Source organism: Ciconia boyciana, chromosome 1 (genome assembly GCF_034638445.1).
Source record: "Ciconia boyciana chromosome 1, ASM3463844v1, whole genome shotgun sequence".
NCBI classification, from domain to species: Eukaryota; Metazoa; Chordata; class Aves; order Ciconiiformes; family Ciconiidae; genus Ciconia; species Ciconia boyciana.
The window spans coordinates 173,070,867-173,200,072 of NC_132934.1; the positions used below are offsets into that span (position 1 = coordinate 173,070,867).

The 129,206-nt window shown below is 37.3% G+C and overlaps 1 protein-coding gene across 8 annotated transcripts; it reads right to left on the minus strand.

Annotated features, from left to right (window-relative positions):
• Positions 1-2,296: 2,296 nt before the first annotated feature.
• SCEL (sciellin) lies at positions 2,297-76,174 on the minus strand. 8 transcript variants are annotated; one of them, XR_012040401.1, is made up of 19 exons: positions 47,020-47,304; positions 46,846-46,919; positions 42,452-42,569; positions 41,735-41,797; positions 41,349-41,420; positions 35,865-35,933; positions 33,976-34,041; positions 32,690-32,755; positions 30,568-30,600; positions 29,197-29,268; positions 17,688-17,747; positions 15,986-16,042; positions 14,576-14,635; positions 13,022-13,111; positions 9,478-9,552; positions 8,057-8,165; positions 5,048-5,150; positions 3,315-4,017; positions 2,297-2,657 (listed from the first exon to the last, which is right to left on the minus strand). XR_012040401.1 is itself a non-coding variant. In XM_072850007.1 (19 exons), the coding sequence occupies exons 3-19, from the start codon at positions 46,886-46,888 to the stop codon at positions 2,602-2,604; spliced, it is 1,212 nt and encodes a 403-aa protein (XP_072706108.1). In that variant the 5' UTR covers positions 46,889-46,919; positions 53,607-53,921; positions 75,993-76,174; the 3' UTR covers positions 2,297-2,601. The 8 variants fall into 8 exon arrangements, 7 of the variants coding, with proteins under 7 accessions (XP_072706108.1, XP_072706110.1, XP_072706111.1 ...); XM_072850007.1 differs by lacking the exons at positions 3,315-4,017; positions 47,020-47,304 and adding exons at positions 53,607-53,921; positions 75,993-76,174; XM_072850009.1 differs by lacking the exons at positions 3,315-4,017; positions 47,020-47,304 and adding an exon at positions 48,253-48,311.
• Between the last annotated feature and the right edge of the window lie 53,032 nt (positions 76,175-129,206).

The window sequence follows — 129,206 nt, forward strand, 5'->3', positions numbered from 1 at the left end:
CTCGGATGAGATGGAGAAATTCCAGGATCTGGTCTTTGTTCCCAGGACTGTCTCTAGATTTTCTATTCAGCAGTCATTCCTGAGGGGTCAGTAGGCACTGACAGTGAATGTGCAGGCAGTGCCGCTATCCTGCACATGGGCCATAAGGATCCACCCTGCACGGGTCAGGGAACATGGCAAAAACATTAATGGGAACATCTAGTTTATTCCACACATCAGCCTGTTCCACTGTGTTACACAACTTGGTTAAAACATGGGTATGTTGGGAGAGAAATTGAACTTGGCCCTCCCACTTTCTGGGCCAGTGATCTGTTCAAAGAGGAGAACACCATCTGCATGATTTTAAGAGGTGGCAGTTATCAGGAGATTTTTGAGGAGGTCTGATCTTAGCAGTGTGTGCCAAACATGTTTTGAGAATATCTGCAGATTCTTCTCCTGGAAATGCAAGGAATGCTTCTGAGTCCCAGTTTTACTGATGCAGGAGATTAGAGCTGAGTTGCTCAGACCAGGCAAAGCACAAAACAGGACAGTAGGCCTTTGAAGTCAAAGAAGGAAATATCTCATGAGTTTAAGACTTCAGTGATTCTGTGTCCATTAAGCAGCTAAACAGAGCTATTTTGGTCAACAATTTCAGACTTTGGCACATCAAACCTACCTAAGTATTAAGTGTCTTTATCCTTTGTCTTTATGCAATGAAGGATGTCTCTGCTGTTATGCTGCTGTGAAGAAAAACGAGGTGTTTTGGTGCAGCAGAAGGGAGAAAAGGAGGCTACATTTCTGTGTCGTAGTCTGATACCAACTTGGCTGGAAGCTAAAACCACCTCCTGGTGTAACAGAGTAGCTACAGTGAGCAACATGCAAGTATGATCAGAAAGCAAAACCAGCTAGGAAAGTGGATGCTTTTCATTCTGAACAACAGGATTATGTTAAAACATCAAGGAAGGCAAGTGGAGTAGCAGAGTTCTGACCTATATATATTCTGAGTAAATAAACTGAACACATGAAACTATCCCAACATGACATGCATCTCCATACCAAGGAGCAAGGAATAGAGGTGACCTACTTGGTCACCGTATTATAACAAAAAGCAAGGCCCCTTTGATGTTGACCAGTTCTTTACAAGCCTAGCTAAGGAGGCTCTGCAAAGTAATAGAGAGCATGTCTTGTCAAGCTCACAGAGATGTTTGTTTCAAGAGGAAGAGGATGAGAGGACAATGTTACAGATGTTTATCACCTTGCTTCAAGCACTGCTAGGGAAGGGTTGCTCAGGCTGAGCGTTTTGTAAGAACCTGCACAGGATACAACAGAATGTATTAATACAGCAAAGCTGTGCTTGTGACATTCCTTGTTCTTGTAAATATCAGTAGCTTTGAAGCCATCTACATATTTAACTGCATCAATATGTATTATATGCATTATTTCACTCCTTTCCTCTTATTGCTTCATTCTCCCCCCTGTAGAGCTATGCCCCAGCTTTGTAAAATAAAGTATCCATTACACACTGAAAAAATGGGCCTGATGAATCACAAAACCCCACATAATTTAGTACATCATCTCTCAATACATCTTTTCAGTCTAATTTAATGTATTATTGAAGATAACGCGTTCATTAAAACAGCTGCCAGCAAACTGTTCATTTGGATTGTTTCATGGAAGCACTAGTCAAAGAGAAATAAAACACCACATGCTAATGATATGCAAAAAGGACAAAAAACAATTAAGTTTTGATACATTGGTATTGAGATGTTAATATGATTTTTTTTAATGAGTACTGCCATACCGGCTTTTATATGGTAAATATCAAGCACCACAAAACCGGTGTTTCTTTTCAGCAAACTTACAACATATAATAAAAAATAACAAAAAAACACATGGCAAAATTACTAGGGCTGTTCAGCAAGGATGAATTAATGAGCACAGAATTATTATTTATTGTTTCTTATTGCTACTTCTCTATCAGTGAGCATTTAAGTAGCAGATATTTGGATCCAGAGTTTGCTCCTGGTCTCTAGTGGAGTAAACTAAAATCTCTCATCCCCTCAAACACTAGGAATTCCTGGATTCTAATATGCTGGCTCAAATGAACATCTAACATCTTCCATTGTAACTGAGCCTTCGCAATAACTGTTGGCCTCTGAACAGGACCAAATTTGTGGCCTCAACATTAAAATTTTGCCACTACTTTCCTCCACCTGTTGTGCAAGTCTCATTGTTTCCTGGTGAAGCACAGGGTAATAACAAGTGTAGTTTAACTACAATATGTCATCAGCAAGAGACATACACCAGAAAAAATATCTGTAATAACAGGTTTATTAAAGCTACTGCCATTAATTCATAAGACATTTTCATAAAATTAACAAAACAAACTATCTACTGTTTCATGGCTCCTTTGTATACAGTCTGAACATCCTTTAAGCCAAGCAAGACAGATTACATCATTATTCAGCTGCAGGCCCAATGGTTTAAATTACACAGACATCCATACCTCCTGTCTCCGCTACTGAATGTGCAGACGAGGAGAGAAAGTTTGGCTGGGACAGCCATTGAACACTCTAATATTAATCTATGGCTTTGGCACTTTTCACCCTTCTAAGCTCTTGCTCAGGTCCAGCAGCCTCCAAGCACTCTAACTCTGTCATGGTCATATCCAAGAAGTCCTTTTAAGTGGAGACATAAGGGAGAAAAATCAATTCTGAATAACCGTGATCTAAAACATCTCATGGCAGAGACTAGCAGTCAACATCTTTGTTTGTCCAGTAAACTACTGAACTATTTATTATTTTAGGCAAATAAGGCAGGTAACTATTGAGTGTTGCGGAAACGTATTATAACAAAGCATGAACTCTTCTTTTAGTTCCTATACTTTCATACACATACACTGTCCAAAAGGAAAAAAAAATGCTTTCATTGTAGTCTCAAAGGAAAGAGTTTATCTGGCCTAATGTAGATGTCTAGAAATCTGAACTATTCACCCCAGGTTCCTTTGAAAACCATGGAAAGTAAGACGTACATTCAGAGCATGGTTAACATCACGGTAAAATAGGTGTTTGCAATCTGACCAATTGAATCACTTCCTAAAAATGTCTACCTCTCTATATGACTATAAAGACAGAATAGATCAAGTAACTTAGAAGTAGATGTCTACACTGTAGATGTTTAAATTTAGGCAAGATGAATCCATTCAAGGTGTTTAGATAGCTTAATAAAGTAGGAAAGATAAATACAACAACATAACATCATGCAAAGTATGTATTTCATTATTTCATGGCAACTATTAAGTGTGCACTTAAAAAAAAAGGCAATACAATAATTACCAGAATTACAAACATGGAGTGGGATACTGCTAATTAAAACCCTCTAGCAATTTTTGTCTAGAATCCCTCTGCAGTAATAGAGATGCATTTTCCAAAGATGACTTGTTCCATCTTAAAGTTGTCATTTAAGTTATTTGGGGAGAATCTTCCTCTGGAGATTGATGTCTCTCCTCAAAGGTGCAGAGTGAACCCATCTTACTTTGTATGAAAACAGTAGTTTAAACTGAATAGCTGACTTTTAAATGACTAATCTTTGATGAGATTAATCCCATTCATGCTGTATAAAGATAACAGATCTTTATATCTGAGGAGATGTGTTTTCAGTAAAGAGAATACAGCCCCTTCAAAACATATGTGTAGGTATGTCCTGCCAAAAGTGTAGGTATGTCCTGCTGTTCAGAAAATCTCAACAAATTAGTGTTAGTTTTAAATACAGTTTAGCAGTTTCACAGATCTGGAGAATATACTGAACAATATCTTGTTTTGCTTCCTGGAATGTGTGTATGAAAAGGCATCTATATTCTCATTAAATTAATTCCTTAGGGAACCATGCAGTAGGACTTCATTTAGAGTATTTGTTCCTAGCAATAAAAATTAATCATTTTCCATAGTGGTTTGAATTAACAGGCCAATACACGTAACTAAACACTCGTGGAACTTCTTTATCATGCTTTCTGTATGTCAAATCAGTAGACCCATTTTTCTGCAAGAGAGAAAAGATTGATCAGAAATGCCAAGCAAATCAGTATTCTCTAAATGTCACACAAGGAAACTTTAGATCAATTTATTTTTTTAGAAAATCTACTGAAGTCTGACTGTCCCATCTTGTCATTTGCTGAAATAGGATATGTCAATTTATAATGCTTAATATACAGACCCTTGGTATGTCTTTCTACAGTTTTATAACTGTCACAATGCCTTATTAATTTTATAATCTGATTAATTGTAAAATTCACTCTTCCAATCAAATTTTGCAATGGCATAATAACAAAGTATTTTAACAAATTGATTAATATAATTTTAGTTAACATGATCTTATCTCAGATGTACATAGGTGAACACCAGCTTATCAGAACATTTCATCTACGTTTCCATTTGTCTTTGTTTAGTACAGAGGTACTGATTTATAGTATTATGAATTAATAACTGCCATGGACAGAGAAGACTTAAAATCTAGCAACTTCTAGAAAAATTAATAAAACAAAAGCTTCATTCTTCGTTGCCTTGCACATTTGTTTACTCACTATGCTCCTCACAAAGGTAAGAATGGTACTCACAATATAATTTTTTCATTACGATTTAATAGATTTTGTATCTTCTCTTTATTGGTCACAATGACTACATTAGGTGAAAATACCTCTGAACCCTGGCTTATTCATTTCAGTAGAACAGCCTTATTCTCAGATGGCCTTGCAATTTATTCTTGTCACTGTCAGGGCAAGATGCCGTTGCCTCACTGTGGACGTCTCCATTGACTGCACAGGTAGGACTCTACAGATTACAATGAGACCTTAAGAGATCTCCCTCGCAGGTACAGAATAATTATTATGTCTAGAACCTGGGGTTGGATATCATCCTAAGCAACCCAGTCTTACTGAATGAAATACTTTGAAAAGCTTAAGTACACGGAAATGAGCAAAAGCAATAGCTGTGTTGTAATATATTAAAGTTACTTGAATGAAGTTCTCTACACTGTTTTTCTTACATTCAGTATAATACATCTTGCATCTTACCTTTAATTTTGGAATAGCAAGGTTCACAATGCACAGTTTGTCTGTAAATCCAAATGCTGTCTCCTGCTTTCAGATCTTCCAGTGGTCTTTTACATACTTCACACTTCAACACACAAGTAAAAGTAACAAGATAAATTAAAATGAAACCCTTCTCTAATATTCATTCCCAGCATGCTGTCTTTTAGGAAGTAAGCAACCGCAGACCAGAATAGGGGTTGTGAGTACTGCATCAAATCTGAACTCTGAAAGTGTAGTTTTAAAGAACAGTAAATTAGACATCTGAATATCTCACCTTTAGACATCTGAAAATCAGATACCTAAGTCTCAACTGGTTCCCTAGATTCTCGTTGTACTCACCAACCCCTTCCTTCCCCCAGACATTTCCAAGGGTACTTTCTCTGTCTTAGCTGAGAAATTTATTCCAAAATAAGATGAATCACCCTTTTGAGATCCTTTTGTTTCTTAATTGAGTAAAGGAAGCATGATCAGACTTAATAGTCCAACTCAGAGTAGATCTTAAAGAATCTAAACCTGCTTATTTCAAAGTATTTTATGATACTTTATCTTAACCATTAACTATGTCTCCCATTATTGCAGAATCTGGACACTGCTGTCACAAATGTCTCAAAGAGCTAATTTTTCAGATAGAGGAGCATTGCTTATGTTTCACATGTGAAAATACACAGATACACACAGAGGTAGACTTCCCAAGGTCACAAGGAAAACCTACAGTGGATCAAAGAGCAAAGTAATACGGTCTATAAACCAGAATCTTGACGCCCAGATAATGCTTTTTTTTGCAATCTAATAAAAGAATAGCAAATTCTGGTTTCTTTGGATATTTTATCATCCAATAAGTGAAAATCAGCATTACTTTTCCAGTGCAATTCAGTAACGGAATTGCCAGCCATCCCAGAAAGGCTATAAGCCTCTCCATAATTTTCACGATGGCTGTCTATTCAGATAAATTTGGACTGAAAATCTTTATTAAAATTAAAAATTAACAGTCTTACCCAAAAATCCCTTTGCAGCTAAATGAATAAAGAAATTGTGTGATGTCAACACCATGGACGTAAAGGCAGTATGAATTATTAGATCCAGGATCCAGACAATATGCAATTGCTTGATGTTATACGTGCTCATTAGGGGTAGTATGAAATTGCAACTGAGCATTCAATATTGATTAGTATAACATGTTAGAGTACTAGATAACTTTTTTTTTTCCAGTTTTACAGAACTATGTTTTTTCCATATCTTTTCTACAGAAGCTGTTAGTATTAAGGTACTATTAAAACAGCCTGCTCTCTTCACTCATTTTATGTTTCCTTGTATAAATCAGCAAAAAGATGGACAGGTTTTCAAAGCTTCGATCACCAAGATTAGCTAGCATTTTTATACAGAGAAAAAACCCTACAATTTGGATTACTTACTCACTGAACTTTTGATATATACCTTTACAAGGAAACAAAGACCTTGTACTGCTGTCAGCTGCAGACCTGTACTGCTGTCAGCAAATCTCTGATGGATACAGCGTATTTGTAAGGAGCTAAATGAATATTAATGATGAGAAATTGCACTACTTAGCTAAATACATAGCTACAAGCATGAACCACAGACCTACATTAGTTGTTTAATTTTTTGCCAATGCTTTCATATGTGTAGTTACACAAAACTTAAGCTGAATTTTGCTGGCCAGAAAGGTCGCCGCTTGGGAATAGGTAGCAAAAAGAATATAATTTAAGAAATAAGCTTAAAAATTTAACAGATAATTCAGCCAATAGCAACATGTTAACACTCCTAACTGCATCAAAAGCCCATTCGTCTTTATGTGGGTTGATCTATCTAAAAAGAATGGAAGCAAACCAGAGCTGGTATTTACTTGCAATAATAGTGTTGAGGAAGTATTACAAAGTGATTTCCATGGAAGAAATTGCACTTCTAGTGCTCACAGAGCTCAGAAAGTCCATATGAGACAAAAAGCATATGTAACTTCATACATGTTAAGTACAACCTTACTGCTGTATTCTGCTTTGGGTTACTTTTCATGCAATAATTAGGTAAAAGAACTGCTGTCAGAAACAGAAGTAAAAGCTATGCAAGACTGGGCAGAAAAATGAGCTATGCTAATGCGCTAATTTTGCCAAGTATTCTTTGTTAGAACAACAAACTCTGTGTGGAGAGGCAAGCAAAATTAAGACAAATGAAGCAGAAAGAAAACAGACTAGAGGGCTGAGCACTGGCAGGCGTACCCTGAGAAAAATTTAAAAATGAATTTTAGGCTGAAGCTTAGGCTTTGGAATGACAAGCAAAAAAAATTTCTTCTGTGCTTTCATTCTTGTTGGAAACAGGAAAAAAAATGTACATAATTTTTAATAAATAAGACTGAGGCAAAGACATATCCAATTTCGACACTATTTTATCCTACAGCAGAAACTATCCATAAGACCCAAATTTTAACCAAATCTTTGACACCAGTGGGTAAAATGATTTCATGTCTATGGCTTAAATACCTCTTACTAATGCCTTTGAGTGTGGCTTCTGCACAAGCCATGGTTTTAATTGTCGCTTAATCAAGAACATCTACAAAACTTCATAAAAAAAGAAATAGAATAAAATTTTACAATATGAAGGAAGTGTAAGTAGGATATAATTCACTGTATCAGACTGGAAGCATGTATAACTAGAGGCTTATAAATGTGTAGGACATTCAGGATGTGTTCCACTGCATCCTTTATCCTCCTTGTGGTTGCAAGAGAGAAGGAGAGGCAGGGAGAGGGAGAGTAGAGGAAGAGGGAGAGAGAGAGATGGAAAGAAAGAGGAAGGGATTGTGTAGGGGCAAGAGAGAGAGAATAGTGTTTTCTATATTAATCTTCTCCTCCAGTGGGCAAGCTTTCCTCTTCTCCCAGGTGGAGAAGGCCTAAGGCCTAAATATTCTCTTATTATATATGTAATATAATGCAGGTATTACATTCAAATTACATTTCTTAGTAGCAGGTGAAATCTTCTTACCTTGAAGCAAGTCGAATGACAGCAAATTTGTAAGGCATCTAAGATCATTTTGGCATCTATGCCCAAGGGCTTCCTGCAGTATGTACATATATCTTTTCCAATTATACTCCTGTGTATATAATATAACATCAGCTGTCAGAAAAAGAGCTACCATTGAAATCTCAAGGAGAAAATTGATAAGCTTACTGCACTACGTGGGAAAGACATTTGTATACTGTACAATGGCCATAAATGGAAAAATGTCATGTGTATATTCCCTCCATTCGAGTTGACAGGTGTAATATACATGCTCCTGTGATAGGCAAATTGCTGAGCATAATTGTCAAGTATCAAAAATACCTTAATAGAAAGAATGGTCTTCTTTGGTGAGCGGAATGATTTCAAACAGTAATGAGACTGTATTAAGCTGCTGAGTATCTGGGAGCATGTATACTAAGTGGGGATGAAGTAGAGGGTAATGATTTTAATGTTTTAATCACAAAAGTAAATTGATAGTTGAAATTAAACTGCCATCACTTGATTGGTCTGATATAGAATTCCCCTTTATGTTGTGGAAGTGCCTGAAAACATTTTTAATTTTCTGTGCTGCAGACAGAAATCCTACCTTCATGGCAGTTATAGTGAACACATGTATAGAGCAGCCTACCTGGTATTCATAACAATAATATTTAAAAAATTTTTCTCAGCTCTTTTTGCATTCTTATGTGACATCAATCTGTACTTTCTCTAGATACAACTGTTGGTGTTGTTGTTGCACTACAAAATCAACTGGTCTTGCTCCTTTCCACTCAATGATAAACCATTGTACTAATTTGTAATCATTGCCAGAGTTCCTTATACTTACGTTGGAAAGGATACAAGTTTTTCTGATTAAGAAAATCCCAAGTAATGGGAATGTCCAAATTTTCTGAACTGAAAACAGTGGGCACATTTATTTTTTTTTCCCCCATGAGATAAGATATTACTGATTGAGCAAATATCCTTCTTATATTTGGAAATAACTGGTGTGAAAACATACAGTTTTTAACAGCGTTGTCATGTGAACCTATTCCTCCACATCTGTACATAAAGTTGGTTATTACAGACACCATTCTCACAAAGGAAGGAAATTTTGCAGAGTAAGCAGCTGCCCAAGGTAGAAACCTACAGAATCACAAAGCCAACTCTATTACTTAAGGCCTTGGCTATTGTTTCTATAGAAATTTTAAAATGTCAGCTGTGACAAGCCTAACATAATATTAGGCTGCTGAACTGTGGTAATGATTTGATGGCAAGATCCCACTGAAAGGCAGCTCTGTATGACAAGCTGTCTGACGAGCCTAACGGTGACTTCCACTGCTCTCTTTTGTCTGAACACTTGAATGCTTATGCAAAATGTCTGTGTCCTTTGGTGCTCTACAATGTTATTAATGTGTACTTACCGATCAGAAGTAGAGTAAACAGTTTTGATAGTATTTCCAGTTATATTTTCTTCATAGGCACCATATGATGATTTGCTGTGAAGCAGTGAGTGCATAGCAATAACTAAACAGTACTTTTTATTTTTAAAGGTTTCACTACACTGATAAGAATATGCAAATTAAACTAATGTAACATGCTTGTAAAAAAAAATCATCATACTTAGTGATGAGTTATTTTTCTGTATTTTCACAACCATCAAGAAAAATATATCAAATAAAAAAGCATAAATTAGAAATATAGTGTCCTTAGACTGTGTTCTGTTGTTGAATGATTCTTCAACATTTCAAAATTAAATCCACAAGCCCATTGAGCAAAATCTGCATGATGGTATTGGGTTTACCTATGGTGACACACTGGTGTCACACACAATGGTGACACACTGCATTTTTTCCTTTTTTCCCCCTTCTTTCTTTAGTCCTCAAAGAGCTGTCAAACAGCCAAACAAAATTACAACATGTCCCTGGAAGTAGAGTGAGGGTCTTTATAATACAGGCTGTTCAATATGTGATTTGTGTTCACTACAGTACCTGGATTGTTGCTTGTATCAGAGTAGGAAGGAATATGCTGAATTTAACTATCAGGGAAGTTAAATCTTCCTTTTTTAACAGTCCTAGTTCTGGTTGCTTAACTGTCAGTTTTGTTTGCATAGAAGGGATGAGCATGTATGTGACAGCTGAAGAAGTCATCTTGCCATACATGTTTTTAACGTTTCTGAACTGATTTAATTATCCTATTCCTTCAGAAATTCATAAGGTATATGGTAATTATTACATGTTTCATATCACTCTTGAATAATGTTTAACAATGTTAGGAACAATTTTTTATAATTGTGTATTTGCAGAACATGTCTTTTTTTCAAGGAAAGTATAACAGACGGATAACATGATTGTGTAAGGTGTTACACAGGCCAGCTACACTTTTCTACATACCTGACTTTTATAATGTGTCTATGTCTTATTTGATTTCTATGCAACACCAGAAATGTATTAAAATTGCACAGTTACTGAGAAGCTTAAATGATAAATGTTTTATTTATGTTTCACAGTATATAACAATATGCTTGTTATTTAATACTAATGTAGCAAACCTGGGTTTGCTCACCACAGAGAAAGTACCTCCTCAAATGAACACCCAATGCTCCATTTACATTTCAGCCAAGATGAAAGTAAGCTTACTAAGTAGGAAAGCAGACTGAAGCTAAGTGATCTCCTTTTGAGGTTTTTCTGGCTATTTTTGCCCTGACCAAGCTAGACACGTGCACAACACATGTCACAGGGTGGAATATATTGATGGTGCAAGTGCCTAAAGTTTCTTGCTATAGTGAAAAGTGGCATAGGAATTTTACCTCTCTATTCCTATAAAGTATGGGCCTGTCCGTGCTTGTTTTTGTTGTTAAGTTTATTTTTCCCAAACCTTCTATTTAACTCATTGCATTTAGCTGCAGAATCTAGTGCTGAGTTAGGTTGCCATTTCAAATCATTTAGTTAAATCAGGGTTGAGATCAGGGCAAAGTGAGTACTGTGCATTGCACAGTCAACATAATACCAGTATTTAGATGCAGCATGCCTGAAAATAACAGTTTATCTTATAGAAAGTTGTACAGAGAAAAATACTTTCCTCAGGTGTCCTAGTGTGGAGAACAGTGCCCCTTGGATTTTAATAACTGGCCAGAGTATTATGGTTGAAATACACACAAATATGTATAACCACATCTTAAAAAAAATAATTGTACTGTATAGAACAAAAAACTATGAAGCTACAGCAAAAATATTTCCTAAGCATCAGTTTCTAGACTTGCCAACTGAAAGTGTGAGGAAACTCAGAACCTTTTCAAATAAATGCATAGGCTGACAGCTTGACAAGACACTAAGTTAAAACTGAGCCACAACGCAGCCTGAGAACTGCCTATCTGATCAAGTCCCTTCTTTCAGTTCATATCACTCACTCCTTTACTTGCTATGGTGTGACTTGTTTATACAGCAAACTACTCAACAATAAATACTCTGTAGAACCTATTGCATAAAACCTGAAAGAATAATCTGCAAAGACCATTCATTTAGTAAGCTTTCATGAATTAAACCAGGATTACATCTTCAAGTAAGGGCTTTACATTTTGTCAAGTGTAATGTAACACTGCATATTGAAGCACATTCTTTGCCTTGCCATTCTTGTGTTACTGTTCTCTATTTTAATTTTCAAAGATAATCAGAATATTACACCTCAGAAGCTTCATGTCTGCAAAATGCTGCAAAATGTTGATTATTTTTTGTGTTGAATATTCATTTTGAGTCTTAAAAATGTATGCTGTTTAGCTTTTCTTTTATTCTCAGCCAATTTATGGGCTTGGCCTTCAAGGCCATGCAGAAGTTTCAGAACATACAGATCTCAACCACACTCCAACCTCCTACAACAAACGTTAGAAAATGAGAGATCAAAGACCTTGTGCCCAGTCACACCCACACCAAGGCTCACGTGTGCATAAACTTAAGGGTTAGGACATTGGCCATAGTTCCCATAAAGTACCAGACTGTGACTGTTATTTTCCCTATTAGTAAGGCTCAATAGAATATTCCTCCTTTCCCTTCCAAGTCATCAGCCTTGACTCTGGCAATTCACGACCACTATACAGCAATACCACACCTTACATATAGGACTGTCTTTAAACAGTCCTGTCTACATTAATACTTAAATCCACATAGATGGGTGGGTTGGTACTGAAGAGACATTTTCTTAATCCAAAAAGGTCCTTCATTCAAGAATTATATATTATGGTTTTTGTGGTCATATTTCTTGAAAATACATTTTGACTGTGAAGAAAAATATATTGTTTCCTTTATTTCAATGATTTCCTGTTACCAACAGACCTGGTGTTTAGTTAGTTCTATTAAATATCCCTATATTTTCACTCAGATTTGCAATATGTGTGCTTGTAGAGACAGAATCCAGCTAGAGCAAGAGTATTGCAAGAGAAATGGTTTTAAAAATAGTTTGTACCTGATCAAAAAGTCAGAAACCCATGTTACAGTTTCAGTGATTGGGATAAGAGATGATACATGGATTCAGATTCATCCCATATAGTTTTAGGAACAACTTAACAACGCACTTGAGTGAAGAGCGTAAGGTTTTCCTTATAGCCTCAGAAAGAAATAATCTCCCTGAGAGCATGGTGCATCTAACATATAGGAAATGCCTTTCCTCTATTGATTATATAAGAATTTTGGCTTAACTGCTCTCCTAAATTTCATGCCTCAGCTACATCTCTAGAGCTACGCAGGGTATCTCTTGTGCTCCCCACCCTGTGCACTAGAGCTATGCTTTGTGGGCTTCTGTTCATGGGATCATGGAAGCAGAGTTTGGAAGGGGGCTGGCATGATTCCAGAGACCAGTGTGAGGTTTCTAAACATCCCTGAAATCTCTTGCATAAAGATGGTTTATCTTCCCCCCCCCCCCCCCCAAGAAATGGCACTTTAGGCATTATGGTTCTCAATTAATTGTCCACACTACCTGGTCTTTCTTTCACTGTCACCAGAGTATTTTGTTTCTGCGAGATTATTTGGAGCCCTTGGAGGATTTTCATATGCTTGCTCAGTTATCCTAAAAAAAAAATACAATGAGAAGACAAGAACCTTTTAGAAATCATTTTCAGCTACACAGCTTTCAGTTACACTTACAGCCATAAATGTAGATGCTTAAGCTAGGAACAGTAGGTAAAAGAAATTTATCTTTTTCTTACTGTTGTTAAGTTGTTGCTTGTGAAAAGTAATGGAATCACTGACCTCTGGTTTATGCTGGTAAATATATTAATGTCAGAAACCTCATCTAATTTTAATTGAACTCTAGTTTCCTCAAAGTGCCCCCTGAGGTTTTCAACAGTGCAGAAATGTCTCAGTGGTTGATAGCATTCTGCATTTCCTTGGCAGTATTCTATAAAGTTTTATTCTTGGCTTTACTATATTTTAGTTCAAATTTTCTTTTTTTGGATATACTACAGTGATATTTTTATTAGAAATGACCAGCTAAACAGATACATAGACTCTTATTTCAAAAAGCAGGATTACAATTCAAGCAAAAGAAACCTTGTCTCCTGCAGTTTTCCCTGCTGCAAACATGACATGCAACCAAACATAAAAATAAACCTTGTCAGACAAATTATAGTATTTAAGGAATAAGTGCTAATAATGTTTTTGATGATTTTACAAAAAAGCTCAGACAAAGGCTGCTCTTGTTTCATTCTGCCAAAGGTTGTATTCTGAAACAACTTGATGATTATAAGCCTTAACTCTGAATGTTTGGGGTGCAGCTTGATTTATTTGAGTGAGCTTGCCAAGGTCTGAAGCTTTGCTAAACGAACCTTGCTCAGTGCTGGTCACTGTTTTATATGCATAGCATGCTGCATGAAGCAGCACCCTCTATTGTGCTTGACTCCTAATCTAGCAGGCCCCCTTTCAGAACTAAAAGAGAAACTCATTCACCGTAGATATTCAGTATATGCTTCTCTGGTCAGACTGTCAAGTGGGACTGCTAGGATAAAAATATTTTATATTAAAAAATAGCAAAAGTACTTATGTATACAGTTAGCTAAGTTCTTCCTCTTCATTTAGATATACAACTAAATGGAAGACTCAAAAAGATACCTTCAGAATGGTACCTGAAAACATAATACTAACTTCACTTTAATTGACCAAAATGGATCTTAGTTTTTCCAGATAATGAAACCTAGTAGCAGTGAATTTTTTCAATTATGAGATGCTAATGGCTCAGTTCACAGAACACCTAGATAAGCACAAAAATAGCTAAGTGGATTTCACCAGGCATTTTTGTTCACTACAAAAGATTATAGGTTTGAGTCATTACTTTGCATTATCAAAATACATGCAGCTATATTGTTATATTTGGTTAATCAGGCACATTTTATAAATAATACAGATATCTTACTCAAGTTATGCAAATTCTGCTTGCTTGTATTAGGTATTTACATTTTCTGTTACCACACTAAACAACTACAACTCTTGATATTGGCTCTTTAAATTTTAGAGAGAATTATGAGTTGAGTCTCACCGCTTTTTACTTTGGTCATCAGCAGACTTTACTTCAGTGTCATCACTAAGTTCCTCATCTCTGTGAAAGTGAGAAAGACCTTAGAATTAATCAAATCATTTGATTCAACCTAAACATATTAAATGGGTTGAATTGTTTATGTTAAGAAGAAAAAAAAAATACATGCATTTCACAAGGAAGATTTCTGACCACACTGATTATGTATCATCAGAATTGTTTCATATCATAAGTGTTTAGTTAGTTAGGAAGTACGAGTTATCAGTTCAAACCTCAATATTTTTCAGTTTCTCTCCAGTGTGACACTACTTGGACTCGATGATCTTAAAGGTCTTTTCCAACCTAAAGGATTCTGTGATTCTAATGATTCTACAAAAGAATGACAAACTGCTCAAAAATGCTAAGTTCATTATGGGACTGTAGGATAATTCAAGTTGGAAGGGACCTTGGGAGGTCTGTAGTCCAACCTCCTGCTGAAAGCAGGGGCAGCTCTGAGGTCAGACCAGGTTGCTCAGGACTTTTTCTAGTTGGGTCTTGAAAACCTCTAAGGACAGAAATGGCACAACCTCTATGGGCAACCTGTTCCACTGCTGGACTATTCTCCTTATATCCAGTCTGAATCTCTCTTATTTCAATTTATGACCCACTGTGTCTCATTGTGTTGCCACGCTACAGGTGAAGGGTCTGCCTACATCTTCTGAACCAATTATGGCTCTTATCATTTTAATTTGATAACATCATTTCATTCAATGCAGGCACCAATACCATGAGCAATGGCTGCCAAAGTCTGTTATTTGCTTTGTTGGTATATCCAGCCCAGATTCCTCTTACAACTGCTGTTATCTAGGGCTGTATATGATCTCTAGGACCATATGATCACATCTATACTAGTAGCTAGTAACTCTCTGGCTGTGAAAAAGATGATTTTGTATTAATATTTTATATTAAATGGCCTGTAATTAAAAATAATAATAATGTTACCCATTGAAGAATTGTTTAAGATTAAAAAAAGGCCACAGTGGTTCTTATTTGAAAATGGAGAATGATACTAAGAAAAAAGAGGATTTTTTTTTAATTATTTATGACACTCCTCTTTTGTATTTAAAGGACAATTTTTAGTTTGGTGGAGCACTTCACATTAATTTAAAGAACTTTGATGGTCATGCACTATTTAGAGTTCCAATAGATGAAGTCAAGTACTACCTGCGTTTCTTCCACACTGAATTATTTATATTTACAAGCCTGTATTTAATGAGGAATTTTTAAAAGTTTAATTTCTATGGTTTAAATCAAATAAAAATATTAATTTTGACTCCTCTAATGATCTTTACAGAACAGAACTTATTAATACTAATATATAACCAACCACAAACATTTTATAAGTACATAAGGGAAAGATTATGACAGCCTTGCCTCTTATTTTTCTGACCAGCAGTATTTATTTCAGTAAAATCCTCAAGGTCTTTTCCCCTGAAACAACAAACAAGTACAACCATTAAAATATTCTCCCTATCTGGGAAGAGTTAAAGTGTACTAAAAGAAAGAAATACATTTATGCACACATTTAAAGGAGAAAAGTAAATTGTTGGTTAAGTTTATGTTCAGAATTTGCAAACACTTATGTTATTGACCATAATAAGAAAATATGTTTACAATTTTCCACTAGCAAGGTAAAGTTCTCTACAATTAAATAAAAAATATTATCTAGTACAGCCAAGAAAATAAAAAGGCTTTGTTTAATCATATCAATACCATAGTTTAAGATTCTTCTTTGCCAGTGAAGATAGCAAAGGAGAAACATGAACTTTTCAAAGTACTTAGTATTAATTTACAGGCTTCAAGCAGCTTAATCCTTGTTTGCATCATTAATTTGCAAAAAAAAAAAAAAAGTTTTTATTTAAACTAAGAAACTTCTACTTCTTAAGACAACACCTAAAAATATGTCCAAATGATCACATATTTTTGCTTCTGGAACAACAAGAAATTACCTCCGTGTGTCATCATAGTTAACAATTAAAGCATTGATTATGTCTGTACTTATACTGAAAATGTAAGCATCCAAAGACTCATAAAGTTTACATATAAGGAAAAATTTTTTTAAAATGTCATTAATACAATTAAACTAGTGGCTAGTTTTTCCTCTGCATTTTTTTTTAATTACTTTAAAATGGTTCAGTGAATTGGAGAATGGAATGACCTATGAAAAGCACTCTTAACTAATATAAAAAACGCTGATTCTCTTTAGGTAGAAGTAGGGAGCAAAAGCAAAAGGCTGTTAGCTCTGTGAAACTGATAACTTGGTCACTTCAATCTATAATAGGCTTATTAATCTTAAAAGTCTGGATGCTTCCTAAAATTCAGTAGTGTCTCAAAGTCTTGGAGTCTATCCTTATAAATTCTTTGTGAATTAAAATTTGCAAAAAAATCATACTCAACTTACAGTTTAGTGCTAAGCGTACATATAAATGTATGTATGTATGCATATATGCGAGATCATCTCCTGTAAAACAGATGATCACATTTGGGCAAAATTTATGTGCTGCTACTGTTTAGAACATCATTCTTGAAGTTATCTGTAGAATTTCAGTGTTAGGTGTGACAAATATTACATAGCTCTTACTAGCACAGTACCCTGGCAGTTCCTCCCTTTCCATATGCTGAAGGGCTGCTTACAGACCACAACGAACTTGGCCTGAAACATGCTGAACTGATGTGCTGTTCAAAAATGTAAGTTCAAGCTGTTCTTTATGGATCACTGCCCTTGCTGACTGAAATGCTTTGTTCCGCCCTGTTGGGGAAACACTTATAATCCATGACTTCTACAATATTTTGTTTAATGCCCCTTCTCTAACTATATTAAAATATTTATTTGTTTTATTGAGGAAGCATATAAGGCATGTATGGAAGCTTGCCATAGATATTACGTGTTCAGCTGATAGTACACATGCCAGTTAATTAATCTGTATTTTTATATTCATCATTCTGTGTAAGGAATACTACTTATTAATCTATAAACATTTTACAGGTTTGCAACATCACCTTTCCTGACGTTCTCATAGTTACAAGCTACTCACTGCCTTCGAAAAGCAGGGCTTGAGAAGCTTTGAAAACTTACTCCTTGTCACTTGTGAAAGAACTTGGATTCACTTTGATGGGCTTATTGAGATCTTGGTTCCTTTAGAGACAGAACAAAAACCAGATCAAATCACAATTAGTACAGCCAGCTGTCAATTAGCCAAATTAAATACTCACTTAAAAAGACATTATAATTGACACATTCTTTATGAAAGACAAAATTAAACTGATGGAAAATTCAAAGTATACGTCATTTTAGTAATTCAAAGATATTCATAGACACAGCCATATGCCCCCTATATGCACATAAGCACACACTCTTCCTGGAATAAGAGGACCAAATTATGTTTTGGAAACAACAAGTTATACCTAATACTTATGACAAAAAGGGTAATTCCCACTGAACATGTGTCATGGACAACTTCAAAGAGTGCCTGACCTCTAACATGCGATGATATAACAAGAAACTTTACCAGATAATACAATCAGCCAAGTATTCCTGAACAATTTCTTACCTAAAAAGTAATTATGGACTGTCTTTCTGCTAAATCAGTCAAAAAGTCCATTAGTCTATTGGTGGGCTATCTGGACCAGCTCCTTCCCAGTTAAACTCCCCTTCTCACAAGAAATTTCATGTTTAAACTGAGGGACACTGAGAACTAGTTACATCCACTGATTCTTGAACTTCCATAAAAGAGATAGGATGTGATTTACTATTATTATCTGATGTGAGGGAAAAAAAATCTTCCTTGAGTTAGATCTTGTTGGTTAATTTTTTTTTTTCAATATAATAACATTAAACATATAATATATATTAATGTAACATAACTATTAAAAATAGAAATTTAAATCAATGTCTTTTATACTCTTTGAATGGAACATTTAGTAGTATCAAGTCAAAATATGGAGTGTTGCTTTGACTGCCTTTATTTCCCTTCAAAGGATTGCACTAGTGTTAACGTTTCTATAAAACACTTAATTTCTGTGAAAATGCATTTTTGAACTGCAAACTCCTCTACTGAAAAACTTTCAGCAACTTTACCTAAAAAGTTACCATCTAGTAACTTTAACTCACTACAAAAAATTGAAAAATTGACTCCTAAAAAGAAAGCAATGGGAAAAGAGTGATGCCCATGATGATGTGACAGTGCCCCCGCTGTAGGACCTGTTCTATAACCTGGTGGTCAAACATGTTCTATATGTCTCATTACTGACATTTCATTCTGAATAGTTCTGTCATGAAACAACATCTCAGTGAAAGATAAAGACAGCCTCTTCAGATTTATTCTTGGTCATGTTTGTCAGCTTTGGGGCTCCCTTTGATGAGATTATCAAGATCTCCGTTTGTTTAGGAATGAAGCAAAACCACTTCAATGCAAGGAGAGTCTGCTGCCATTTAGCTAGAATTCCGTACCAGTCATTAATAAATGAGTAATCTACATATTACATATTTTTGCAAGTTCTCTTTATATTGTTACAGTTTTCATGCTTTTCAGAGTTTTCCTCCAGAAGCTGGAGTCTTGTGGTTATCCAAAAATATCCTTTCCTTTATGAACTGGATGGCAAATGGCTTCCTCAGTACTTGGAGGTAGCAACACTAAAATGGCAATAAAGCTAATAAGACCTCAGGTAGTTACTTTGTTAACTTATATTTTTGCAATTTTTATTAAGAAAAAACCCTCCATCTCTCCATGTGTCTGGCCTGAGTAAAATATACATTATTATTCTTGTCTCCTGCATCCTCCATTCCTTTAATTTCTTACAGGTATTTAAAATATGCATCTCAAGCCTTCTATAAAGCCTACTGAAGCTCTGCAATTGCAGCTACCTCAATTACTATCTTTATGTGTTATGCAGCCCTCACATTTATCAACCTCTGTGTTGCAGATTCACCCAAAACATGGAAAGCAGGAGATTTGGGACTCCTGTTCATTCTGGCTGCAATCATGGGATTATATGCAGTTTACTCAGCAGCATTATCAGTAGTCTTTCTGCGTACTCCTGCTGACTTTCACAGCGTGGATCAACAGAAAGGCTGTGACAGTAGCAAAACCTGTGACCTGCAGGCCAGTACACTCCTATGTATGATTTTCAAAGGAATATAAGCATTTGGAGAACCAAATTCCAATATGCTTTTTATGAGACTTAGCTCAGTAAAACAGATACATTTGAAATTTTTACTCACGGTATAGATATAAAATGTTGTATTCACTTTTTTACAATTTTCAATTTCATATTTTTTAATAATTCCTGGAGGTTCTTCTTTTAGAATCAGATAAATTAATTGAAGACATCTTCCTATAAAAATAATCAAATACTATGCAGATAAAATATGCTACCACCACAAGGCCCAAATACTAGAACTTTTTGTGTTAATCTTTGTAAGAAATGTTAAAATATCTTAGTGTTTTTGTATCAAATGCTACATAATTGAATTAATAATGCTACAGAAATTGATTGTAGAATACTGGGAAGTTATATCACTTATATACTTGTTCTTGTTGTAGGTAACATTTTTCTGTCAACAGGGAAGGAAGAAACTCCCTCAAGATCAGCAGGAAAGATTCTGGCTTTAAAACATGATCTTTTTAAGTTTTCACATGTATTTTAACACTCTTCCTAGGTAACTTCAGATTTGCTTTACTTTAAATTGCTCCGTTCACTTCGCACAGAGTTTCTAGGTAACTTCAGATTTGCTTTACCTTAAATTGCTCCGTTCACTTCGCACAGAGTTTTCAAACAAAAAAAGAGGAGTTATCTAAAATAGTTCAACCTTGACCTACTGCCTATTTAGAAATAATGGAAAAAAAAAGAATAGATTTACAAAATTCCAAAAATTTAAGAATCATTCCTTCAGAAATGTGGTTACTGGCCCATATTAATCCTTGGTGCAACTCGAGGGATAGATGAGTCAGTACCCTTCTGTAGACTTTAAATCATCATGACTTTGCAGCCAAAAGCATTTTTTTACTTCCTCATACATTATTTTCAGTGCTTTGAGTATCACAATGCACTGACTGACTCGCAAGGAAGATTTTACTTGCTGTCCAAAGGGAGAGTAACAAAAGTAATAAAAGTCTAGGCTGCATGTGCACACCTTGTCAACTAGCAGCCTGATTTATAGAACGCTAATGCTGAAGAGTCCTAATAAGTGAACAGAAACAGTTGCAGCTGCAGATTACAGCACAAAAATACATGCTGACTGACCTGTTCAGCTATGTTTTATGGTTCCTATGGAACAAAACTGCTGTAAAACATAACCTTAGAAGATATGATTTTATTGCACTGGTAAAGCTTCTCAAACTTTCACCCTCATGAAACATCTGCTTGGCGTGACTGCAGCAAGTAATAAGGGCTGATGTCTTGCAAGTTCTTTGCTTTGAGGTGGCTGGCTAGTGCAAAGGAGAGGTCATAGGATATGCAACTTCAAGCATAGTTCAGGTTATTAGCAACTAAAGTTAAATTTGAGAGCTGTCATTTAAAAGGATAAAATGTGAAGTAGGGCAAGCTGCAGGACATAGTGGGTAAGTCAGAATTTATCTGGTTAGGTTCAAGGCATACTTTTGTTGACTTTTTTAGTCTCTCTTGTTAGCAAAGCTGCATTTACTTTAGCAATAGCACACACTGGGCACCAGTGCTGATATCACCACATACCCCAGTCTCACATTTAAAATTAGAGTGGATATGCAACACAGAGTCTAAAAAGAATTTCAGTTTAGTTTTCATTTGAGAGTTGTTAGCATGCTAAAAATCAGTAATACAATTCATACCTTTTCTAATGATTCTAAAAGAGATGTCAAGTATTAAAGTGGGGAAGAGACTAACCTATATGCTCGTACATTAAAGAAGCTCCTTTAATATTAGAATATCACATGCAGTGAAAGGCCGCTGTGGAGAAGTCTTTCCAGTTGCAGGTATAACTGTCATTTGAAAAAATAAACTATTTCAGTGTTCAAGGCTGGCTGAACTGAATTCATACTGCTTAAATTTGTCAACAATTTTTTAAAATATAGATTATGATGGAAAACAGCAGCATAAAACTTCTAGGATGACACAAAGCTGTTTAGACAAACTTGGGGAAATATCTTTCAAATATGGTAGGTGGCTTGTAATGGATGCTGACATTTTTCATAGGTCATTCCAAAGGATGCTGCCTCCAAGCATAGTATTTTCAGAGACAGCCATTACATCACTGTGAACATTCTGCCTAGGGTGAGTATTTTTCGAAATGGATGAGAATGAGGTAGGTCAGACAGCCTGCCAGGAGGAGAATATATTGTTTGCTCGTAAATTCAAGAAGATGAAATATTTTAGTACAGCCTCAGGACATGACGGGAATTTTTTAGGAGCACCTAACTCAGGATAACAAATACACATTTTTGTATTCTGTATAAAAATATTTGGAACAGCAGTACAGAAGATTTTGTATCACATTTTGTACAAAAGGATCAAATATTGAAGAAATTAATGAATTTATTATAAAATAAAAACATTAAGACTTAGATTAAGACCTAGGCGTGCTTGTTATCATCACTGAAGTATGGAAGACAATTCTATTGGTTCATTTACTTTTCCCTTTGTAAGTGACCACCTCCAGAAAAAAGTCTATTCTGCCTTTAACATCTCCTTGCAGAAAAATGCTTAAAATAGCACTATGAATCTACAAGAAAGCCCCACTCTGAAGGCCAGAAAAACCTATGTGCAAGTGGGCCACTATGGGCCTCATGCTATAAACTTGTTAACCATGAATATTGCTGCTGCTGTCTGCTATTTTGCCTCTAGCTGCTTGTGTAAAATAGGATTAGAAATCTGACAACTAATGAAGAGGTTCCAGCAGAATAAAAGGCTAGCAAAGAAGATAAGTAAAATAGGTTTAAAAAAAGCTGTCAAGGCAGGCTGCGTGCAAAATTTGTTAACCAGACACTCCTGTTCTGCCATATCTTGGACCTCTATGCCTCTCAGACACAAATGAAAAGGGAAATTATTTAGGGCTTGTGTGACAAGCTCTCCAGAAATTAGCTAAATTTCAAAAGCTTAATATCTCTGACCCTGAATCAATATCAGCAAATGTTCCTTCATTTACAGAAACATTCTCTTTTGGGTTATCTATTTTATTAATGTTAGGTATCTAATGTCTTCCTTGATTTAATGCATAAAAGACCTATAAACATATTGAGTAAGTAATCATTAAAGGTATCAAAATGAAGGTATGATGTAATCACAAAGTATGATTTTTTTCCTTTTATGCTTTGTAGTAAAAACTTAGAGAAACTGAGTTGCCTACATTTTGCTTTGACTTTCAGTCTGCATTTGATTTCTAACTCATTTCACTTGAGATAAAGCTCTAATACTTTTCAGTCCTTCTGCTCTGTCAGATATGTTTGCCAATCTCACTTATTTCGGTAGATAATAGTTCTGTAATTCTGGCTTAACTGGTGACAAGTCAGATCACCATCAAAAAGGAAAACACAAATGAATCCTATCCACACATAAATTCAAGCACAGCTAATAGGGTTTTTTTGTCATGAAAATGTTCAGGTAAAAGTTTCAAATGGCATAGAAACAAGAAACATGTGAACCATGCCTACAAAAAGAGCTTTAGTGATGTCATTGATTGTTTGATGAAAGCAATGACAACATTTCTAATGTTTGTATTTGCAATTCTGAAAGCAATGAAGAAAACAGTCATCAAAAATAGATTTTAAAAAGTTTGATCACATTATTCTGACTGTCCTTATGCTGAGGCCAAATTGAAGTTGATCCTGGACATGTGTAGGAAAAAGAGTGAGAAGAGAAATTTTAAAGAGACCCCAGCCATGCTCTTGAACTCAAGTACAAGGCAGGACAGTATGTGACCACAACTCCCTACTCATTCAGTGAATGCTTGCTTAACCTGTAAAAGTCTTGCTAAGCCCATTTCTAGTTCCAGATGTCCCCTATTCCTGAAGGCATTCTTGCCTTGTTACCAAGAATTTCATCATCTCTCTTTGCTGATACACAAACAGTTCACATAATACCCAAGCACCAACATTGTTGTTTTATGGACCAGAAAACTGAAGGACTGCACAAATTTCATAAGACTTGCTGTAACGTCTTTAATCAGTGGGATACTTTGCATCAAATCCCAGGATACTCAGTGAGGTTTCACATCTACTCACTCTGTCATCATCAGCATCAGCATCATCAATCCAGAGGCAGATCTATTAAAGGAGTCATACACGGTAATTTTAATAGATCTCCATCTGTTTTCTGATTAAAAGCCCTGAGCAGGATTATAAAAACTGCTGAAGTGACCCCCTATTTCTAATCAGTTATAAGATATATATATATATAATATTTCTAAATGTGATACCAAACAAGTTGCATCTGTTGTCCTTTCTTCACTGATCTCTCCCAGTTGATCTGCTACAAAGCATTCTGATCAACAGCTTCTTCCTCTGACATGACTGAATATGTGAACACCACACTAACCAAGTCTGGCTAAAACCTTAGGGGCATTTCTGACCTAGTCACATCAGCGCAGAAGAAGGCAAAAACAACCAATCGCCAACTGGACCTTCCAAATCTGAACTAAAAGAGTTGGTCTACAGTATATTAAGTATGTCAGGCATCTCACTGGATAAAGCTTAACATCATGGGCCCAGCTGAATTTTGATCTGCCATCCATGACTGCTTTGCTGTCCCTATATCAGACTTTGTCATGTATAACTGACAATGAATAAAGAAGTTCTTTGAGAAAAGAGTGGCATTTATTCTGAAGCAGGGTGCATTTCCTTCCACAGCGCTATGCTCACTAATCAGTGCCAGGAGCCCTCATTCAGACCTTTCATCAATAACAGCCGAGGATGAGGGAACAGAAGAGCTCTGCAGTCAACTGTGAAAGCCAATTTATACTGTGCCAAAACCAGTGTAATGCTTAGCCCAGAGGATTTCAGAGTTAAATACAGAGGAAGAAGCTGTTGATCAGAATGTTTTATAGGAGGTGGACTGGGAAAGATCACTGAAAAAAAGACAATTTACTCATTTTTGCTTGGAGGATATGTATGACCCTGTAAACACTGTATTAACTTTTCAGTCAGGAATAATGTGCTTGGATCTCTTCACATAAGCTCTGCAACAGCAAATCATTTACATCAACATGCAGAAAAGCTGTAAACCAGCATTCCACTGAATGCTTTATCTGTCAGAATTGGGAGGCAGAAGGTCCCTGGCACTAGAAAGTAAATTAATATTTTTGCCTTCTGCTGAAATGCAAAAATGTATCATCAAAAATGACTGTATTAATTTGTACTATCAAAAGAAATGAGAAAGTTTAAAGCCACTTCACTTTACCATAAGGAAAAAATTGTCATTGTAGCCAAAGCAAGATCTCACTGCAGTTACAACTACTGAATTATGGGTGTGCCTACGTGAGTTCTGTTTTAGTATCCTTTTTTGAGTGACATTTTTTGAGTGACACAAGGGTCCTGCAGAACATTTTAGAGGTCTGCTGAAGCACTGTATAGTCTATAAAAAGTGAAAACATATAAAAAAGACATCACAATGGAAAAGTCACACAGGAATACCTGGTGTGGGAGTCATGCCTTCTTATTTTGGTCATCTAAACTTTAGTCCAACCTAAGATAATTCTCTAGGATGTTTTTAGTGGCTGTTTGGAATTGCCTCTCTCTCTCCATAGACCAGACTTCTCTTTTTCAGGTAATGAGAACACATAATTGGCCAATGTCTCAAAATGCACCTACACGTTCTATTAGTTTTGTGCTCTTTGCAGCTCTATAACAATACAAGTTTTATGAATAAATTTTCATTTAGAAGGCTTGACATGGTGGTCTTAATTGCCTTAGTTTAGAAAATTCCAAGCTGATACAAATTTATTCATATTTTTTAAATAATTTGGAAGAAATTCTGTATCTTATTTTTTCCATTCTTCAAAGTTGCTAAATGTTGATAGGCAGAAAAATGTGTCCTTGTTACAAGAGGTAGTTTAAGCACAGGTAATTAATATGTTGTTTTTTCATAATCTTTTAAAAGGAAAACTGGCAATACATCTCAGGTCAAATAGGAATATCATTAAAAAGGAGCATAATACTAATATATTTACAGCATTGTCTGAATTTGCTACTATCTGTCAGGAGTAATTACAGTGAATTACCCAGTACAGTATAGCAAAACTCTGTACAGAACTAATATTCAGGGTACTGTACTTTATAGAAAATGTAATGCTAAAGACCCAAGAATGTAGTATCTGCTTAATTATGTCAGAAAAATATTCTATTTCTTTGTTTCTCTTCCCTGGAAATTGCCTCTGTCACCCACATACATACAAATATACAGCTGAGACATTTTCTTCTACCTAACCCTGCTGTAGACAGCATGCCAAAAAGACATGCTTATGTAAAAGTTTCTACAATATGCCCTGTGCCCCTACAGACTTATAGTCATTCACTGGTAGAAGACAATCTCACTATGGATGCTTTAAGAACTGAGTGAGATCTCTTTCTAAGTTCTTATATAGCCCCTGTTACTATCACCTCAAAAGCTTCTCCTCAAATATGTCCAACACAAATTCTGATATATCTATGCAAAATAAAATATAAATTAATTACTTTTACAATTTATGAACTATTGGAAATACGACTTTCTGATTATTCTGCATCTTTTGGTGGTAATACCTTTGTTTCTGCACCAGTAAATGTGGCCCACTGTGCTGAATACTGTTACTTTCCGTATAGATCACATGCAAGGAAGCAGAGTAGTTGAATACAAGTGAAGCCCATATAAAAGCTTTTTATAGAAATACACATTTTTGCTTCCTAACTATAATCATTAATGAAAGATTGACTAAAGCTGTTAAACACCTTCAGAGGGTTTGATGTGGTTTAACAAGATTGCCCACAGAACATGGTTCTTTAAAAAATGCAGGTTTTTAAACACCTGCATTTAATGGTTGCTACAATTCTGTAATGGAAAAACTTAGAGTGAGAATCCTGGTTCTCCACTGAAATGGAAATAAAACACAAAAAGAACTTTATAAGCAATAAATAAAAGACTCATTGAGTAAATAAAAAAAAGGTCTCTCTATGTATCCAGTGCAGTGCTCATATGCTGCTGCATTTATAAGGTACCAAGAGACCTGTTTTGAGGATGACCTATTATGCTCTGAAAAATACACAATTATTAGACAGTGGTTATCTTTACTTCTTCTGGATCCTAGCCTACTTATTTATGTTGTCTAAGGTACCTATAGATGCCCTAACTAATAATGAGATGCCTATTCCATTCTGTTAATCATATCCAAAAGGTGGAGGTCCATAGGTCCATGCCTCCAGATATGCTATACATATTATTGTATACTCTATGTTTTAAGATAGTGTTTTAAGATATGTTTTAAGTGGTTGAGTTGCCATCCCTGGAGGTATTTAAAAGATGTTTGGATGAGGTGCTTAGGGACATGGTGTAGTGGTGGTCTTGGTAGTGTTAGGTTTAGGGTTGGAGTCGATGATCTTAAAGGTCTTTTCCAACCTATACGATTCTGTGATTCTGTGAAGATGGATGCCTGGATAACTGTTGTACTTGAAAAAAATGCAAAAATTGCTTTTTACATTAACATAATCAGGCTTAGGCATTGCATGGAACAGTACGCAGTGAAGCTTACACTTTTAGCCAAAAGATATAGTATCTGACATCCTTTTCAGGTAAATCCCTTCCAAAAGATTTTCCTTGTATTGCTGACCAGTTTAATAGAAAACCAATTGCCATTTTCCACTTATTTTATATTGAAATTATTTCATTATGCCTTTAACATCCCTATCAGAACCCTGAGCGAAAGATAAATAATCAATTAAGTATGACTTTAAAAAGCATGACCTGAAAATTGTTCCATTCTAAGTAAAAATATAGGAAATTAAAGTATGTAAGATAAAATAGTGTTCTAATGAATGTTGGTGTTACTAGAAATACTTTTCATGTAACTGTTTACTTCCCTTGTGTGGCACAATCATTTTTGCCAGAAGTGTAGTATTTATACGACATCTTTAATAGAAGAAAGGCACTTCTGCTGACAGCTGCTTAATGCATTTTTGGTTAGCGTAAATTTAACAAAAATTTGTAGTTTTGTGAAGCTGATACATCAGCAGCAGATGGATGACATCTGAAGCACCAGTCAAATGTAAGGGAATTATAGCAGGAGTAGAGAGGGCTGAATTTTGCCTGCTAAGATTACAGGCTACTTATAGTTTATATACTGACACAAATAGCTGTGGCAGCGCAATGTTACCATAGAAACTTGTAGACCAGTAAAATATTCCTCCAGCTCTCTACCAATGGAGGGACGAGAATACAAAGCTCGATATGGTAATGAGAGCCACTGGAGGATGATGAATGTGAACTGATTGAGGGTGGGGATTAAGTAAGACCTTAACAAGCCTTTAGGAGCGAAAAATAGCTGTGACTTCCCTAGTTAATACAGTGGCGTATTTCATTCTCTAAGATCTCCCACATTTGCTGACAGGACATTGTTTCACTGAAACATTGCTTTTTTTCCTAGGGATTACACTGTCAGACATCTTTTGCATGTTTTTCTTAATTATTTTGTACTGTTTCTACATACTGGGAGTTTTGGGGGAGGGGGTCACGAGTCAAAATAATAGACTGCGGCTTCAGACCTCAGAAAACTGTACTTTATTAATCAAATTAAATAAAATCAGCTAATTTAAACTAATTTTAGTGTCTGCACCATTTAATATTCCCAGGTAAAAACTACAAAATGAGCTACTGTAATTCTCAGTGCATATCTAGAAATCTATTTCTAATTCACTTACTTTTTAATTGCATATTCAGGCATTTTATTCTGGTCAAGGTCACAGAGTCAAATTTTTTGCATGGTTATTGCTGATTGTTTTGAGAAATGTAACATCTCCATCAGTAGAGAACCTTACAATTTGCCGGAATTTCAGTTAAAAAAAAATTCTATGTCTTTTCCACCAATAGTTTTCATGGTATTCTGTACACTTTCCAAGATACATTAGTACATATGCCATCTAACTCATACCACAAGAACAAGTCCATCTGTTTAAATGTACTAATTTTGTCACACTAAATGGTATCTGTTGGGTTTTTACTATTTAAAATGTTAACACTACAATGCAAAAGGGGTTTTTTTATATACATAATAGTGTGTAGATATTACCTCTCCCACAATTTATTGAAGACCAAAGAAAATGCACTATATAATCCATACTACTGCAATTTATCTGTTTCCAAACATTTGCAGCAGCTATCTATATGCTGCTCTTTAAGATGCAGGCTAGACAGACTGAAAGAATAAAAAATGAAACATCTGAGATAACTTAGCAAGTCAATGAGATGGAACTCAAAGTTTGTACTTCTAGGCCAATTGTTAGGAGTAGATAAATGCTGTATTTATCACACACCATGTCCAAATGAGCTATCAAATATGGAAATCAAACAAATTGAGTTCTCAATATCACATTTATCACATTTATCAATGTTTATCAAAACATTGTTTTGATTATATCTGCTTATGTTACCTTGCTGTAGCTTGATTGTCCACATCAGTCTTTGATTTCTGAGGGGTCACCTCTTCTGATGAAAAGGCAGCCCTGCAATAGGAATGGTGAAAACATACTTAAGGGACAGGAAGATATTTGGAAACACATTATATCATTTAAATGGGTTACCATTGTAGATATTATATTTCTTACAAGTGTAACCACAGTGAGTTTGGATTTTCTTTGAGAATTTTTTCTGTTTTTTTTTTTAAATATGTATAAAATATATATAATATATATAGAAAGAATTATCTCTCTCTCTATATATATATATAAAGGATATATATATAAATAGCTATGTAATGCTTTAGTTCACTAGATTACTGCACCCACTGAGCCTTTTGAAAAATTAGTATTCCAAAACTAGCTGTTTTGCTAGTATGGATATAGTAAGAAAGTGGAGTTTTTTTACTGTTTCAATATTATTTTAGTAATAAAGGAACTTTTAAATACTTTTCTACTACCTACTAAATAAATTTTACTTATTTAGTAAAGACTAACATTTTACTTATTTAGCAAAGTACTGATTTTTTAAAAACTAAATAAGTAAACAATTACACTTTCCTATTTTTACTTATTTGTGTGAACAGTCAGATTGGTCACTAGAGGAATACTAAAATTATAAGAAATTATAAGAAAGAGAGAAGGTGGCTGATACAGTTGGAAATGAGTTACATGCTTCTTTAGAGAATCTTTCTATTAGGATGGTAAGTAAACCATGACAAGTTGTGTAGCTGTCTTAATTATAAGCCATGAAATTACAGGTTGGTTAAGTAATCTTTTCCTAATTTAGACCATGTGAAAAGTACATTTAATTAATGAATTAATTTAATAAATTTATTTTCTAAAATTAGAGCAACCTTTGCAGACACTCAAATAAGTTTAGAGTACTTTACGTCAATTCATCTTATGTTAATGCCTTCAATTACAAGCCTTTGCATGTGCACAGCTTTTTAATTTACCACTTTCTTTTTCTTCACTTTGCCCATACTCTCTTTTTCACTCTCTCTTTAGACCATCAGTTTAATATAAAGGAGTATTTGCATTAGCAACATATATAACTCTGGAACTAGAATTGTGAAGCAGTTTTTAATTTTTTATGCAGTTACAGTTGGCTTTTCAGTTTGAATAAATAACCAATGAAATGTTCTAAGCTATGTGAAAATAATTACATTTCTGCAAGGAAGGACGTCTTCTTTATGCACTTCTGTGACTGACTATGGAGGAATGCTCCCAGGTAGATTATACAGTCTTTGTATTATAAATAAATGTAAAAAAATAATCAAGGTTTGTGCATGGGACTTTGTTGCATTTCTAAATCTACTAAGAAGCAAAGTAAACAAGACATACATTGTTGAAGCCTCTGAATTTTCTGAAGTGGTCCTAGAGAAAGAAAAGAGTAAACATTTCAGAAACCAAGTAGCAAAATGCTGGTATCAAAGCACTTTGCAAGATTTTAGATCAATCAACAGCAATTAATTTTACTTTTCCTTCCTTCCAAGATGGTATTTTTCTTTGTTTCTTAATGTGGAACATAACTTGTTTAACTCAAGTAGCATAATACTAAATTCTAATCGTACTCTATATGTTACTAAGACAATAATTCTTCAATTAACATTCTCCAGTCAATCACTCTGATCAATAGTGTTTTGTTTTCAGCACACAATTCACAACCAAAAAACTCAATTACAGTGAGCTGCTTATATTCTTAGCTTCAATTGCAATTTCTTTTAAGTGTTCTGTAAAGTGTGTTTAATCAGCTTGGAACTGAAGCAAAGCACTCGAGAAGTTTACATGTCATGCTTGACTGTAGAAGGCTAGAATCAGGTCTCAGTATCAGAAAAGGTAAGTAAATAATAAACCCTGACCAAAAAAACCCGCAAACCCATGATTACTGAACTCCCTTCCTGAGGACAGCAGAACAATCAGCCATTCTCATATTTGAAGAAAAGATGCAGACACAGCTCTTTCCTCCACCCGTCTTTAAGGCTGATAGTGACCTTTTAAAACTGTGATTATTAGTATCTATGCATAGTACTTTGTTTCCTGAAACTCACAGGCGAGTAAAAGGCTTTGCTTTGGTGACTATTATTAGTTATAGTAATATTCACAATTTGAAATAGCTTTCACATCTTCAAAGCACTTTTAAAAGATAAACAAATTAATCATTTCATGCCCATCACTGTTTAACCAACTGTCCTTGGTGACATCATTGTTATATGATCCAGGAAGGGTCATGAAAGCTTCATAAAGAATATGCCTGTATTTCAGTCTCCTCTGGATTATGAGAATAGAAATGTAACTGGATAATTAGTGTTGAGAAGGACACAGGAATTCCAGCATTTTGTTGGAGGCTGGGCAGATGCCATATAGAGGATGCATGCTATCCTATGCTTTCAAAATTACCATGATCATAGTGAGATACTGAAACGAAGCCAGATAAATTCATCACAACTGACATATTAAAAATATCTACTAAGCAGTAACTTAAAAGAAAATAAACTTTAGCATCTAGGAGCTATCTTTCTTCTGGGTGGTGAGCGACTTTGAATCTTGGCCAAACACACAGACAGTAGTAAACACAGAATAAGATTAAAAATAATTGCTAAACTTGGTTTTAAGGTTTCATCTTAAAGTCTTCCAGTGACAGAGATTCCATAAACTCCCTAGGCCATGGTCTGCCAAGGAATTCTACCTAACACAACAATGTATGCGTTCATTTCTGTTTCATTTAATTTTCATCATTGATATGCATGAGACTTATGTTGGAAGTTTCCCAGATTAAAACTAGGGAAGCACAAGGCCATGCTGCAGCCAATACGGGACCTAAGCAAAGAATATCATGAAAGTTCATTCATGAATATTTTAAACCATCCATATTCTGCTTTTAGATGAGAGCACAAGAAATGTTCTCTGTTCTCTTTCTGATCTGCCAGAAAGCAATCACAACTTTAGAAATAAACATTAAACATTAATCTGCAAGTAACTTTAGCCTGAGCTTTTCTTCTAAACTATTTCTTGGACACCTTACTGAGAGCTGACTAAGCAGATCTTGAGGTTTTGTCCACAGTGTTAACCAAAAAGGCCCAGGGTTAGCCCCTGGCTGTCAGATCAAATGGCACCAATAGATTCCTGCCCTTATGGCTAGTCACTCTATAGCAGATTTGTCTTGTGGAGAGCTAACTGGAATAGTCCAAAGAAAACCATGAAGAAATCATACAAGCACTGTAGAAAAATTTTGGGAGCACTTATGTAATCTCAAGTCGCTGGCGCTTCACAAACTTGGACCTCAGCCAATGCTGGGCATCAAGCTGCTAAGAGCCCAAACAAGTATTTAGGCATGGGGTGACTTTCTCTTCCCATGCCATCTTACTCATCAGACTCAGTCCCTCAAAGAATTGTCCTGTTGGCTCACTCCCAAAATGAGCTCTAGCCAAGAATTAGGAAATAACTAGCGATCGTGAGTACTTACTGTTTGGTTTCCACTGTCTCTGTCGTGGTTTTACTACTCAAAACCGGAGGAGGCATCCAAGATTGCCTGTCAATGTTAACAAATAAATTATTGAGTATTAGTTTAATGCTATGGGGCTGAACAGCATACTATGAATGTTAGAATGTCAGAAGTGACAATAGCTGGAACTTTTCTTAAATTATTAGTATTTTAAAATACTGCATACAGATACTTTTTAGACCATTTTTTTCCAGACAACTGAATGGAATTTGAAATAATACAGTAATTTTAATTATTGTTGTGAAAAATATATTCTCTGACTCTAGGTGGTCTTTTCTACAACCTGAATGGTACAAAGAAATGCATCATTCATGGGAAGGACAACCAGATAGAAGGCACAAAGGAACAGGTGTCAAATATCAACCCAAGAAACACATTCAGACTGGTATTTGAGGTCACATAAACATCACAAGCACTTTCAGTTCTTCTGTTATTGTTTTTTTTCCTCAAAACTATCAATCCAGCAATTGTTTGTGAGGAAAAAGCAATTGCACCATAAACAGTGCAATTCAGTGATGGCCTTTCACATCTTCAGAGTCTGAAGAGAACTAGTGCGCTGAAAACACCATAAACTTCCACCGAACAAGCAGGGCTGTTAATAAGAAAATGATGACATTTTAATTTCTACTTTCATAATTCTACTGATCACAATTTTTATGCATGAAATATGGAAGAGAAAATCACAAACGGACAGGATTTCTGGCTGGGAAGGATGCATAAAAATATGGCTATCGCCAGCAGTACCTTTTAAATTAAAAATGTAGTTCTTTGTTCTACACCCTGTTTTTATTCTTGCCCGGATAATACTATCTGAAATCCAGATTTTTAAAGCTAGCTGTGTATCATGCAGAAAACCTTAGTGTGGTTCATACGTACTGCAATAGCAGAGGGTCAGGTTTGGCATCAGAGATTTCAGCTGGTCGCAATTACAGTGAGCTACAATGCTTTACATTTGGACACTGAAAAGGCATACGCTAGCTGAGTTAGGCACTGCAGCAGAGTTAGCATCTGTTGTGCTATGTCCACCAGGCTCACAAAACTGGCTCTGCAGAGACAACCTTGCAACACAGTACTCCCGTGGAAAAAGCCAGAGCATGTAAAAGTTGAATTCTTGAAGCTTGCTGAGGAGCTAGAGCATGCTAGAGGAGAGAGTTGGTAATGTTCTTTTATATAATTGTGATACATTACTGAGGTTTAATAGAGTGCTATATATCCTCTGGCAACCAAGCAATGGTGGTAATGAATACCTTTTTTTCTTGATTGGAGAAGTCACAGAAGTGTTTGTGGATGATGCATTAGGAGTCCAAGATTGTCTGTTAAGGAAATAGACGTAATTAATTCATTAATCTTCCATAAGTGTATCATTTTAAACAAAAAAAAACCAATGATAAGAAGTCATATTTCTACTATCAGAATGATACAACTGTGTATGGTAAATGGCATGACTCTGTTTATATATGCCACCTGAAATTTTGGAAGTATCTCAAAGGATACAAGATATGGGACACCTTAAGGGATTCTGATGCTTAGAGAACAGATGTGCCTTTACTTGATATCCAAAGTAACTTCTGACTTCTTAAAATCTTGACTTCTGTACCTACACTTCAGTCTCCAACCACTGAAATATTAATATCTGTATTTTTTATACCTTAAATTTTATGTTTCTTATTCAATTATGTTAATGCTGTAAAATATGCCTGTAAAAGGAGCCAGTATTCCTCATACTTCTAACTATATAAATTCCAATACAGTGATTTTTCTCATGAAGTTTATCAAAAAGTTATTGTCTTGTCCTCTGCAATTCTTAATGTAATGAGAATAACTGAAGAACAGAGCTTTACAAATCATTTTATTGCTCTCTGGCAGGAAAAAGTATATACCATTTAAGTCCCACTTCAGAATTCATGGTAGGTCTATTAAAACATCATCTCTGGGCAAAATAACATAAAATCCAATTTATGTGATGTTTCATGTGTCCTCATCACCATGATTTACAACATAATGGTGCAAAATCATAATTTAAAAGAATGACCTCACTTGAACTTCAAATGCCAGAGCTACTAATTCGCTCTTCAGAGTAATATCTCAACACTTCGCAAGATGACATTTAACTGCTGTGCTCAGTCTTCACTAGCAACTATATTCAGTGTAATTTATTACTGATAGAACACTACTGACATTGACGAAGGCACAAAGCAATATATTTGTCCCCTTACATTTATAAGTATGATGGTTGAGCTATTCTGAATTTCAGTTTTTAAATAAAAATTTCAATTAAGTAAGAGCTGTAAGTTCTTTAGAAAATAAATTTTCAGTGTTGTGTAGTCATATTACATATATAAAGTGGCAATCTCTGAATCATAACAACTTCTTTAATAACATGTCAAAGATTTTGTACTAACGTACTTTAAATTAAAAATTGATTTCATCCTGTTTTAAAGAAAAGACTGACCTTCTGACAAAAGAAAAGCTTTCCACTGGAAAAATCAGTTAGCCTATCTATCGAAAAAGTACTTTTATGTTTTGGTACTCAAGTTTTCCCTTGGCAATGTTCAATGGCATTTTCCATTTAAAACCTTAATTAGAATCTTTTCACGTAGTCTTTCCTCAGAAATACTTAGTAAATGTGGTAGAATTCATGCAGAGAAATGTAGAGCTCTAGAATATACCCACACTGAACTGTTTTCAAAACACTCTTATTCTTTCTTTTTTGTATTTAAAATACTGTATGTCTTAAATAATTGCTATGCTGAGTAAATGCGTAATCTGAGCTGGTCTCTTTTCTAATCTGTGTGGAGAAATAGGCATTTTTAAGGAAAATTCCTCTTATTCTAAAGAAAATATCTGAGAGACATCAGATGAGCTGTCCTCCAAAAGACCCTTTTTCTCCTCACGAGCTATAAAAAGAGTCTATGATAACCTAGATACAGATGTCTGCATTCCAGATGTCAGGTGGTGAAATGAAGCCTACTGTTAGGCCATATGCTGTAATAATTATTTCTCTATATATTTTTGGTATGTAAATGTAATCAAAAGTTATGATAATATATAATACTTAGATGATAGTGCATGATAAATTATACATGATAAATTATAATACATAATACTTAGATGATAAAGTTACCAAAACTCATACCTGTTGCTTTGCTTATTATTCAGAGTTGGAGACTTATTTATTTTATCAGTATCACTTCTGGCTGGAATTCTGTCAAAAACACAGAAATCATTTATAATACACACTCTAGATAGTTTTTTTTAAAAAACATTTTTAATAAAATTAAAAAATGGAGTATCACTTTGCCCTGTGTACAGATTAAATATTCCCCAGTATCAAAATAGGTATAGAACAGAAGCTGAATTAATATAAATTTAGTGCATTAATGTCTGAAGAGTCTAAGTAGCTCACTGGAAAAAACTGTTTTAAAAGGTTTTGTTCAAACACTAATTGATACACTGTATCAAGCCTCATTGTTAACAGTTAATGTATTACAACTCCTCTGAATTAGATCAGAATACTAAAAAGAAAGCAATGTTTTTCAGTCAACCAGTACATAAGCCATCCCCTTTCCATCTCCCTCACCATCCCTTGAGAGATGCAACAGTCTTGTTTTCTTTACAGCTTTTAGAGATCAATGTGATTTGAAAATACTCTGGTGTAAAATCCCTGATAAAGCATAGTAATGACCTACAGGAATAACATCTATCAAAGAAGTTAGATTATTTGTGCTTGAATTGATTTTATTAAGCCATGAAATTTACACTAAGAAAACACCAAGTGATTTTTCAAGCCCTTTATGGATTCCACAGCTGTTGCCTAAAACCCTTCCGAATTTGCACAGAAAGCACCAGGTAGCTATTGTAGCTGAAACAGCTTAAGTACTTATTTTATTTCAACTTTCTTCACATATATGGAATATCCTTTAATAAAAACGATTCTTTAATAAGAACTCCAAAAAGCTCAAATATAAAGTGATGTACATTGAAATAGATTACAAATACTAAGTTGAGTTATCTTAAATATTTGTCTAAAACAGCTGACATATTTTAAACTACATCTTATTTACATATAGAAATTACTTAATTTTAGTTATCTATTCCCATCTATAAACTGAAGCTATAGGTACAAAATAATTAATCCTAGAACTGTAATCTAATATTATGTACAAAACATTTTGTATCCTGCCTTCAGCCAGGTATTACAGAATACTGTTGTATTTAATGAAAAGCCTTCACGGGAGCTCTGCGACACAATCTGCACCAGCATGTGCTCTGTGCCTTTTTCAAATCTTAAATTTAATTGTGCAAATAACTATCTCATATCAGGGGCAGCTTGTGACTGTGACCGGCAGTTACAGTTACTCGAAAGATCACTAGAGGTCTCACTAAACTTGCTAGCATTACTACAGATGCAAACATGAGCGTTTCTTCTAATTCACAGCTATCCAATGAACCAGCATTTCTTTCGCATTTTATTTTGTATTTTCAAAACTTCCACACAATACTTTAAGTCGTTCTGTATTTGCGCATTTTAAAGACTTAAAGGGTCCATCTGGCATCCTACTCCACTGCTGCCCAATGTAGCAGAAGCTTTGAAAAAAGTGAAAGAAGAAAGGTAAGTATAATGTTAATTTCTCCTTGTACAACTTTTCAGCTTCTGATAAGCAGTGGTCGAAGAATATTCTTTGTTTTCACCCAGAATGCTGTCTCCAACAGACACCTTTGGATCAATGATCCTTTTACCCATCTAATGTTTTTCTGAACCAATTTAAATTTCTGGCCTCCACAATATCCTGCAGTGGTGACTCCTACAATTAATATATGTGTTAAGGGAAAACCAGGTGTTCGTCTTCTTTTTTTCTTTCTTTTTTTTTTTCCTCTTTTTTTCTTTAAATCATTACCTAAACATTTCATACAGTATCTCCTCATTCTTACACTGCAACAAACAGAAAATATTCCTTCCTTACTCACTTTCCCTATATCACTCTTTTCCAAGGTGAGGAAACTGTCTCTTCAGACATTCCACATATGAAAGCTATTCCATCCCTGTGATCATCCTTTCTCACCTTCCTCTTTATTTTCTTCTGGTTCTATTGTAGTTTCTTCACATAAGTGAAATGCTGCATGCAGTGTTCAAGATGTGCAAAACAGGATCGTACCATGACTGAACAGTGGTTTCTGGCTTGTTCTCAGTTCATTTTCTAATAATTTCTACCATTCCAAAGGATTAGATTATTAATAAAGCAGACAATGTAAGTGTCTCGTTAGCTTCAGTCCCATCTCTTCAGATCTGATTGCTATAAATGCAGTTAGGATTTATTCTTCTTGGAAGCTATTCTGGACTTAGTAGCATTTAGTACTCAGAAAAACAGCAATGTAATTTTCACTGTCATTATTTGATTTTTAAGGTCCCTCCCATCTTTTGCTAACAATAAGAGAGAAATAAATGTATATGTAAAATTTTTCCTCCCATCCAGAAAGGCTGTCTGTGATCACCTGCACAATGCAATTGTTGTCTGAGTTATGAGGTGTAGATCTACATGCCAGTACAAGTATATGTGCACCTACTGCCATCAAGCTATGGATTTCTGTTAACAACTTAACTGTGTTTGGTATTTTCTTGTGCTTGCAGGCAATGGTGCAATTGCATGTAGCCATCTGCAACATCTCTCCCAGGTCCTTAATACTGAAGCTGATGTTCAAATTTTGTATATATTGGTTTAGGGAAAATTCATATCAAACAATACCTTCTTTGAACATGGATATGGCAGTATCCAGGAAGCAAAATTCTGTATTTAAAATGGCTTTTAGATGTGTTTTTACTGTCACATTAACACATGCAATGAAGAACTCAAAATTACTCCTGTACTCCTCAAACAGTTTCTTTTGGGTTTTTTTTTTAATTAGAATTTCAATGACTGTTTTGCCATTTTGAAAACTAGCTATTGAAGAGACATTCATCCAGATAGATCCAGATTCTTTGAATCTTGTCTTTTGGAATATTACAGTCATGGCCAGAAGAGATACAAAGTAGAATTATGGAAAGATATTCCAGTCTCTGGCTTAAAACCAGGTAACTCCTAAAGACCCTTTGCAGGGTAGAAGATGACCATTTTATAGCATCTTAGCTAGACAAAAATTATTTTCCATGTAGACAGCATGACTTACAATAATTCTGTAAACAGCTCTGAGAGATCTCCAATACCAAGGTAATTCTCAAGAACGGTCTACCAGGAGCAGTCCTTTAGACTTTATTCTACATTCCAGGAACATGCTCCATTTTCAACTCTGCCTTTTAGTTTTGCACAGGAAAAAAAAATGAATGCTTCTTTTTCACACACAGGCAACTAAACAATATAGCTGTTCTGCACACTGGTCTATTCTAAGCTTGGAGACTTCTGTACTATGGTTATGCTTGCCAGAAATAATTTATAAGAAAATAAGAAGGGGATTGTACCTGGTGGAGAATATCCTTCACAGAAGAAGCGGAAATACCAGATTTGACTGCAGGCTACAAAAAGGTGCTAATAGAAAATAAATCACCACACCCTTTTATGCCTTAGGTTGCAAGTTTGAGGAGATGCAGAACATGTGGTCATCCCTTACAGAAGTGCCTGCTGGCAATGGGTGTGCACAAATTAATCCTGGAATGGCTATATTTCACAGTTTTGAGAAGACCAGTGATGAGTGAGGAAGAATAAACAACTTGACCGCAGCTTGCTCATTGTGATCATTTCAAGATAGAACCACTACTATTCATTCAATTTATGGACATACTCCACATTAGTTATCAGAAGTGTATAGTCACACCTATGATCCTTTCTTTGTATTCTCTGTCATCTGTTGCATTTTAAGAACCCATGTTAGATATTTGTGTACATGAAAACACAAAGACAGCCAGCTTATAACCTAAAATAATTCAGACATCTTAATATCTCAGCACAAAGCAAAAAGACATAGATAGCTAGAGTACAAAAGGACAATGCTGTTCAGTGACACTGTAGAAACTGGAATTGTCCTATGACTTCTAAATTAGTCATCAAGGGCTTCTATGCATGAAAGTTAAACCTTGAAAATTGTTTTCAAGTCAATGAGCATGTGGATAAGAGTGACATAGCTGATATATTCTACTTGAACTTCCAAAGAGCTTCATAGAAATTTGCTTTAAGGACTCTTAAGTAAACTGATCTCCTATGTGGTAATAGAGAAGGTCCTTTCATGCATAAATAACTGATTGAAAAATAGGAAACAAACGTTTGGAATAAATGACAATTTTTCAGAGTGGAAGGAGGGATCTGTACAAGATTTGTGTTTTTCCATATATTTACAAATTATCTGGAAGAGAAGGAAAGTGAGGTGATGTTGCTTGCCAATGACACTAACTCATGGTAGTCAAAACAAATGTCGACTGGCAAGGCTTTCAGAAGTCATCTTCTACATGTCAGATTTCTAAAATGGCAGATGACATTCACTTTTCTTAGATACAAAGTAATGCCTGCCAAGAAAAACAACTGATCTCTGAACCAGCTATTATCACTCAGGAAAGAGGTCTTGGAGTTATATAGATAGTGTTATGAAAATGAAAGCTCAATTCTCAGCAGCACTCAAAAGAGCAAATTCAATTTTATGAAGTATGAGGGAACGAATAGCAAATGAACCACGTTGTTATACTCCTCTATATATATACAAGGTGTGCTCCCATCTTAAATACCTGCATGGAGATTTAGGCCTCCAGATCAAAAAGACTAATATGGAAATAGAAAAGATACAGAGGAGAGTAATAGGTAAATTGAAGTTACAGAATGGCTTCCTTGCAGTGAGGGAACAAACACAGCAGGATTCACCAGTCTGTAGAAGAATTGATGGAGGGGTGATATCACACAGCTCTGTACCCTATTCTGTTCCCGAGTTCTATGGAGAAGGTAAATTTTATGTAACAGTTTTTCGTTGTTTCTTACAACAGAAGTAAGGATCATCAAACAAAATTATTCAGTGCTAAGATCCAACCAAACAAGTGCACTTTTTCCACAGTGTGCATTTAAGTGCTGGTACTCATAGCCTCAGTGTGTTGTGGATACCAGATGTTAATGGGGGCTGAATTTTGAAGATGTGACACAGAAAGAATCTGCAAACACAGGCATGGCCATGTCTTAACTCAGCAGAGGTCAAGGCTTAAGAGGACATTCAAATTAAGCACCTGTATGATAAGCATATGATTCTGATATTTGTACTGATCATGGTATGAAGTGGCAGCAAGAATTTGCAAAGAACTAGGGGTTTAGCCATGTTGTGCTTAGCTATTGGAGATAGGACTTCGATTTATAGTTTGAAAAGCAGGAAACTGGGGAGGAGTGGATATCATCTGTGCAGAGATACTTACATTTATGAGGACAAGAATACACAGAAATTGGTACAGAAAAAGAAGAGCAAGAGCAAGAAACTTTTCTCAAATCGCATTTCCACTAGTCTCATTGACAATTCATGCAAAAATCATTCAGTCTTCTACTTAGATGCTTAATAAATAACAAAAAAAACCCCACTGATTTCATTCATGCTTTCATTTTTAAGACCTCTCACAGGTATGAGAATCACAAAATACAATACATACAGAAAAAAGCCCTACCTGTCCAAGGTAGTATCAGACCTGTATCGTCCAAGTACAGCTTTCTGATCTTCGTTTTCATTTGTGGTACTGCTATAAAAAAGGTTAGAAATGTCACTTTGGTCACTGTTTTTATTAAACAACTCATGATGAATAAAACAATATATAAGTCTTGAATTAAGGTACCATACAGGGTTTCAGACCATCCAGGTGTCAACAGATCCAACCCTGCATCCATTGCAATCATTGACTTAACAATTATTGACATCTAAGTCAGATTTACAGTGGAAACATGTATAGACTAAAACTGAACAAAGAAAGCTCTTGCTATAAACAGGATATAGTAAAAGGATACTCAGTTTTCTTTGGCAATATCATTAGAAAGGTGTTCAGATACTCTACTGTACCTGTGTAGGCTATCTTGGGATTTGTATTGATTAAGTACAGCCCTTCCATAGTTTTCATCAGCACTTCAAGAAAAAGAAAGACAGTGGTTAGTTAAAATTTGAATATTAAAAATAGAAAATTGTTTTTTGGTGAAAGATTTCTGTCCTTGATCAGATTTCACAGTTGTTCACTACCACCATAACCACACCAGCTACAGATCTCTGCATTAGGTGACTCCAGACATTTTGGAGTAGGAATTATCTCTTCCTACATGCTGTTCATGGACCAAATAATGAGGGCCTGGTCTAAAGGTGGAGTTTCTACTGTAATACAAGTCTTAGTGTGCATTACAGTAAATTTCAGCTGATTCTGACTTTAAGATCCTTAAAAGAACTTGTCAAGATTTATAATCTTCATGCTTGTAAAAAGAAAGAGTCAGATCACATTCTTGCAACCTAAATATATGAAATGTGGGATTTTTCTTGTAGAGGAGAAGCCTGACATCTCATTAAATCCTCAGTGCTCAAAAGTCTCAATGAAAAACAGTCAGTGAAAGTCCAGCAGACCAATACTTCCAAAAGGCAATCAATATCTCATCAAGATAAGCAAATAATAGTTATTTGATGAAATTTATCTAATTCTGTTTGATACCATGCATGAAAAAGTAGACACTCCAAGAAAATGTACATAGCATACTGAACTAAATGCAGAATAAATGCATTTAATATATTTCTTACCTTTCCTCTTCAGGCCTCTTCTTTATCCAGCTGTTATCTTGCAAAAGGGTCCGTCGTTTATTAACATCATGAGTAGCCTGTTGTCTGCTTTTAATTGCAACAGAGGGGCTCTTGTTATCTGCAAATGCAGAGAAACGTGTCTTGAAAATGAATGTGTGGGATAACTTTGGAAACTTAAAGTACGATTAGAAAGGCTGAAATATGTAAAAGTTTAGCACAGATTGAATCTTCAGCTATCATGGAATCACAGAATCATAGAATCATTTAGGTTGGAAAGGACCTTTAAGACCATCAAGTCCAACCATTAACCTAGCACTGCCAAGTCCACCACTAAACCATGTCCCTGAGCGCCACATCTACACGTCTTTTAAATACCTCCAGGGGTGGTGACTCAACCACTTCCCTGGGCAGCCTCTTCCAATGCTTGACAACCCTTTTGGTGAAGAAATTTTTCCTAATATCCAATCTAAACCTGCCCTGGTGCAACTTGAGGCCATTTCCTCTTGTCCTATCACTTGTTACTTGGGAGAAGAGACCAACACCTCCTCGCTACAACCTCCTTTCAGGTAGTTGTAGTTGTATCACTCCTGTTTAGTGCAGACCGTTTCCTTGAAAAGTTTGTGGCTTAATCCCTTCAACCTTGAAGGGACTTCAGAAGCCAGTTTACCAAACTAAATTCAGTTTCATCCTTAATAGGAAACAGCTTGGTATATTTTTGATGTAAACAAATATCACAGATCTGATAAAGGAATTGTGAAATATACATACCACAGTAATTCCAGGAAAGTCAAAGTAATGAATCCTATTTCCTGGGGTGTTGTCTGTCAGTTTTGTATTTTTAGATGTGTGACAGGATGCAAATTTTGAACAAAAGCTTGAGATGATCACATGGTCCTTCACCTACATCCAGCCCAACATGTGTGGATTTTCCGGTTTCTCAAAAGGGTCAGACTCCGTCTGAAGCTTTTTACTCAGTGGCTGAATGAACAGGGTCTCTTTTCTAACAAGCTATCTAGTTTTACTGAACTTTTAATAAAAGCAATACCTTTATGGTCTGTATCTTTACATCAGATTTAACTAAAATTTTGGTGTATGGTTTTGTATGGTTTCAAAGGTTATTGGGAGGAACAGACAGACATGCACACTCACATGCTGTATGAGCATGTAAGCCTCATTTACTTATGAAAACAACCTAAAATATCTTTGCCCAACAATGCTGATATTTAGTATATTGAGGAACTAACAATATGATGTTCACTTGATTTGTAAGAATATATGTTCCTCACTGTGTTAGAAAGCTGATGTTTATCTCCTCTGGTTTCCCTTTATGAGGGGTTTGGCCCAGAAGCAAGCAAAAATATTCAATTACTATTGTCCAGCATTCTCAGTTCTTTTTCTTCCCACCTAAGTTTCATATCATCAGCCTATTTGAGGTGAAGGGGAATATTGTTGTGCCATTTTAACATTCCCCTTTAAAGTGGAAGACTAGAAGTTGAGCCCAAATAGAAACTCCATTCTTTAATTGTGATACTTGCCCCAAACTTTGCCAGACAAGGGAAGGTGAAAAATTAAATATGCAAAACCTTTGTCAAAAGCATCCCATTAATCAACAAACTGACTGATGAAGAATACTGAGTTTCTCAGGTTTTCCTTTAGAGACCTTCATGACTTTCTCCATGAATTCCTCACTCTCTGAGCATCCACGCAAAAGGAGTTCAACACCACCAGATTTCAAAAGACATCATTATCTGGTGTTCAGTAAGGACATTTGACAGTAAAGATTGTGTATAGAAAGACCACACTTCACAGAAAATACATGCAGTCAGTATTATGTCATTTGTCAGAGCTGTGTTTTGGCATTCTGCTGTGATTTATAAGAAAATGTAGCTCTTGCTTTTAATCCAAGAACTTCAGCTGTAGTGATAACATGAAAAATGACAAATAGCTACAGTGAATGGAAGACCAAATTATAATAAAGCACCAAAACATTTATTTTAACTGACAATGGCCAAGACTCATTTTTTAAATACATTTTTCTCATGAAAGAAAAACACTGCAGTATAAAGATAAAATTCAGTCTAAAAATGTATATCTGACAGTAACCCAAACTGTGTCTGCTCTTATCTGTTGCAATTCACTGTAGATATATCCATACTGCCAAATAAAAGAAGGCCAGTGAAGGAATTAAAGGATTGGACTCATTCATGTTTGCCTAGTTGCAAACATTCTCTGGCTCTGTGTTAGACTTGCTCTCTCCAAGACTGAGCTGCTAGAGAAGTGACAAACATTTAAGAAGCATGGCTGTGATAGTACGGATGTGTGTTGCTGTCTCTTGGCCCTGATGCCAAGGTCTGGCTTTCTTTTTCTGAGCAGCATAGATGCAGCCCTTTGAGACCATTAAGAAATGAACAGGCACATCAAAGATGAGATTTGTAAGAAAGTGCTGACAATCACGGCAGATTAAGAACAAAAAGTCATCTATCCTCACTGCATGATTTCTGCATCAGCCTGTTCACTGCCAATTGAGCTAGTTTTTATCTTAAAAATATTTATTAAAATCTGAATTTAAAGACTTCAAAAAATGAAGTCATCCCAGCCTCACCTGCATAGCTTCAGTGGTTCATTAAAATATCTATTAAAATAAACACTTCTTGCAAACCAAAAACAGGGAGGACCTCCATCAGTTTAAACAATAGCATTGTCTCATAGTCACTGTCAAAAATGGAGATAGTTGTAATTAGCAAACAAGACTGTATTAAGTGCATTTGCTCTAAATATTTACTGTTTTGAATATACTGATAATACTAGCAATGACTGGGATGTAATAGGGACTTGGGTGACCATATATAGATAGAAAAAAAACTTTGCCACGTTCAGTATTCAAGGATTTGAATGAAGATCCAATAGAAAAAACTGTACTTTCCCATTCTCATATGTATTTAGATATTTTTAATTTGGTACAATCGTTTGCATTGAAAGAAAAAGTTAATTTTTGAAAGTAGGAAAAATGTGGGTTCAAGTATATGCATTCCAGAGATAAAACTTCTCTACAGCAAGGATAGCTGATGGCAACTAAAGTGGTGGAAATGATTCCAGCATTCCTTTCATACTAATAGTTTTAGCCAAAGATGCTTTCAACTGTCTGCAATACATTTTAATCTGTGCTCTACTGTCAGCCATAACCTCCTCTGAATCTTAAGGAAAAACTCTTCAATGACACAAACATAACATAAGCATTTCTATATATTCAAGAAATACTCAGTATATATCCAACTATTAAAATTAACCTTGCATATGCAATATTGGCTTTTATCCAACAGCATTTTAGGAAAACTGTTATCACCTACCCAAAAATCACTTGGATTTCACAGAAATCATGGCTTTCTTAATTGCTTAGTGCAAAAAAAAGGTTTTGGGAAATCTTCTATAAAGGTGGTAGCCAAGGAATACATATTGTGTTTTCTTTTCAAGAAACATCACAATCAATTTGCTAATGCATGAGGCTTTGGGTTTGCTGAAGAGTACTCATTTCTGGTCTAATGAATTGTCACCCAAGTTTCAATTAAAAAATTAAATATAGATCTGATACAACAGTTCAGGTCACATGAGCATAGGCAGATGGAGCTTATCCCCTTCTTATTTTGGCAATAAAAAGTTTATGTCCTTACCACAGTAGAGCCAAGCTGCTCCCCACCATGGCTGCACCCATTTTGGTGTACTTAGGCCTGACATGTCCCACCCAAACCAGGTCCTCATGCACCTCAAAACCTTTCAGTCTTTAGAAGTATTTTGCAGGTTTGAGGGAAATGGAAAATTTCATAATGTTTTCAGTTTGCCTCTGGTCATTTCTCTGCCTAGAAAGCAAACTCCAGCCCTCCTCAGGTTTTGTCCCTCCAGAGGAACACACAATCCCATCTGACAATGACTAAATAGCTTTTCTTTCCTCTCTCCCCATTCTAATTTTCCTCAGTTTTTCCTCATTTCCGCTGAGTCAATCAAAGAGACAGTACTGTGGGCGATGGATGCCCTGTCTGCCCACTGCCTGCCCAGCCGCCATGCTCCTGTGGGCTTTCACCAGCAACCACAGGCCTCAGTGGAGGGAAGCGCCATCTTGCACCATGCTGCCTGGATCCACTGCTCCACCACACTGCACTGCCCAGCACTGTGTTTCAGCCTGAATCTCTCCCAGCAAAAGCTTACGCACAACACCGCTAGCTCTGCGGCTCAGGAGGGTCCTACTGTGAATTTAATAACCAGCCTGTCACTGCTGAAGAGTGGTGGTGTCCCCTGTGAGGGAGCTGTGTGATGGGCATGGCGATGCTTGGAAGGGAGGGAGGTCATGCCTCAACCTCTAAGTGCCCTGAGAGCAGAAAATGAAGGAGACTCAGTATTACCGCTTTGATTAGGAGACTGTTTTCGTATGCTGAAAGCTGACATTTTCTTCAGTGGGGTGTCCTTCTGTGGGAATCTAAAAGAAAACATGAAAAAAAAAAAAGGAAGAGAGAGTTGGTGGTGAGATTAGGAATCAGCCCCAAAGACAATTTTAGTTCATTTGCCACTTTGATCACCTCCTCACACAAGTTTAGTCTGACAGGCTGGAATGACTTAGCACTAGCTGCAGCCTTCTTTGAACTGAAGCACAGGCACGGTGCTTCTGTTCCCTCCCTGGTGATGACTATGTGTATTCCTGCCCCGTGTCTCTGCCTGTCACACTGCCTCTCCCTCCTTTTCCTTGTTGGGAGCTCCTTCCCTGAGAACGTGTCCGGTGGTGAGAGCCTTCGGAGGAGAAGACAGAGTAATGAAGGATGGGGTGAGGTGATTAGCTTAATGGGAAGATGATATCAGCCTGTGGCTCAGAGCAGCGCCTCGAGCCCACGTGGGCTCAGCCAGCCCCGCTGACGGGTCTCGCAGCTTCAGTGGCCTGCAGCTAACATGGGGTTGGGGAAAGAGGCGGTTCTTCTGCCCTGCAGCGGTTTTCCAGTCACTGACTTCTTCCCGTATCTCAAATCAGCTTAAAAAATGAGCCTCCAAGACTGCTGATTTAAAAAAAAAAAAATTATTTGGGAGTTAAGCCACTCAAAAGATTCCATGTTATGCTTTGAAACTGGATTTTGAATAGCAGCTTTCCTAGAGAAAGCATCAGGCGGAACATAATGACATTTTAATGACAAAAAAAATTCCCCCTTAAGTAAAAAAAAGGCAATCCTAACATTGACTTAAGACTGTGGACAAAACTGACCTTCTTAAGCAAAAGGATTCCTTTTTGAATAGCAGCATTTTCCAAGAAAACAATGTTAAGCTGGAAAGCTCCCAGCCAGCTCCACTGGTCAGGCTGCTAAAATTTACAGAAGCACCAGAAAACAATTTTTGTGACAGAAGCAGTGGATAAAAATGAGAAACATTCCCAGTTATCTGGGTGACACAGCTGTCCTGGTTTTTTTGCAGACAGTGTGTATTGCTCACTCACCTAAGACAGAGCGGATTGAGACCAGAGCCTGTGACTGTTTCTTTACTGATGGAAGGTGAAGTTGTTGAATTTTGTCAAAAGCTTAGCAAAAATACTAAAAGCAATGATGACAACAAAGCATATAAAACTAGTGGATGCCACAATGAATTGCACTTAGAGCAGATTTTTGGTTTCTATGTTCTTAGTGCCAGACAATTGCTAAAAGAGCTTATGATTACGAAGGAAAGAAAGCAGGAAACCAAAATCTGGATGTAAACAAATACAGATCTTTTTAGAAAGTAAAGATATACATAGAAAAATAATATTGGAGTCCAAAAGTCGGCATGTATCTTACCCAGGTGTGAAATTCCAGATGTTTATAAGAGTTTAAAATTCTGGTGTGTTGATTGGAAGGATCTGACCCACGCTCCTTTCTTTTAACCTTAGTTGTTGGTATCAAGCATGCATTGGCACAGTGAGTGTAGAAAACATGTGACTGCTGGTTCTGGTTCCCACCCAATAGAAAAATGCTCACGGCTATGGTGAGCCTTATTTATTTTGCAATAGGTTATAGAATATCTTTCAAAATTACTGATACAAGGTTTTAAGCAGATATGCACTGAATTTCCTAGAAACTGTTCAGGTAGGTTATCAAGAAATCAGTTTTAGAAAGTAATGACTCTTGCTGTATTTTCCTGAACTGTCACAAGATGATAGAGAGGACTCAGATTTATTTATGTTTTCAGCTTAGCAACAGCTGGACATCTGATACTGGTCTTTATTTCAGTCAGTCCCAGGATAATAGGAAGCTTGACATTTCAGTATATTTTACAAGCAATGAGTGCTGGCACTTCTTCATCTGGAGAAAAAGCAGTAGTTGTGTATAGAAGGAACTTGGATTTATTTTCTAATAAAGAATTTTAAAGCCATTTCCTAAGGGAAGTGCATCATAAAACTTTGAAAATGGAGCCTTCTTTTGTGAAAATTAAACCAAATGTGGTCATTCTAAGGCTTAGAATTGTTAAAAATACACATTTTGCAAATATTAAAATATTATTTAAATATTTCTCATTAAAAATAATAGGAAACTGCTACGTAGACTTCATGTTATACTATAGCCTTCCTTTCCATAGATTCATGATGGGAACTGAAATTTCTTACAGAACGGGCAAGAAAGTATCATACACCTTTGTTAAAAATAAACAAGAAAGTCTCAGACATTTGTTCTGAAATATAAATTATCTCCAAAGTAAAAAATCCATACATTTTGAGGCTTGTCTTTAAAATCTACAGACTAACTACAGATGCATTAATGACAGAGACCCTGAAAAGCAACTGGAAAGCAGGTTTGCAAATCCCGCTTGTATCCATGAATGATAAAAGAAATTCCAGCAAAGAACTAAAATCAGTCCAGAGCAAGCATGTTTCTTTCACCCTCCATCATTTAATTGAAACGGTGTTTTGTCTGTTGTCCTATATTCATTTTTTAATGTTTTTAGGGCAAAGCAATATTTTTGTTGCACATGTGTACAGCATCCAGAATAAACTACTACCTAGTCTCCAAGCCTGAAAGTAGTATGCATAAATGAATATAAGAAACAGGCACACTCCCTTTTACAGTCAGCACTGAAAATGTGCCAGGTATTCTGAAATTTTAAACCCAGGCATTTTAGTCTTACAGAATACCGCCATATTGTCCTCAAGGTTTACTTCTTGCTTCAGAACTTTTAAGTTGTATATCAAAGATTAATCCATTAAAATTTAAAATGCAAATTAAAAACATCCTACTTTAATCTCTAGCACAGACAATCAAGAATCATAGTAGTAAGATTTAAATTTCAAGATCTTAGAAATGAAAAGATTTTGTGTAAAGTGGCAGAATACAACTCATCAAAGCATTTTTTTCTTGGTCTTCACTATTGTGAACTAAGTGTGTGTATGTGGAAAAGGGAATGGACAGGAGACTGTGAAGATCACATTAGTTTAAAAACAGCTCATAAAGATCTGGAACCATCACATTGTTCACACAGGTCAGTGAACTGTTTATCTTCAGCCCATGGTTCAGGGGAAATAAAAACCAGTTTTTAACTTTGTAAATGAAATTGTGAAGTTATAGGCTTCTATAGTATAGTAGTAAATTATGTTCAGGCATTCTTAATAAGATCTCAACCACTGAAGCAAAACAACTCAGCTGGAATGCAAAACAAAAACAAACAGGAATGCAGCTCCAGTGTAATTTGAATTTAAAAACAGCGTCAGGAAACTTTAAAAGAAAATTAAAACTGCCCCAGCCAGTCCAATGAGCAGTTCCCAAAAAGATTTCAGACATGCCAATCCTGGATTCAGACCCTCCTCCATTTTTTGGGAAATTCAAATACAGTCCTAAAGAAATCCAGAAAAAACTTCAGACATGACTTCAGGGAAAGTCAAATGCCCCTCCAAGCTGGAAGCAAGTTATTCAGAAAGCAGCACAGGTCTCCAATTCTGTTTTTATCACACATAGCCATATTCACACTTCTACATCTCCTTTCCACATCCTACAGTGACTGATCAGCAGAAGACCTCAGGCCTGCCTTAAGTTCTCAAGGTAGACCTTCTAGTTTTCACCTGTTCTGAACACACCCATTCTTCCAACACAGAGTCCTCCTGCTTCTTCTGTTCTTGGCTGTAGCTTTCTACATAATTAGGTTTCACATATATGTATTGCCATATTAAAAAAAATATGTAAGAATAACACAAACATTTCCTGTAAGAATCATGTTTTCCACATCAGATTGAACTAGTTACAACCAAAAAAAGTCTTTGTTCTTTAGCTTCTAGCTATGACAGTGATTAAGACCTTATTTATATATATTCAGATTATATGTATTTTGCTTTTAATAAACAATATTTCTTTCTGCAGCTTAGAGGTACTGCATATCATCACACTGTATAAGAAGTAATTCAACACAGTAGATGTTGAGGGAGTGTTGAGGGAGGTACACCTTCTTCTCTTAAAAGTCAAAATATTTGTTTTCATACTGAAGTTTTTCACATAAAACATTGCCAAATGTCAATTCCTAAAACATCAAACTTCCTACTATTATTAATGAACTGGGTGATGCAAAAAGCTGTAGATGAACAACTAGTTTAAAACGAAAAAGTTTCAGAATTTTCCTGCCTTCCAGCTTCTTGTGCTGCATTGCTAAAGCAGCCTGGATTGTAGAGAAGCCACTGAGTTTGGCATGGCCACATAAAATGTCATCTGGAACAAACAGGTTTCTTATACATGGCTTTACACAGCCACAGCTTGCTGACTACTGTTTGCTAAGCGTCCTTAAAGTTCCAACTTTTCAAAAACGTCTAGTATCTGCCATTTGAAAAAGAAAATAAACAGACACTTTGTTCTTTCCTTATTCCAAATATGAAACTTTCCACCAAAATTTCATCTTCTTGAAAGACTATTTGCTGTGAAGGAAGCTGAACATTCAGTGTCCTGTGAGTAATCAGAGCTCAAAATTTTGGAATTATTCCAACAGAAATCTAATAAAAGGTTAGGAAATTAATTTTCCACATCCTTTGTGTTTTAACCCATTTGCTTGCTTTCAATGCAGTCCAGGAGAAATTCTGGATAGAATAACTATTGGTGAGTGAATAAAATGAAGGGTTACTTCAGCTTTACTTTTGTTTCTTTTTTTTTTTTCCATTGCAACTGTTAATGTTAATTCCGTACTACATGGCTTATCTTTCATTTATATGAGATGAATGTGGAGAATATGACATTTTAAACAAAAGCACATTTGATCCTACTTAATTACAGTTTCAAAGCACACTACAGTATTTCCTTGCCTTCAGTTAACAACTTTCATGTCAGGTCAGCAAACTGTTATTTTCTCCATCATTTCTCTTGAATATAGTAGGACCTAGATGTGTGAGCAAGCAACTAATTAAAGTAATTCTGACTTGACACAGGATAAAGATCTCCAAGCCTTAGAAATAAGGCACTGGAGAGACACATCATTACAGTTGTTCTTCTAGATAGACATCCATAAGTGTGTGAGGTGAAATCTTGCTGGTTTGGAAGTCAACATCAATTTTGCTGTTCTCTACATATGTAATTTTTCCCCTCAAATATCAGAAGCGCTGTGACCGTGCTGTCAGACCTGGCTACCTATACTTCAACTCAAATAAGAATTTGTATTTCTAAACATGACTTCACTTCTTGATCACAGATAAAGGCTGTTTTTTAAATCACCATCACAGCTAGAGCCACCCAAAGCTGTACCATCCTTCACATTTCCAAACGTATGATCTCCTAAATAGCCTTAAAGGCCCACTCTGTCAGGTGCAGATCTGTATGTATAACTGGTGCTGCACTTTCTTCCCTACAAAATTGTCACCAGTATCCACTGCCGTAGCTCAAGATTGTAGGTCAGGACATGAAATAGAAAGAATAATGGTGTTGTTAACTCTGCACTGTACCAAGTGAGTACATGTATCATTTATATTCTTCAGAATTATAAGTAACATGATTCTCTTTATTTGGCAATTAGTTAGTCTTTTTGTCCTTTTGCTGAAAACTACATGTAAAAATAACTACATTTATTTTACAGTTATTAAAGAACAACAAAAGCATGTTCCTAGAATGAATTTTTTTTCAAGAGTCACATATCAGAGCAATAGCCATATAATACATTTGTAAACTTCTGGAAATAATACCTTGTGCTTAAATGAGTATTTTACTGTACAGTTTAGGCCACAGAATTGATAACAACCCTCACAGAGAATAAGAATAATATGTATGTGCATAAAAGAGAAAACAGGCAAGGTTAGAACAGGCAAGGTACAACTAGAGAACATGTGAATGTACAACAGAAATAATTCGTCTATTTGTAGCAGAAGGAGGTCTCAGAACTGGTTTTTCAGGACGTGGGCGGAGGAGATTCTGTTTTGAAATAAATTAAGCTTTGGAACTGTCACTAATGTAAAATCAGCTGCTAAGTCAAAACCCAAATTTGTATGTGTTTCCAAATGAGAAATACATGACCAGTTTTAAATGGCTTTTGTTTTAATAGAGTGTAGAAGAGGGGTGATAATTTTAATTTTTTATTCAATTCTTTCCTTTCACTTTGCTAGATTTTTAATGAAGAACCCTTCCTGCTTATACATGGGTTCAGTTCATGGTACAGATAAGGCATTGTATCGAAGTAGAAGGGGTATTTTTGCTATACCTTTTGCAAAGGTGGAAATGAAAGCAAACTGTTGCTATTTTTTTTTTCCAAAAACATATACATGAAGCAAATTCAAGTAAGTGAGATTTTAATACTCTTTAATTTTCGATAAAAATTCCAAAGAAAGAATAAAGAAACAATAAAATGAACCAAAGAGCAAAAATGACATAAAACACTCATTCATGAAAAGTGGTCTGAACAGTGAGTTTGTCATCAGAGAAATAGCACTAGAATAAAATACAACTAGCAATATAATGTAAACAATGACGTAATTAAGATAGTATGGCCAAGAGGAGAATTCAGGGAGGTCCAGGGGATCTGAACACCTAAACTGAGACACTTTAAGAGCTGGGTTTTCATAGTCAAGTTCTCCACACTTCTTGAAAATTAGATCCTTTGAAGTGGGATCCTTAGTTGGACACTAAGAAATCACAGAACATTTGAAAACATAGGACTTTCGATACCTGGTATATAAAAACAGAAAAGTAAACACCCTTACCTAGATATGGTAGAAGTTAGTGTCCTAGCGTGGCTCAGTGTGGTAAGTCAACCTGGAGATACCTGGAAGTGAGGTACAATCAAAGCAGACAGAGCGCTGAACTGTCGTTCCCCATCCAGCTGTCTGAAAAGTCAAGAGATTTCTCCTTCAGAGGCTGAGTCACTTAAGGAGGAGGTAGGAGGTGTGGAAAAGGGTGGCACCTTGTAGAAATACCAGATCAATTAAAAGTACCGGTGAGTTGTTATACTTCTGTGCTTGCTGTACTTTTCAAGTGCAGGATGGCTGGGTTTCACCAAATGAAATGCTTTCACAGACCTTGAAACAGAAAACCAAGCAATTACTATTTGGAAAAATATACTATACTCATTTGGATTTTCCACAGAAATACACATTGCAGAGTTATAGTGCTGCCTCTCACTTAGAGGGTTTTGGGTATTTACACAGGTGAACATGAAGAAACACCGTCTTTCATCAAAGGAAAATTCTGCTGAAGTGTTATGTGGGGAACACACACTGGAATCTGATATGCATTATTTGTGCTGTTTGAGTATGTGGGCAGAGGCAAAAGATCTGTGGGGTAAACCCTCCCACATGAGATCTTGTTGCAAGTCCCTCTTATCTGTGCACATTTGCATTCTCCTTCAGTACAGCCAGTAACAAACAGAAAGGAGAGAAGAGAATGCCTTCACTTTTTTTTTTCCCCTCTTTACAATGGCTGCAATACCTTTCTCTGTAGACTAAGAACTGCCTTGCTATTAATAAATACAGCAGCAAAGAACATAAACTTCCTTATAGGAATGCTGTATACACCCCTGTGTTCTGTTTAAGATACAGAGTCTGTTTTTAAAGTATCTCGTACAAGCCCTTTTATATTTGGGGAGATTTTGTAATTAAATATATAAGATGCGGTTATACAAGATTCTGAGTAACCTTTAGTCCTGTTGTCTTTTGTGAAAATTAAGAATTTCTTTCAACACAAAAAAAGCAAACTCTGACACAAATTAACTTAGTAAATGCCTCCTTAGCCATATTTCTAGTCCTTATTTTTGCTGATGGTTACCTCTTCATAGGCTTGGTACTTAGTATCATGAAGTTATTGTCTAAACATTGGTTATATCTGATGAAATACAGCTGATGAAGCAGAGCAGCAGGCAAGAAAATACCAAGTATAAACTACTAACTACCACAAGTTTCAGAATTAATGAATACAAACAAGCAAACCATTCTGAAATTTGTACATCTCATCTTCCAGGTTTCTGAAAGTGAAAAATACTTATAGCAGTCCTGCCATGTTCAGGTACACCGTACTATATGTTTATCTTTTTATGATCAAGAAGAAAATTTTGCAAATGTATCTCTTTACAGAAATATTACGGTTTTACAATTTTTACACACATGCCTCCCAAATGAAACAGATTTATTTCCTCATAAGCAATGCGCAATGGGAGTTAGCTTAAAAAAATCTACATATGCTTTGAGTTGAAATGGACATATAGTTTGATTTATAATAACAACACCTGAGACTAGGAATATCTTTTTGTTTTGAAGCATTTTTCTTTCACAATCTAGGTGCTAGATGATATTAATTTGTTACCATTTTGCATTCAAACAGAAGAGTTCTGCTTGTAAATCAGAGAGAAGCTTAACCTGTCCCACAGCGCTGCCTTCTTTAGCCCAAATGTTTGAGAAACACAAATAGAGATGCAACCAATAAAGTCTGGAGAAATTAAATTGATATTTTCCTGTATTTATAACCTTTGGACACAGAGAAGAAACTATGGGGCACAGCACGCCAGTTCTGCTACCCAAAATAAGCCAGAGGCTTATTCTAAGACAGACCTTGCTAAGTCTTTAGTGGCTGACACAGCAGAATAGACCCTCTACAGGAAAATGCATAAATATAAGAAATTCCAACAATGGTACTGACCTCAGCTTAAGAACAAAGCAGGCCAGCTATCTTTTATTGACTGATATGCAACAACCAGTAGATTCAATGGATGGTGAATTTTTGATGTTAGCTATGCTGATTACTTAATATTTCAAAGCTGGCAAAAATAAAAAAATAAAACTTTTTTTTCAGATTGAAGCAACTCCGACTTGCTGCTAATCGTTCTGTCTGATTTTCTCTGTGGTAATCACATACAAGTATTGTATCTGGTGAATAAAGAATTTATGATGCAGTGCCACATATCAGGAATTGAACATTTTCAGCATAAGCATACAGTGAAAGTGAACCATAACTATTTTCCATGAACAAACTTCCCATACTCTGAAGAAATTCAGCTTTCTGAAATTCAGAGGAACTCAAACTTTGCCTCTGGATCTCAGTATAACAAATAAGATGTATCACAAATCCAGCCATCCCCAGACTGTGTGAACTGTTCTGCAATCAGGTTTAGAGAACAGTTTTGTTTTCATTCCCTAGTTTAAGGTCCTTATTTAATTGAAAGAGGGACAGAAATATAGATACAGTGAAATTTAATTGCTCAGACTATATCAGAATTTGAATTATGTCTCCCTTATTCCCTTTCTTGCTCGCGAGAAAATTCTGCAGTTGTAGCACAAACAGATAGGATTTTGGACACAGATTTTTCAGCAGTGTCAAAAAAGAGCAATGCAAAAATTACAAGCGTGTAAATGTCTCTGTATTGTCCACCAATGACTTTCAATCAAAGAATGCAATTTGCCTAATCTACTAGTTCACTGCATTGGGCCATGCTTTACTGTTGATTTATCAGAGTTGAAGGAAGTTTTTTAGTTCAAAAACTAAAGTGCTTTGGTGAAATCAGTAACTAATTTCATATCTACCTATCACTATAATGTCTATGTAATCTGCTTGTTAGGACTTAGGTACATACTCTGCTTTTGCGCACCATTTTTGCAAGAAAAAAAATGAACTTCTCTGAAAAATAGTTACAAACATAAATGGCCACATCTTCAGCTGATATAACAGGATATAAATCCACCAAAATCATTCTGATAGCTTGGTTTACAGTAGCAGAGTGACATGATTTATGAGAGAAAACAAGAAATGTCTTAGAATTCCTCCCTACATTAACTCCTTTTTTTAATTTATTAATAACAAGCAATAGGGACATATTGCTGATTAGTAATCAGAGGTCACTATCTCTTGCTGCTTAGACTGCTAGCATATTTTGGAGGCCATTTCTAGCAAGCTCATTTTAAATACCTGATCAACGATGAAGGCTTAGGCTTATTTGTCATCCAAAGAATTCTTAAAATACCCCCTCAGAAACTGCCAGTAGGGGATGTTGACTTTTAAAAGAGAGTAGCACTGGCAGAAAAGTGCGCATAAGTAGTTCCGAAATGCCATAATTTAGATTTGAATGGCTTATTCAGTGTTATTAAAGTCAAATGCGTGTCACACCCTACAGTGGCAATACATTATTGTACTTCCCAATTCCCGCCTTTCTCTGAACAAGACGGTTGTGTTCTGTGTACTTAGCTTTAGTTTATACTTTTCTACAAAGGCTATGTCCCTTGATTGCTAGTAAGATACATTTTCTCTACATGATTTTCTTGTCAATTTTTGTTGAGTTTCCATTTTTAAGTACAAAACATACTGCAAAATATTGTTCTACCTCCACATCCTTATTAAGGTTTATAGGATGGCCATCATGTGAAAATAACATAATGTAGGCTAGCCCTATTGAGCTTTTATGTAGATTCACAAGAGAGAGATGGGCATGAGCAATGACTCAGCAGGCAACTTTTTGGACAAATACCATTCTGTGACTCCTCCCAAAAAGGGAGGAATACATTACTGAATACATTTTTTTCATACATGCAGTCCTCCAAAACAAAAGTCCTTTAATACTTCAGACTTTCTAAGTAGGATTGGTAAACTATTGTGTTCTGGGTTATAAGATGCTATTATTATAACTGGTGTGTCTAAAAGATTTAAAGACATTCTAGCAAGTGCTGTTCAAATTTTTTAGTTTCAAGATACAGATAAAACAGCTACATTTATCCTATTAGTTAAACATACCAAAGCCCAGTCTCTGGCTTGAGGACAAGTGGCACAGCATGGTTTGTATCATCTATATCGCTAAACTTGCTTTCCAAAAAGTACTGTGTAGCCTCATCCACACTCCTATTGGAAACAGGCAGGGGCTTGTACTAGAGAGATCTGTGCCCAAGGTTTTTTTCTGAGATAACTAATTGGCAGGAACAAAACTGTGTCAAGGAGTGTGCACGATAATGGTATGGACAAACAGAGGATATTGCTCAAGCCCATGTCCTACCCTGACTTAGTTAACTCGTACGGTCCTATTCATTGGACCTGATTTTTCCAAAGTGAATTGTATTTGACATAACTCGTGTCAAAAGATGACTAAAACTAAACACTCTAAAACATGCAGAGAGGTGTTGCAGTGGATGATTGCCAACTGCCAGGCAGCATTTAGCAGGCAGATACAGCTAGTTAATGTAACCTTCATCTGAGAGGTGGGTTGCACATCTGTGCCACCCGCACATTTTTCTTGCTTAAGCTTGGTCTAAGATCACCTGTATATGTAGCAGCAGTTCTAACAGGTTAAGTCAAAAGGGGAAAGGTCATTTATGGAAAAAAGAACCCAGTGCAGCAAATATAATGCTACTTAACACAGAAAAGGAAGTGCTGCTCATGCATAGGGTGACACCTTCCTCTCGAAGGTGACTAACACAAGAACTGCTCCTCCCTTAATTCCCAGTCCAGCCCTACATAAAATAAGGGGATGCTTGGGACTTGTGTACCTCTATGTACAGAGGTACTTTTCACCTCTGGTCAAAATAATTAACCAAGGGAACATATTGCCTATGGGTAAACCCTTACCAAGAGGTATGTATGACTCAGAACCAGACTCTAAACGGTTGTGTGAATCCCAGTAGCGTTCATGACTGCAACAGAGAGGAGAGGGAGAAATAAGAAGTATGATTTTTTTCCACGGGCAGGTTATTCTATCATTAGACTCCCATGGGATTTCTGTAACTTTCCCCTGAAGATTCTGGTCCTCCTGCTCCTAGACAGACATCTCAAAATAAAATAAACTACTGATCTGATGTGAGATGGAAATCCCCGTTCTCCATGGACATCCTAGCTCATACTAAGATGTGAGTTTTAAAGGTAGATAAGCAATGTCCTGGGCAGCCTTGCAAAGGGCAGCTACTGGAAGTGCAAAGTGCCTGGGGTCCTTTTTAACAACTTTGCTCCTCCCTTGGTACTCAGAAAGTCAGAATTCCTCTGCCTAGTCCACGTGCAAGGCTAATCTCCAAGCATGCCTAACCCTTTCAAAGGATAGGACAAGAAAACAACAGCCTACCAGTTGGAAAAGTCACTTAGCCTATGGCTAAACCCACGTTCAAAACATTCCTCCTTTTGACAGCAGCCCATTTTTACCAGCAGACTACCTTAATCACTGAGTTATAAGATATTTTTCACGGGAGGGAACACAGTTACCACAGTTTTTCTGCCTCCCTAAAGTTCACATATTTACTGGAGAGAGCATAACGCTATACCCTTTTTACTATGACATACAGATATTGGTCCCACCACTGTCTAAATGAATATTTAGATTTTATATATGGAATTCTCCTTTTTCTTTTTATATTGTACTTTTCAGAATTTTATCACTTGGGTGATTAGTATAGGTAGAGAGAAGAGTAATTTTGTAATATCATGTAGCAACAGCTGTTGAGCAGAGGCAGAACAACTTAAAGCCACTTTCACTAGATTATGTTACCGTTAAAGTGAGTACAACATTTCAGTAAGCCTGATATGAAACACCAGAATGCACCAGGGATAACGTTGTGTTTTATGGATTAACCTTTGGCAGCCCAGCTTACGTTTCCTACTGCTATTACAGGTTGCAGTTCCTGGGGAAGACTTTCAGATGGTTAGCGTAAGGTATGCAGCCTGGTTGTTTAACCACACCTTCCTGAGTACAGGAAGGAGCACTGTCAGAGGTTTTTCATATGCGTTTTTTAAATGCTAAGAAAACTTTAGTGGCAATGCAGATGTATTTGGCAGCCTATTGTTCTCCTAAAAGGTGTGGCAAAGTTCATAAACTACAGAAGGAAGAAAAAATTGCTATAAATAGTATGCAAAATGTCTAAACCTTTTCACTGCTTCTAGTTGCCACAGGAAATGGCTGAGTGGTGTCTTCTGTTTTCCTTTCTAAAACTGCTTGGCAGAGAAAAATGCTAATCATAGCAGTTGCCAGCACATTTCATGGAGATACAGTCTTCAGTGTTCGTGGGCCTGATTTTCCACAATTTGAATACGTCTCTACTCTGTAAATGAGTGAAATATCTTCCAGAAGTCCCTACAAGTCTGGTCCATAGTATGCTAAACTTGTGTATCTATCTTGATCTTGCACCACTACCTTAGCTAAAGAACACAAAGAGTTACTGATGAAATCAGTTATCTAAGGAAAATTGTGCTGAAAATCTGGCTAAGTCAAATGACATCTGTGTGGTACCAGATGAATGGCTGTAACCAGTTTTGTAGCTTATGTTATTGATAAATAGCTTATTTGTTAATGTGTTACCGTCATCTGAATTAACAAAGAACAGATTCATAAGGGTGCCTAAAGAAATGAAAATCAGACTCTGACCAATAGTAGTGGGAGTGTGAGAATTATGATTAGATGTACTTTTTTCATTGAACAATAAGAAAGACTAGAATATCTCCATCACCTAAAAATCCCCACTGAGAGAGCTCTGGGAAAGAACCAACAGTGCTGATCTCAGGGAAAGCCATCTTGTTAAAAGATGTTAGAGGAAGAGAAGTTAAGGAGAGGAAAGTTTCTTCCTGCTCCCTATCTGAAATTTTCTTATAGCAATTAATTTGTCATGGGCATTGTAAATACATAGGAGACAATCCCCCCAGGGTGTTCTTTTTATGGTGCAGATAAGGAGACGTATCTGCCCCATAAAATGATACCCATGTGGGGAACTTCAAATTACACTTATCTGATAGACTGGGTTTCTCTCCTTGTCCTGGTATTGTGCTGGGATTATCTGCTAGGGCTAAGCAGCCTTTTCTCTTGTAATGATGATTCTTTCTTTTACTATTTGGATCAAATTAGTTGATTGAGAACTTGATTGTCATTTGAAAACCTATATGGAAATTTTATACCAATCAAAAAAAACCAGTGAACCAATATCCCACCTATTTAATGAAATCTTCATTTGACAGGTGGGTTCCACACTGGTGTTATCGGCACACGTAACTGTTATGCGTGCCAGCCAAATGTAACAGATTGTGATCCTATTCTCTATCCATGTCAAAGCTGAATATGAGCATGGAGGAAAGGTAGGTTTTTCCCCATTCCTGGAAGATGCTGGCGGTGGTACAGTTAGCACAGAATGGCTTCCTGTAGAAGAGTTGTTAGAAAATGCGTTCCAAAATCAATAACTGCAGAAATAAGACAAAGGCCAAAAATGGGAATCAGAAAGGATGGAGCTGAACTTAACAAGATTCAGAGGACAAAAAAGATGATCAAAGATACAAAATTATTTCTCCACACAAGGAACAAATGCATCAGCTTACAGCGTTTTAGTGTGGTGAAAGGATATCTGAAAGGAGGTATAAGCGACCTAAAAAATCACAAACAGTATGAGAAGGGTGTATTTCAATTCTCCCCCAGTACAAGAGCTTTATGGCATCAAAATTAAGCTAGTAGGAAGGAAAAAAAAAAAGAAAGAAAGAAAGAAAAAGAAGTGTTTCTTCCTACAATATGTATGTAAGCTCTCCTTGCTGCAGGAAGCTCTGTTTCCAATAGTTTATGAAATGCAACAGTTTATTTATATACATGTATATCTGTACTTGTGTGTGTGTGTATGTGTGTATGTGCATAAATATTTATATATGCATGTGTGTGTACCCATACGTAAAACAGTTCAATGAGAAACAAGACAAGCTTGTGGAAGACAAATCCATTGATGGTTACTAAGTAAACAGAAACTACATGTGGCTAAGAAAGACCCTAACATACAAATTGATAGAGATTCTAAGGGCACTTAGGGAAAGCAACTTATATGCTTTCTCTGTTCTTCCACTCTTCCCTGAGCAACTGCTTTTGGCCGCTGTTGGAGACAGAATATTGGACTAAATAGACCTTTGAGCTGACCAAGGACTGCCACTCCTGTGTTATGCCCCTATGGTCAAAATTTGAGTTAGTTATGAGGCACATAACTAAAATTGCATTAAAATTGTTTCCTAATTCTTTGACATTGATGGTAACAATTAGCAATACAATCAAGGTGATTATACCAAATTTTTGTAGAATGTTGATGCTTTAGGTATGAAAATAAGCCAGTCTCCTTAACGAAGGGGCTGTCATTCAGCCCCTCAGCTGAGAGTCATTCAGCATTGTCATTTTACATTTCTTCAGACTGAATTTCTTCTCTAGTTAGATGACAAATGTGGACAATATGTATGTATGTAAATATGGAGAGCACTGTATTTTGTTAGCACATGTTTAAGACCCTTTCCTTACTCATAAATACCTTTGCAGTCAAATAAAATTGGTCATCTGTTCAAATAACAGATAAAATAGCAAGGCAGATTTATGATATGTGTTGAAATGTAGGTCATCTGCAGGAGCAGATGTGATACCATAGAAAATGGTATCACAGAAGCGGCATCTTCCCTGAACGTTCCCCTCCCAGCTTATCTGGAGAAGAATTCAGCTGTCTCATTGTCCTCCCTTGTCCACAGAAGCAGAAGGGTTAATAGCATTTCCAAGCATATTCCAAGAAATAAATTTCAGGTGCAGTTTTCAATCACAAACAGAACTAGGTGAAAGAAAAGAGAATACATTTCCTAAATTAACACATCTGCAAGTAGGGCTTCATGAACTGAGAAGCTGAAGAAACAACTGAGTTCTCTTCTTGCCTTTACAAAGTACTTGTCCTTTGATATAAACTGGCCAATAAGACTGTTACAATGGTGAGGAAGCTAGTACATTTTAAATATCAGCTTCTCCTTCCCTTTTATTCTAAGTAAATTATATTCTTCTGAATAATTGTTTCCAAAACTGTGAGTAGTTTGGAAAGAATGTTGGCAGAAATAATCTTTTACATGAGTTTTAATGTTCAGTACACAAGAACTGAGCTGAAGGTTTTTTAATTTGTTTTTGTTGCTGTTGTTAAGTGCAATGAAAACAAGGCCGGGCCTTAAAGCAGGAAGATTTTGAAATAGTTTGGGTGATATTACAAGGGAAAGAGTCAGAACAGAATTATTATAATTATCTGGATGTAATGATGGAGTCCCAGATCAGTTCCTGAAGTTCCAGATCCTGCCACGGTGCTATAGGAGCATACCATGAAGAACCCAGTTCTTCATTTCAAGTGTGGGCTGCTCTGGATCCTCGTGCAGGCTATTAGCCTGAGAAAACTAAATGACAATTAATGTCTAAGTAAATAATTGGAATTCTGCTCAATGAAAGGAGAAGCCAAACTGGTGACAGCTATTTTCAAACACTTGTTTCCTCAGAGCTGGGCGAGACTTTCCATCACAGGCCCTATTTAACAAAAAAGCTAGGCTACATCAAAAGCTAGGCTCCTACCTCTACGTTTGTCACTCAAGGCACCCCTAATGTAATTCATCTCGCTCTAATGTAGATGACTAAAGCAGGTCAGAGCATTGGGCTCTAGAAGTTACTATTTCTCTCCACTGTCTTGAAAGGGAGCCTAAGATGACAAGTCAGATGTAGACATCTACACTGTAAACACCTAGACATGTCAGATGAATCCCATGTAATGGCAGTATTTCAAATAAAATTTTTGCTCTTGCAGAAAGCAATGACTTCTTGCCAAATTAAAAAGAAAAGGAAACAAGCACGCAGATTTGTTTTTCTCTGTGTCTGGCCAAAATTCAAGTTGCAAAGCTCATGCTGCAGCCTCAGCAGTACTGCATCTCTACTACATCAAAATTTGACTCATTCTCAAGCAAACTATGTGTCCGGTGATGCATTGTAGAAAACAGCTTGCCTACTGCACTGTAGCCGTTTAAACAAAAAGTGTGACAAGGAAACTGTAAGCTGGCCATGTGGGAGTCTGACCGACAGAGAACTTGCAAGACGAGAGGAGAGAGAGAAACCAAAAAATCATTGTGCTTTCCTGGCAGTTCCGTCCCTTTCATTCACAGGTACAAAGGAAATATGCCTTCTATTTTTAGAAGGAATATGTGAGATCTTTCTGGATTTGAACCCTCTAGCTATAGCAACAGTAAGACTTGTATTTTTCGGTTTAGCTGCTTTACTTGTAGGTAACTGTATTCACTCTGTTCAGATCCCTGAGCTGCAGACAAACCGGTATAAATGAAGTTTGGCATCTTCTGTGAACCTGTGAGCAGAACCTCCATAGTATTGTGCCTAAATCACAATCTTTGACTTCTTTATCTTTTCTTAATTTTCATTTTGAAATATGCAATTCTGCTCCAGAATATTTGAAACTTTTAAACTCATAGTGCTAAACTCATTTTAGGTTGAAGCAGAAAGCTCCAAGTCAGCGAGCTATGTTGTAGCTTAATTATACAGCCAGGTTGGGTGTGTGAAAATAGCCACCGCACACTGGAGAATAAATTGCTGGGTTTGGTTTTTCTTGATTTACAAGTTGCTATAAGAGGTGCATGTTCCCAGGGAGTGGTGAAAAGTAGGGGTGTGTTAAACAGGTTTAAGAACATTTTAAAGAGACACTGTCAGGTTTGAGACATAGTAGATTTGGTGTACTTCTTCCTTCCTTCCAAATAACATTTTCTGTTTCTGTGGTTACAAACAGCTGACTTGCACCCTGCCTCTCTATTTAAGTGATACCACAAAATCCAGTGTAGCAGTTCTGTGTCACACCAGTTGCTCTCTCTGTCTTTTTTTCTTCTTTTTGCCATCAGTTAGGAAATGAAACTGCCAGAACTGCTGTTCTTCACACTCCTTGGAGAACAGAATTCACATGCCATCTTGTCCAGCCAGTAAAATCTTGTGGTTTTCTGTAAAAATAGCTGTGGTGAGGACAAGCAACACTTGAATCAAACTACTCCTCCACTCAGAGCTGTACAGAAGTTATTTGCTGGTGTTGCTGGGGCCACCAGTTTAAGGTCCGAAATACTCCAGTCCAAAGTCTGGGCTGCAAGTTCCCAGGAACCTTGGCAAAAGTCACATGATTTTGAACCTGAATTTTCTTGTTTCTCAGAAGTTTTGCATGGAGAATGGACATAATTTTAAATCTTTTCTACACATAGCATTGGCTTTGAGCCTTGGAGAACTACTGGGTATTTTCTCCTTCTGGGTATCCTACTGGAACTAAGGATAATTCCAGCTGAAAATGAGAGCAATCTTTCTTAAATGGATTTCACAAGACATGACTGGAATATCCATTTCAATCCCTTGCTTAGTATAGGAGAATTAAATTAGCAGAGCACAATGTATATACAAACTTCAGCCTGCCATTATTGCAAATAACGCTGAAGTCTTTGTTTGGAAGGATTCAACCTCACTCTCCAGGGAACATTTTTAAATCACTTTTTTCCCCCCAGATGGTAAATATGTTAGATTTTGGATCTCTTCCGTGGCATTATACTGTAGCATTTACAGTGCTATATGACATTCTGTATAATAGAAACATTCAGCACCAAAAGGTCTAGTATTTAATTATTTGAGAAAATACATCGTTTAAATTCCCGCTTCCAGAGGTAATAAGAGAGCACCATGACACACACAAAAATCATTCTTAGCCAGACCAAAACTTAGTTCACGAAAAGAGCAGAGTGGGGACGTGACTTGCAAGTGCCACTTTTTGGAAGAAGCAAAACAGATGGAGACTGAAATTTGGAAGTAGGTAGCAAAGTAACTGAAAAGGAGCTGAAATAAAAATGAAGGACGAAGATGTCAAAGAGAAAATGGAAGCAAGCAGGAAAGGCTCTAGAAGGTCAAAGATCAGTCTGATCTCATATACTGACAATGCAAATCCTACAGAGCTGTGCTCATGAAGGGTCTCAAGAACTGTATCCTTGTATATGAAGATTAATGTTTCCTACTGTTTTTTAAGCAATGATAGAAGTGTTTATATAAAAAATAGAGCAACTCTTTCCCCAGAAATCTTAGATTTTAGAAAAACTACAATCAAATGAAGAGAGACAGGATGAGCAGAGATGTTGCATGAGAACTATGTCATGAACAATGTGTGGCATGTCAACTATTCCTTCCACGTGGCTTGTGACTGGGACAGATTAACATCTGAATTATGCTGCAGAAGCAGCAAATAAAGGCAAACGCACCGGATGAGGAAGGATGGTTGCTCAGCTGCGAACAACGTCGCCGAGGGATTTGAAGTACACAATGCCACAAACAAGCAGCCCTCAGAGGTTCATGCAGAAGGGCAAGTTCAGTTATAGGCTCTTAATACTATTTTTCTCAGGGTTTTGTAAGGTCAGCCTCCTAAACAGTCAAAGGTGTAACTGCAGAGACTACCCGTTCAGGAAACACTACAGAGATTGTCATGAATCAGTATCTCTGCCACTTATCTAACTATACAGTGCGGTGATCCAGTAAACCGGTGTTGACAATAGGTTTTGCAGTGAACAGCAAGGGTGCGGTTTCATTATCAGTTTAAACTGATCTATTACTACATTCTCACCAAAAGGAACAGTTCTGCTTTCCCTGTCCTGTGTTCTTCTACTAGTCCCTTAGATTGCCTCGGTCAGCTCAGTAAACTGATCCTTTCACCCCAATTCTCACAATCAAAAGAACTGAAGCAAAGCATACAGCAAAAAAAGAAAGATACAGGGTAGGGCAAGACCACTCTGTGTGTGCTGTTAGGCGGTTTACAGCAGTCAGGAAACCAGCTCTTAAAGCTAGCCAGTTAATTTAGCAACTACTAAAACAAAAGGACAGTTCACACCTCAAAATCAATATTTTAACTTCTCTGTAAATTCAGTCTTATTGTTACTATTGATATCCCTTCCCTAGAGTATTTTCCCTGCCGTAACGGCTACAGATTTTTTAATACAAGAGAAGTGTCCCCAGGATTTCAGTTGAAAGGACTTTCCAACACTTAGAAGGAACCATCTATGGCCTTTCAGAGTATGTCCTAAGTTTCTTGAAGTACTGCATTAGCTTTCCTCTCATCTACAAATCACACTTTGCTCAAATCTCTACACATACATATATGGGAAAAGCTATTAAAAACATAATTGAGTAATATGGGTAATTTGCCAACTATTACCTTTACCTCTTCTTTTCTGTATGGAAGAACTTTTTCTGATCTCAACATTTGTTTTCATATTAGTGGTCTTTGATATCTTTCAGGCACTACTGGGAAGGGCAAAACTTGAGGATGGGATTTGAGTGGCAGGAATCATTATCACTTTAGATATTAAGGAATTCATCTGATCTCCAAAGTAGTCAGCAACTCAAAAGATAAAAAGAGATACTTTTTTATGTTTTTCCACCACTACCCCTGAAGACAGATTGTATTGGTTTTGGCTGGGAGAGAGTTAATTTTATTCATAGAAGCTAGTATGGGGCTATGCTTTAGATTTGTGACCAAAACAGGGTTGGTAACACAGGGACGTTTTCATTACTGCTGAGCAGTGCTTATGCAGCATTAAGACCTTTTCTGCTTCTCACCCCACCCCACCAGCGAGTAGGCTGGGGATGCACAAGAAGTTGGGAGGGGACACGGCTGGGACAGCTGATCCCAACTGAGCAAAGGGATATCCCATACCATATGACGTCATGCTCAGCAGTAAAAGCTGAGAGAAAGGAAGAAGGGGAGACATTAGGAGTGATGGCATTTGTCTTCCCAAGTAACCGTTACGCATGATGGAGCCCTGCTTTCCTGGAGATGGATGAACACCTGCCTGCCGATGGGAAGCAGTAAATGAATTCCTTGTTTTGCTTTGCTTGTGCATGCAGCTTTTTCTTACCTATTAAGCTGTATTTATCTCAACCCATGAGTTTTCTCACTTTTACCCTTCAGATTCTTTCGCCCATTCCACCATGGGGGGAGTTAGCAAGTGGCTGTGTGGTGTTTAGCTGCATACTGGGGTTAACCCACAACACAGACTTTAATCAAACACTAGGATCACAGAATCATCACAGAATTGATGAGGTTGGAAGGGACCTCTTAAGATCATGTAGTCCAATGCCCCTGCTCAAGCACAATCAGCTAGAGTATGTTGCCTAGGATGGTGTCCAGTTGGGCTTTGAATATCTGCAAGGATGGAGACTCCACAACCTGTCTAGAAAATCTGTTCCAGTGCTTGACCACCCCCACAGTAAAGAAGCGTTTTCTTGTGTTCAGATGGAATTTCGTGATTTTTAATTAAAGTCCATTGCCTCTTTTCCTGTCAGTGGGCACTACTGAGAAGCGTCTGGCTGCCTCTTCTTCATTCTCTCCCTTGATGAGATCACCTGAGCCTTCTTTTCTCCAGGGTGAACAGTCCCAGCTCTCTCAGTGTCTCCTCATATGAAACATGCTCCAGTCCCTTAATCATCTTTGTGGCCCTGCACTGGACTTGCTCCAGTAAGTCCATATCTTTCTTGTACTGGGTAGTCCAGAACTGGACACAGTACTCCAGATGCGGCCTCACCAATGCTGAAGAGATGAAGGACCACCTCCCTTGACCTGCTGGCAATGCTCTTACGAATATAGCCCAGGAGGCTACTGGCCTTTTTTGCCATGAAGGTGCATTGCTGGCTCATGGGTATCTTGTTGTCCACCTCCTGGATAACTTCAATTCCAATGACCTTCTCAGCAAAGCCACTTTCCAGCCAGCGGGCGCACAGCATATACTGGTGCCTGGCGTTATTCCTCCCCAGATGTAAGACTTTGCCTTTACCCTTACTGAAGTTGATGAGATTACTCTCTGCCCTCCTCCAGCTTGCCAAGGTCCCTCTGAATGGTGGCACAACCACCTGGCACATCAACCAGTCCGCCCAGTTTTGTATCATCTATGAACCTGCTGAAAGTGCACTCTGCTCCTTCGTCCAGGTCATTAATGAAGATGGTGAACAGTACTGGCCCCAGTATTAAGCCCTAGAATACATCACTAGTGACTTCAACCATCTAAAGCACAGACCTTCTTTCTTATGATGAGTGGCAATTTCTCTCTCTCTAAGCAGTATGTACACTATATAAATTGCTACTTCCCCAAAGGGAAGACCAAGCCAGAATTAATAACTTTGAAAAGCAGTCCACACTCACTCTGTAATTATGTGTATGTATCTTCTCTTCATGGGACAGTGATAACCTGTTTCCTTCCTCTTTTTCTCCCATCCTTGCCACATCCCGTTCTGACAGCCATGGTAGGTAGAAAAGATTAAGGGCTTCCTTGAACTCTTCATTTAATAACGAACAAGAAGGAAGGAGGTAATCTCCCATACATTGGCAACTCTGTAATTATAAAGTCAATGAAATGTAAACTATCTCCACTTCTGCCTTCTAATTAATTATTGTAATTACTAAAATGTACTGATTTATTTTCATTCTTCTGTTGCAACAGAGATGACTATTAAAAAGTTTGTGAAAAGAAAGAATAGTACAAGCCCAAAAACTGAAATTCATATACAGGAGGCTTTTTAAATGTAAATATAAATTTGTATTAGAAGCAAAGGAGATGAACTGCATAAATAGGCATGTTATATTGCAATGTTCCCACTGAGTCAAACAGTATTTAATCACTTGCAGTTTTGTGTAAGTACTAAAGGTGTTGCTCTGTGATGAACATCCAAGCTAATCTGAATACACAGGCACAGTATCTTATAAGCAGTAGTACTACTCAAGGTAAAATATATAACAGCTTTGATTTATTCAACAAGGTACAGAATATGCATTCAGGCAAATATATGACCACACAGTAGAAGCAGACATCATAGATAGCGTACAGATAAGGGAAACTTTAACCACTACTTTATATATTTTAATTCCACAGTAAATTTCATGTTTGTAAAAAATAAATATAAGTTTACTGAGCTTAAATATGGTCATGTACAAAATTAATATTCCAGATTACAAGCTTTCTCTATAATTGTCATTAGCAGTGTGCCATACAAACAGGAGGAGTCCCATCTCTGGCCCCTGGGCTGCTCATGCGGAGTCTCTGAACACAAGGTGGCCATATGTCCCTTGTATTACTTTCTCCTCAATTAGTGTTTAATGGAGTGGACCTTAGTCAGTACTTTGAAGTAACGATGGTGGACACCCATCTGTTTCTGGTTCCAGATGGATAGAACTTAGAATAAAGCACCTGCAAGCCAGATGTAAGACATCCCCTCCCTTCAGTATTTTTGTATTGGCCACTCCTAGGCGACTGCACAAAGGGAAAGGGAATTTCAGGTGGCTCCATATTCAGGGGCCTCTGACTCCATGTATCATTTAAGGCAGGCAGAGATGGTCTGACTCAAGAGCTTTGCACGCCAGTGTAAGTGGCAGACATGTCACTGCATCCTCTGGCTATGTCTGACCTTCCCTGAACTGCTCTAATGTTCTTGTTAAGACCTCTATAAGTTCTCCCCATAAATCCAGGGAGAAACTCAGGACTACGACTAAGGACAGATGCAAGTTCTGAAATCCTCACAAAACAGCACCAAATGCAAGGGGTTAGATTACTCCCTTGTAATAGACACAAGGAAATATCTGCTTACCTCTATCAATAGATAGGGATTTTCGGTACATGTGCTTAGGCACGTCGAGGTGCGAATTGTTATGGGTCTTGGGCTGGGATCTGCCCTAGCTATTGCTGCCTCTGCTTCCCAGCCCCATGCAGTGCCTCCAAGTCACAGCAGCTATTACATTTTATTACACCGAAGCTTCAAGGAAGGCTCAGATGTGAGAGCTTCTGCTATATTTCAGAATCACTCAGTACAATAGACAGAAAAATCTGTGAAAGGTTTATTCATTATTGCTGGCACCACAAGATGAATCTTCAGGAGGCTGCTCAAGCTGTATGAACAGATTTATTATCTTCATGCTAGAGGGAGAGCAGTGCCCTTACTTCTGACTGCAGGTCCTTGCACCTTCCTCTGAGGCATCTAGCTCCGGGCTCTGTCAGAAATAAATTACTGGCCTGGATGGTGTGTAGGTCTAATCTAGTGTGTCCATACCTCTGTAATGGAAAGCACTAAAAGCAGAAGTGCCCTTCTTTCTACCAGCCTTTCCAATAGAAAAGAGTGATTCAAAATATGATATTGCCATTGAAATGTTACAAATATCAAAGTCAGTTTGCCCCTAACTTTTAACTGTAAGAATTTATTTAATTGATTTAATTTTCCACACTCTCTCTCAAAAAACAAGTATTTTCATCCAGATACTCATTAGCCCAAAGATCACAGGACAGGACAATATACACAAGTCTGAAGAGGATACATAGTGCTAATTTAATTTAATCACAATCTATTAAGTATTTACATAAATACAATCCTCGAAGGAAATATGTTTTTATTTTGCCAAGAGCAGTTCTTTGAAGGATGATAGGGTAAGAAATACTAGATATATTATTAAAAATAATTACTTAGAGGTGAATGTACTAATTTTAATTATATCGGGTAATCTTGAGGCTTCCCATACTTTCAAAAGACCATTTATTCTATTTGCGCTAGTTTATAGTTGCTTTTAGATATTGGCAGTACTTTTTTTTCTCCTGTAACAAAGTCCTGCTTTCCATCCCCTTGGAAGGACACTGTCTCAGTCCCGCTCTGCCTGAAGTAATATGAAGACTCAGATAGTCTTCAGCTGACGGGGCGACTGCAGAGAATAAAACAGCCCCTCACCTTACCATGATCCAAGACAAGAGCAGCTGTTCCAAGGTGGGTGGGACTTTCCCGTAGACCCCACATATAGACCCTACCCTCTTCAGAGGCTGCTTTCTGTACTGCAGAGCTGCATCCACAGCAACCCCTTCCCTAGTTTACATGTCCTGCCAGATGATTTTAGGACTCAAACCAAAGCAAATCTATGCTTCAATGCAGGAAGCTCTCTTTCAGGAACAGGGCTCTCAGGTAACACCAGATAATATAACAAAATAGTGCTGTTCACCCCCCCCCCCCCCCCGAATTCTCCATTAAAAGCACTATTCAATTAAGGTTATTTCACAAATAAGGAAAATTTGACTGTAAATAAATTTGATTTTACTATTCAAGCAAGAAGGTTGGATAATAGAAACTGGTCTAGACTTGAGCCATTCTGTAGCTCAGAGTTCACAGGAACGTTCACAGTGGTAAAAATAACCCAGTATTTTAACAAGGCGGTTCTGCTAGAAAACTGCTGACCTATAGAGTCCTATGTACTTAGTCTTTTGAAAGGTTAAACAAATTGTTCTGTAAAATGAAATTTAAATCCAAAGCTGTAACTCTAAAAAAACTCAGCCCACCTCTTGCCTCCCTCTAGAAAAATGTAAATTCCATAGGGAGGTCATTGTATTCGAGTTCTCTAGCCACATACATGTATGCCTCTGTGTAGGTATCTGCCTGGTTTGGAGCATGCAGTTTGGTGTCTACCTCACATCTAAACTGGGTGAGGAGTGTCCAGAGGTGATACTCCCCTGATGAACACCTGAAAAGAGTTTGGTGCAATACATGTTTTCAGGGGTTGCCTATACCAGCAGTCAATTCTGGGCACTTCAAAAAAACAGAATAGCTGCAGGTGCTTTATTATAAAATAAATGTGACCACAGCTGGTGTAGTAGCAAGGGACCTTTCTTGTTCTATTCATAGTTCATGACATGCTGTTTCATTTGTGATTGGCACCCTGCTTGTATCCAGGAAAAGAGGTGGCCACAGCTGTGCTGCCTCCTATCTAATAAACCAGCAGTTAGTATGCTGTCCTGAGTGAAGGACGCTGCAGTTTCTTAGTCTGGGTATTAACTCATTTATATTTTGCATGTGCTCAAAGAGAAAGCACAAGGGAAAAGCAGGAGCTGAAGCCTTTTTCCTAAAGAAAATGTCCAAACCACAAATTCTGAAGACAGGACATTCCATCTCCCTACACATCAGACGCTCAGAGGTATAACCATCCTGTGTTTTTCAGATGGTTCCTGTGGTGCAACTAAGAGTCATTTAGCTATTTTGCACTAGTTACAAGAACAGGTAAATGACCAGAATTGTTACATCTAGATTTTGCTACAAAAATGCACAAATAAAAAACATCTTATGGCTATCAAAGTTAGTGCCATACTTGTGTTGTATGAAGTGCTGTTTGAGATTAGCAATATCAGTATTTTTTACTTTTTGTAAGCATATATAACATAATGTGTAAGAGCAATTTATTTTGTCTTAGAACATGAAAGAGATTTAAAACATCACTTGTACTATCTTTATATGCTTGTATCTGTCCATAAGCCTTCTGCTACATTTCACAAGGTAGATCCACAAGTTGTATCTTCTAGCTATGCTCTACTCAGACTCTCTCCTTTTTTCTTCCTGCAGCACAAATGAGTTTTTGAATCCTCCAGTTCTGTTACTAAAATGTTAGGATTGTTATAAAGTGTGACAGGTACTTTATAGCTTGAGATATATGGGGAAAGACTGTCCAGATGAGTCCACCTCAAAACCTCCAGGTGGTTTAGCTACCCCTTTCTAGACTTCATCCTGAGCACACACTTGCCTGTGAGAGTGATGAATGCCTCTCAATGACCATGGTATGGCCCTTTTTATTCATACGCGTTCATTTGTATTCAGTTAACAACAGAACTCACACAAAAATTACATCCACAAGAGGGATTCTAACATTTAAACCAAATAACTGATACTCTTGTTTCTGAACAGATCATGCAGCAAAGACCATACTAGATACTTGACAGCCTTTAGTCTGGGAGCTAGTGCAAAATTTTTATAAAAGAAATATTTAATCTTACTATATCCACTTGCTTATTTGTAATGCAGATTCCCTGAAAACTGAGACCAATACCGATTTGCAGTTATCGATTCTAGAACATACTTACAATTTAGTGCAATTTGCAGTTTGAGCACTAGGTGGAAATAGAGCAATGAAAATAAGACCCGTTATCAAATCTTCAGCACAATAAATGGAAGCGCTTTCTCCAACACACGACTGAAATCCCAGAAGGGAGAAATGGCAGTTTAAATCCACTTCATTTTATTGGGGACCTCTATCATTCTCATTTCTTGCACACAAGAATAAGAGAAAATATTCTCCCTAGTCTTCTTAAACTTGATTTTTAAATTTTCTTTCCTTGCTGACTTGCTTTAAATTTTGGGATACATGTATTCAGAGTGCTCAGATATATTTCTATTGTCTGTTGTTCAAGTATTTAAGTGGAAATTAGTACCTGAATTAGACATGTAGCAATTTTGCCTCTATTGCTATTGCAGTTTTGCAAAACTTTAGGCTGAACATATACTTAGACTGAGCTGCTTTTGTCTGCTGCCATTTGCTTGTCATAGATTCTAAACAAATAAAATAGTGAAAATAGAAATTAATGCTTTCCTTTCACTTGCTGCATGCTTATGCAACAAGAAAAGCACAGCTAGAAAAGTCACCCTAATTTTACTCCTTTGTACAACCCAGTTCTAGGAGCGTCTTTATTATAATTCTAAATTTTTTCAGCTCAGGAAAGAGAACTGAAATGATATTTAGCTTTGGATGATAGCCATCTTTTAGATCTTGTGTTGCTTGTGGAAAACTTGGCTCCAGAAAAATGCATATGCAGAATGCAACTGCAGTAAAAGCCCACAGAAATAAGGAGGAATGATGTAGCACTTCGTTGGAAACCACAAAGCAGAACTGAGCTGCACAACAGCAGTGCTGGTCCAAGCATGCATGGTCAGGATGGGACATCCAGGCATTCTCATCTTACTTCCAAGAAATGATCAATCTTAGCTAAGACCATCCATTTGAAAGGATACAGTCATGATTTATGCAGCCTCAAAAGAGATTGACCTAGTCATCCCTTACCCCTTTCAGTACTGTCTGCAGAGCTTGCAAGGTCTGGGTTAGGAAGCTGGTATAGTAGCAAGGGACATCTCTAGTTTTATTTAGAGTTCATGACATGCTGTTTCATTTGTGATTGATACCCTGCTTGTATCCAGAATGAATACATGACAAACCATGAGGTTTCCTGCAATATTTTCACTTCTTCCAAATTCTTCTAACTTTTTTAATTAAAACATTGGTGATCACCAATAAATTGTTGTATTTCATTCTGCATGTTTACCCAAGTTCTGCCTCTTTGCCTACTTTTTAACACAAGAAGAGGGCAGATACTAGTATCACAGGCCAGTTTTACAAACTGTTCGAAGCAGATTTCAACTGCCTGAGGTGACTTAGTCAATTGGCTCAGATGCCAGAGCAAGTGTTCATACTGGTGGAATGCAAGTCAAAATCCTAACTGAACTTGAAACCTGTTGAAGCATGGGGAGTAACTAAGCCTATTGTTCCCAATCCAAGTAAATATAACCCTCTATCTACTGGGTATTTCAATGCAATATGTTAGATTAAATGATTTCGAGTACATTTTCTAAACTCTGTAGGTACAAATGCTAAGCTGAACCCAAAGAGCAAATATCAGGTTGGTGCATTCCTGCGTTCCTGAAGAAAGTTTGTGTGTGATGGGTGCAAGGAAGCTTAGATAGGACAAGATAAATATGCAATTGTAAAGTAAAAACTTCTGTTATGGAAGGGTTTTGAGGAATTTAGTGTCAGTTCCCATTGAATTAAACCTACCAGTGGGATACTGTATATTTCCTCAAAGCTTTTTGAAAATTAAAAAAAAAAAAAAATTTCTGTAGAACAAGTAGTGTCTAACTTAGTTCTTTCTCCCTCACAAGATGGTCATCCCAATCCTAGTCCTTAAGGTCATCTTTTAGAGGAAAAGGCACATGTTAAATAGCATGGAAATCTCCTTGCAATATAATAAAAAGTGTCAGTCATCCTTCACTTATGATTGAAAGGTAATGAACTCCTAAATAAAATATAACAATTGTTAAACGCAGAATGGCAACACATCTTTAAGAAACTAGGTTCTTGTGTACATTCAGTATCATCTCTGCTTGAAACAGTGTCAGAAGATACTGGCATGTCTTCGATTTGTCCTATTATTCCAACACTGCTAAGTATGCAGGAACTGGATTTTATATCAGTTGGACTTTTTAGTACAGTCTAGCTACATGACTGAACAGTTTCTGGATGCCAATTTAAAGAAATCACATATTACTGCTGAAATTAGAAGAAAACAGAACTTTTCAGGACAATCAGAGCCCACATTACACATGGCAGGAGTGCAGGGGAAATGCTACTTTTAAATTAAGCAGATGTTATATGAAAACCACTGAAAGTCAAACACAAATGTTCTTCTTTTTTTTTTTTATTTCAAATTAATCCCCATTTCCAAGTTCCACAGGTAAGCTTATTGTTATAACATGGACTTACCAATTTTGGCACTGAAGAGTGTAGCTCGGGAGATCCAGATGCAAAAACTTCCCCTGCTTATAAAGCCGTTGGTTTATTGACCACTGAATAGAGGACCCCTACTGTGCCTCCAGTTACTACTTCCTAGAGCTAAAATCCCTCTTCCACCAAGATTCAAGTTTCAGGTTAAAGCAGACTGCAAGTTTGCCTCTGCTGTTATCTATCTACTCTTGCTGGTTGGCAGTTGCTGTTGGTGACTGAAAGTGTTACTAGGAGTGGTTTTGGCTTTGAATAGGGTAGCTGTGAGTCAACATGTGGGATAAATCCAGACATGCCCAGGTTTCCTGCTGCTCTGTAAACAAAGTGATCTGATACAAAAATCTGACTTTGATGATCTTCACATGCAATAAATATATCTGCCTTTCTGACACATAAAGACTGTCTTCGTACTGAGCCCAATAGGCATGTGACACAGGTTATTTTTTGAGGCACTGTAAATTGCAATGACTTCCTTGCCTGCAAGGTCAAGCATGAGTGATAAGCGTCAAGAGTGAAATCCTGGCTGCTGTAAAGCCAAGAGCAAAATCCCATTGATCTCAACAGAATAATGGCGTTGCCCCAAGACATTGCAGACCACTTTGGAGGAGGCTTCCCATAGAGCCCATTTTCTTCCTCTCCATCTTACTTTCCTGGCCACTTCTTTGCATCTTCTCCATCTTTGCTTCCAGCCAGCTTCCTCTACCAGAAAACCCCTCATGACAAATTTCCCTGTCCTGTTTCCACTGTTCCCTCATGCAGGCTGCCTTTATACTCTAGTTTGTTTCGGTCAAGTTAAATTCCAGCTAATAGTGTAATCTGAAATCTTTACACGCTAGATTTTTTTCCAGGTGAACAGCTGTGTTGAAGCAAGAGTCATTCAGCTGAGTTCTTTAGAGCATGTCTTCATGGTACACATGATGGGGATAATAATTTGCTTTCCTGGGTTAATACCACACATTACAAGTCTTAGCAGTGTAGAATGTCTTCTGCAGACAGACTGGATTTTAAGCAGGTGACCAGCAGGATTCTGTATTCATTCACTCAAGCTACTAATTTCCACTGTAAAAATAGTATCACAAATATAAAATGTTAAAGGAATATATTCAATAGACAAACTGGAATTGTGCTTTGCAACAGAGTACTTCAAGAATTTGTGTTTCAAATGTATAGAATAAGCTGGTCATAGACAGAAAAATACATATACAGCCCTATTCTTTGCAGACTCTACCTAATCCTGCTATCTCCAATAAACTGAACAAACAGACATAAGCATAGTTTTCAAAACGTTTGTTAAGAAAATTCAAGGAGAAATGAAGACATGGAATTAAAGAAATAAGAAGACTGACTCCAGTGAAGTCAGGATTTCTCCATGAGTGGTTACTTATATCACCTCCTTATCCACTAATGAATCTGCGTTTTTTTGTCCCTATAATATTGTAGAATCACAATCATGAAAGAGAAGAGTTTGATCTTTACTCTCACACCCTGTAAAGGCCATTGACATCCTGTAAAGGCCATTGAACTGGTCTGAATTTTGTTTATATTAAAACATATTTTTTCAGATAAAGTGGATAGTATTATAATTTATCAGACAGTGCAGTATACATTCTGCTCTACCACAGATAATAGAAAACGGGATCTTTACAGCAATGCTGCATCTGCAACAGTTATTTGCAGAATCTGTATGCAGGCCATAACAAAATTTGCTCATTACTCAAATTAGGCCATCAAACTGGCAGGCCATGGAAGAATTTTCAAATGGTCCTCAGATCATTTTCCATCATCCTTAATTTATTTGCCACCAGATCTTTGAGTAAACAGCTATAAAGTAATCTCTCCCTTAGTTGTCAGAAAGTTTGACAGCCCTTGATTAAAACATAAGCATCTTAGATGCAGAACTGCTGCTTGTAAGATACTTTTAGAAGTATAAGCCTTATCTAAAGCCAAAAGTAGTTTATCATCTGTGTGGTTTCCTTAGCTTTTGGATGCTGGTCCTCATCTTCATAACTAAAAGGTACTGAAAGTAATTAATTATGAGCTCTGTATACACAGATGTACACGTGCATGAACATACTAACTACCTGTCTTTAATTCAGTCTCCACATCGAATATCTTTCAGGTTTTTTAAATAGAGTGATGGACTGAATGGTATTATTATAAGTGAGTCTTGGATAGCATAAACTATAATGATATTATACAACCAAATAAACCAGTATCTGCCAATACTCAGTGGACAGTACTGAAAATACTACTTATACATTAATATATTAGATTGACACAATAATTTCCTATTGAACTAATTCATAACTAACAATATCTTAGAATATTTAGCATACTTGATCATAAAATCATAGTGAAGGATTAAGTAGCAGTTTTAGTAGCATTTTAATAAGACAACAGCGTCTATTTAATGTCAATTAGCGATGACTGTAATGCTACAAAACGTGCACTGCCTGTGAGTCTGTGATTCTTGGATAGTAATTCAGGACATGTTAATTTTATAATGTCAGTCCTCCGTCACCCCAAAAAAGCCTTTGATTCAGTGCCCCTTGCAAAATGGCAGAAGTTCAAGAACATATCAAGGAGTGGAGAGCTTAAAGCACACACAGTCACTAACAAGTATTATCATGCACTCAGAATAATTGCTACTAAAGAAAGCCAGCAGCTATCAAGCAGCATTTTAATCTTAATTCAAAAAAACTACAGTGTATTAAGCCCCCCCTCTGCAGTTTCTAACTGGAGATACTTCAAAATATTTTCCTTTCCAGCTGGAATGAAGGGAACTATTGAAGAACTCTTATCGACTGGTGTTTCCTCAAAGTACTGAGGAAATCACAACAGACTTTCAGTTACAAGTAGGCACAACTTCTCTTTCATTGTATAAAACAACAATCTAAAAACAAGTTGGATTTTGACTGATAACACATCTTCTTATAGCTATGGTTTAAATAGAAGCCTATTTGGCACATGAAAAATGAAATCTTGTCTTCCTACGCACAACATACAGAAGCATGTAACTTTTATCTTAAGAATGCTTTCAGTTCATAGCGTTTTGTGTTAACCTACTGTACCGTGTCTCCTATGACTCTAAAGAAGACTAAACTCAAATTATAGGCACGCATACTACATATAAATTGAAATAGACTGCTTTTGGTCTTGAATAAAGAAATCACAAAATGAAGTAGTCCATTACAATGCAGTATGGACACACGGTACTTTAATACATTAAAAATGCAAAACTTTATTTCAGGAGGTGGGATTGTTTCTTTCATGAAAGGTAGCTCAGCAATAAATGCCTGCATCCATTCTTCAGAATTGAAATGACACATCCTAAACCATTCCAAGCCAAAAAGGGCAAGTGCCAGTCTTAAAGATGGCAAGAAATTCTTGTAACATCTGCTGTGAACAAAGCCAGCCCCAGTAGCTAAAAGAGAAGGGAATATAACGTAATTACTTCCAGTGTTCTCAGGGGCCTTGCTCATATTCATAACCATGAGAATTAAAGCTATGCATCACTATTCTCATTAACTAAGCTGTTTCTTTCCACAGGTGTGATGTAAGAAGAAATAAAATTATGGAGGCATAAACTGTCTTCAGGAGGACTGTCACCAGGTCACTTAGCTTCATCGTGCAGAGTGGCTATATGTGAAAGCTGCTTATTCACAAAGTAGCAGGGAGAAATGTCTCCTCTCTTGCTTTGCTAGTGGAGAGCATGCAGGCTAGCAGACAAAGACGTCAGCTGGTCACTTCAGCTTTGCAGAACTGGTGATCTCACCCTCTCCTCCCACTATTGCAGAGTAAAGAGCTGCTACGGTTTGACTGATTGGTTTTATTTTATTACTTACTCTCCTGACATATGACAGAAGTTAACGCCCAGTTCTTGGCCGCTTAAACTAATTTGGAATTATTGGACACAAGCCAGCTGATGATGACAGTCCTTGGGATTTTCTTCTCCCTATAGAAAAAAGAAAACAGCGCTGGACAATTACATCAGAGCTTTTTAGCAAGGCATTAATAAATCATGTGAAGATTACTGATACTGATAATTACTCACAAGCAATACTTTAGACGTCAAGTTCCTGAAAAGAACCAGGTGCCTAAAAATATGTATTTCAATAATTTGTTGTGGATTGAGAATGTTTGCCTTGTCCGTACTGTTTGATGGTATGAAATGAATAATCACTTATAGAAATACTATGAAAAAGTTATTGCTTGATTCAATGTTATGTTTGTATAAAAGTAGAACTAGTATAAATAGAATCTGCTTCATTTGAGAATTGTTACTTATGAACAGAGTGCCTAGGTTTATTAATTGCTCATTTAATAATGGAGTTTAAATTTGCCTAGCAAGCAAAGAAAAATGTTGGTTAAAAAACCCTGTTTCTCACTGTCATGGAAAATAGCAACATTATTTTTACAGTTGGACTGATTATCTACAGAACTGAGAAACAGATGCTGAAAAAAATCTACATGCATGAAATCTATATAAGGAATTTGTGGGAGAACAAAAATGGGGAGAATGTCTGTTGAATAAACTATATCAGAACTGTGTCACTTGATCTACCTTGTTATTTTGCACACTGGCAAACTGCTGAAAAAAACATTTTATACAGTTTGGCTCTTGTGTTTCTTCCTTGCTTTGTGGTGCTATATCCAACCCTGGATGTTCTGCCACCCTGTTTTTCTATTGCTTTAAACAAAAGCTGCTGCTTTGATCATGTGTAGCATGTGCCAAGACACAAGACAGATGCTCCAATGATGCAGTTGTGCACCTCAGAAGAAAGCTTCTTATTATTTGAGAAAAAATGATCTCTGCACTTGAGATTAAAGAAGGGATTTACTCTTCCTTTGTTTATTCTCCTGCTGCAGGCAACATGCAGCTGCCTCTGAGAATGGCCACGTACTCAGGAGGGGAGGTGTGTGATTAATGCAAAGGACTGGGCAGGAGAAGATACAGATTTTTATTCTGATCTTCCACTCTCACCTGGGCAAGTCCCCTAACTGTGAGATGCATTACTTCCACTCTTTAGTGGAGCTGACAATGGTAAATCTCCATTCATGAATGAATGTGAACAGAAGCTTTAGAAACAAAATGCAAATTCATGTTTGATTATTTACTGTTTTCAAGGGACATTCTCAAGTAACTTGCAGTCCTCCTTTAGAAACAGGATTTCACTACTTTATAATGAAGAAGCTGTGAGGATGGACATGAGGAACACCATGGTATAGCTAAACTTCTCAGGAGGCAGTGCCTATAGCAGGTGTCAAGCTACTTGCTAATGGCAGGGGAGGTGGAAAAGGGACTGAAGAATCCCACTGTTTGCAGAACTGGGAAAATAAAGGCAATGTCACCCTTTTCCCAGCCATCAGGAGGAAAGTCCCATCAGAGCTGTTATCACACTGCCTTCGCTACCAAAGGGTTTTCAAAGGGCAGCCCTACACTAACATGCTGGCCAGTGCATCCTCATACCATTTTGGGAGGGCTTTTTATCAATGTGTATTTGTGTTTCATGTATTTATTTATTTATTGTGTTTCATTTATCTATTTATTATTGATTCTCTTACCAGCTTAATACCAGGCACTGAATTAATCTCAAAAGGTAGCTCCTCACTGCTAAATAAATAGGGATAGGCTGTGGGCTCCTGCTCAGGATCCTCCACCACCCATGTCACCTAACTTTTCTTCTCTACGTGGATCCACTGTGGACCACACCAACTAGCTGTCTCCAAGGCAAATCTGTTAGAGAACCAAGAAGCCACAGGCAGTGGGGACATAAGCCAGTCTGTAGCAGTTGACCATGGGGTCAGGAACTGGTCCTTTGCCCTTTCCTTTTAGCAGTGTAGACGTAGCGAAGGGTTATCTGTCCAACTATGGCCAAAGGTATTGTAGACAGCACAGGCTGGGCAGCACACTCTAGCACTGGCTTCCTGATCAGTGCTGGATTACTTCAGCACAAGGAAAAACTTGGAAGATACTTGAGCTTTTGGTTTGCCCAAATCAAGTGCATTGCTATGGGATGAGTCAGTTGCTGAAAGCAGAGTCTTTATTGGCAGTGAGAAGACCACTGTGGGTTATCCAGGTTTTACTCTAAGCTCTTCCCTTCTCTGGACACTTTATCTTCCTATGATATTTCTGGGAAACAGTGGTTGAGGGACAAGAGGAAATTTTCATCTGGAGTACAAGTTGTGGGAACTGTGAATGTGAAATGACATAACTGACAGAAGGCATTAAAGCAAAGAGCTGTTTAGACCTATCATGAAGCTGTGAGTATTGTTTAAAGGGAGATGGAGATACCACCATTTCACAGCAGCAGTGAATAGCAACTTGGTCTAGATGTCGATTTGCAAACAAAGGAAACCTTCTATAGTTCTCAAGAATGCAAAATGTGCAATGAACTCCTCTACATGTAAAAGTGAAATATAGAGCAACACATGTGACAACACTGGTTGATGAATAAACATACCACAACTAGAAAATGGGTACAGCTAAGGGCTAAATTAGCCAGCTTAATAGAAAGACAGACTATAGAATGCATTCACTTTTAAAATTCAGTGTATGATGGAGGGAAGGGAAGGGAAGGGAAGGGAAGGGAAGGGAAGGGAAGGGAAGGGAAGGGAAGGGGAAGAAAAGAGAAAAAGAAAGGGAGAGGGATGGTGGGAAGGCTTTATTTTTTTTTTTTTTTACTTTCCTGATGAACTGCATAAGTAAATAAAAAGTTTATATTAGAGCTACACAGAAATTGTACAAAACAGCCTTCATGATTGACATATTCTGGGCTTCTTTTTGTTTTAACAGTTTTTGCTGTACTAGAAATCTGTGCTCCATCTCCTTCCCATCCCCTAAAGAGTTTCCGACATAACCGTTGGGGCTGTGTTAACAATTCAGAATGACTCAGTCACTCTTCTGCCAGATCAAACCCAACTGTCCCAAACCAAGCATGAACTCCATGGTTTCAATTAGACACTTCAAATATGTACTTCTGAAAGTAAACATTATCCCTTATTTCCTATGACCAGACAAGAAGAGTCACATCTTAAAGACGGTCTTGAAATATTTCTAGGAAAACAAAAATAGTGATGGTTATTGGTCGAAGTCATTCCCCTGTAAAGTATTATCTAGGGATGATAGTTTAAATACAATCATAGATTTAAACCAGAAATAACATTTATTGATACACCCACTTCGCTAAGTTATATTTTGGTACAAGTGAAATTACCCCATCCAATGACCATGCATGCAATCATCTCACTCAAAAAAAAGAACAAAATGAAAAATAAACCCATTCACTTTTTAATATGGTTTAATCATCCTTTTGTCTAAATCTCAGAGATACTTACGCTTAAACAAGAGTCAGTTACAGTTCGTCATGTTGTTCCAGCTCTACATTTGTAGCAGTACAATGCCATTAGTCATTCCCAGAACCATAGCCATTAGAGATTGAAGTGACCTTTTAATGTCATCACGTCCTACCCTGATTCCTACTATCCATGGCAACAGACTAATGCCAAACACACAATTATGACTTCACTGCAAAATGTAGCAAAGGAGAAGCTGATTTCCAGTTGTAAGCTAAATTTCAGAAGGCAGAAGTCTAGCCTTTGCCATCCAAATGAAAGTTATTTGCATTTCATTTGTAAGTTGTTCAGCAGTCAAGGTATTTCTAACCACCCACCTCACTGTGGTTCCCAAATAAAAAATTGATTCTTTACCTTGGGCAGAGGAGGGAAAATAAAAATGGCCAAGTCATGGAGAAATTGGTGTTTGATCCAGGAACTTTCCAAACCAAGGACAGCTTTTTGTAAAGCTGGGTGGACATGATTTATCTGCCTTCCTTACCCTCAACGGAGAGTGAAGGCCCCTGGCTTGCAGGGATGGGGGTATAGACAGGCCTGTGTCCGTTTGATATAAGTGGACTCCAGCGTGAACTACTTCTCAGCTGTATCCCCCATCCCCCTAAAGGAATCACTCTGCTCCAGATCAGACTGAAGTAACATGTCTGCAATACGAGGAGCTGGAACCTGGGATAAACACAGAGGATAACCACCATCATGGTGTAAATGCATATTCGGAGATGAGCAATTAGTTTCTATCTAGCTAGGTGCATCTAGGTACACGTATATCGGAAATGCATCACTGAGTAAAGATATTTCAGCTTGATTTAGACTAAATGCTGTATAACAGTGTCAATGTAACACTACATTTATGGTAATTAGACCTTCCTCAGAGGTAGGAATAATTAGTCTGGGCCATTGCCATGCTAATACAGATCTATTGCTTGTAGGACCTGAACTAATGTGTTATTCTAGGCTATTTACTGAACCATACCTGCTCATTCCAAGTGCATTGCACTTCACTGAAACTCACTTGTGAGTTTGCTTGGTACATACGTATTATTGTAACACGATGAAAACAATAATCAACCCTCCTTTATTTGTGGTTAATGGAATTGCTACAGCAAGTTTATTTCACTGGCAAGAAAAATTACATAGGAGTTTGAACTCCAAATGTAGTCACATCAAGATCATATATCAGGAATTGAGATGTGTGACTCAATTTCATAGCTGGACCTTTCTCTCTAATAGGATTTAAAGGAAAATTCAGAAAGAATTAAAAACCTTACAATTATTTCAAGGGTTTAGAGTCCTAAAGCATCTCATCTCTGGTATAAACCCACAGGCTACTGCAGGCAGAGAACTGTGGTAATACAGCACTAGGTAAGAGCAAAGTGCTTAAAAATGTGCTTAGACAAAGACATGTGTGAAAGGGAAATTATTTTGTAATGAAAAAGATTCATTTCCCACTGACATTTCAGCAATCAAACAGAACAAGAAAGACAAATTCTTATTTTTGTCTTTATCCAGAACAATTCATATTGAAATGAGAGAGATACATTGAATTAGATAATTTCCCTTCAAAAAGACTAAACAGAACTGTGTAACGACTTAAGGAGTTGGCCCAGAGCTTTGTAAAATGCAGTGTTGGGAAACTGAGCATCTGTGGTCTTATATTTCAGGGATGATGCAAGATTTTTCAACCTTTAAATTACAGCTTGTGCAAGCAGTACTCTGTTACTTAACTCTAACAGATTTGCAGATGTGTCCATCTCCAAGCTAATGGGCATTGCATTTCTGTCATTCAAAAGGCTGAGATTCAAAATCAATCAAAGAATGAATTAATCCTATCCTCTCATTCTTTAAAAGCTTCTAAACACTACTTGGAGGGATTCTAGCAGAGATAATAATAGATTTTTATACAGATACTCTTTAAAGAGTTTACAGAAAAAGGTCAGAATTATTCGTCTCTATTTTAGATACGAAAGACACGAGAGGGCTTTACGTGACCCAGTTACACAGGCAATCACTGCCAAAGCTTAGTATAAACCTAGTCCAAGGTCTAGGCCTTGCTAACTATATATACACCCCTCCCGCTCTGTCCACCCCTGAAAAAATCCAAAACAGGAGGACAGACGGACAGAATAAGGAAAGAAGGGAAGAAGAAAGGGAGAAAAAAAAGGAATATTGGTTCTGGAAAGTTAGAATTTATAATATTTTATGACAAGTTTAGTAGGTACTTTTCTCTGACTATTGAACATAAGACTTATGAAAAGCTACATATGTTTATGACTGATAATATCTGCAGTGATGCAAGCTAAAATAACAGTTCTTTCTCAGGAATAAAGGCTAAGTTCAATGAAAAGACGTAACGTTACATGTGTACAACCACTGGGAAACACCGACTGGCACTTTCCCTTTTGACCTGACACGACAGTGTTACATTCCAATGGAAAACATTGCCAAGTCTCAATTCAGCGTAAAAACAACACTGAGGAAAATATTCTGTAGCAAACAAACAGAACTAAAAATTGTTTCAATAAAAAAAGAGTCACGCTTGGAGCCAACATCTCTGAAAGTCTGTTTATTCTGTTGCCTCAAATCTGACAGGCCCATGATGAATTAAACGAACTACATCTAGTTTGGGATGAACTAGAAATGCTTTGTTTTCTTTTTTTGCACTAGGACTCACCTGACTTATACCTCATCACAAGATGTAAGGATGTGACTCTGCTCTCCTTACTGTGTGACAAAAACTTAAAAATAAAGGTCTAATAAAATTAGAAATAGAAATCTTGGAAGCTTGATGTTATGCAGGCTATTCCTTAATACAGTAAGAAGGTTTTTTTTTTTACACTTCAGCTTCATGATTTGGAGCTTGTGGCCGTCAGTTTACAGGAATAAATTGCAAACGAGAGTCAGGCCTGTGTGGGGCTGAGATAAATTGCTGCCTCAGCTCTCTTAAGAACTTCTTTGCATTGGATTGGGAAGATTGGGCTGTTAACCCACTCTTTCTGAAATAAGGGAAATAGTATCTCTTACTTGTAAACATGTAAGATTTTTCCAGATTTTAAAAGGTGTTAGTTGAAATGAATCTTCTGAAAATGAACCTCTCTGCAATATTGTTTTCCCTCCCTAATAAAAATTTTCAGGCTCTCTCCTACTGCTCCTCCATAAAACTCTGACCCCTGATAAATTTTTGTTTTCCCAGAAAGGACAGAAAATAAAACCACTGTCTGTAAAAAAGAAGCACCACTGTCCCTACACAGCAAAAAATAGACTTACCTCCCTTCTCCATAGACAGGACAAGGATGCTGAAGACGTGTTTTCCGAGGGGTCCCCTACTCACTTGTACTGTCACTGCCTAGGCTGGGAGGGGAGAGGTGAAGATCCCCCACTTGGAGGTGCCCCACGAGCTCCAGAGAAGACTGTAGATCCAGAAGGAGATCCAGGAACATCCTTAAAAAGAAATCCACCTGATTATATCTATATTGGCAACTGACAGACAGACCCTGACACTGCTATTTTGCCATCTCCACTGTTAAACAGCTAAAACAGGCCCTGGTATGGTTCTGGCCCTGAGCAGCTAGCAAGTTCCCAAACAAACCCTTAGCGTAGATACAGAGTTAGGAAAGACGGGGGACTATTTCCCAATAGGTAGCTTGAATGCAGCAAGCTTGTTTATGAGACTTCAGTAGTACAAGCAAGACTAGTCTGTGCCAGCTGGCCAGAGGATCAGCATATGGATCCTGGCACTGCTGAATTTACAAGTAGAGGGGTAGTCCTTGTGTCTCATGTGTTGATGAGACAAAAGCTGTTATGTTTACTGCTAGGAATGGGATGAAATCAGTATAAGTAAGTCCTAACAAGAATAACAGTTATGGAAGGGTCAGGAGACTTAGAGAGGTAAAAACCCAGCTTATATCCCGGCTGACATTGGTTTGAGTAGGGATGAAATCAGGTGGAGTGAATGGATGTGTTGTTCTGAGGAGACAAGGGAAACAGGGGCTCCCAGCACATTTTGTATATTTAAAAGTCCAAAGGGTTTTTTTTATCCCACAGTGTTTGCAGATGTGTTCATGATTTTCAAGATTCAAGATTTTTTTGGTGTTACTTTGTATTTTGGTCAGCTATTTTCCATGGCTTTGGGAGATGTTTGTATTATAGCAAGACAAGGTGGGTTTGCCAAGTCATCGGCTTTTGTTATAAATTCAAAACACTGAGTAAACTCCCCCAAATTTCTCAATTTTTTTGACAAACTATTGTGATGTATCAAGGGCTAATCAAGCAGAATGGAAAGGAGCAAATGCACATCTACTATATCACTTAGATGAAAACAAGAAGGCAAACTGATGTAATTTTAAAAAAAGGTGCAAGGTAGTCCTAACAATAAATATAAAAATATAAATAAAATAATTCATTATTACTACGTATTTTCTTTACTCAGAAGATAATATGGAGGCCATTTTTTATAAAACTGAGTACCACTCTTTAAAATCCTTTAAAATGGACTTACAGTCTGTAGACAAACTTGACCATCAAGTTCAGTAGCAAAAATAAACCCTCTTTAATAATTTGAATTCACTGGAAAGTTTCACCTCCTCTGAAGCTGCAGTAAGAAGTCAAATGACATCCCAAGCAGTCAGGCTGGCAAATTTTAATAATTGCTTTTTCTCTGAGGAGGGAGTGGTAATTTTATATCATTACACCTTTTTGAGATTATCCAGTTGGCCAGGTTAAAAACCTGTTTCCATTCCCTTCAAAATTACTTTGAAACAAATAAGGATTATTTCAATTGCACTTGTAAATGAAGAAAAACGTATTTAGACTCATTAGTTTTAAATTCCTTCCCTCTATCATTCTTACCATAACTAAGTCAAAAGAGGCTATTAGACACTGCCCCTTCTTTAGGAATTCATTAAGATAGATGAAATGCTAGGTTTTGACCGTTTCTCTCATTTAATTAGAAGATAAATTTAGTGTTGGTACACACTGAATCACTAAAGCATATTAACAGCTATTTCAGCTAGGTGTTAATATAAGCCCCAAACCAGAAAACATTTTGCATGTCCCTGAGCCAAAACTGATGTGGATATTTTCCTTTTAAATAGAGTGAGCTAAACTGAATGTTGATTTTATCCTACATCTACTTTCACTGAAGTTTCTTCATTTCCTGTAAGAACCTGTTCTGCAATGGCATTTGCACTAATAAATAACACACTAGATTCTAATGAAAGATAAAAGATCTTAAAGCATTTCTTACTGCTGTATGAAATAATTGCTTCACCCATTACCTCCTCACAGTATCTTCATTAAAATGCCACACCCATATAACAACTCATAACGACATTTTAGAGCACAAAGAATAGATGTATTTAGGGAATGTAGGTGCCCCTAAGCAATTTTTGTTTCCAGGAGGAGTCAGAAGAAATGGTCAATCTGATAGAGATATCTTGAATGTGGGTTTAAGATGGTCAGAGGAGAGAAAAACCTATGTCCCTGACATGGCACCTGCTGTCTTGATGGCAGTGCTGTTTTTGAACTCGGCTCTACAGGGACGCCTTCCCACTGCACCCCAGAGCAGAGCTAATCCTGACAAGTCTGAATCAACTAATGATTTCATACCACAAGAAGCCAAGGTGTGGAATGATGGCAGACTACAAGGTGCCAAGTACCACAGACACACCAGAGACATATATGTGAAGCGAAAGATGAACAGAGAGACATCCTCCAGAATTAATCAGTTTTCTTTCTACCTAAAAGGGGCTGGGGTGGAATCAGTATTCTGACAGTGTGTGCTTCTGTATACAAAACTGCAACACCAAATCTTCTGTTTGACTGTGGTAGGTTGACCCTGGCTGGATGCCAGGTGCCCACCAAGCCACTCTATCACTCCCCCTCCTCAGCTGGACAGGGGAGAGAATATGTAACGAAAGGCTCATAGGACAAAATAAGGACAGGGACATTAAAGTCATGTAGACTTGCCAGTTGCCTTCTTGTTTGGCTTTAACATCCTTTGTATGGGTTGACCTTCCATATGTATCCCAGGTGTCACACCAACTATAACTTGGTACCTTTCGTCTGCCTCACCTCCCCAAAGGTCCCAGTCCAGTACTTGATCTGAGAATAAGACTAACTGCAATAAAATGTGATTCCATAAAAATAGCAATTGAACTCTCTAATTTTTCTTTTACCCTTGAAGGCCAAAGATGGTGACAGACATACCCACTCTGCATCAAATTATATAAAAACTAGGGCACTCACCAGGACCTGGGACATAGTTCCACCTCTCTCTTGAGCCTGATGGAGGCTCAAATCCACATCTCACATCTCTGAGAAGGTAACCTAACCATTGGGCTACGAGTCATGAGAGATGAACAACTGGCAGCATTGCACGCTAGCACAGCTCCAAAAACTGGGGGGGAAGGATTTGTCTAGGAGGTGGAGAAGGTGGGTTTGATGTCTGACTCCCTCAGACCTAAAGCAGAGCAGGGATCTGAATCTCAGTTTCTAAGTGCTTGGGCATATGCTGATATGATAAAAATGCAAGGGGAACACCTCCATGTTATGATTACACGAACCTTTAAAATGAAAGAGTGTGTCCACTCTGAAGGAAAAAACTGTCTTCGGGAGATGAATCTTAGTGGCGGATTGCAAGTAGGTAGAGGCACTTATTCCTGAGAGAGCATATATGCCACATGGGAGGACTTCAGGCATACTTCTATGCCAGCAGTGTCTCTTCTGTCTGCTCCCTGCTCACACCACTGACTACTCTGGATCCTATAGCAAGGCATTTCACTGTTTAGACTATGCACATATCATTAAATCCAGCAGTGTGCCTGCAATTCAGGTATTTTGCTGTCTTCATGTCTGGGTTCCTAAGACCTGAATTCACCCTACGTCTCTAGGCATTTAACAGATGTGTCTAGAGATTTTTGGTAGTCTATTAAGTGACTCAGCTCTTTTGAGTGTCTCAAATCTGAATTACTATCTGGAGATGCCCCTGGGAATCCATTAGAGTTCCCAGACTTAGGTGAATGCCCAACCTCACACACCCCAGCGGTAAGAGAAGCAAGACACTCAAGCGACTGTCTGCCTTGGTTTCCAGATGAATGAGATACAGGTGCAGAAACCAGAAGGGAACCACCATGTGCTCCAGCAGCTCTCCCCTATCTGGGCAATCAGGGATACAGAGCTGCAGGCATGCTAACTTATCTCCCACTGGTGACTATATAGGTTGCTGACAGCACTTGGTTCCTAATTTAGGCACTTGTAAGAGGCCAAAGGGAAATGGCATGAATAGGTGCCTTAGTTTTTATCAGAACTAGTCCTCCACTGGATTGTATCACCCTATTCTGTATCACTGCAGAATTTTCTGTATTTCCCTGCCTGCTACATGAACAAACATTTCAAGCTGTTGGAAGGACTGTGGTTTTGTTCTTTTGCTTATTTAAAATACAATAATTTATGTATATACACAGATGTGAGACCCATTCTTCTGCTTACAAGCTACAATGTGATTTTTTAAAATGCATTAATTTCTTTTTCATTATTATATTCTTGAGCTGAAAGAGAAAGGATGAATGAATAAAAAAATTCACTGATTATGTGACATTAAAAAGTGAATGGTTGCAGAAAAGGTTACAGAAATATGCTGCTAACTTACCTCACTTTTCATTTTTCTTTAAATTGTTATGGCTGGAAAGAGGACTTTCTTAGAAAATAGTTTCTCAATTTTTTTTTCCCGTTATATGAATTATCCTAATGTTCTTGATGTATCACCAGTTTTGAATTGAAGATTCCAAAAGTTATTGCCTTACTAACAGAGAGCTACATTTTGGTCAAAGTTTTGGAAAAATGAGAGTTAATCAGCAAGGCTTCATCTTATAAAAATTAATTTTAAGGACGTGTTCAAAGATGTGACCTCTGACCAGTCAGATTACCTAAGCCTGCAAATTAAATGTAATTCCTGAAGAGCAATTCACTTTTACAGTTCAGAATGACAAGGAAGCCTAAATAAATCATCAGATATTCCACAATGGAGCTAGTGAGAATTTCAGAATTTTAATCAGGTGAATTAAAGAGGTTGCTGAAATATATGGTAATATGAATAAGACCACAGTGACATGAAAGGCCTTGCACTGACTTTTTTTTTTTAATTTCATGGCAGTATTGTTGAGACTTGTGATTCCAGCGTCTACACTACATATCAGTTAGTCTTGTCGGTCTTCCTTTAAATGCTTGCTCAATGCAGAACCACTATTACCCTTAGGAAAGTAATGTAAAACCTACAACACCTCAGTTGTCTAGGTAGAAACCTTTGCACAGCTGCAAAGGCACCAAGGAACTCTTGAACCACAGTGCACAGAAGGATGTTTGTAGTCCATCCTCTGTTCTCTGCTCCTTCCTAGATTTCCTCCAGCAGACGCACAAAGAAGGTGTACAGCCTTGTTCTGCCCCTCACGTCTACCTTGATGTACCTTCTGGTGAGCACTCTGGTGAGCATCTTGTCCCAGACACAATGCATGCTGACACTGCGAAGTGTTCTTACTATTGGGTTCATTTTTCCCTTATCTAATTTAATCCTAGAACTTGTGCCTTTTAAAGCATAGATATAATGCCACTGGATAATAAGATAAGGAATATTGACAGCTATTTATTTTTATACTGATTTTAAATAGGCATGTTCTGGGTCTGAATCTTATTACATGATTTCTCTACAAGTTTAGTGTATACATACTTACATTCCATAGTCACATAGGAAAACATTGTAGATATTTATGGTCCTTTGGATGAGGAGACCTGAAAATTAGCAGAAAGAAGGTTTCCAGTATTGCAATGAAGACTGTGAATACTTGCGTTCCTAGATGAAATGTGCCCATTTTCACTCTGAAGGCTTGCCAGATGGTAAGAGTGAGTTGAAGTACCTGGCAAACACAAGTTTGGGTACATCTGAGCTGTCAGTTGGGCTTGCTCCTATTGCCCGTGTGCACATGCTGAATCCTTCGTGGAGTGGAACAACTTGGTATCTGCCCAGCTAAAACCTGGAACTGACTCAATGATAAAACCATCTCAGAGCCTGCTCCAGTAAGCATTATGGGTGGAAGCACGCCAACTCTCACCACCTCCACCTGGCCCAGCCTTCGAACACTGTCCTACCAGGCAGTAAGCTGTCATAATACATAACTCCTTCCGCATACACACCCTTGGCATCACGCACAAATACACCAGTGTTAGAGATGCCTGCGAGTAAGTGGCTGCAAGGGATAGCTGCTGCACCCATGATATCCAACTGCTAGGGATAGGGCCAGGCTGCTCAAGGGGGAGTGCAGCAAGTTGTAGGACACAATTCACTGGTTGGAGAACTGGAAATCCATCCCTGGAGCAGGTGGTGGTACTAGCACAGACACAGTCATCCTTTCCCCGCTGGATCCTTACAGACAGAGGTTGTGCACAAGCCAACCCCAGAGAACCTGCAACTGAGAGAAGTCTGGCGATACCAGCTACTGAAGCTTATTTGAAGCTCATTTCCTCCCAGGTCTTAGCTCGAGAACTAGTATCAGCTGGTCATGCACTGAATGCCTGGCTTACTTGCTTGGGTTTTTTTTCTTTTTTGGTTTTGTTTTTATTTTAATCACTGAGATGGCCTGTGCTGAATGCTGTAGATCAGGTTTGGTTAACCAGCCTTGCTCCAGGGCTTCATGCTGTGTACGGATTCCTGCACTGCACAGCCTACTTCTTCTTGTTTGGTGACTCCTCCCTAATTCATTGTCCACTTTCACCCCAATGCCTGTTTTTATTTTCTGTGCTTTTTGTGTTTTTGTCCAAATGCCTTATTACCTGCATTTTCTAGGATCTGAAAACATTTTTTTTTATTTTTGTCTACCCTTATTTGTAACTGTATTTTGCTCTTATGTCAACTCTGTGATTATCTGCAACACCCTGTCTCATAAGAACACAAACACATTGTTCAAGGGTTTGGGTTTTTTTAGATAATTAACCACTATGTTTAGAAGATAACACTGAACTCTATGGAAGACTAGTAGACATCATTTAAATTCAATACATTGCCCAAAACTGGTGCTCTTTGTAGATTTATGAGATATTTTTCAACCTATGTGACAGAATTTATAGCAAATTGCATTTGGAATAAATATTTAAAATAATAATGGATAATTATTCAAATAGTTTATTAAAATCCAAATAAGAACTATGCCACTTTCTTCCTTTCACCCAGTAATTTGTTCCAGCAAACTTTTTCTTGAATCATTAGTGTAATGTAAACTCACTGTGTGCAATACTTTTCTTTTACTTTCTTTTAGTTGTATAATTTTTCCTATATACTAGTTCCATTAGTAATGAAGGTTAAAACAGAATTAATTGGAATTCTTTTCAAAATGTCTTACATCTTTGTTTTTGACTGAAAAGTAATCTTTCTGATTTTATTAATGAGATAGCTTACCCTTTTGGCCTTTTAATTTAACCCAACTTTATAAGCCCTTCCTGCTTTTACAATATTTGTAAATTTGGGGGGTTTATTTGGAGGCTTTGAGGCAGTCCTTGCCTCTGCCTCAAAACTCTGAGCAGCTCTCTCTAAACTTTTTTGGTTGTCCTTGCCATTTTACATTGTAGTCCTAGATCTTGGGAAGAACTCTTCCAATCACATGCCTTGTGTTGTCTTCCAGAGGAATTGCTTGTGGGGTTTTTTTAATTGGCAATATTTTTTCTCCACTCACAGAACCAATTAAGTCCCTGACTTACATATCGTTCACCATATTTCTTTGTTCTGCACACATGTCTGTCTCAAAATTTGATGGCCTTCTAATATTATAGTTGGTAAACACTTTTCTTCTTATATTATTAAATACCAGTATTTTGCTATAGCTGGGTACAATTTTTTTCATTTTTTTCACTCATTATCACTATCATAAAGCAGCAGATGAAGATCTTAAGCATTCAACGGATATTTTAATATCTATATTCTAAAATTGTTTTCTAATGTATCTTATGAAGCCCATCCAGTATGGTTATCTGGTGGTGGCCAAATTACCTGACATTCTCCCACAAGAAAATTATTTTGTTACTAAATCTTTCTTACTCCTAGTGTGCTATAGTCAAAGTCTACTGAAACTTCTCTCATTTCTCATTCATTTTATCTTTCCCAAGACAGCTTCCCACCCTGGCTTTACTTTCACTTTACATTTCATCAGTACGGCACATGACCATGCTGTTCTTTCCACCTTGCACCATCTCCTTTCTCTTACATCATTTAGCTGACTGTATAAAATGTAAACTGCATAAAATGTAAAAGCCCTGAAGTAACAGCAAGCTACTGATGACCTTCTGTATCGGTGGGTTTAAAACTAGGCAGTACTGTTACAGCTGTGAGCGACACATGAGCCAGCAGTGCACCTTGGCAAAATATGCTAAAGATGGTCAACAGCATCTGGAGCTGTATTAACAGGAGCGCAGCCAGCATTTGTTAGACCACATGAATAATACTGCATCCAGTTTTGAGCCGTTGGTACAGGAGGCATCAATAAACTGGGACAAGTTCAGCGAGGGCCACCAGGATGGTTGGGGCTGGACCACTTGCTCCATGAAGAGAGGCTGAGGGACTGGGGCTTGTTCAGCCTGGAGAAGACATGGCTCTGGGGGGACCTGACAGCAGTCCCCGGTACCTACAGAGATGTCAGCAAGGAGATCATAGAATCATAGAATCATTTAGGTTGGAAAGGACCTTTAAGATCATCAAGTCCAACCATAAACCTAACACTGCCAAGTCCACCACTAAACCACGTCCCTAAGCACCACTTCTACACGTCTTTTAAATACCTCCACAGATGGTGACTCCACCACTTCCCTGGGCAGCCTGTTCCAGTGCTTGATAATCCTTTCGGTGAAGACATTTTTCCTAATATCCAATCTAAACCTCCCCTGGCACAATTTGAGGCTGTTTCCTCTCATCCTATCACTTGTTACTTGGGAAAAGAGATCAACATCTGCCTCACTACAACCTCCTTTCAGGTAGTTGTAGAGAACTATAAGGTCTCTCCTCAGCCTCCTTTTCTCCAGCCTAAACAACCCCAGTTCCCTCAGCCGCTCCTCATAAGACTTGTTCTCCAGACCCTTCACCAACTTCATTGCCCTTCTCTGGACATGCTCCAGCACCTCAATGTCTTTCTTGTAGTGAGGGGCTCAAAACTGAACACAGTATTTGAGGTGCGGCCTCACCAGTGCCGAGTACAGGGGCACGATCACTTCCCTAGTCCTGCTGGCCACGCTATTTCTGACACAAGCCAGGATGCTATTGGCCTTCTTGGCCACCTGGGCACACTGCTGGCTCATATTCAGCTGCCTGTTGACCAACACCCCCAGGTCCTTCTCTGTGAGGCAGCTTTCCAGCCACTCCTCCCCCAAGCCTGTAACGTTGCATGGGGTTGTTGTGACCCAAGTGCAGGACCCAGCACTTAGCCATGTTGAATCTCATACAATTGGCCTCGGCCCATCGACCCAGCCTGTCCAGATCCCTCTGTAGAGCCTTCCTCCCCTCAAGTAGATCAACACTCCCGCCCAATTTGGTGTCATCCGCAAACTTACTGAGAGTGCACAGGTCATCTGGTCCAACCCCCCTGCAAGAGCAGTGACATCTTCAACTAGATCAGGTTGCTCAGAGCCCCATCCAACCTGACCTTGAAAGTTTCCAGGGATGGGGCCTCCACTACCTCTCTGGGCAACCTGTTCCAGTGCCTCACCACCCTCATTGTAAAAAATTTCTTCCTTAAATCCAGTCTAAATCTGCCCTCCCTTAGTTTAAAACCATTGCTCCTCGTCCTGTCACAATAGGCCTTGCTAAAAAGTCTGTCCCTGTCTTTCCTATAGGCCCCCTTTAAGTACTGGAAGGCTGCTATAAGGTCTCCCTGCAGCCTTCTCTTCTCCAGGCTGAACAGCCCCAACTCACTCAGCCTGTCCTCGTAGGAGAGGTGCTCCAGCCCTCAGATTATTTTTGTGGCCCTCCTCTGGACTCGCTCCAACAGCTCCATGTCCTTCTTGTGCTGAGGGCTCCAGAGCTGGACGCAGTACTCCAGGTGGGGAGAGAGCAGAGCAGAGTAGAGGGGCAGAATCACCTCCCTTAACCTGCTGGCCACGCTTTTGATGCAGCCCGGGATACGGTTGGCCTTCTGGGCTGCGAGCGCACATTGTTGGCTCCTGTGCAGCTTTTCATCCATCAATACCCCCAAGTCCTTCTCCACAGGGCTGCTCTCAATCACATCATCCCAGCCTGTATTGAAACCGAGGATTGCCCTGACCCAGGTGAGGGACCCTGCACTTGGCCTTGTTGAACCTCATGAGGTTCACACAGGCCCACTTCTCCAGCTTGTCCAGGTCCCTCTGGATGACATACAGTCCTTCTGACGTGTCAACTGCACCACTCAGCTTGGTGTCATCTGCAAACTTGCTGAGGGTGCACTTGATCTCGCTGTCCATGTCATTGATGAAAATATTAAACAGATAAACAGATAATATCTTAATCTTTATCTGATAAAGATATTAAAGAGAACTGGCCCCAGCACTAAGTCTTGGGGAACACCACTTGTGACTGGCTGCCAACTGGAGTTAACTCCATTCACTACCACTCTTTGGATCCGGCTATCCATCCAGTTTTTTACCCAGTGAAGCATATGCCCATCCAAGCCATAAGCAGCCCATTTCTCCAGGAGAATGCTGTGGGAAATAGTGTCAAAGGCTTTGCTAAATTCCAGGTAGACAAAATCCACAGCCTTTCCCTCATCCACTAAGTGGGTCACCTTGTCATAGAAGGAGATCAGGTTAGTCCAGCAGGACTTGCCTTTCACAAACCCATGCTGACTGGGCCTGATTGCCTGGTTGCCTGGTTGTCCTGTACATGCCACGTGATGGCACTCAGGATGATCTGCTCCATAACCTTCCCTGGCACTGAGGTCAGAGTGACAGGCCTGTAGTTCCCTGGATCCTCCTTGTGGTCCTTCTTGCAGATGGGTGTCACATTTGCTAACCTTCAGTCAACTGGGACCTCCCTGGTTAGCCAGGACTGCTGATAAAGGATTGAAAGTGGCTTGGTGAGCGCTTCTGCCAGCTCCCTCAGTATCTTTGGGTGGATTCCATCTGGCCCCATAGACTTGTGTGTGTCTAAGTGGTGTAGCAGGTCGCTAACCATTTCCCCTTGGATTATGGGGGCTTCATTCTGCCCCCCATCCCTGTCTTCCAGCTCAGGGGGCTGGGTACCCAGAGAACAACTGGTCTTACTATTAAAGACTGAGGCAAGGAAGGTATTACATACCTCAGCCTTTTCCTCATCCTTTGTCACTATGTTGCCCCCTGCATCCAATAATGGATGGAGAGTATCCTTAGCCCTCCTTTTGTTGTTAATGTATTTATGGAAACATTTTTTACTGTCTTGTACGGCAGTAGCCAGATGGAGCCAGGTGTTTCACAGCAATGGGTGGTGGGAGGATGAGAGGCAGCAGACATAAATTGAAACAAGAGTGGTTCAGGCACGATATGAGGAAAACCTTTCCCGCCCATGAGGGCAGTTAGGCAGTGGAGCAGGTTGTCCAGAGAGGTTGTGCCATCTCCATTCATGAAGGAGATGACTGGGTAAAGCCCTGAGCATCCTGGTCTGACCTCAGAGCTGGCCATGCTTTGAGCAGGAAGTTGGACTAGAGGCCTCTGAGGTCCTTCCCACTGGAATTGTACTGTAATTCTATGGTTACAAAGATCGCTCACAGAGTTGCATTAAATATCACATAATATCATTCTCATAGATCCTCTTATGAAAATTGTTCAGATTTACCATTAACCTGGTTAGCACAAAGACTAAATTTCATCACTTCTAATAGTAATAGCTGATGGTGAGATCTGTAGATCTGTAGCTTGGGCTTGTTTCATATACTCTTTGCTATTGTGTAGACACTAGAGCACATTCATGCTCTTGTTCTTTGCCTTCTGTCTCCTAGCAACTCCATCTGCTGCCTTATTTTGTATGTTGGAAGTACAAGTCAGATATTTTTTTTTAGTTAGGGAAAAGCTGCTCCTTCCCTGCTTCCAACCTAGTTTACCACACAGTTTTATATTTAAGATGCTGGAATCCCTTCTGCACAAGTGAAGTTCATTTCATCCTGCACTTTGTCATGAACAGACCCTCTTTTCCACAGATCTAGGCCAGTCCTTTACCCATGGGTTCTTGGCCACATAGGATTTTCTGACTATTAATATTGTCAATTCTCTCCAGGACTCATTAATCCACCTTTGGTTTGAGGGAATGTTTCTGTTGTTTTTTACTCCTATTGTTTGGTCTTTCATGAGCTATAATTAGACATTCTCTGGCATCCATAATTCACACAAATCTCTATTACTCATTCCCTGGCACATGACATATTTCCTTGCCAACATTTGTGGAGCACACTGTGAACTGAGTGGCACTGAGATGTACGTAATAAAAAGTGCTTATCCTGTACATGCCTGCCAGTTACACACCCGTTAAATTTAACTCATCCAGCTCCACTGTGATATTTGTATCCTTGACTACAAGCGATTAACCATCACAGCAACATAATCTCTTATCCACCCAATGGATAAAATATCATAGTATTGGGTGAAAAAGGAGGGAAATATGGGTAGAAAAAAGGAGGGAAAAAATCAGTCTGCACTTGAGGGATGTGAGAGTGCCTCAAGAGCACCAAAATGTTATGAAATATTTCACCTTTCTTAAAACATTTTATTATGTATACATGGAAGGGTGACTTTTATCTGCAAAGTATCAGACTGAAACCTAAGCCTTCTTTGTAGCCTACAGAAAAATCATGATGACTTTCAAGTATTTTCAATGGGATTGGAGCTGAATCTTTTGTTTTAGAGGTCACTGGTTCCTTAGTCTGACTATTCAGTTCTTCAATATCTTCAGTCCTTTTCATAATGTGTAATTTTTATATAATTTAGTAATCTCTCCAAAGCTCCCTCATTGATCTCTAACCACTTCAGGCATTGTCTTTTCTGTTATCAGCAAAAAATATTGTTGGGCTGCTCATTTCTGGAGTGGAGTTTGTGCCTAAAATTTGAAAAGTTGGGTTGAGAAGGAAAAATAGTCTGTCTTTATTGCATCCAGGTTAGATTGTACCCTAAAACAGAATCTAAAACAGGAAAGCAGTGAGTGCAACAGCTAGAAATAATTTTTTTGGTGAAAATTTATGATTTTTCAGCTTTATAAATCATCATTCCTAGGACTCTCTTTTGAGCTATAGGACTGAGTTGTGACACTGAAGGAAAATTGGTGTACGGATTATAGCAGTTTTAGGAGAACAGATTAAAAGAAAATGTAAACATTGAAGTGCATAATGATATAAGCTTCCCTTATACAACATACAGACAGTTTAGCTGTATTCCAGCCAAAATATTTATTTTGACTCCTTTATATATGACTCCTTGCAAGGAAGGACAAGTTTCAAGAAAACCCACATACTAATGGTGTCCAGGATTTTTATTTTTAAAACATTCCTAAGTAATAGCTAATGGCCAATGGCTAACAGTACAGGTGATCGCTGAGTTGGTATACAGGTGATGTAGTCAATTGTAAAAACACATCTCATTCCCAAATTCCCATGTGGAGACAAGCTATAATATAGCCAATTGGCCCAAATGTCTTCTTGGGGTCTATTGAGGCTGTCACAAACAGAACCAATAATCCCCGAATTTAACAGAGCAAAATTATGACAATGAGTTAATCCTCCCAAGTGCTTTGCCCATGACACAGTAACAACTAGAAGACAAGCATGGAATACACTGGCTGTTTGTGTTTACTCCTTTTGTAGTTGCCACTAGCAACAAGAAAATTAACATGTAAAAAAAGACAATAAAATATATTTCTATTTTAATTGACAAAGAATATATCATTTTGAAAATAAACAAACCTAGGAGGAAAAAAAGATGTAATGAAAAAAATGACCTTTTTAAGATTTCTTTTTTAATTTGCACAGCTGCAGTCTTCTATCATAGTGAACTAAAAGAACAGTAAATACTAGGCAGCTGACACTTAAATCATTATCTATCTTCTAGTTTTCAGCTCAGCATCTGCTGCATCATTTCTCAGACTTCAAAGTGTCTGGGAAGAGAGACCAAGGATAAGAAAAATGCATCTTTTCAGCTGAAAGCATATATTTTTCAATGACAAAGGACTATAGGCCATATTCCATTACTATTACACAATAGAAGGGCACTCTGAAACTCTCATTTTAATTTGAAGAAAAAGCTACCTCTACAATAGCAATTTGAAGGGAGGGGGTGGCTACAGGAAAAAGAAACTTGACTGAAACATGTCAAGTTTTCATGTTCAGTGAAAATGAACATGTCCATTTTTCCAAAAGAAGTAAGGTTGTAGTGCAGACAAGCTGCTTCCGAGTGGGGTAACACCCTCAGGTACCTCCAGAAACCAGTTCAGGGAAGCGGTTGTCTTTCCTGTGCTCCATGATTTTCAGTGCCAGAGGAGAGTTCCAATTTCAAGGATTTCTTCCTTAAAATGAAAGGGCCTGATTCTTCTCTTACATCTATGGAAATCAGGGGAGAAAGACAATAGAGTAATACCAGCATTAAAGCAAAGAGGATAAGACACAAGAGCTTGAATATTGCTTTATTTATCATCCCTTTCATTAAAAGGAATTAGAGTTAATTAGCCCAGCTTGTAGCGAAATTAAGACATTCCATGCATATCCTATTTAATCTTTCTATTATCTTTTTCTAGGTTTTATCTGTATTTGTCAGAGCTTCTGTAAAGGAGCATATTAGATGACTTTGGCCCACATCATTAGAAAAATCAATACATTTTAGTTTAGAATCAGATCAAAACACTGGAGCTCCAAAAAATCAGAACTGTAAAGCCTTATTTAAAGCCTCTGTTAACTTTCCTCTGTTAGGGGAAGTTATACAATTTTCAAAGCCCTTTAGAAGCCTGAGTACCATACTTTAAAAAGACTGAAGAACTAAAATCCTATTGAAGCCACACTGCTAACCACTAGACCCCAGCTGTCCGCACTGCCTAAGCGGTGCCTACTGCCTGCCTCTATTTTGAATGGCTTTAGCCAAAACCATTTTGCCATAGAGTGAGCTATCCCTAAGCAGCATGGATTTTAGAAGTCTGTGCCATTTGACCCCAATGCCAGCAATAAAACCCCAAATCCCCAGCAATCGGTACTTCACAAAACAGACATATTCAGAGAGACTAGAATTTAAAGACCGGGACTTAGCCCCAAAATGGGATGAAGTGTTATGATATATTCCCTTCCTACACAAGTGCTCATGGGCTGACCATGGGCATGCTGTCAAGCCCTAACTAGTCTGATATGGTCAGAGTACCAGTTTTCATGGAGTATTAGGAAAAACTGTTGAAGTTACTGAGGCAAAAGAATGGGGATGATTTTTCTTCCTCCAAACTGCCCACTGAAGAAGGAGAGCGATCCCCTTGTTTGGCTGTTCTTCCAGCCAGACAAGGAGAGGCTGTGTCACAGCTGGAGCAGGTGCCTCTCTCCAGTCAGAATTCATCACCGGGAAGCATTTACTGATTCCTACAAATTAAAAGTATGTCTCAAAAGTCATTCCTGTTTCTTAAAATATAGCTGGAGGGTAATGAAGCCATGTTAGGTGATTTTGGCTGCATTCTCCACATTCCTCAAAAAACCTTCAATTTTTTAGACAGTAAGAAGGCTGTCCTTCGGGGATACCCTCAATCCCTCCTGCTGAATCTTTTCTACCTTGAATAAAACAATTAAAATGTGACAGGGAGTGGCAGCCAGCACAAGAATGAAGCCTGGTCTCCAATTACATTAATTACCCTGGATCCTAGTTTAATGCAAGTACTTCATGTAACCCTAGGTTAAATTACTGTCTTTTTTAAGATGCCTTTCCCCCCATATTTCTTACCGACCAGCTGCAGTAGCTCTTTATTTGGCTTGCTGGGGTTTTATGCTCCCCATTCATAAGCCCTAATTCTACACACACATGCACGCATACATGCACACACAAACACATACACACATAAATATGTCTGCTGGTGTGCGTGGTACTCTCATCCCATGGTGCTACAGAGGGATTTCACTAGGCAGCAATGTGCTTGCAAGGCATGTATTGTAAAAGGACATTTTTCTGTTAATCTAGCCCTGGTGTAGGAAGGACTGGTGTAACCAAGCAACACACAATATTTAAGAACTTGGACACAATAGACGTAAGTAACCTGATGCAAGAAGTCATCTAAAAGGAAAATCCAGTCCAGCCTACCACAGAACCCCTGTTCTGGACCAGTACAGACTAAATTCTACAGAAGATGGTATTTTTGCCATTAACTTCAATAAAACAAGGTTTTCATGTTACACCCTTGTTGACAATTCATCCAGTTTGAAAATGAAACATGAAAACTCATTTCTGAAAAAGGTTAATTTGCACGTTGATTTGAAAATTGTGAAGCACAAAGTCCTTTCCAAAAACATTTGAGGGTTTTTGCTCCCAGTGTGGCCGGACTTACCACTCCTTTTCCTGTGATCTGTCTTCTGCCATTAAAAAAGATGCCTGGCAATCACAATTCACTCTTGCAGTGCTAAATAAATACCAACAATAAGGAATCTAAGATCCTCAGTTTTGACAGCTTACTTTTATAGCATTAATTTACTAGGTTTTACTTAGGAAATACCAATATACTACGCACTTAACAAAGATGTTTGTTATCATTCAAATATTGATACAAACCTCTGTCTGTTGCTATGATACTGCACTCATTTTATATTCCCATTTAGGTTATAAGAACATTTGCTCTGTTGTTTACTACAGAAAAGGCAAGATAAAAGATGGCTAGTTTTATTTCCTCTCCTATTTAAAGAGAACTTAAACCGACTCATTATACCCCTCACCCTGCCTTTTGTTAGAATTACAGGGCTGGGACATCACATTGGAAATCAGCATTGGGCGTGCCAGCTTATTGTTTTTAACCTAGTTACTCTAACTTTGAAAATTAATTAAAAAATTTACATGTAGGCTCATATGATGAGATATACATGCCTGATAGGGAAACAGGGTAGAAATAGTTAATGTTGGTTCTAATTTCCTCTTCCACCTGTGCCCAACCTGACAATTAAAAGCAGCTGGTAGAGGGGAGAGTCATGGGGATGGCATGTGTGAAGCTTGCCTTAGAGATATTTTTTGGCCTTGCAGATTAAAAGGAAAAAATAATATGGGGAAAATGGTTGAGTAGGGAAGCTACATAAGGGTCAGATAAGGTGTGCTTTTTTTTTTAATTCTTCTTCTTCTTTTTTTCCCCCTTTTTTTTTTTTAACCATTTTATTTGGAGTTCTTGCCCTCTGGTTTGAAGTATGTTCTGGGACTGGCTCTCCTACAAATTATCCTGCAGCTATTTTAAGGCAAGATGGACTGTTTTGTCTGTTCCAGAGCTGGTGATGGAGCTGTTTTAGCCTGAAAAAATATGCTCTGCCCATACAGTCTTCTGTTCCTCCTGAGGAGGAAATGATGTAGCTCTGGCTTTGCTGTGCTTTACTTCCTTTCCTTCTTCAGTGGGGTAGCCTTGCCTCTTTTGTTCTTTTCTACAGTTTGAGAAACTCTGGAGGATGAAAATCAGTAAGCAAAATGGTTGTCCAGATCACCACAGGAATGAGAAAGGTCTGAAAGGGAGCAGTGGCCTTGGAAAGGAATGACGGAGTCCTGCCTTTTCACAGCATCTCAAACCCCTTTTTTCTTGGTATCTATTGGCCCTATCTGTAGTTTCCTTAGAGTCCTACAGATCTTCCCCCACCCTCTCTTACCCCTGTGGGATCCCACCAGCTTCCTAGAAACCTGCTTCTCCGCAAAAATTATCTGCCCTGCCAAAAAGGTTTGAGTTAGTTCTGGTCCTTAGCCAAAAGGGAAGCGGTGGCTTTGGAGATAAGAGAGCAAAGGCCTAACAAGCATCACAGTGGAGAGAGGTCAAGGCTGACCATATAATTGCCCAGATTATATGGTGGGCATATGCAACTCCAAATTCCCTCTTGGATGGGGATTAAACCATGAATTGTATTGACAGGAGGCATTGTGAGTGCCCGTGATAAGCCCATCTAGAGGGGAACTCGTGGAGATTGTTGGAGCTCTTTGTGTAAACATAAAATTGAGTATTTCTTAAATGAGAGCGCCGGGCAGTATGCAGGAGGACACTTGAACTACATAGGAAATAATCCTGGGCAGTGAGGACTTCCATAGGCATAACAGTGCAGCCACCTGTCATATGATCATACTTTCAGAACAAAGGTGCTGTCTAATATGGAGAAATTTATGGTGTAACTATTCTGGCGTAACAGTATTAGCAATGGGTTGTTACACTGGTCTGATTATATGCTACTATAAATGCAGTAGTGAATTTTCCTGCGCAAACAAGCCTTATAGAGGAAAGTGCAATATCTTTTATTGTTCCCTGATGAAAGACTGAAATGTAAAAAGAACAGCATGCACAATCTGTCCTTTGAAAGGAAAACAGCAGTTCTGAGTGTCCCTCTTCCTCTCAGGCAGACACAAAGGACTTGAAGGCAAGCCTGTTGTACGACTGCTTTAGTGCTCTCTGCCCCTCATTTTAATTAATGCATAGCACTGAGAAGGAACTAAATCCTGCTTGTTTTACTCAAGCAAGTGATCCCATTGACTTGAATTAAGCTACCTGCAGGATTAGAAGTAGAAGGATTAAGACCTCAGTGTAGCAAATTCATTTCACTCTTTTTCAAATGCAAATAGTCATCTCTCGATTGTCAGTTTGATTCGTCTGTTGGTTGTTTCGCACAATGAGGCCCTGATTCTGCTCCCTGATTGTGTCTCCTAGGCTGCTCTGTACCACAAAGATACTCAGCCTCCACAGAATAATTGGGATGGAAATGGAACAATAGGTGCTATAACGATTTTTTTTAATATATAGATATATGATATTTAAATATATCTCAAAGAAGACAGAAAAACTTTCTCATAAGGAATTGGTTCCATTAATTTGTTGAATCCCTGAGCTTCCAGTTTGCAATGTGATTTTATACCTATTTTCCCTTTTATGTAGACGAGCTTTTGCTCACCTCTCTCCCCCACTGTGATGCTGAGGGAGAGATACTGATACTTGATATGCAGCATGGGAAGTCTCACATTATTTTACAACTGATGCAACTATCTTGCGAAACCACTTTATAGCTGCTCTCATTAGAATGTCTCCACCGAGTTAAATAAATTACTCAATGTTAACTCAGCTGTAACTGAGAACATATTTTGATCTGAAATGTCATTTTAATCTGTAACCTATCATTTTAACACACTTAATAGTTTTTTTAGGTGGGGACAGCATTGGCAGTTTATTGTTGATTTTATTTAAATTATTTTTAAAATCCAGTGAAAGAGACTGTTACTATGTTTATCAGAAGTCTCACAGTGTCTTGAAACTCTGCCAAAGTATTCCTAATTGTATGATACACATCTTTTCTTTACCTTTACAGCAAGGCTGAATCTTTCCAGAACTTCTCTTTGATCATCTATTTGATCTGCCACTAAAACTAAGTTTTACCTTCCTGTTGAAAAAAAGCACATTATAACATAGTGAGAATTATTAACTTATTTAATTTTGTCAAAAAAAGATTTAAAATTGACATTATGTATCACTGAAAATTATTGCGAAAGGAAAACAGTGATATGTTGTGAGGTTATATATCATACCAAGGGGTTGAGTTCCAAACAGAAACTAAAAAATGAGGAAAACCAAGAAAAAAATGCAACTTAGCAGAGCACAAATAAGTGTTGAAACTGTTTTTAAGAAAATATGATCTGTTCTTCATAATTTAGAGTGTCTCAAAACTATATTTTTAAATAACATGCTCTATCTTGAGTGCTTCTGGCTTTGTAGCTAGGATCACTGGATAAGTGTCTACTGCCCATTTTAAAGAGTTCAACCTTCCGAACCTAGAAATTATTTGAAAAAATGGAGCTCATTAGAAGCAGCACATTTTGTGTAACCTCAGAAACTGTAGGTACTCTACTGAGTGTTTGGATGTCAGGCTTACAGCTGTGTTTGCCTACTCTGATCCTCCAAAAGTCAGTACCCCTGGGTATGTGCCATCTGTACCTACACAATTCTGATTGAAGAGTAAGAACTCAAAATTTGGCATGCTTGCCTGAATCAATACTTCAGGTCTTCTTTCTTGAAGCTTTAATGTTGTTGGGTTTTTTAATGCCTTGCCAGTACAACCCTCCTGACTTTGGGTTTACTGTTGTGTCATCCCAATTTGGCAGTAAGACTCCTTTGAGGGAACAGAGCTGGTGCACCCCTTAGAAGACAGGAATCTAAGATGCCAAATCCTCATCAAGTTTAATGAAAGAACAGGAAAGAACCAATAAATTATCTGGCAACTCTGACTTTGCAGCAAGAAAGATCCTGGAAAAAATGTATGGGTCAATTACAAAGTAAAAAATATGATCTGGCTTAAAAAAAGTCAGAAGCTCCTGTAAGAAGACATAACAAATATGATGAAATCTGGGGTTGAGTGGTGTATTTAACATATCAACCTTTAGAAAGATGTTTGACATAGTAATGCAGCAGATTAATAAATAGTCGGGTACAAATTAGACACTTGCTTTTACTCTTCAAAGAACTTCTTGGACTGAGGACAGACAGCAGTTACCCACAGTTGTTACAAGGTCATGGTGCAGACAAAGGCTTGCAAATAGGGTAATACAGTTAAGTGAAAAATAAATTATCATCCAGTTGATAGTTCACCAGGAATACCACAATGCCACAAATTGCTTGCTAAAACAATAACATCCTTCCTAGTAACCCTGTAAGATACCCAAGCAAGTCTTTATTGTATCACAATAAATATTGTACAGGTAAAATGCACTGTAAATTAAACATTAATTTAAATGCATTAGTTCTTTAATCATAGGATTGCCAGAGATCTGGCATGGCTCAGAGGATTAAAAAAGGTGCTGGGCTTAAATGATAGTCAGTATAGGCTCAGGCAATTGCCATTACAAATCTATTGCCAACCTGCACTGCATTTGATAGTAACTAAAATTCTCTCCATTGGTTCTTGAGTGACCAACATAAAGCACATCTGACAGAGTTGTGGAGGACACGTTGGCCATGTTCTCAAACCCTTAATGAGTATCATAAGCTCAAAAACCAAATATTTGTGAATAATGGGGCAGAGCTTCCCCTGCTCACAAGTGCCTTTTCAGTAGAGAATAGAGCAGGAATAGGATTCATTACTGAGGTCCTTCAATGCTGCTTCATTTAGACCACAGCTCACCACCTCTGACAGCAGTGTGATTGCACCTCTGTTCAGCACAGGCTGTGTTGCCTTGTAATACAGCATATGTGTATGTTTTTAGAAAGAGCTGGTATTTTGTTGCTTTAACTGCTTGTCAAATATAATGACAAAATATACGTGAAATATAATGGCAAAAGGCAATATTAGTCCTTCAGAATTATGCTTAACTTTCATTTTGCATAAAATCATTCACATAAAAAGGCCAGAGAAGATAAATTTAAGACTAATCCAGAGAAATAAGTTAGATGCCTAAAAGTTATGTGAATAATAAAAAGTCTCCTGAGAATGATCTGCATTGTCACTACACAAGGAGATGTCTCAGGATGGAATTCAAAACAGCCAGCATGCTAAGCAGGCAAAGGTCTAGACTTAACCAAAAGATATCTGAAATCCCACCGCTTTCTAGAGCTCAGGGCCTTTTGATCTGCATAATTTTCTTTTGAAAATATAGGTTCACATCCTTTCTTTCAAACGATTTTGTAGGACTGCAAGTGACTTTTTAAAAGCTAGTAGGTGATGTCACTACTCAAGAAGACTCATACTTACCTGACTGCTAAAAGTAAAATCATGTCAGTCTTAGAGCACAGTAGTCAGATTTTGCATCTCCAGTGATTCTTCTCACCATTTATATGTTGTAACGTTCCTTTGTCTGCTATCCTCTTGCTTCCCAATACTTTGAACTGCGCTTTTGGGTTTGACATGGAGCAGGACAGAGCCTGCTGTTAAGACACTGCCCTGAAAATCATAGATTTGGACTCCTTCAGACACAGCATTGAATCAGGGCCACACAGGTTGGATGGATGGTATCCCTTCTGGGTTATTGCAAAAAGAACTTCTTCTTCTAGCTCTCTTCTAGAGGAAGAGACATTTTCAACTAAGTTTTCTGAGGAGCCTGATTCATTATGTGTGTTGGAACTGCTCCAAAAGCTCCTTTGGGATTTGAGTTCCTCAAAGGACTCAGATGCTGAGAGGAATGCCTAGCTTGTGGTTCTCAGTCAGTTTTCAGTGAAGGGAAGAGGCTGAGCTGTTCAGAAAGGGCAGTTCTCACCAGTGGATTAAATTGTGGTGCTTAAGCTTAAATTCCACCAGTACACATGGTGTACTGCAACGAATAATCACAGATCGCGTGCACAGACATTTCAGTTATACTGTGTTGTATTCTTTCAGGCTGGTTCAAAAAGCTTTTTCAACATTCAAAGAGGGAAACATTTTGCCTGAAAACTTTTGAACGCTACAAGTGACAAACGTGACAAAGAAAGGAAGTAAATTTTTGGAGAGACAGAGAGAGATACCAGAAGTCTACAAAGTCTTGTGTTAGTGGATATTCAAAGGACAAGAGACCCCACTTTTGTAGGCCCCCTAAGTAAGGTAATAAATTCTGCTTGGTGTAACGCATGCTAAAGTTAAATGGAAACCATTTTTAATCAGCTGGTTTGAGAAAAGTCTAGGGAATAAGGAAAAATATGTGTGGGCATTTAGATATATGCGGTAGTGCACTTGCATTTTAAGAAAAAGCTGGAAGATTTTCCTTGAAATTGATTTATGGCGGAGCGGTGTGATACATATCTATCACCAAAACAACTAAGAAGATTTCAATTTGGGTTATTTTGAACAGGGCATTGTGAATGTGATCAGATACAAGAAAATCAGATGCAAATGAAAAGAAGAAAAAGGCAAGCACACAAATGTGCTCATAATGTAAGATTTATTGTCTGTAGAGCTTATTAGTGATTATGCTGCCCTTGTATTTGTCTAAATTAGTTTCAGCAAAAAAATATAAGCACCACATATTTGTACTTATGTATACTTTTCCAGTTCATACCAAGAAAATATTCAATACTCATTCAAGTAATTTTGCTTCACTTCATGTTTTCTCATATTAGAGTACAAATACAAGGGCAGAGGAAATTAGTTCGATATGAGACTATCAAGGTCAGATGGGTTAAAGAGCTCATGTTTGAAATGGTTTCTTGCTTTGAAATGCTCCAGTACAACTTTTAACACAATACATGACTGAGTTTTGGTCACAGAACAGACTGCAGAGTTAGTCAGAATTTGAAAAATGGGATAGTAATCAGACTGGTGTTTTAAAAGTAAAATTTGTGTTGTAGTTATTAGCTCTCTCTTTTCTATATCTCAAAGCTAATTAAACAAGTGACAATATGTATTTTATCATTGTTATTTTAAAAGACAAATTATACTGGCTATCCCTTTTTTTCTTTTCTTTTTTTTTTTTTTAATTGCAGCAAGAATATGCATATGCAGTATTTCCAGTTTTTATAACACAGTTTTGAAGACATGCTTTCTCTCAGAAAAAGAGAAGTTGATATTTAATGCCCAACCATCATCACCTAGTGCCATTTTAGATGCTTTATGACATATGCTACATCCATGTGGTGTTGGTAGATATGACGCAAGACTTTTGGGAGGCTGCTTCATTTTGAAATGCGTGCTGGAAAACAGCTTGAATGCATACTCTCAGTTTCATACTTTAAAAAATGCAGTCCTCCCATGGTTTCAGACCTTTTCAACTAAGAACAAAATAAACAGCATGGAAAATGGTCATTTTTGGTTTATGACTAAAGGGGCATCACATGCAACTCAGAGGAAGTGCTAGGTAGGACTAGTTAGCTGTGGACATCCTCCTGGTTGACGTGTGTGATAGCAGTTTTCACCACCATAACCGCGGAGACCACTCTGGTGCATTTTATGCCCATGTGTTTTCTGGGAAAACATTCACTGGACCAAGGGAGGAAAGCCAGGCAGTACTGGAGCTGTATTCAGCACAGTGCTGTCACATGCATGGTCAAGTTTCCAGAAACACCATACAGCAATTTCTCTGTTCAGCAGGTGGAAGAGCTGATGTTATGTGTCTGATCATTATTTCCTTCCTTGTGTTCACAGTAGTACATGGACGCTATCATGATTGTCAGCATTTACCATCTGTGGGGAAAAAAAAAAATCAAATACCCGGATCATTATTTATTATAATTGTAATTTGTAATGATTTCTGTAATATTTGCAGTTCAGAACTCTTGCTCCAGATTTCTGTTTCTTATGACATGAAAGAAGGCTATCAATCATAGTATTTATATACCACTTTTCTGGAAGAAAGTCTTGGGACTGTAATATTATTAGCATTTATAACAATTATAATTTATAACAATTTCTGTGACAGATAAATATGAATTTATATTGACAGCATGAATAGCAACCTGGGAGAATGACTGAGGCTTTCATAGTTAAATTCTAAAATAAATTCCCCAGATCCTGTGTCTTTTCCTAACCTGCTAAAGTCAATAACCATTAAAACATTTTTTTTGTATGGATTATTATTTATAATATTTTATATGGGTATTCTCTGTGCTTTTGTGCTCATTTTTGCTTGAAACAGCACACTGGTACTTAATGTAGGCACCTGCTATGATTCATAAGTTTACTGTGTTAAGGAAAGAATAAAGGCTAAGTAATTCATATTACTTAAGAAATATATATGCTATAATTAACAAAACATAAGGAAAAAGCTTCATGTGATACCCTCTAAGAAATTATCTATATTTTAAAATAACTTCAAATAAAAATACAGAGACCATCTCATTTAACTTCACTGATTTGCAAACAGTCTTTAGGCACTGTGTTACATCCTACACATTAACTTGGTCTTTTAAAATATTCATAGATCTAAATTAAGTATTTGAAATAATTTCCATTTTGAGTCTTAATATGAATATTAAATCCCAAGGCAACTCAGAACTTGCATATTTAAAACATATTTTAAATTTACTGCTAACTTCTTAAAAGTACTGTAATCTGTTGAGTTAGAGCTCGGAACGTAAAACATAAACAAACTTTTTAATAATATGGCCTATATTTTAGAAGAAAAATTATGGGTAGATGGTTGGTTGGCTTATAGATTAACCCAATGAATGTCTTTCTCTCCCAGTTACAATCACAAAGAAGTTCTGCATTTCTCTTACCTATTGTCTGCATTGAATTAAAAAAAGGAAAATATTTATTGTATTTTACTTAAGTTTTAAATTCAAATTGCTAGCTGCAAATGGGGAGGAATCACTACATGGGCTTCATCAAAGCCCACTGAAAACAGGAAAGACAAGTTAAGCTACATGGACCAATTATGGCACCAAATACAAGTGCACAACAGACCACTTCTGTAAGAATGTCTACTTTAACTACTCAGTTCCAAATAATCTCACAGACCAAGCAGATTTTTAGTTCTGTACAGAACATATCAGCTTAGGTTCAAAACTAGTTTTGGCAATCTCAGCACAAAAATATTTTAAATTGGGCACTCAGATGCCTCGAACTTTTGCTGTAGACAGAATGCAGAGCACTGACAGAAAGGCAGCTGCAAGTTTTGAAAAAGATGCTGAAAATAATAAGGAAATTATTTATGCATACCTTACTCACACACCACCATAATTCAAGGTGATTTTGTTGCATAGACATCACGTCAGAAAACTCCCAGAAATATCTACTAGGCAGCATTTGTTTTGTTGCTAATGCTGGAAAATTTTGCAACAAACCCGCAGGGCAAATTCTGACAAACTAGATGAGATGAAGGTGACAATTCATTTCCCTCAGTGACGGGCAGATGAGTTTTTAGACTGCAATGCCTTTCATGAAGATGGATAACAAGAAGATGTGCAATTATCTATTTATTAAACTTAGAAAATAGGAATATCCATGACTTCTGAAATTTATTTCAGCCTTTTCAGTTTATTCCATAGTTCTACAGCTATTTGTTGTGAGTCTAAAAGGTTAAAGTACTTCAGCCTAGAGGAATACACTATACTAGAGTTTTGCTGACTTCCACCTACAGTTACAGAAATGCTGAGGACAAGTAAAAAGATTAATAGATATTTTTTATGAGCATACCTGGGTGCTGTTCTGGGCATTGCAATCCCAGGTTCAAAACCAGTGTGCAGTACAGTGAGACAGCATCAGGTTTGGCATCCTGTGCCCTAACCATCCTCCAATGCTATTCCAGTAGGTTTTGAACCCTTTTCTTCCCCTCCACTAATCTTTAGGACTCACCACACCTACCTTAATTCCATTCCATTAAAACATCATGCTTTTGGGCCCCATCACAGCCTTCCCATTATCTCAGACACTTTCAATCAGAGTTGGATGCATTTGGCAGTATATATGCGGTCATGGAGTCCAGCCTTGCAAACACAATGTGGCAATAAAGGTCAGGAAGAGAGAAGGCAATGGAATTAAAACCAGCCCTACTTCACTTCTCCTTGCTCTACAACAGTTGCAATGTGACCAGCCTCTGCTCCTCTCTCACCTGTTGTTTCCCACCCCCCTTCAGCAATGAAGGGATAATTGAACCTTTCCCGCAGCTGAGGCTCTGAGAAATTGGAGAGTCTCTTGCTTAATGCTATAATTTTGTCTCTGCCAGCAGGAAGCCTGCTGCTCTAGGAACAGACAGCTTTGAAGAACAACCTGCTTGCAAAGAAATGTCTTCTTAGACCAAGTCAGAAGTTCTTTTGGTCTTCCAGCAAAAAAAGTCTGCATATTTTGACCTTCCAGAAGTTAGATATCCCAGGATGGATTCAACAAAGATACGCCCTTTTGTTTTACTTTTTACTCAAAGATCTCATTCCTTGCATTCTTATAGTTTTTTATTAATCAGGATTTAGCGGAGGTCTTTGAAACATCTTATAAATGTTTTGTAATAAATCTGAGTTTGAAAAAGCATCTTGCTTTTTCATTATATCTGAATTACACATTTTGTTACCCTCACACTTGTTCTCTCAATTCCATCTAAGATGCTTAACAGGATGGCCTCTAGTTGCAAGTTTGAATAAAGCACAGATATAGCATGTGCTTATTTACTTATATTCTAAACTTGAATGGACTGGCAATGAAGTAAGTGCTGACAAATTAGCTCAGCATATAGGGATGTAGGCATGCTCTCTGTTAATGTGGTCCACATTACACGGTCTCAAATAGCAAGGAATAATAGTGTTTGCAAATTATACTTCCCACTCTGGCTGGGACAAGGAATTTTGTGGCAATAGTGCCTTCCCAGAGAAAACCACTGATGCTGCAATTTTTATTTGTTTCCAGAATCCCTTCAGGAATCTCCAAGGGAAATCATTAACAGACTGCAGAAATCAGCTGTCACTTTAAATGATCCTTCTTCCTCTTTTTGTTCTCCATAGGGACCAATACAATGATTTCCATTAAAGATCAGCTTTTGGCTGCACTTTTTACAAAATTCTCACTAAAAATAAATGGACAGAAATAGCTTTTGTGAACATGTTACTATTTGTTTCCTTTCCTTTTTTTATTGGATGAGGGGATGCCACATGAAGCAAATCTTATTTCAATAACATGATTCAGCTTATCTATTGAAACTTGGCATCAGATTTTCAGAGATTTGAAACATAAAATGTAAATATGTACCATCTTATGTATGTAATTTCTGCATTTTCTGCATTATTAATCTGTTTCCTAGAGGAAAGCACAAGCTACCCTGCTGCTAAGTCATTAATGAAGTTCTGCTATCTAATTAATCAGAGGAAGTAGCTATGGGAATGGTGTCTTGTGAAGCTATAAAGGCATACTCTGAAACATGCTCTGTTCCTAAACTTCAGTGTTGGCATGAAACTCCTAACTCAAGTGCAAGTCATTATCCAGCAAGGTAATTCTGAGCCAGTGTCAGGGGTTAGATGGCTATGATGGGATACAAGTCTGCTCAGGTCTTCTAGATGGGTGTTATCCTATGTGAGTCTTATCCTAAGAGGCGAGATGCGGGTTTGAACTCCCTGAGAGACCCTGCAAATCTCCTACACTTTCTCACCCCAGCTGGCTACCTAAAAGATGCCTCCCACATGTTCTGCTTCTAACTGCTGATGCAGTGATTATTCTAGGAGAATTACTTATGTTAGTTCTTAACTGCTGATGTTCCTAGCCCAGCAGGAATATGCCTGTATGTGGAATAACAAAAAACACATACGTTGAGGAATGATACTGAGTAACTGTATTCTTTTGTCTATTTATCTTAACATTTTTGGATTCTAGTTTTCTTTAAAATCTCCTTGTAGCTGGGAATTATATAAATAAAAGGTGAAAGGGAATTATTTAGCAATATTTAGCTCAACAAATTATTACGTATTAAGGACCACCTCCAGCTGGATAGACACACATTTTATAATTTGAGGCTTTCACAGGTGAACAGTATCTCATGCAAAAAATTATACAGAAAGAAAAATATTTAACCAAAGTTTTGACTTTGCTCAGATCCTCGAAGATAGGCCTGTCTAATCAATTCACTCTAATTGGCTACTGAAGAACTGTCTCCTTGTGAGCTCCTTATTAAACTGTAGCCTTATTTACATTTTACAACATTTCTTGCAAATTAGATCTAGCAATGGATACTCAGTTCAGTCAAATGTTTTTCAAGCACCTAGAAGGTCCTCCTCAACAGATGTTTTGCTCAGTCAAGCTTGCATCTCGTGGTTTAATGTTCACTATGCTTTCCATGTAGGATTTCTTATTAGAATGGATATTTGTATGTACAACATGTCCTCTAATCACAAGTGCAGTAAAGCATGTGTGAGCAGACTAATTTGTGGGCAGCAACTACTTGTTACTTCTGATTTATAGATGTCTGAGATATTTAATTAGGAAAAAAAATGACATCTTATGATTTGAGTTGCCAGTATCATAGGCATTCATGAATAACAAGTCAGAAAATTTGGCAGTAGCTTGGCTAACCTTGACTGATACACATATGCAAATTATGATACTTACAAATAAGCAACAGAAAAAATGACTCAGTCTAAAATTTAATTGCTAAATGATAGTTTAGATAAATCTCATCTTAATAACAATCAAGAATATCTTAATAAAATAAAACCATTAAAAATAAAAATGGTCTTTTGTTATGCAACAAAAAAAGTTTAACTAAACACACAAACCTTTATTTATAGCAAACAGAAATATCAACTCATTTCACAGTGTGATACTTGGATCATCAGAAGATGTTAATCTGATATCAACATGGCACCTTTCTCCTAACGAACTTTACAAAGCACATATCACACCAGGAATGTGTAAATCATTTCATGCCAAGAACACCCTAATCTGCTATGTCCCATCTCGTAAAATGTTTATGGAAATTATTCTGTGAGTACTGCATGAGAGGATTCAAAGGAATTCAGTCTGGATAGAGACAGAATTATTGCAAGTATCAACATATTTTTATGCATACAGTCTTACAGCCTTTTACCTGCTGTAGTCTCCACAGGCTCTTAAAAAATTCCACCTGCTTTGATCAGATTACAAGAGTCTATCATGCCTCCTTTGCACTACATTCCAGTTAGAGTAACTCAATCTCTTATCAACAGAATGTTTCATTTAAACTGATTAAAAACCATAAGAAAACATCATTAATTCTAAAGGAAAGAAAATAATGCAACTTCTAGAATACATTTGCCATGATTATTTGGTATTACTGAATGATTCCACAAAAAGTTACCTTGTATTAACTAAAGCTAAAATTCCTTTTTCGAAACTGTAGAGGGGAGAATGAAATGATGGCTTATAATGATAGAAGGTGGCAACATGCCATTATTCTTTTGTTGTCATTGGCAAGAACACAATCATGTGCCCTTTAATCTTTGTTATTCAGCCTGCTGCTCATATGGATAACACAATCAACCACTTCTTTCAATCAAAGGAATAGGAACAGAATTGTCTGCATTGAGAGAGGCGCCAGGACTAGGCTGAATTTATGAAATCCAACTACTATGTGTCCCAGACTAACATGCAGTTCTAAGGCATAGAGATTAAAATATTCTGTACTTTGCTGTACACCTAATATCTTCTAGCACATCAAATTGCTTATGCATATGTTGAAAACAGCAGACCAATATATTAAAATTTAGAGAGATGAAAGATTTCTTCATTTGCCTGCTTAATTTAAAAGATATCTGTAGTGTGGTACAAATGAATTTCCTAGGCCATAACTTTAACTTATTAATATATTTTATTTCACACTTCACAAACATAGTGCACACATACTGCATTATTAATAGTAATAGTATTACTAGAAATAGCAATATACTTGATAAATCACATTTATGGAATTTTGCTGAATTCTTTTTTCTTTGTAGTTTTCCTAATGCTCAGTCCCATTTATGCCTGATGTATATTTCAAGAGAGCTAAAAACACTTTCACTTGTAAATTCTAGGAAATATTTTAAGATTATTTGTCCCTTTTTTAACTCATCTGATATTTTTTAAAAATAGTAACATCTGAGCAATTGATAACTGCCAATGTAAATTCTTGTTGACTTTTAAAAGAGAGTTAGAAATAGTTTCAGGCAGTGGAGTGGCCTTGCTGATTCTGTGTTTTTACTACCTCTTTTTAATGTATTATTGTATTATATCAGGAAAAGGGGATTAGGGCTAAATTCAGAGAAAGGACTTTGGTGCAGCAAGGCATCATTAAGTAGAACAGAGCCCAGAGCTCCATGCAGACTGCATGAAGAGCTGCCTGAATTTAGAGGAGTGAGTAGGCTATCCTCAAGAAAGCTGTGTATTTTAAACGCTGCTTTTTTGTGTATGAAATCCCATTCATCTACATGGGATTCACAGTCCAGATCCTTACAGCAACAGTGTGTGTCTCTACTATGTATTAGCCTCGTAGATGGAGCCTTTGCCTATGATGTGCAAGACCCATGTTTCCTTCCCTTGTGTGCCTGAGATCACAGATGTTTTGGCATGACTATGGCTAATAATTAAGCACCTTGATATGCTGGAATTACTCAGGGTGCCAGGGGTGCAATGGGTGCTATGCAGCCAGTGGGGAGGTGTCTCTGGAGAGCAACCTACACACTGAAAAAGTAACTAGCCTGGAAGAGGAGTGAAAAGACACTCATATAAGGACACACACAAAAAAGATCTCTTTCACACTGCAGATTACATAGCTATAGCCACTAAGGACCTAGAATATCTGACTCTTCTTATGAAGTAGGCAACTAATTAGGTAGGTTTTACTTTTAAAGTATGCCAGTGAAACTCCTCTTTTTCATAAGAACTTAACGATCAATATAGTTTCCTTTAGATAGGTCTTGGATTAAAAAACTGCACAGGTCCCTCCACATCCTCTCAGCTGAAGACCCCAATCACTGGATTACTGAGTTGTCATCTTCTATATCTCCTTTTCGCATTTTTGGCTGCAATGTGTCCTGGTTTCAAGAACAAGAATGGAGACACTACTCCCCAGACAAACTGAGATTTGTGGTTAAGGTGTTCTTATGAAAGGAGATCCGTGCATCTGAATCACTTCAGGCTGCAGAAGATATGAACTCAGGTTTCCCATTTCTTTCATACATGTTGCAGTGATGAGGCTATGGTGGAAAAAAAGGCACTGTTGTGCCCATCCTGTTTTTTGAGAATGAAAACACTGAACTTTGTGCAGACCTCAGTGCAATTTGCATGGGTTAAGTCTGACTAAAATGCTTGGATGATTATGTCCCTCTAAGGGACTTAGGTAGAGTTTAGCCACCTCACCATCTAGTATCTCGATTAAATAGTTAGGGAGCTTAAAGGCAGAGACATCTTTTAAGTTCTAGGTAGCATGATCTTTAAAGAGCTCTTGGATCATCTCTTGACGCAAAGAGCCTAAATTTCACCCGATTCCTGTTAGGAGCTAGGCAAATCATGGGACAATAGACAGTCCCGACTGTCCTGGGCACTGATTATCACTTAAAAGTATTATATCTCTACACTTAATAGTTATGTTTATATTTAGAATATTTTCCTTGTAAGGAAACCAAACTTATTTTCTCTTCAGACCTTTCACAATATCCAGTGGCAGAAAGTTCATAAAGAACAAACAAAACAGTCAATGGATCATCATTTTCTCTACATGTCATATTCTGAAAATCAGAAGAGTCACTGACCTTTCAAATGCAGAACATGTGCTTCAGAGACTTTGCTAATGAAAGTAGTCTGTAGACCATTTGTCAGGTTTTTTGTTTTATTTTACTAGTTTCAATTTTATAGGCAAGTGTCAGACAACCCAGGAAAAAATATTAGTAGCTATACATAGAAGTTAGACACAAAAAAATGGCAGAATCAAGCAATTACCATGTTGTGCCTACAATCCCACTTATGATGCCATTATTTAAGCAAAGGTCTTGTTCATTTAAAAATCTGCCATTGGTAATTTAGCTAAGACAAGTTTTCAAAGAAAATCAATGGGACAAAACAGATTTAATGCATGCCATTCAATCATAGTTACAAATAAAAATATTTTACACAATCACAATTCAGTATTGTTCCATTTGGATTAACTATTAATATGAAATCAAGAAATAGTTCATTATTTAGATAGGCCAGTGCAGTGACCTTTAGAATCTAAGAGCCTCAATAAAAGCTAAAAGAAAGCATAGTCCACCTCACTGAATCCTCGTCTAGTTTATACTTTGTCTGAACATCCCCACACTGTCTTCTATATCTCCCAATACTAAGGCAGTGCAAACATTTCTGAAAAGGGTTCAGTACAATTTCCCAGAGCCTTGTATGAACATTCATAATAAAGACAAATTATGTAAATGCAATCTCTGCTCTAATTAAGAAAATGCGAATACCTCATACCTGCCTTAACCTAAATAATTTGTGTGCACAGCACCTTCATATTTATGTCATTGTATACAGAGCTAATCATACTCATACTAAATATTTTACACTCCCCAGGCTCTTGTGTGACTCACAGTGGAGTAATCTAATTTTTCCAGGAAGAAATCTCACTAGAACATCAACTCAAGGAGTAAAAATGCTTATGATAGCAGAGGCCTCACATTTAAACACATGAAAGCATTCATAAGACCAGGCTTTTAATTTCAGAAATAGATAAAAATCCAGCTTAATTTTAAGTCTGCTCATCTGTTGATCATAGGCACTCAGTCATCTTCTGTGAAAGCTCATCTATAGTACAAACCCACTTTCCTTCCTTTAATGACAGCCGGGTAACTTCACAGGTTCCTCATACCCTCTCACTAAAGAGTTTTGCCTTACATCTTTATGTGTTACGGAATTAACACTGATACTTTCAGCACTTTGCTAAAATGTTTTTATTAATACTCTGTCTAGTCTAATTTAAGAATGTCCACTATCTCTACAGTGCAACAGATCTCAAACCCTGGGCATTTTTCCGGATAATCTTCTTAAATTTCATTAATTTGCTTAGCGTTGCTAAATAACTCTCTCTCTAGATTTCAATCAGTTCAGTAATTTAGAGATACCCAATTCCTCCATTTTTATCACTGCATATGCCACATATATGAAAATGTAAATACATGTATGTCTAGAAATTATACAAATAGATAAACTATATGAATAACTACTTAGATATACAGATATTTATTTATTTATACAAATATGTTTTTAAGGGGGGTGATCTGGAACTGTATATAGGGGTCAGCCCTGGAGCTGACCTCAAGCAACTGCCTAATCTTTTCCTGTGTCCCAAGAAATGATCAGCTAAGCCTAATTTATGCCACTACATCTCTGACAAGGGAGTGGCCCCACTATCCTGGAGACAGAAAGTGGTAATATTCACAGCAGCACTTCAGAAGTATCATCAGTTAAGCAGCCTGAGGATCAAGTAAACGTGGTAGCCATCAACTGGAAATAAACAGGGAGTTGAATTTCTGACACACGCTACCTTTCTTGGCTGCTGAAGAACGGCCATCCAAGACTAAAAGACTTCACTTCATAGTTTTGGAGAAAAGATAGCTGAACCTTATGGTACCCATCAGATGATAAAAGCAGAGATGGGCCATCCACTAGTAAATGAGAAAATAGGTGCAAGGAGAAGAGAAGAAGAGGTACATCTGACTAAAAGCCCAGGCACAGGAAGATACCTTTCTCCAACCATGGACATCATCGATCTAACATGATTGCCTTAAAAATTAATGAACAGGTAAAATATGATTTTAAGTCACATTTGGTTTGTAATCAGGAAACCAGTTCCTTCATAGAAATATTAAGGCCAAGCCAGCCTTCTCCATCTTATACTTCTGCACTTTAATTTTCCTACCGCTGTGTAAAACCTTTCACTTGTCATTATATAACTCAAACATGACTATTTCAGTCTGACTGACTCCTGTCAGTCAAGATCACTTTGAATTCAAATCCTGCCATCCTTAGTGCTTGTAGCCAGATTTATATTGCTTGCAAATGTGGTAAACATCCTCTCTGTCCTTGATACAAGACATTAATGCTAGCACTAAGTAGTGTCCAGCCTAGGATAGTCCTTTGTGCAACCCTTCTTGATATATCCCTACAGTTTGACAGCAAGCCATTGAAACGATTCTTCCGAGCTTTATTTTTGCACCTAGCTGTGCAGCCACCTTACAGTGGAATCATCTAGACTCCTAGCTTCTGCGTGAAACTGTCATGTGAAATGGTGCCTGAAGCCTTTCAGTGGTCAAAATAAATCATATCTGCTGCTTCTTCTTTATCCATCAGCTTGTTACCCTGTCATAAAGAGAAATAATTTGGTTTGACATGATCTGTAATGGACAAATTGATGAGGGCTGTTATTTTTCATCTTGCTTTCAATTAGTTTATTTGTTACAGTACTTTTACAGGAATTTAAATTAGGCTAAATTGTATATAGTTTCCTCGTCTACTTCCTTCCCCCCGGTTTTCAAGGATTAGTGCTATTTTTGCCCTTTTACAGTCTTTTAAAACTTCATCCATTCTGCATGAGTTCTCGGATATAAATGCTAACGGCTTTGAGATGGTCTCATTCAGTTTGCTGAATCTCCTACTGTGAATTTTATTTGGCTGAGCAGATTTGAAAACAACTCATGAATCTCTTCCCTTTTATTTTTCTTATACTACAATGATTCTTACCTCTATTTCTGTATGTGTTAATTATGTTAACCAATTAGACTTCTAGACTTTTTAGTGAAGAATGAAAAAAAAAAAAAAAAAAAGACATTAAACACTTCAGATCTCTCAGGATATTCCACTATTGGATATTCTTTCCTTTTGTGTAGAGATCTTTCTTTGCTCTTCTAAATACCAGTATGCTTACAGAATATTTTATGCCTCCTAATAACTGTTTCTCATTTTATACTTTTTTGACCTTGTCTCTGCAAGTTCATGCTATTCTTTTATATTAATCCTTAATAATTTCTGAGCAATTCCTTCTGGTGTTTGACGTTGCTGAAGAGTTCATATCCCAGTTAAATTCATTGTTTAGCATACTTCTTTGCCTTTCTTTGCACTGAGTTTTACATTTATAACCTGAATATGGCTTTTAAGAATCTATCAGACTTTGTGATCTTTCTTCCTTTAAATTCACTTTCCATGGGTTCTCAACTAAGTTCATTAAAGTCTGCTTTCCTGAAATCAATTCATACTAGTTGTTTTCTCCATCTTAAGAGTAAAGAACTTGAAAACTCATTATTTCGTATTAACCCTTATCCATCTACTTTCACTGTCTCTGTAAGGTCTTCCCAACTGGCCATAACCAAATCCAAAAGAGTCTTCCTCTCTATCACCTTACCTTAACCCATCTGCTCTATTTCTTTGCAAGGTGATGACTGAAGAGCTGGAGGTTTGCCACTGACACAAACTCCTGTTTTCAATTGTTAGTTCCCCTTAAAAAGCCACAGTATCTGACACTTATGGTTTTATTTTCTACAGGAGACCCCAACCACAAGAGTAAATAACCTTTTGTCATTAGCCACATAAGTTCAACGTGTCTATCTATGACCATTTGGGGGGCTTGAATGCCTTTCTATGTATTTTTTATATGAAAGGCAACATCTTATTTCTTTTCCATTCACAATTAAACTGTACTTTTCTATATCAATATTTTAAACCTGTGAACTAAGTTTCTGTAATGCAAGTTAAATCATTATTTCACTTGTGTACTAAGACATCAAACCCATCATTTGCGTTACTCATCTAAATCTAATCTACTGTATTAGATTATACACCTAAAATGTTTACTATACAGTTTTATTCTTTCTATCACCATTATGGCATAGAAACTTTCCTCTTTTCAGTCTTAAGCCTTTAATGCTGACCTGTAAACTTATGCTGCCACCATTTGCTAATCCAATCTAAAATTCTCCTCTTCCACAGTATAGAGAATGTTCCTTCATCTTTGGTATCACCTGATTGAAAACCCCAGCGGAAGAAATGAACCCCAGTTGTCCTCCTTAGAACAACTGTCTGCTCAGTTGTCCTCCTTAGAACATCACCCATGGGCAATGAAGACAAAGTCACCCTGTTCACAGGTCTGCAGCTGTACATTTTTGTTTAATTTATCTATACCTATCTGGACAGTTATCAATAGCTAGGGGCACTGAAGGGAACTGCAGCTGAGATTTCACTTTTGCTCCAAGAGCTATGTAGCCACTTACCTGCCTAAGATCACTCCTGGCAGCATCCTTACACCCTATGACCCATGGTAATCACAGTCACATGGGTGTCATAACCTTCTTTTTACCTTCACAGGTTCTGTCTCCTGGAAGCCAACACACTTCATAGCTGTTAAGTCAACTGAGCAAATGGATACCTTCAGTATCTTCAAAAGTGTGTCACTGAATACCCCCAATATTTTTCCTCTTAAAGTGGTAATCATTAACTTCTAAACCTTTTGGACATGCAGTTCCTCAGCATTCATGATTGAGGCTAGTTCCTCACTCATTCACAGGGCAGTGGATCAGGTTTTGACCTAGGAAAATGCCTAATTGGTTGCAGGGCAATGCAGAGAGAACCAGCAGTCAGTTTCCATCCCAACGTCATCCCAGTCACCTGTCTTTGTCAGCACTGCTCCTATCCCTTCTATTCCTTTCTGTATTCTCCACCATTTGATGTTTCTATGTCTATCCCATTGATCAAGGCTTCACAATAGTGGATGCACCTTCATCTGCTTCCTAGGAGAGTCTGCAAGCAGATGCATCCACCCTGGCTGCAAGTGCTGCAAATCAAGGCCAGGACCTTGGGTAAATGAATTGATCTGCTTTCCCACCACTGTTATTCTGTGGTTCCTGCATATTATCTTCCCCCTTCTCACTTGCAAAAGCGCTATTTCCTACTTAATTTGAAAAATGTTACCTATCTGACTGCTCCATCCCACTTTTAATCACATTTATTCTCTTCATTTTATCTGATGCACATAAATGTACTCAACATACCAAATGGGATCTAACTTCCCTGTTCCTGTTGTGATTGTAACCACTCATAGTACATGATTTATTCAAGAACTCTTACCTCAAGATTGTGGCTCTTCTTCCCAGCTGATCAAAACTAGCCCTTGATTTTTTGTGACTTTTTTTCCTCAGAATTACTGGAGTGACATATACTCATTCAGATTTTCAGCTGATGTTCATCAGTCTGGTTTCTTTAAATTCTCTATTTTTAGAGTACTATCTTGTTAATAGCATTAGCAAACCCACAAAAAGTTCTCAGAATGACCACGTAAATACTCAGTCCAAAGACTGTCATGGTTAGATTTTTGCATGATATATGTCCATAGCATTTTCCTTTCCAAATGCACTTTTGACAGATTATATCCATTCATATAATGCTAATAGAAATGAATGAAAAAAAAAGACATTTAAACAAATTAGCATTTCTTGATTATAAGAATGGAAACATGTTTTTATAGAGTTTATTTGTCCAACTCCTTTCAAAACATTGGTTTTGCAGAGTTTATTTGTCAAACTCATTTCATTAGCTTTCTCTGTTAGCAACTCAAACTCGAAGTATGCTTTTTTCCCTACTTATTTTTAAAATAGGATGGTCACAATCATCCATGATCTTTTCACAAATTCAAGTCACTCTCAGAAATTATTTCGCACTATTCCACAATTATTTTACTTGGATTTACATCTCTTACTGTTATCCATGTTCATGTTCCCAAAGCTGTTGAGGTCAATATAGGTATCAATCTTAAACAGCAGATCAGTAGCCTTATTACAATATTTTTCTTGCCTCTGTGCTGCTGCAATATACTGTCATCTGAAAATGTTGTTGAGGAAGGGAGCAAAGAGGAAGATGTAAAACAGCAATGGTTCTAGGGGAGGCACAAAAAGAAAACTAGATAGAATATTAAGAATGAATGTGTGAAAAATAAAAATATTCAAGAGACAGATTTCTTTTCTCACATGGCTCAACTCTTATTGAGTACATCCGCACTAACACACCTACGCAGTCACAGGTTCTAAGCTGTATACACATGAGCAATACTGGTATCACAAAGCAAGCAGATACTTCTTGATAACTTGTTAAGAAATGTTAAGAAAAGGAAAATTAGAAAAAAATTAGGAAGGGATAGAAATAAAGAAAGTGACTAGTTTCAAATCTAGTGACTTTTGAATGTTCACCTTTTACATAGTTCCCTGGGAAATGACATTAAACTCCCCCAGAAGGTCATGCAAGCTCAAAAGGTGCCTAAATATTTTTTTTTTTTGTATTAAGGAAAAAGCCCACTAAGTGGTAACAAATTGAGCATATCTCCATTTGTAAGCATGATTAAGAAAAACAGCTGAAACTGAAGAGTAGCAATGACAGTGAATGTCATGGAAAACTCCTTGGTAGCAAATACATGTTGTCCTATTAATTTTATTGGTATTATATGTGTAATAAAACTAGCAGTATTAGGCCAAATGAAATCTCTTAGACTATGAAGTAAGCTCCCAAGGGAGCCAGGTATAAGCTCCCTCACTTAACACACTAAAATGCTACAACATAAAATACTAAAAAATGTCTAATGGACAGTAAAGTATACTGGATCATTCACCACGAAAGGTCTTTTCCATCTCTAATTTCTATGAGTCAAGGATATATAAAACTGATTAATTTCCAGGGGCTGTCACCCCCATTTCATTCACCGGTAATTTTTATTATCACTGCAAAAACAAAGTGACTAATAAAGACACCAGTGACATTTTGCTAGTTATCTGTAATTAAAATGCAGATCTTTTATTCTAATGCTGCCAACGTTTCCTGAAAAGCACTCTGATTTGCATGTAACTTTATCTAAGTAAAAATATCTTGCAATCTATTTCCATGTTTCTCTGTAGAAATAAAAACAGAATTAAAAGTTATTATACTTTTATAAGTTTATGTTCTCATCCTAATCTAGTATGAGAATACAGACCTGATGCAATTCTATCATATAATTAGATTATGCAAGACCAAATGTATTTTGTTGCATTATTAAAAAAACCTAGGGAATATGTTAACTACCAATGGTTCAATATGCCACCTTCCTGTGAATGGGCTTTATAGCTGCATATACAGTCATTTAGAATATGAAAGTTTAACTATATCTTTGTAGTAAAAAAATGAAAATATTTAATAGAAGTTTTTTTCAGGCACTTTAATTACTCATCATTATTTTGAACTAATTTGGGGATTTGTTTTTAGAGTTCTGCTTAAGTTATGCGCAACAACCTCTTATCTTTCCTTATTACCCATGAAAAGAACAAAAATACAGTAGTATGTTGACTTTCCACTAATTGTGAGGAAAGCAAATTATTAATTTTAAAATAAATCAAATCTTTGAAGTTGCAGGACAGAGATATCTAAGTCTTGCATATGATACCATTACAACCAAGTTCCACTCAGAACATGTGTAGGCAAGTGCAAAATAAGTGGGAATATCTATTATATTCCATACATAAAATCAGTATTTGTTAACTTGAATTTATCAACATGTGCACAAGATTTGGTGAGGCTTACTTGGAATGTGAGAAAATATAAAGAATAAGATGAGATTGATGAAAACAGAGGCAACAGAAATGAAAAACTAATTTCCATGTGAAAGTTCAAAAAGATATGCTAATAATAAAACATCCATTTTAGGTTGTATTCCAGTCATAACTAGCATCTTGTAGAATACCGGTTATCAGAAACATACACAATTAAAAAGTAAGTATTAAAGAGGGGGAAATTTCCTTTTTTACATAACATTAAGGTTATGTAAGGTTTCTCATAATTCTCACAAATGCAAACTCTTTCAAGCAGGTCAAATTTTTTTCTAGCTTGACAAACTTTCAAAGTAATTTTATATCTGTGTATTAAATACATAAAAAGTTCAAGTCTATAAGTATTTCTTTAGGAATTATAAAAATGTAACAAAATAATTTAAAAAGTGATGAACAATATTTCTTTTCTGTATTGAAATTGCTCTTCTGTAGTTCCCACAAGCACACTTTCTTGTAATTTTCCTTGTTGCACTAAACATCTTTCTTTAAAAAATATATTCTTCTACTGACTTAAAGAATGAGAAATGTGTACTTTGCCTCCTGTTTTGAGCTTGGTTTTTTTCTTCCACCTTTCCCTACCAGTGCTGCTGACCACACTCATTCATTGCTATTTTCAGCCAGAAGTTTTATTCTGTACTTTTCCCAGTGTCATAGCTTGCCTGTGCTATTGTTTATATTTTTAATTATAGGAACTGATCTTGCATATACCAAGGTCATTGGGAGTTTGGAACTGAACTGAGTAACAATGGAGTCAGGACTTTACTTAGAAAACTGGGCAACAGTCTTGCATTAAAAATTTTAAACTAAAAGGTACTCTCATAAACTCATTTGGTGTTGAGGAAGGAAGACATACATGGTCAAAAACAGACTGAATGGGGAAATGAGACAAGTCAGAAACAGTGATGGAGAGCAAAAAGAAAAGGAAAAAAATCACAAAGCAAGGAAGGAAAGGAAAGGAAAAAGAGAAAGTAAATAGACCTGCAGGGAGAAGGAGAAGCAGCGATATAAAGTACTCTATTAAATGAGTTGACTAAAATTAAGCAAGGTGTTTTATTTATAACCAATTAATTTTTAATTTTTACATCATTTGGTTTAATTAAAATGTAGGAATCCTAAACCAGCAGCCTTAATCAGTTCTGACCAATGAAGGAATTTTGAGAAATAATTTTTTTGTTTCCTGTTTTTTTTTAATCTGAAATACTGATATTGCCTGCATAAAATATTCTGATTTGATAATGGTCAGAACCCAAAATTTAGTATCACTGAATCTAATACTGACCATTAAACCCATTTTATAATGAAGGCGAAGTTTCTTATCATATGGAATCTACAATTTTCTGTATTTTCTTTTGCTTTACCATGCATATTATTTGTCTCTTTGTGACCTATGAAGAACTTACAAAGAACTTGCTAATACTTTTATTCTGGAAAGTATATTGATATTAGTACACAAAGTGTTGCCAAGGCAGCCAAGCTAGCTGTAATGAATTAATCAATCACATTGAATGAAAGTTGAAGAAGGCAATTTTTCCAAATGAAAAAATCTAACTTGCGCAATACAAGGGTGCCTGTACAACCAAAGAAAAAGATTACTTTCCAATATCTGGATTAGGAGAGATGTTTTGAATAATTCTTTGATAGTACTCTTTGATATTAACTGTTCGTTATGAATAATTCTTTGATTGTAACAATGTAATGAAAGTTCACTGACTGTCAGATCCAATCCTGCAGAAAAAATTTGAATGGTTTAAGAAGTTACCACCTTCAGCTTTCAGTTTAAGGCTCTATGAAAATACACTTGAATTATAGTTTTTTGATGACTCAAGCTAGCCCACCTTAGTTCACTTTAAGAAATCTTAGGAGAACACACTTCTGCTAACATGGCTCAATGGTAACTTTTTAAAAGCTATCTCTCCATACCTCTATCTTCAGTCTGAAAAAGTGAATAAAATAATGCTTTCTCCTAAGCAGTACCATCTCCCATCTCAGAAGACTATTAGACATACATAAACACCAAGGACTAGCCCATACCTATTTAATACCCATAAGCAATTCAGTGACTGGAATACCAGTCTCTGCCCTCTGAGGTCCTAGCCAGTTGCTAGGTTTGCCTCTACAGAGGCAAAATCCCTCTTGTATTTATTTCTCAGCAGCATAATAAATCTTGAATTATTTTCTGCCAAGTAGTGCAGCTTTGGAAGAAATGCTTTTTGCCACCATCCTCCTCACATCCTGACAGTGAGGTCACTCTTCAGAAATAGGAGCTCTTGGTTTGAATCAGTGAGTCAGTGAACATGAAATCTGAGACACCAGTACCAGCTAAGATGGTGAAATCTGATGATGATTCCTTAAGACATCCATGCTTATAACTTGTGCTCATATGTGATAATACTAGCTTCTGAATGACTCACTTTCCTATCTGGTGGTAGATATATATATATATATAATATGATATAAACAAGTATTTGCAGTATAACATATTTTATGTATTTCTTGGTGAAGAGATTTATTCTATAAGTAGAAAACTGAAAAATATCAATGTAATGTACCATAGACAAATATCATAATTTTCTCTTTATGACAGTATATTATATGTACTATAAGGCCTCTGTAGTAAGATTCAGCCCCATTTCAAATCTCACCTATCTTTAATTAAGGTAAATGAGTTGCCCATTCTCCATCTAAAATTCATCTTAGCCTTCTTATCTCAAATAGCTTGGTTTCTAGCT

What these genes read in the sequence shown, in the direction of transcription:
- SCEL (XM_072850007.1), bottom strand. Translation starts at nt 46,888, where the DNA reads ATGTCAGCTTTCAGCATACGAAAACAGTCTCCTAATCAAAGCG. An exon ending in ACAGTCTCCTAATCAAAGCG is followed by an intron (nt 42,570 to 46,845) that starts GTAATACTGAGT and finishes CTGCATTTGCAG; the next exon opens with ATAACAAGAGCCCCTCTGTT. An exon ending in GACAATCAAGCTACAGCAAG is followed by an intron (nt 17,748 to 29,196) that starts GTAACATAAGCA and finishes CTGTCTCTAAAG; the next exon opens with GAACCAAGATCTCAATAAGC.